At 37.6% G+C, this 144,179-nt stretch overlaps 1 protein-coding gene across 5 annotated transcripts; it reads left to right on the top strand.

The window, feature by feature from the left end:
- The first annotated feature begins 31,254 nt into the window (after positions 1-31,254).
- Positions 31,255-111,974, top strand: NRIP1 (nuclear receptor interacting protein 1). 5 transcript variants are annotated; one of them, XM_083361642.1, is made up of 2 exons: positions 31,255-31,411; positions 105,792-111,974. In XM_083361642.1, the coding sequence occupies exon 2, from the start codon at positions 106,112-106,114 to the stop codon at positions 109,589-109,591; it is 3,480 nt and encodes a 1,159-aa protein (XP_083217768.1). In that variant the 5' UTR covers positions 31,255-31,411; positions 105,792-106,111; the 3' UTR covers positions 109,592-111,974. The 5 variants fall into 5 exon arrangements, 3 of the variants coding, with proteins under 3 accessions (XP_083217768.1, XP_083217766.1, XP_083217767.1); XR_014492397.1 differs by lacking the exons at positions 31,255-31,411; positions 105,792-111,974 and adding exons at positions 31,538-31,789; positions 54,733-54,980; XM_083361640.1 differs by lacking the exon at positions 31,255-31,411 and adding an exon at positions 31,538-31,789.
- The last annotated feature ends 32,205 nt before the right edge of the window (positions 111,975-144,179 follow it).

Below are 144,179 nucleotides of genomic sequence, written 5' to 3'. Positions count from 1 at the left end.
GTTTAGACAATTGTTGTGCCAGCTTTAAAAAAGTGCAAGAAAAAAATCTGTAATTATGTACAGTAAACAATATAAGTCAAAAATGTAACATAGTAATAAAGTGTTAGATTGGTTTCAGTGGATAAAGATAAATTATTTTACATGCAATCCAGCAGTTGGTGATTAAACTAAATTCAATCTCTGCAATTTTGGAAGTCCCAAAATGATAAACTGGGAAATAGCAGATTAAAGAAGCAGTGGCAAAAAAACATACAGTGATGTATGTAGTACAGCAGAGGTCCCCAATCCCCGGTCTGTGGACCAATACCGGTCCATGGCATGCCAGCAACCAGGCCGCACAAACAAGCAAAGCCCCATCTGCAAGAAGCAGGCAGCACACAAAACCATGCTCCCTCTGGGCCGCGGAAAAACATCTCTCCATATAACCGGTCCCTGGTACCCAAAAGGTTGGGGACTTCTGTAGTACAGTGATCACTAGAGATATGTGAAGGTTTGTATTTCTAACTGCAGCATCTGTTGGACTTCAAAACATTTTGTAGCCCTAAAGATACTAAGCAGTTCATAGTTACAGGTGTTCAGTTTATCATTTGAAATTTCTTTCAGAAGGACAATTTCCTGAGACATCATAATCACAAGCAGTCACAAATGACTATGTATTTCTGTATTTATCATGATACAATAATTTAACTTCTGCATCAGAGATCTGTACCAGTCTTGCACTATGTACCACTCTGACTTCATATTATTGCCCCTCTTTGGGAGCTGAGCTGGTTTATTTTTGCTTAGTTGAAATACTAGAAGAATGTTTCTAAAACACCTGGCAAATCTGGAGCACTAGATACTGGGGAGACCATTTTTCCATCCAAAATAATTTGCCTCAAGTACTTCTGGCTCTGAGCTTTTACAGCACATGTCAAGTGAATGCTAACTTGATCATTCTGTATCTCCTCCTCAATAACATGTGAAATAAGCATGAGATACGAGATATGGGGAGACTGGCTACATGAAATGTATTTTCTTTTTTTCCTTTTTTGCCTGGGATCACAGGTAAGGGATTCTCTTGCTGCAGGACCTACAGCAGCTGAAAGCAGGGCACTGATTTTTGTTCTTTCTTCTTTCTTTCTATTATAGCAATGAAGTTTATTGCAAATATATTACAAACTGGTCTTGAAGGAGTAAGAAATGAAAACAGCAAGAGTCCTTAATGCAAGAGTTAGTAAGAATCTTTGCCTTGTTCAGGATTAAAACACAGGCCTTTTGTTTGGTCATTATCCTTTATAATATCAACAATGCACATGCAATTTTCAAAGATAAATTAAAGGGAGGGAGGAAAAAGTGATATGCATTATCTACTTCATAACTGAGATAAGAAATGACTATCTAATCACTGCCCTCCATTAAACCCAGAATTTAAGATGACATCGTTGCATTAAAGGTAAAGGTAAAGGTTCCCCTGCACAACCGTGCTAGTCGTTTTCGACTCTAGGGGCCGGTGCTCATCTCCGTTTCAAAGCCAAAGAGCCAGCGCTTGTCCGAGGACGTCTCCGTGGTCATGTGGCCGGCATGACTAGATGCCAAAGGCGCACGGAACACTGTTACCTTCCCACCGGAGTGGTCCCTATTTTTCTACTTGCATTTTTACGTGCTTTCGAACTGCTAGGTGGGCAGAAGCTGGGATGAGTAACAGGCACTCACTCTGCTACGCAGCACTCGGGATTCGACCCGCCAAACTGCCGACCTTCTGATCGACAAGCTCAGCGTCCTAACCCACTGAGCCACCGCATCGTTGCATTACCTAGGTGTAAATATAAATGGAGACTGTAGATCATTGTGGGTTGAAACCAGCACATTAATTTGAATATGGAAGCACATTGGTATGCAGTTTATTGCTGAAATAATAGTTAAAAATAATGATCATTTGTTCCATCTCTTGATATTATCAGAAAACAACATGCAGCTTTTTGCACTAATTCAAGGTTCTGTACTTTTTTCACATAATGTGATTACTACAATTAAACTTTTTTGACTATGTGGCCAGGCAAAGAGGATGCACTCATCTCTTTCCCAAAAAGCCAGGAAAGATATATGGCAATACCAAGACTGCAAATCTGCAGTAAAGTTTAGAAATTGCTCCAAGTAAAATGTCTTATCTGTTTCAAGGTGCAAGTGATTATATGTACTATTGTAAAAAAAATTGTATATAGACTTTTAGTCCAATGTTGTTCCAGTATATGAACTACTGTTGTTTTAAACATGGAAGCAACTTTTTTTGCTGGGAAGATTGTTAAATCACGCAAAATCCACCTGTGCTTATTCTGAAAAGATACAGACAACATATGAACTTATCATCTCATCTGCTGTGAGTAAGAACTGGAATTATTTATTTGAGCATTATCTAAATTCACATTTTCCCCAGAATGTTGAAATGTGAAACCATGTTGAAGGTTAGAATAATAAATATCATTAATTTAAAAATAGTGAAATTCAATACAAGATAGGAATAAGGAGAAAGGAAAATTAGAATTAAGGGTGAAATGAATGCCTCTGAAACAGATTAGGTTGTCATGGCAGAAGATAATTAGCAGGCTAAAGGGTGTGAGGCCAAGTTCTAAAATGAACATGTGATAATTATTCACATATTGAGACACTGGTACAGAGTCAGCCATAGAAGTTGCAAATCAAAACAACAGTAAAATGCTGAGAAAAAAAAGTGGCAAAATGAAATATGCTGGGATTCCAACAAAACATGTTGTAATATGTTGGGTTTAAACCTTTCATTTAAAGAAATGTCTGATGCTAATGCTAATTTTAAATGCTAATTTTAAAGCATCTATCCTTGCTATTTTGGGAGGGGGGAAATTAGAGACTCATTTCCAATTGTTCAACCCATCCAGTGCTTTCTGCAACTTATATAAAAACAGCTGCTCATCATATACTCATATTTTAAAAGGACATACATTTCTGCCCATACCAGCTGCTCATGTACAACAGAATACAGAAACGTTGTACATGCACAAGCACTCTAGTTCTTTACAGGAATACTACATTAAAATATGGGAAGGCTGGTGAAAGGGAGGGTAGAAATTAAGAGATCCTTAGTAGTGGTGAGGGAAGTAAATGTGAAATAAATTAATCTTCCAAAATCAAGGCCAAGCAAAGACAACAGAAGTCACTTCTCTGTTGTTGTTAATAAATCTATGAGTATGATTATATAATATATATGAGAGAATATCATATAATTTCTTGAGTCAAAATGCACTCTAGTTATTTGGGAAGAATACCTGTGTGATATATTCAGACCGTAGCAGTAAGGAAGTCTGATCACTGTTGGCTTAATACAGAAAAAGAGTTCTTTGTTTTACAAAGACACATATTATTGGAACATAAAATGTGACATGCATAAAACAAGGAAACTTAAAATCATCAAAGCATAAGTGGACCATATTAAACTGGATATTTTAGAAATAAATGAGTTTAGGTGGACTGGAATGTGTCACTTAAGTTAAATAATTATATTATGATATGATCTCATATGACCCACAATGGTAATTCAAACAGATATTATGTACCATATTTACTTGCAAATGAACTGAGAATTTTAGGTGCCAAAATGTACCCCAAACATTGTGACTAATGTATATACAGTGCTTTTTTTGTAAAAGAAAAAGGTGCCGGAACTCACACGTGTCATACAACCCACCTTGCCTACCCTACAAGGTTCCATCCAAAAAAGGTGCCGGAACTCCGTTCTGAGTGTTCAATGAGGAAAAAAAAGCCCTGACTCTATAGAGTAATACTCTTTAAAAAGTATCTATATAGCCCTTTTATAAACTTATCCTCAGATAAACTGAAGCTCAGAGCTTTTAATCAAAATATCATGAAATGGATAATCCATTGTTTGCCTAAATTGGTAGTTCCTTGATTTACTGTTCATGAAACAAACTTTCAGGATCAGGACTGTGACAGAAACTATTATACAATACATGAATTTAAAAAGTGAGGCATGACAGGCAATATAGCAGCTTTCTGATAGGTAAGTAGCAAGTATGTCTAAAATTCTCATTAAACTTTTAATGCTAAAGAAAAATGAATAGTTTAAGCAGTAACAACTTTTTGTTCTACCCTAGATCAGGCATGTCAAACTCGTGACATCACGTGATGTCGGGTGGCGTATCGTGACTTTTCCCCCATTGCCAGCAATGGAATGGGCGCGGTTTTAGTATGATGCATCTGGCCTGCAGGCCGGCAGTTTTACATGCCTGCCCTAGATCATATAATGTACACTGCTTAGGACAATTTAGATTGAAGTAGGGTGTGTGCGTGCGTGCGTGCATGCATGTGTGTGTATATAAACATGATAATAACTGAAGAAAAGAGATACACATTAATTCCTTATGCAAGATAAAAGATTTGCTTAAGAGCTGACAAAGAATAATAGAGCCATACATGAAGAGAGAGGAATTTAAAATGAACATGCTGATCTCAAAAAAGGCAATGGGATACAAGATCAGTGCGCTAACATAAAATGTATAATAGAGAGATAAGAGAGTACAAGAAAGAGGAAGATTATATTTGCTTCATTGACTACAGCAAGGTCTTTGCCTGTGTAGATCATGCGAAAATGTGGAACTTATTAATGGCTAATGGTGTGTCAGGAACCTGAATATGCTTCTGAGGAATCTTTTCAATGAACAAAAAAACTGCTCTAAGAACTGAATTGGTTCAGAATAAGGAAAAAAGTGACATATATCTTTAATTTACATAGCAAATACATTAATATTACGACTGGAAGGAAAGGTAGCTGAAATAGAATTGAAGGGAGAAATCCTCACTATTTGAGATATGTATTTTCCCATGTAGAACTGATTCATAATGTGGGGGTCATTGTTGACCCATAGGTTCTACTTGAAGAAATGGCAGTTGCACAATTCTATCTGGTATGGCAATTATAATCTTACCTTAGAATGGGACATCCTTTTCACCTGTATTCATCTTGTATTCACAGAATGTAAAGGGAAGGAAGGAAGGAAGGAAGGAAGGAAGGAAGGAAGGAAGGAAGGAAGGAAGGAAGGAAGGAAGGAAGGAAGGAAGTTTCAATGATGCATTAGTATACTAATTTTTTAAAAAAATGGGAAATTAGATATGACAGAAAAAGAAAAATACAGATAGTCCTAGACTTGTTCATTGTGCTGCACCTCTCATTCACACACACACATGTAACTGTGGTTTAGTGAGTTTATTAATATTCCCCAGCAATTCCCTTCACCAGAACTCTGAACTGTCCCAATTAAGCCCAGCCACAAGCAGGCCAAGGTTAGTCCCCAAAGCAATGGTCCAATAGTCCCCAAAGCAATTGAAAGTTGCTCAAACAAAATAACTCCACTAGACAACTTAAATCTACACACAAGAAAGCTCATGAAGCAAGAAAAGTCCAGCATGCTTCAGTTCCAAACACAGTGTCAATTCAGAGTGAAGCAGGAAACACGATGGCCAAAACCAGACAGCTAAAAAAACAAACACATTGTTCCCAGCAACGCCTTCATCTGTCTGCTGTGATAAATAGCCAGCTTCCGGTGCTGCCCGTCAAGACAGATGGTCTGTCTCCTCTCGAGTAGTCTGGCCGACCTCTGCTGCTCCTGCTTTTCTCTGCCCTATGTGTTCTCTGATCAGGTGTAGAAGGCAATTCCTCCTCCTCCTCTTTGCTGGCTGTTTGCCGTGGCAAGCTTTCCCCATCTGAAGCCTCCTCCAAATCTCTTCTGGGTGGCCATTCAGAGCCATCAATCAACTCAGTTCCTGATGTGCCGGAAATGGGCTCATCCTCCCATGAGCCGATCTCTGAGATGGCATCTGGGGAGTCATCCAAGGGAGACAGTACATTCATTTAGTGACTATTCAAAGTTACAATGGCACCGACAAAGTCACTTATGACCATTTTTCACATTTAGGACCATTGCAGCATTTCCAGGTGACATGATCAAAATTCAGGTGCTGGGCAACTGATTCATATTTACGACGGTTGCAGTGTCCCAGAGTTATGTGATCACCTGTGGTGACCTTCTGACAAGCAAAGTTAATGGGGAAGCCAGATTCACTTAACAACTGTGATATTAACTTAACAATTGCAGTGATTTGCTTAAGAAAGAAAGGTCATAAAATGGGGCAAAATTCACTTAAATGTCTTGCTTAGCATGGTTGTAAGTCAAAGACTACCTATACTAATTTGCCTTCATATATAGATAGAGTATATGTTAGAAATTAGATCTATGTATATTTTGATTCTTTTGTGGAATCATAAAAGTCTGGATGATTTGATGTTATTTTGGGACAACAACCACCATTTTATTATAGAATATGCAACTGCCAACCCCCAAAATACTACTTATGCTGGAAGTTTCTCTCTTTTGGAGAGGGAAAGAAAACAGATGTCTATTAGCATTGATTTCCAGGTGTTTTGCAGGAGATTAACAAGGCCTTTGGCCTGTAATGCTTTATAAAAATCACTAAAGATTCTGGATTAAATCTTCCACATCATATAAGATTTAGTATGTTTCTTCTTGAAATATTATTTAATTTAAAAAAGGAAACCTTGCGGTACAAAGAGAACAATATTGGCATGGAAGGATGGTTTGCTTTAGTCTCCTGGGTTCTGATATTCAAAAAACATTATTGGGCTTTAATTGTTTTCTGTCTGTGTGAATGCAGACACATGCTACATTCCAGTGTTGTCGATCTCAGTCTTCTAGTGAGTATGCATATAAATTCTGCAAGCTAGTAAATTTGCTCACAACTGCTGTATTTGGCTGTATTAATTTAAAATACTATTGTTATATACAATACTGGAAAGGAAATGTTGGTGGGAAAGTTCTTTCTGTCTCATGTTAAAAGTGAATAAAAACCTCTTAATTTTGCACCCACAGTGTTATAGACAGGCTTTACAGATCTGACCCTTTAAAAATAATAACTATTTAGTTTCATCACTAAATCTAATTGTTTTGTCAAGTATGATAATGTCTTGAAAGTTTGTAGATTTCTAATGATCTTTTCTTAATGCAATACTGTTTCTAAGATCTGCTGCAATACACTGTACTTTGAAAGATTTTAAAAACTTATATAATCTTCCTTAATCTTGTCAGCTAATACTTTTTATATATTATTCTGGAGAATGTCTCTTTCAGGGTAGATCAATTAAAAATGTTTCAAAACATTTTTTGAAAACATTTTGAATGTTTTCTCTATGAAATACATACACATGTCTCTTAGCAGAAATATTTTGTTTTGGTGAAATCTTAATCTATTTTTGTTATTTTGAGTACACTTACACACACACACACACACAAAAAAAACCCCTGGCTTTGTGTTCCTTTTAGTGGGATTTACTAAATAATACTGTTTTATTTGAAACAATCCAGATACACATTAACAGCATATCTCATAATAAAAGGTAAAGGTAAAGGTTCCCCCACACATGCGTGCTAGTCATTTCCAACTCTAGGGGCCGGTGCTCATCTCCCTTTCAAAGCCGAAGAGCCAGCGCTTGTCCGAGGACGAGTCCATGGTCATGTGGCCGGCATGACTAGACACCAAAGGCGCACGGAACGCTGTTACCTTCCCACCGTAGTGGTCCCTATTTTTCTACTTGCATTTTTACGTGCTTTCGAACTGCTAGCTTGGCAGAAGCTGGGACGAGTAACAGGCGCTCACTCTGTTACGTGGCACTTGGGATTCGACCTGCCAAACTGCCGACCTTCTGACCGACAAGCTCAGCGTCCTAACCCACTAAGCCACCGCGTCCCTTATCTGGAGACCATAATCAAGCACAAAAGCAAAGTCCCCCTTCTGCTATTCTTCAGTAAAGGCTGTGCACCCAATAAATAAGTTAGGATTATTTGGGGTCTCTCCAGATGAAACACATTTTCCTATCCTCCAATTAACATGAACGTATCAATTTTCAAAATAACTATAGCAACAACAACAATAATTCAAAAATAGCATTTTGAGAATATGAAGAAAAAAATGAAGAGAAACGGGGAAAAAAGGGAACGCAAGCGGACAACATTGCCGTAGTAATACTAGAGGAAAGTTGAGAAAGGGTAGGGAGAGAGGCAGCGGCTGAAAGCAACGTGAAAAGTGGGAGAAAAGTGGGAAGAACAAAGTATAGAGACAGAAAAGGAAAAGAAACGGGTCAAGATGATTCTACAGTAAAAAAGCAAATAAGAACAAATCATGAAATCACACACACACTTTTTTTCCTTCTGAACAAATGCAATGGACACAGCAGCCAGAATCCATCTGTCAAAAAAAGTGCCTGCTGCTTCCACTGCCTGTCTCTTTCTAACAGCCGTATCATTTTGGGCAGCACAGAGACGATGATGCTGCAGCAAGCAAGCTTCTTGGGCTTGGAAGAATGAGAAGAAGTCTGGATCAGCGGCCGAGGGCGTGTCAGCTGACCACAAAGTTTCGTGCTACTTTAATGGCATTTTCCCTTCCAAATCTATGTTTGTAGCAATTACGTCTTATGAACAAAATGCCTTGAGTTACATGTTGGCAAATTATTATATTTCACTGATAGACTTTGAACCTAAAGTAATATTAAGAACTGGTGCTAAGGAAAGAGAGAAGGTAAATTTCCCACCACCTTCTCCATAATATAATATACTGTCAGCCTTCAAGGTAGGCCAGGTAAGAAAACTGAATCCACAAATACCATTGAATTTTATTTTAGCGTTGGACAGTATGACAGTTTTCCTCTGCTCCCTCTTCGACCAAAATGCGTACAGTCACTCATGCGCTCGTGACCTCTCGTATAGACTACTGCAATGCTCTGTATATGGGGCTGCCCTTGAGGACCACTCGGAGGCTTCAACTGGTGCAGAATGCAGCCGCACGAGTTGTGATGGGTGTCTCCCGATACTCCCATGTAACACCTCTACTCCGCGAGCTGCATTGGCTTCCAGTTGCCCTCCGGGTGAGATTCAAGGTGCTGGTGATTACCTATAAAGCCCTAAATGGCATGGGTCCGGATTACTTACGGGAGCACCTGCTTGCTGGCGTCTACTTCCCTTCGTCCTGTGCGCTCCCACAGAGAGGGCCTCCTCAGGGTGCTGCCGGTCAGTGAGTGCCGTCTGGCGGCCCCCAGGGGGAAAGCATTCTCTGTGGGTGTGCCAGCCCTTTGGAATCAATTACCGGTTGAGCTCCGGATGGCTCCTGGCCTTCGCTCTTTCCGCCGTGATCTGAAAACTTACCTATTTGAACAAGCCGGCCTGGTCTAATGGGTTTGGGGTATTTTATTTAGTATTTTTAATTATTTATTCTAATGGGCTAATTCTATTTAATCTTATTTTTAACTTTTGTATGTTGTATTTTTATTGTATTTTTATTGCCCTGTACACCACCCTGAGTCCTTCGGGAGAAGGGCAGTATAGAAATAAAATAAAATAAATAAAATAAATAAATAAAATGAAACAAAAAGGGTTAATCATTCTTTCTCACCCTCTTCTCTTTCTCGGAGATGAGCTGATATTTATTAAGTACTGTTGTATTCATACCTCTTTATGCCATCTCTGTATGTTGGATTCAGTCTCCCCTTCCAGATGTGAAGGAGACACTGGCAAGGTGTTTTGGGAATCAACTGCACATTTTCTCCACCCTCATTGACAGCTCCTGACAGCACCAGACAAGTCTTGCTGTGGAAAGTCAGATGGAGCCAGAAGGTTTTCCTGACTTTCCTGTTCAAATGCCCATCAATTAACATACAAATTGGAACAATTCTTCCAAATTCCTCAGTATGCCTTGTGTCACTAATTCATCTTACTAGTTCATGAACAAGCACTTCCAGAAATTGGTCCATCAGAGCCAAATCATTTTACTGCGCACTCCGCATATAATTGAAAAATGTATTTGTGAACTCTGTGATTGCCTTGCTTTAGCTTGTAAACCTTATCATTTGCAGTTGCTCTCCCAGCAAAATTATCATATACCCTGCAAATTTTATATGAAGTTTTGGTAATTATACAGCAACAGAGTATTGTACCTCAATAAGGGACACAATTGCCTCTTCATTTAGCAATCTCAGAACAAAAGACATCCTGGAGTAATCTGTAGGAAATTCTGCTGGCCAGCCCACCATAAACAATGTTCACTGCATTGTGAAAGCCAGAATTGATCCTGGGCTGCTCAAACCTTTCTGGCAAACTCCCATGACAGCAAAGAAACATTGACTAGGCTGCAGGCTATTGAGCTGCTCCTGACTGAGGCAAACTTTCTACCAACTGCTGCATTTGCTCTAGCATGGCATTATGTAGGTTTCTTATGCATATATCCATTTGTTGCTGATGTTAGAAGAATGCTTATGCTATTTATTCTGAGGGCAGTGGGGTGCTCCAAAGATCTGATACTATCTCCATGATCAAAGACACAGTTCAATGCTCTCAAGATTAATGCCAGCCCTTTCAGGTACTGTACACCATATCAGGAAACAGATATTGCAAAGACTACTGGAACTCTATTTTATCGTTGTAGGATAATAAGAGTATCTTGTTTGTCTGACAGAGTTTCTCACTGCTCCTATTGCACACAAGAGAATTGAGGAGGACTTATCATGACTTTCTTCTTTCTCAGGACTGAGCTGATGTTTACATAGTTGCTCTTGCATTACTTTCCCAATATTTCCTCTGTAGGTTTCTACACATACGGCACATAACTAAATATATACTTCTATTATATTCTTCTTTTTGTTTATATTAAGAGGGAAGCCATTTTTAATGTTCAGAAAGGTAGATTATATACCAAATTAAAAAGAACAATAACATAATGACAATACCAATGTTAATTATTTGGTCTTTCTGTTAGGAACTTTTCAAAATCAATTGTAGCATTACAATTTTTCTTAAGTTAATATAAAGGTCACACAGCACTGAAGCATTTTATGGCTTTCCTCATCGCAGTGATTACACACATGAGAATATTAGTACAAATTATTAATTGTTTATAGAACTTATTTTTCAAGAGGATAAATACTACTTGATCCTCATGAAGAACATTCCAGACAAGACATTATTAAATCTGGATATAAAAACCAAAAAAGAGACTTAAAAGTTGAAAGCTTTTGAAGATGAGTTGGTGATGGTGCTGGAAGAGCCTTTAAAGGGGACTGAAAAATTAATGAGAACATAAAAAGAATTTAATACATCAGATAGTTTTAAGTTTAATAGACAGAAGACAAAGATATTAGCAAAAATATGAAGATACTAGAGAAAATTGTAAGTCATTTCTTAGTATTTCTTTTTTCTGTCTGCACTTTTGGCTTTACTTTCCTTTTCATTCTTTAGTTCTCTTTTACTTTTACTTTAATTATTAATTTGTGTTAGTTTTTATCTAATAAAGTAATTTTATAAATTTGGTATTTTAAATCATGAATTTATTCTTCATTTACTTTATTATTCAAACAATAATAGTACCCCACTGCTTCAGATTTACAAATATTCTAAAACAGTTTACGTATCTATTTGATCTCAGATCTTAGGCAAAGACTTTGATTATTCAAAACAATCAGAGATTGACAGCCAACTTCTTAGGATCAAGGTTACTACACAGATATTTGTTATAACTTATAGCCCCATATCTGCTTAAATCTAGCTTAGGTCAGAAAGGTGTTTAATATTCAGTTATAATTATTAGTGACATTGCCTTTTTAATTATATGCATACTGTGATTTTTGCCAGTAAAAGAAAAAGTCTTTATGCAGTCTCATAAATTAGGAAAACAATAATAAATGTAAGCTTTAACTAAGCTTACATTTTAGGATTTGCAAAATGACAAATTATTTTTGCATGTTGATGCATGTTTGATTTAAAAGCAGGTATAAAATTTTCACAATTTTTTATAGCTTAACTAGCAACCTAGAATAACTATTAAAAAGCCCAGCAATGATAATCCTGTAATGAAGTTTTTAATTATTGCACCTGGGTCATTGCAGAACAGGTTAGTGTGCTTGTTTCCAAGAATAGACAATAGTGTGTCTGCAAATCTCTGAGTCTGTATGTAAAAAAATGGTCAAAGCAGAGTTTTATTTTTCTACAATATACACTTAAGTAATAAAAATTAGTAATTCACTCTAAATTATTTCTGAGAAAAAGGCATGTTTATCATGATATTAAATTGATTGTTGTGCATGTATAAGAACACAGTTGATGGGTAAATAATATATAAACTTTGAAATTATAAGGTTTCACTAGACCTTATAGTGAAGGTCTAGTGAAACCTTGTAATTAGATTTCACTAATTATAATTATAGTAGAGGACAGGAAGGCCTGGAGGAACGTTGTCCATAAGGTTGCGATGGGTCGGACACGACTTCGCAGCTAACAACAACAACACAACAATTATAATTAGACATTCACTAGCAACATTTCAATCCCAATTTCAAAATCAAATATTTTGACCTGTGAGACAACAATAAGGGATTACTACTACAGAATGGAATATATCTACTCTTCTAAAATTTGGAATATTCAGTATAAAATAACCATACTAACAGGAAATTCTGGAGGTTGCCACATCAACACTTTTGGATGTCATCAGGTTTGATGAAGACTGGTGATATAATTCCTGTTCAAAATACAAAAAATAACATATCTTAACATCATGTGCTAGAATTTTCTCAATGAGCTTTCTCAATGAGCTTGCAAAATAAAATCAAGGAAATATTTGACAATAGAAGAATACACTTGTTAATGGTTTACATAAGAAAATCATTGACAAGTATATCCTTCTATTTTCTTTACATAAGAAAATGAGTTGACAAGTATATCCTTCTATTGTCAAATATTCCCTTGATTTTATTTTGCAAGCTCCTTGAGGAAATTCCCCTTCTTATGTACAACTATCAAAATATTTGAAACGGATAAAATTTTTTATGGTTTTGAACAATGTAAGACTAAGTTTGAAACAGAACTATGTACTCATGAAGACTTCCTCCTTCCTTCCTTCCTTCCTTCCTTCCCTCCCTCCCTCCCTTCCTCCGTCCCTCTCTTCCTTCCTTCCTTCCACATGATTGCAACATTACAGAGTGGTGTTCATTCATTATAGAATGTTTCTTTAAAAAAAAAAGCTAATGTGTAACAAGACAAAGTTGGTGATCTGATCAACAGGCTAGATGCTGCCATTGTTTTTAATATAAGTAGGAAAGATAGATGACCTAGAAGAAAGCTACATATTACAGATGCATTTCTCGCTAATTACAATAATTTTTATTTTCCTTAAAATGAATAGAATAGAATAGAATAGAATAGAATAGAATAGAATAGAATAGAATAGAATAGAATAGAATAGAATAGAATAGAATAGAAAGCATCACGTTAGACACTGAGAGACTGTAAGTTCTAATCCCGCCTTGGACATAAATCTAACTGGGCAGAATTGGGCTAGCCACTTTTTTTTTTCAGCCCTAAGGAGGCAATGACAAATCACTTCAGAAAACTTTCCAAGAAAGCTGCAGAAAGCATATCTACTCCCTAAATTTATGGGCTTTTTTTCCTAAAACTGAAACCTGTATGATAATACAATACTAATTTTATGTCTGTATCAAAACCTTATTTAAGAATGGAATTATGTTATGCAAAGAAGCTCCAGAAACAAAAGCTACAGTACAGAGATGTAGTTTGGTTATTTAATGTAAATAGCTCTAAACTAAGCTAGCTAAATAATGAAAACGAGGTTCCCATCACCATTCATTTCTGAATTCCTGATATGAATTTACACCTAGATATTCTACCAAGTACTGAACACTATGTCAGTGACAACAGAGTAGAAAAATACTACTCACAAAAGAAGAAGGAGTTGAGATGGTTGCTGTGAATTTCAATAGCACTAACCAAACTGTATCTGGGATGAAGTGTCTTTTTCAAAGGGCAAGTCTGAATCCTTTCTACAGGGGTTCTGAATACTATAATCTCTTTAATCTTAAACCTTAGTGAATGTTACTGTTATTTGAGGATTTTTTTTCCAGGTGCAATATGATTTACTAGATTGTACCTCAGAAGACAGTTCTAATCTCTCCCCTCCCCCCCCCCCCCCCCCCCGCAAAAAAAGGGACCTGAAGATAAATTTTGTAACAACTGCTGTTTGGATGTCATGTATTATCAAAGAGTTTTTCAAGAACAAATCACTTGAAGGCAGCTGTTTTCTGGAATAAGCTTCCACACCTAGGAGGAAGAAATGCCTTGTGATATCTGTTTTTAGCTGCAGTTGGATGAGTCAGGCTGATATGTAGGCCTTCCACCCTTTAATCATTTTTATAATAAGTGCAACAAAGTTTTAGGTACTATGTAACAATGTTATGCTTAAGAAAAATCCACTGGTCAGATTGACCTGGACAATTACTTAACTTGCTGATTATTGGACTGGATTCATTAAAATATTCCTATGAAAATCCCAATAGTGACTAAAATGTGTACACTGTGGGTCCTCTTGCTGATTACATGAGCACATTGAACAGACTTCTCCAAACACAGCCCTTTAAACACATTTGATTACAATCTCTATAAATTCCAACCCATTTATGGCTATTGAAGATACTTGTTAGGAATTCTGGGTAGCTCTAGTATACCTGAAGACATTTAAATTGGGACTAAGACTAATATAAACAAATATCTTCTCAATTTAATAAATTATTATTATTGCATACATTCATAACAGTACACATTTATACAATTATTGAAGATAATATTTTCTTCTGGGTAAATCAATTTAGGAGAAAATAATAAAATAATATGATGCAAACCCATTCATGGATTACTGCCTTGTCATGGCGAAGGGGCTTGCGTAATTCAATGAAGCTATGAGCTATCCTGTGCAGGGCCACCCAAGACGGAAAGGTCATAGCAGAGAGTTCTGACAAAACGTGATCCACTGGAGAAGGAAATGGTAACCCACTCCAGTATCATTGCCATGAAAACCCTATGGACAGTACTAAAAGGCAAAACAATATGACGCTGGAAGATGAGTCCATCAGGTCAGAAGGCGTCCAATATGCTACTGAGGAAGAGCAGAGGGCTAGTACTAGTAGCACCAGAAAGAATGAAGCGACTGGGCCAAAGCCGAAAGGATGCTCAGCTGTGGATATATCTGGTGGTGAAAGGAAAGTCCAATACTGTAAAGATTTTCTCCATAGGAACCTGGAATGTAAGATCCATGAATCAAGGAAATATGGACGTGGTCAAACAAGAGATGACAAGACTAAACATCGACATCTTAGGTATCAGCGAACTAAAATGGACAGGAATGGGTGAATTTAATTCAGATGACCATCAGGTATACTACTGCGGGCAAGAATCCCTCAGAAGAAATGGAGTAGCCTTCATAGTCAATAAAAGAGTAGGAAAAGCAATACTGGGATACAACCCTCAAAATGATAGAATAATTTCAGTTTGAATCCAAGGCAAACCATTCAATATCACAGTAGTCCAAGTCTATGCCCCAACCACCGGTGCTGAAGAGGATGAAATTGGCCAGTTTTATGAAGTCATAGAGCACCTTATAGAACTAACACCAAAAAATGATGTCCTTATCACCATGGGGGATTGGAATGCTAAAGTAGGAAGCCAAAAGATAACCGGAATAACAGGCAAGTTTGGCCTTGGAGTACAAAACGAAGCAGGGCACAGGCTGAGATAATTTTGTCAAGAGAATACGATGGTCATAGCAAACACTCTTTTCCAACAACCCAAGAGACGGCTCTACACATGGACATCACCAGACGGTCAACACAGAAATCAGATTGACTATATGCTCTGCAGCCAAAGATGGAGAAGCTCCATACAGTCAGTAAAAACAAGACCAGGAGCTGACTGTGGCTCAGACCATGAGCTTCTCATTGCAAAGTTTAGGCTTAAACTGAAGAAAGTAGGGAAAAGCGCTAGGCCACTCAGGTATGAATTAAATCATATCCCTGTTGAATATACAGTAGAGGTGACAAATAGATTTAAGAAATTAGATCTGATAGACAGAATGCCTGAAGAACTATGGACAGAGGTTCGCAACATTGTACAAGAAGTAGCAACTAAAACCATCCCAAAGAAAAAGAAATGCAAGAACGCAAAATGGCTGTCTGAGGAAGCTTTGCAAATAACTGAGGAAAGGAGGGAAGTGAAAGGCAAGGGAGAAAAAGAAAGATACGCCCAACTGAATGCAGAATTCCAGAGAATAGCTAGATGAGATAAGAATGCCACAACAAAGCTAGTGGAGGTGACAGTATTCCAGCTGAGCTATTCAAAATCTTAAAAGATGATGCAGTAAAAGTGCTCAACACTCAATTTGCAAGCAAATTTGGATAAGTCAACAGTGGCCACAGGATTGGAAAAGATCAGTTTACATTCCAATTCCAAAGAAAGGCAGCGCCAAAGAATGTTCAAACTATTGCACCATTGCACTCATTTCACATGCTAGTAAAGTTATGCTTAAAATCCTACAAGCTAGACTTCAGCAGTATGTGGATCGAGAACTACCAGAAGTACAGGCAGGATTTCAAAGAGGTAAAGGAACTAGAGATCAAATTGCCAACATACGCTGGATCATGGAGAAAGCTAGAGAGTTCCAGAAAAACATCTACTTCTGCTTCATTGACTATACTAAAGCCTTTGATTGTGTGGATCATAACAAACTGCGGCGAGTTCTTAAAGAGATGGGCGTACCAGACCATCTTATTTGTCTCTTGAGAAACCTATGTGTGGGCCAAGAAGCAACAGTGAGAACTGGACACGGAACCACTGATTGGTTCAAAATTGGGAAAGGAGTCTGGCAAGGCTGTATACTGTCGCCCTGCCTATTTAACTTATATGCAGAGCACATCATGAGAAAGGTAGGGCTAGATGAATCAAAAGTTGGAATTAAGATTGCCGGAAGAAATATCAACAACCTAAGATATGCAGATAATACCACTCTAATAGCAGAAAGTGAAGAAGAACTAAAGAGCCTCTTGTTGCAGGTGAAGAAGGAGAGTGCAAAACTTGGGTTGAAACTTAACATTAAGAAAACCAAGATCATGGCATCCGGCCCTCTCAATTCCTGACAAATAGATGGGGAAGAAATGGAGGTAGTGACAGATTTTATTTTCCTGGGCTCCAAGATCACCGCAGATGGGGACTGTAGCCAAGAAATTAAAAGATGCTTGCTCCTGGGGAGGAAAGCATGGCAAATCTAGACAGCACACTAAAAAGCAGAGACATCACCCTGTCAACAAAAGTGCGTATAGTCAAGGCTATGGTCTTCCCAGTTGCAATGTATGGCAGTGAAAGCTGGACCATAAAAAAGGCTGAGCGCTAAAGAATTGAGGCCTTTGAACTATGGTGCTGGAGAAGACTCCTGTGAGTCCCTTGGACTGCAAGGTGATCAAACTGGTCAGTCCTAGAGGAGATCAACCCTGACTGCTCTTTAGAAGGCCAGATCCTGAAGCTAAAACTCATATATTTTGGCCACCTAATGAGAAGGAAGGACTCACTGGAGAAGAGCCTAATGCTGGGAAAGATTGAGGGCAATAGAAGAAGGGGACGACAGAGAATGAGGTGGCTGGAGCTTAAATGGACTCCAGAAGATGGTAGAGGACAGGAAGGCCTGGAGGAACGTTGTCCATAGGGTCGCAATGGGTCAGACACGACTTTGCAGCTAACAACAACAACAAATGATGCAAACTAGTTGTACATTGTTCTTAAGTAGATGCTGGGAGAAGTTAGAAGCAAGAGCAGGAGATATGTTGCCTCCTTCATAAAAGAAACTGGTGCTCTCAAATGCAAAATGGTAAGCCTTATTTATGAAGTGATTATATGGACAAATATACTTTTTCTATAAAGTGATATCCATGTGATTTGGCATTATATTAATACCATCAATGCCAAAGATATACGGTAAATCATTGGTGAAGGTGGGTCACAGTGCATATTTTCATTTGACTGTATCCAATCTATAATTCATAAAGCTTTATTCTATCATACAATATTGGTTTGCTTCATGCTTTTATAGATAGACACTTTGCAGTTGCCATGTGCAATGCCTGCAAAGTACACTCTTTTAACTATAGAGAGTTTGTGAAAGGAGCAAATTAGTATCAGAGAAAAAGGGACCACATAATGCACAAAAATACATCAGTGGCATGGACCAAGTCTGCTAGATGCAATACATATGCAGTATGAAGTATTATTTACAATTTGTAAATTGTAGTACGCAAACACATATTTAATGGATTAAGCATTCAATAAGTTTTGCCTATTGCGCTTAGACTTTAGAGCAGGCATGTCAAACTCATGACGTCACTTGACGTCGCGCGATGTATCGGGACTTTTCCCCCATTGTCGGCAATGGAGTAGGCACAGTTTTGGCATGACGCATCTAGCCTGTGGGCCGGCAGTTTGACATGCCTGCTTTAGAGCATGGTTGACTGATCTATGTGTTAATAATGTAGAACCCTCTGGCCCTGAATAGTGAGAAGTATATTTTTAGCATAGCTAGCCAGCTAAAAGAGGACAGTGACTTTCATAAGCATAAAGGTTCTGCAAGGAAAAAAAAAGATAGATAGATAGATGATAGATAGATAGATAGATAGATAGATAGATAGATAGATAGATAGATAGATAGATAGACAGACAGATGATAGATATATACTGTAGATATAGATATAATACTAGGTAGAGTGGTTATTTGAGTAACGTTATTATTCTATGCAAGTTTGAAATCAGAATTACAGAGTATATGAATTAGCAAATGTTAGAGCTAACACTGATCAATTCCATATAGTTAGCCAACCAAAACTGTTGATGAAATGGAGACATGGAGAACTTTACAGGACTTCTAAAGAAAGATTGGAAAAGGATAAAGAGGGAAACCAAACCTAAACAATACCAAAAAATAAATCCAAAATTTCTCAGTAAGAATCACTGTACATAGAGCCATGATTATTTGTTTGAGACAGACTGAAAAAAATAGGGGCAAGTAGGAATAGAATGGATTTTTGTGTGTGAAATGTCTTGGATAGCAAATTAAAACACTGAAAAAAATATTGCAATATTTTGATGGAGGCCTTACTTTCCTCTGGAATTTGTCCAGCGACTAAATGCTTATCACTAGTTGTAAAGAATTATACCAGTTCAGACTCTAAAATGGCTTTATTTTATCAGTTTTAGTTCAAATTCAAATAAGCAACATTATTGCAATATAGTGGCTTGCAAAACAAGTACGTGTAAGAAATGGTGGATGGAGCATGCATGTGATTAAGGTATATCTAACTTTCAACTTTTATCTTCCTCAGCAGCCCATCCACCACTTACTGAGTGCAGTAATGGATAACATCATCCAGTACCCACTCACACCAGTCACAACTCATTGCAAATGCATGATGCCTACCTCAAAGCAGTACTTCAACACTGCTATCTTTCTTTTACCCTAAGCTGTTTTAAGCCTTTCTGAGCAGATGGTCTGCACTACTTCCTTCCAATCTAATGACAGCCCATCTCTGTGATGGGTGGGAAGGATAGAAGGGGTTGCTAGCAAGACTTGTCTTCTCTGCAGGAAAGGAAAGGACAAAAAGCAGGAGAAGAAACAGGCCTCCATAGTCCATGCTGAGTACAAACAGTTTGCTGTTTGAGCAAAACCCTATGCAAAAGTGGTGTAAGCTGGACTTGAATTTTTATTGGTGGTTTCAAGAACAGCAAGGAGCGACACAGAAGACAAGCATTTTTGGCTACCATGTTGGATTACCCTAAGGCTTGTAACCTGATCTGTACTTTTTCAATAATGTTATTTTTTAGTAAAGGAGGCAGAATTTACTGAAAAAAGCCATGATGGTTAACAAGAGTCAGTATTTATGGGAACATCTGGTGGCCACTATAACATAAAGAGCATTGTAATTTGGAATGTAAAAGTAGTAAACGATAATGAACAAATGAAAAAAAAGAAAAAAAAATAGTCAAGTTTGATGTCTGGAAAAATAGAGAAATGGGAAGAAAGTAATCGATATAAATGAAGTTGCTCTGAACTTGTGGAATGGAATTAATAAATAATGAGTACATATGAAGTTAAGGTATATATTTAATTAAAAATTAACAGGTACAATGTATATTGGGAAGTTCAAACTGGCACACTTTGACTTTTGTGTTCTAAGCAGATATTTGCTTAGAAACGTTTTGCTTTGTTTATGCTACAGGTAGTCCTTCACTTATAACCATTTATTTAGTAATCATTTAAAGGTAAAATAGCACAGGAAAAGTGACTTATGACCAGTTTTTGCACTTACGATTGTCACATGATCAAAATTTGGATGCTTGCCAACTGTGGCAAGAAAGTTTGTAAAGTGGGGCAAAACTCTTTTAACAACTGTTTAGCTTAGCAACAGAAATTTCAGATTCAATGTGGTTATAAGTCGAGGACTATCTACATGGAAAGGATACTGGTATTGTAGTGATATACAGAAAATGGAATTATCATTCTTATAAATGGTAATGTTAAGTAAAGAATGAAAAATTGGACATAAATATTACATTAAAGTTGAAAAATGGAAAGTCTGCAGTTGTAGATGGTTAAATTAGAAAAATGACATACGGACCCCCTAGAACAGGGGTGTCAAACTCAATTTCATTGAGGGCCGCATCAGCATTGCGGTTGCCCTCAGGGGGCCGGGTGGATATGGCCAGGGTGGGCGTGGCCTACTGGATGGGCATGGCTAGAATGCGTATGGCCTACTGGGTGGGCGTGGCCAGCTCTACATCCTTCGCATCAAGGGTGCCTATGGGGGCCTGGGCAGGAGTGGGACAGATCTGAGGGTCTCTGGCAGAAGGAGGGTCTCTGGGCCAGGGCCAAGGCAGTGGGGGCCATTCCCTCACTGTTTCCAGGATGGTTTCGCGGGCCACATGAAACCACTTCGTGGGCCGGATCTGGCCCCCGGGCCTTGTGTTTGACATGTCTGCCCTAGAAAAATGGGTAATCCCCCTGCAAAGACATAAAAAAGGAAGGGGAAGAAAGCAGATAGAACAACCACATTAATCAGGTTTATCAGGGTACTTTGAGTGAAAATGCTTAAGTAACTTAGGAGTCTAACATGCTTTTTGTATACCCATTCATTTTGGGCAGAGGGAAGGTTTTTCCAAGCCACCAAATATTGCATGGAACCATGGTGTTTTGGGAATCAAGGATGTCCCATACTTCAAAGTGTTGCTCCCCTTCCACCCATACCGGTATAGGCACACGAGGGGCCGGGGGCCTAAGGTTAGACGTAATCTCAGGTTTGAGCAAAGTACAATGAAAGGATGGATCTGTCTTAGGCTCTAAGGGAGCTCTAGTTCCACAGTTACTGGGTTAATATTGCATTTAATAGGAAAAGATCCTACAAACCTAGAACCTAACTTCTTAGAGGGTTGCAAGGATTGCAGATATTTTGTAGAAAGATAAACTTTGTCTCCAATCTTAAAATGTTTCTGCTCTACCCTCTTTTTATCAGCATGAGCCTTATAGGCATCTCTGGCTTCATCAAGTGCTTTTTGTACTACTGCTCAGGTAAGGAAAATGTCATGTTCCTTAACAGGCAATTCTGGAATGGGGAAGAATGTCTGGCTATTGACAATCTGAAAAGGAGTATAACTAGTACTCGAATGTACAGCATTATTATATGCAACTTCTGCAAAAGGCAACAGATGTCCAATTATCTTGCTGATAGTTGATAAAGCATCTAAGGTACTGTTCTAGAACTGAGTTCAGTCCCTCTGTCCCTCCATTCATTTGAGGATGATGACTAGATGACAGTCCTTGACTAGAACCCAAGAGGTCCAAAAAGGCTTTCCAAAACCTAGATGTGAATTGAACCCTCCTGTCCAAAATGATGTGTTGTGGGGCCCCATGGAATTGGTAGATATAGTTTAGCTAATGTCTTGGCTGTTGGGATCTTTGGGCACAGGATGAAATGGGCTTGTCTAGAAAACATGTCTGTAACCACCCAAATAACTGTATTCCCAGCACTTTCAGGAAGCTCTACAATAAAATCCATAGAGATCTCTCTCCAAGGTCCTGAAGGGCTCACAACCAGCTGTAAAAGTCCCGGAGTCTTCACTTGCCTCCGCTTAGCTGCTGCACACATGGGACAACTCGCTACATAGCTTTCTATGTCCTTTTTCAAGGAAGGCCACCAAAATTGCCTCTTGAGTAGATGTAGGGTTTTGACAGATCCAAAATGTCCAGCAATCTTTGAATCATGTCCAGCTTACATTACTCTCAGTCTTAGAGTTGCTGGAACATACATTTTCTTCCCAACCCAAGCTAGGTCACCTTTAATTAAACACAGGTTCTTATGTCCCTGAAACCACTCATCAGTTTCCAGTGCTTTTTTGAACTCCTGACACGCTGTCTTGTCTATTGGCATTGTGGCCTTACTTTGTGCTCGGGTAGTGACAGGCACTGCAAATTGTTTAGGAGTCATAAACATAAACTTCAGATTTTGCACTATTATATTGTGGTATTCTAGACAGGGCATCTGCTAGGAAATTCCTCCCCGCTGGGAGGTAATGGATTGTAAAGTTAAATCAGTGGAAATGTTGGGACCACCGTGCTTATTTGGGAGACAACTCCTAAGAACCTCTTAGGAGTTTTCAGTGCTTCAAGGTTCTTACAGTCAATCCATACTTGGAATGGTATTTTGCTCCCTCTAGGAAATGCCTTCAGGTTAGGAGCACCCATCTTACAGCATAGGCTTCCTTCTCCCAGGCTGTCCACCATTGTTCAGTTTCAGACAGTTTTTTAGAATTACACATGGTTGCAATTGGCCTTCCTTGTTCCTTTGGAGTAGGAATACTCCTATGGCCAGATCACTAGTATCTGCTTGAATGACAAAGACTTTCTCCAGATTTGGGTGCTTTAAAATTGGCTCCACAGAGAAAATCCTCTTTAATTTTTCGAATGCAGCTTGACACTCTCCCATCCATTCCAGCGGCTGGCTGGGTTTTGGCTTGTCCCTGCCCTTAGTCTTTAATAGATTTGTGCAAATGAAGAAATGAACTGCTGGTAAAAGTTTGCAAAGCCTAAAAAACTTAGTAATTGCTTTCTAGTACAAGCTTGTATTTTCTCTGGGTCCATTTCGACACCCTCGCCGGAGATGTGGTAGCCCAAGTAGTCGATATGATCTTTGTGGAATTCACATTTGGAGAGTTTGGCATATAACTTAGCAGAGTGCAGCTTATCTAATACCACTCTAACTAACTTAACATGCTCTGCCTTGGTTCCATTGTAGATTAAGATGTCATCAAAGTAAACTAAACTCCCCTTGTACAGGTGCTCATGAAGAACCTCATTAATTGCATAAACACCAGCAGGGGCTCCCTGCAGTCCAAAGCGGAGCACTTTAAATTGAAAACAGCCCATGAAGCAATTGAATGCAGTCTTCCATTCATCCCCCTCCCGTATTCTTATGTGATAATACGCTTCCCACAAATCCAGTTTAGAGAAATTTTTTTAAGATACAGGTTTTCCATGCATACAGTGTTCAGTTCCCTATAATCTACACATAGATGAAGTGACCCATCCTTCTTTTCTCTGAATAGCATGGGGGTTGCCACCTGGGGTCTTGCAGGCTGGATGAAACCCCAGGCTAAATTCTTGTCAATGAATTTACGAAGTTCATTCAGTTCCCTAGGGGCCATGGAATACATCTTTGGTTTTGGAAGTTTCATCCCTGGAACAATTTCAATGGCACAGTCCCTGGGCCAGAGGGGCAGAAGCCCATCTGACTTCTGCTCACTGAACATTTCAGCTAGGTCCCAGTATTCCAGCGGGAGGCTCTGTAATTCCTGTTTGCTGAGGGTGGAGGCTAATTTGTGATGTAGTCCATGCCTCCCGCCCTTTTCTTTGAGGGACAAGGGACCCTCTTGTTCAGGAATTTCAAGCACCCTTCCCTGCAATCAACTATGGGGTTCCATTTCTTTAACCACGCCAAGCCTAGTATTAATGGCCATTCCATACTAGGAGCCACAACAAATGCTAAAGTCTCTGAGTGGTCTCCCATGGCAATATGCAGTGGCCTGGTTGCAAAACTGGTGGGGACTCCCCCTGCAACTGACCCATTGAACTAGCAGAAAGTGATTGGGGTCTTAAGTCTCCTGAGGGGTATTCCCATTTTCCACACTAGTTCTGGGCTGATTAAACAGCGGGTGCAAACCAAGTCCAACAAAGCCACTAATTTTACTGTCTTCCCAGCACCCGGTATGGACAGTTCTAGGGGCATGGTTATGGGGTCAATTGGGCCATTTACCAAGTGGTAATTCTCATAATCACTCTCAGCTGCCTTGGAGCCATCATTAGCAGGAGCCAGAGCTTGACCCTCTGCACCATGGGCTCGGGGTAGTTTTACGGTCTCCTCGAACACCATTGCTGACTCTCTTGGGCTCTGTGTCATTTTCCTAGGTCTGCTGGTAGATTGCCGGTCTCCTCTCTTAGCTGGCATCTTGCTGTGGCAGTTGACTGCTTGGTGCCCCTCTTTTCTGCACTTGAAGCATAGAGTAGAGCAGGGTATGGTCAGTGATGGCCGGGCCAGCTCAAGTCTCCTGTCAGGTGTTGGCTTAAAACTGGGTTTCACCAGGCAGTGCTGGTGTTTGCGTTAGCCTATTTCCACCTCTTCTGCTAAGAAGCACCAATTGTACAATTACCCTGGTGCTCCATGGGCCACACAGGCATTGTACAGTTCTTTTTTCAGGCCATCCTGGAAGCAGATCACCAAGATGTCCTCTGGCCAGTTTAAGCAGCTGGCTAATTCCCAGAATTCCTTGGTGTATTCAGCTACTGATAGTCGCCCTTGCTTCACTGTCTTTATGCGCTCACAGGCTTTCTTATCTGCAAGGCAATCTTCAAAACGATGCTGGAGAGCTGCCATGAACCAGTTAAAATTTCTCAGCTCTGGAGCGTTGCAGTTGTGGAGGGTCACCATCCAGTCAGCATCGGTGACTTCTAGTGCTAGGGTGACCACTCTGACTTTCTCCTCTTCTATAGGCAGTGTTCTCCATATATTTGCATGTAAGTGAATACCTGGGCTAGGAAGATCTCCAGTCTCTTGGGATTCCCATCAAATTTCACCTCCAACGGAATTAGCTTCACCTCCACTGGTTGGGGTATGGCCCCTCTGGGTATTTGGGGTTGTTGTGCCCATTGTGCCACTGCTGCGGGGGGGGGGCAGCTGCCACTTCCTCCTCAGGCACCACTAGCTCTTCCTCACCCGCTTCCTCCTCTGCTTCTTCATCCAACTCCAATTGCTCTTTCAGCTGGGCTTTTAACTCCTCAGACAAGTCTAGCACATATTCCATTGTCTGCTTTAAGATGGCTTTTATCATTTTCGAATTTGGATCCACTAACTCCTTTTCAGGAGGGGTAGGCTCTGGGTTTTTCTTCTTCACTTTCTTTTTTCCTCCACCTCATGTGAGTTACTTTCGGAGCCTTTCCTTCCCAGTCTTCTTTCTTCCCAACCCTGAGTGACCATCTGGGCCAATCACCTTCTGCCAGAGGTTCCTCCACTCCCAGGTCCATGGAAGTGCTTTCTCCAGAGTCTGCCAGAAGGATATCTCCACTCCAGCTCTCCATCTCACCCTCTTCCATTTTGTTGTTAGGAAGGGGCACATCGCTTGCGACCCACCTGGGTAGGGCAGTTGCCTCTCCGGGCTGGGCACTATGCAGATCGCATCTTATGTAAGGACCTACCTCAGCTAAGCCACCCAAGAAGCAGAACTCTTGAAACAACCATTGTCTCAAAAGGAACTTTTATTAGGGGCTAATGACAGCGTAACAGAGTGAGCGCCTGTTACTCATCCCAGCTTCTGCCAACCTAGCAGTTCGAAAGCACGTAAAAATGCAAGTAGAAAAATAGGGACCACTACGGTGGGAAGGTAACAGCGTTCCGTGCGCCTTTGGCATCTAGTCATGCCGGCCACATGACCACGGAGATGTCCTTGGACAAGCGCTGGCTCTTCGGCTTTGAAACGGAGATGAGCACCGGCCCCTAGAGTCGGAAACGACTAGCACTCGTGTGCGGGGGAACCTTTACCTTTTTTAATGACAGCAGAGTGAGCACCTGTTACTCGTCCCGGCTTCTGCCAACCTAGCAGTTCGAAAGCACGTAAAAATGCAAGTAGAAAAATAGGGACCACAACAGTGGGAAGGTAACAGCGTTCCGTGCGCCTTTGGTATCTAGTCATGCCGGCCACATGACCACGGAGACGTCCTCAGTCAAGCGCTGGCTCTTTGGCTTTGAAACGGAGATGTGCACCGGCCCCTAGAGTTGGAAACGACTAGCACGCATATGCGGGGGAACCTTTACCTTGACAGCAGGGAATCAAGGTGAGATTTGAGGAAAAAAAAACCCACGAAGAGGTATATTAAAAGCAACATTCAATACTCCTCCCCCCAGAGTCTCAGTGTTCATTTGAATCCCAGCCAATCCACAGGTGGCATGGTGTTTTGGTATCCGGTCTTTTCAGGGGGCTCCTCAAGGTCTTTCTCATTTTCGATTTCTTCTGGCTCCAAGCGCAAACTGTCTCTCAGATAAGGGAGAGAGATTCCATCCTCTGAGGGAAGGGCTTCTTGCAGACAGTGCAAAGCAGTCCCAAAAGCTCCCCCCTCCCAACAGAATGGCAGGCCACAAAGAAAGGGTACAGCAAGGTAGAAAATAGGCATATGGTTAAAATACATTTCTTTGGGGACCTGACAGATGTCTGATGTCCCTTTGTTTATCTATTGAATCAATTTGTATGTTTGCCCATCTCAGCAAATAACTCTGGTCAAAAACAATATTAAAATAAAATAAAATAATTGCAACAGATTTCAAAAATTAAAATATATAGGAACCAAAGAATATCATAATCCACAATCATTAACAAAACTAGGAGACAGCTTCACACATTTTGGGCCTCTGGCTCAGGCACAGAAGCAGACCTTACAAAAGACTAGGCAGAGTTAAGGCTATTCTGATCTACAGAGAAAGAATATTCCATAAATAAATATCAAAGCAAATAGAATGTTTGTGGTAAATGCTAAAGGTAGGTAAATTTAGTATAAATGTGAGTATAGTTTTGTATTTAAATAATGCCACGTTGTTGATTCAGAACCCAAATGATTTGCAATGAATGTTGGTTTGTGTGGGCAGAAAGTATGGATCTGAAAAGTAATGTGTTAAGGGCCAAAGAAGTGAACAGTACAAGTTCTATATGAATGATAAATAAAAGAAAAGAAAAGAAAGAAACAAAAAAACCTGGAGAATTGGAAAAAGATTGTAGGTAATACATAATACATAATCTGTTGTGAGGAATGAATATTTGTCAAAAAAAATAAAAATCACTAACTATGAGAACCCTTCTGCCCATTTTATTATATGGAATTGAGAGTTGAATGTGTTAAGATATACAGTTAGTATTAATTTGCTTAAGCAACTTTTTTATTTGCTTATTTACTCTTTATTTTTCTTTGTGTATCTTTCACATGGGTTATTTTTTCTTCTTAGCAATTTGCATGTTTGCTTGCCCAAAAATGGAATGGTGTGAAAAGTAGTTATGTATAATTTCTATTTGTTTTTCATATTCTCATTATTTAATTTCATGAAATATATATGATTAGTGGCACTGAGTATATTCAGTGTTAGAATATTTTATACAAAGCCTTACTTTAAATAACAAATTTCTTTCTAATAATCAATACCTGCTGTTTTCAATGTTTACATTTAGCAATAACACTAAAATTTTAAGTTAATTCTATAATGATTTAATTATTTTACCTTTTAGATTTCTTCTTCTGTGTTAATCTTTTCCTACTGTTTTGCAGAACTTGTCTGAATTGATATACCGTGTTTTCCTGAAAGTAAGACCTACCCCCAAAATAAGCCATAGCTTGACTTTGGGAGTGGGCTTAATATAAGCCCTACCCCAAAATTAGCCCCAGTTTTGGGGCAAGGAACACTCCTAAAATCAAGCTAGGGTGGGGGTGGGGGGGTGGAGCTGCCCTATGCACCCCATATCTACTTACTTCGCAGCCTGGCCTCTTCTTGCCTGGCCCACTTCTTTTGCAGTGTCTCCAAGCCTGCATTTTGCAGACAGAAGCCTTTCCAGAAGGCCACTGCAGCTGAAAACTGAGCAATGGATTCAATGGAGCTCCAGCCTGCATCTTGCAGTCAATCCATATCTCGGTTCTCGGCTGCAGTGTCCTTCCAGAAAGGCCTTTGACTGTAAGATGCAGGCTGGAGCTCCATTCTCAGCTGCAGAATGAAGCTGCTCCTTTGGCCTCAGAAGAAGTGAGCTGGCTGGGCAGGGCTGTCGGTGCCAGAGGAAAGTGGAAAAGACACCCCTCCCCCAAAAAATAAGACCTGGTGCCTCTTTTGGAGGCAAAAAAAAGTAAGTCTGGGTCTTATCGTCAGGACAATATGGTAGTTTAGTATAACCAACGATTGAAATTAGTTACTAAAACTGAAATTAATTTGCCTAATATGAAATACAGTATAGTATTACTTTCCCATTTTTAAAGTATTAATGTTGAATCAAAGGCTGACCTTACATTAAGTTAGAGTTTATATATATATTTTTATTAGGGATATTTCCTCCAAAATAGACTTCACTCATACTTTTTTCCCCAAAATGATTTTTAGTTTCAAGATGTGTCATGATATTCTCTGTAAAGGAATACATCTTGAAGGCTGCAGGACCAACACTTTATCCCAAATTATATAAAATGATATGCAAGACTAGGCAAACATTAGTGACCTACCCATTAATCATTGTTTCAATTAATAATATATAGGTAGTCCTCGACTTACAACAGTTCATTTAGTGACCATCCAAAGTTACAACGGCAGCATCCTCATGGTCACAGGGTCAAAATTCAGATACCTGGCAATTGACTCATATTTATGATGGTTGCTGTGTTACCAGGGACAAACCTTCTGACAAACCAAGTCAATGTGAAAGCCAGATTCACTTAACAACTGTGTTGCTAATTTAACAACTGCAGTGCTTCACTTAACAACTGTTGCAAGATCACAAAATGGGGCAAAGCTCACTTAACAACGGTCTCATTTTGCAACAGAAATTTTGGGCTCAATTGTGGTTGTAAGTCAAGGACTACCTGTATTAAACACCTTTCAAGTACCTTGTTGTTTCGGACACATTTACTGCAAATTGGTTGGGTTCTGAATCAACAACATGGCATCATCTAAATTCAATTGCAAGAATATTAATATTACAACACTTATTATACGAGGGCAATTTGGAAATAAACAACCTTTTGGTTATCAATGACACTCACAGATATAGAACTTTTATTATACACATTAGAAAAGTACATTACATTACTTTTTGACATAATCGCCATTCAGACTGAGGCACTTGTCATAATGTCTTACAAGGTTTGAAATTCCTTGGTAGTAGTCACTTGACGCCAAATCTGGGCTATAGGGAGGGGGTGATCAAAAACATTCCAGTGGAACTGCTTCAAAAGTTCTTGGGTGCGTCTAGGAGTGTGCGGGCAAGCATTATCATGAACCAATACCACACTGGAAGTCAGCATGCCCCAATGCTTGTTATGAATAGTTCATCTGAGTTTTCGTAACTTTCCACAATAGACTTCTGAACTGATGGTCAAACCACGCTCCATGAACTTCACTAGCAGTACTCCTTTGGCATCTTCACATTTGGAGGGATTTTCTATGGTACCACTTCTGGTGTAGTGTTGGTTTAAAATAATTCTTGCCCGCACACCGCTAGACACACCCAAGAACTTTTGAAGCAGTTCCATTGGGATTTTTTGATCACCCCCCCCCAATAGCCCAGATTTGGCATCAAGCAACTACTACTAAGGAATTTCAAACCTTATGACGTTATGAATGGCGATTAGGTCAAAAAAAGTAATGTAATGTTGTACTTTTATAATGTGTATAATTGTTCTGTATCTGGGAGTGTCTGTTAAGTGTTTACACCCAAATGAAGGTTTATTTCTGAATTGCCCTCATATTTGCCATAACACAGGATAACTGACCGGGAATTTGACACGTTAATGAAGTTTTTGTACTGCTGTCTATATAATTATAACACTGGAAGAGAAAAGATTGTTTCTTATGACCACCTGTCTTTTGTCCCAAGGCAAAATTCTTTACCTGTTATTGAATTGTTCAGTACAATTATTATAGCAGCTTAAATTGTTGGTTCGTCTAACCCAGATGTAGGCATTTTATGACCTGTAGGCAACATCCAGCCATTTGGCTGTCCCTATCTAGCCTATGGTGGTTGGTGGCAGGAGGGTAGTGGTGGCATTGAGAGGGTGCCGGTGGCCAGGGGTGGCAGGGGGCGTAAGCAGCCCTCCAGAACAGTCTCAGTTTCTCATGTGGTCCCTTGGGGAAATTAATTGCCTACCCCAAATCTAACCACACTTTTACTGAATGTCAATTTTTGAGGAACTTTGGTAGACATAAAATAAAATCTGGTAGAAGACTTAAAACAACAACTGAAATACAATGCAGCAAGATGTAATGCAAGTGCATCATAAAAACATCTATTTCCTCTTTAGAAAGTCTTAAGGGAAAAATATAATTACATTATTGTTTCTCTTATCGGAAGACAATGTTATTTAGGTCACTTGCTCCTAAGTACTGGAATTTTTACAACAAACACTTAAAAACATTTCTTTTTCAATAGGGCATCTGACTATTGCATTTCCTTTCACCTTTAATCTTTCAGATAACATATAGTACTGGAAAAAAAACACTTATGTTTATTACCATTTCATAAAAGATTTCAATGTATTGATCATTCTTCTAGCATCTAGCTCATTCATGTAGCAATGGCCAAATTTGAATATTTTCTTCACTGTGAGCCAATGTGAAACCATTAATCTGAGGGAATTATTTCAACTTCCCTAATTACCATCACCTGAAAAGTTTAAAGCAATTCGCGTTAATTTGCGCTTTGGTTAACGCGCGCACACATACACACACACACCCCACACACACCCCAGCCTAGGTTTGTTGTGCCTGTTTGTTGACTGTGCATTGAAATCAACTTTCAAATCAACTTTATTTGCACGCGCTGTAGCCTGCCAGGAGATTTCCAAATAGCCAGCTGTGATCCGTGTCGAGGATACACCTTCCCCGTCTCCTCCTCCATCAGATTTTCCTAGCTGGTGGTGGGAAAGAAAAAGGTTAAACCAGCGAAACTTGGCGAGGGAGAGAAATGAAGGGAGGGACTGACAGGCTGGAAAGCAGGGAGGGGAGGAGGAGAAGATCGTAGGCTGCGGGTGAGGCTTTGAAAGTCAGCCTCGCAGGCATTGCAGCAGAGCCCCGAATCAGGGAGAAACGAGGCGGACGTTTAACACACAGAGAGACGCGCCGATCCCCTGTGGAGAGGGCGAGAGCAAGCTTCCCGAAAGGGTATTGTGTGGTCGTGGGAGTGCAGATATGCCTACGCGCGCTTTCGTCTCGGCGCTGGAGGCGGTGGCTTCACGAGTTGCTTCGCCGAGCGGCGGGCGCTTTCTCCTCCCCTTTCCCTTCCCTTCAGCCGCCACTCGTCGGAGCTCCCCACGCTAGAATTAACTGTCGTTTGAGTTCGCGTCCGCTGGTCACGGGGGTGGCCTTTGGAGCAAGGGGAGGTGCGCGCGCGGGCTCGCGCTCGGAGCCCTCTGACGGGCTGCGGACAGGCGGGCCGGCGCTCGGCTCCAGACAGGGTTGCTGCTGCTGCTTCCTCCTGAGGGCGGCAATGGTAGTCGCGGAAGCGGCCGGCGGGAATGCTTACGAGCCTCATTTCGGGAGGTAAGCGCGAGGGCCCCGGTGGGCTTTTCGCCGGGGGAAGGGGTACGGCAGGGCGGGGAGAGGAGGGCGAGGACGACGAGGAAGAAAATGGAAATGGCCGCGGCTGAGGTTAGGGACTCCCGCGGGGCGGGGGGGGGAGGGAGGGAGGGAGTAAAGCGAACTGGAGAGGCGCCGCTTTGGCACCCTGACAAGAACCGGAATCCGGGAGAGACTAAACAGACGGATGGAGTCGTGGGGCACAGGCACCGGAGGAAGAATTGGGAAGGGGGGGTGGTGTACCTCGGCTCTCTCAGGATTATTTCCGGTGGAACCGGTCAGCTTTTTTTCCCCCCTCTCTCTTTTCCTTCCCCCCCCCCGCCCACACTCCCACAGGGGCTATATCAGGGGTCGGCAACCTCGGCTCTTTTATGACTCGTGGACTTCAACTCCCAGAATTCCTGAACCAGCATAGCTGGCTCAGGAATTCTGGGAGTTGAAGTCCACGAGTCATAAAAGAGCCGAGGTTGCCTACCCCTGGGCTATATAAATAAAGTTTGGAGGCGAATTGGGAAGGCAGAACAAGCAAAGTTCTGCCCTCTGTTCTTCCCAGCCTGAATATATGTGGCGGCTTTTTTTTAAATAATAATAATAATAATAATAATAATAATAATAATAATAATAATAATAATAATAATAATAATAATAATAATAATAATAATTCTTTTTTTTTCTTTCGCATCCTCCATACTTTCCTTTCAACCTTTCTCTGAATTGAGAGAGCCCACAAAGTCTTGTGTGCGCAGTGAGCTGCAGTTCCCTTCCACCAGCTGCTCCTCTGCGGATTTAGAGCCCAGGCAAACCTTGGCGAGCTCCTGAAGGCTCAGCCCTGTTCTTCCCACTCCCTTTCCTCGCTACCATCTCTTCTTTTAATTGCACGCACAGCCGCTCTAGACAAGGCCATGCCTCTTTTCTGCCTGGGCTCACCTCTCGTTATTTATTCACTTCCTTTCCATTGGCAAACGGAGATATATGCACGCTTTGCCTGTCTGCATGCACGCACGCACACACACAGATGTGAAGATTTTTTTTTTTTGTTCCCCGTTCAACCTGGTCTTCGGTAACAGATGTTTTCGAATCGCTTTAATTCTAACAATGCGTCCTCGCTTTCTGTCTACTTTCTGCTATTCCAAGCTCAGCCCCGTATCTTGTTGCGCCGTTTGTCTCTAGGGATGATTTTCTTGGCCAAGTCTTCTTCAGAAATAACAGGGAGAAAAATGGTAACATCTCTAGAGGTTTTTTGGGTTGTACTTACTCAATTTGATGACAAGACAGTTGTGACTGAAAGATCCCTGCGAGTGGTATTAAGAAACTTTTCTGAAGTATATAGTGTACAATGACTTGATAACATTGTCAACCTTAGCACATACTGCATTAGTTATAAAGTTGTGACGTTAATAAATATAGAAGTGCCTTATATGGATATTGTAATGTATATTCTATTTGACAACTCTTTTTCTAAATATGTAGTTTCTTTACCAAACCAATTATTTCTACGATACCGAGTGGCATATTTTTTTTTGGTACAAAGCAAATGAAGTGTCATGCATATAATTCACAGAGTTCACAGGGAATATAGGAGTAATTCAGCTTTTAATTTCAGCTTGATTTTAGAGGTGAAGATTGTTCTTTATTCTCTGGAATAAAGCCTGTTAAGAAAGAAAAGATGAATAAATTTGTATTTAACTTTTAATGGATTGTAGCTCAGTGTGACATATGCCACACTCTCGGTAGACTAGTTAAGCATGTGTGATCTGAATAGGCAATGTGCTTAATAGCACAGAAGTATTTTGTATGTTTCCAAGTGTTCATATTTGTTCTGCTTTTGCTTTCAGTTTGTCCCTTGGTTTCTTTAATCTCTTTTATAAAAGTTTTTGACTTATTTTAATTCTTTAAGGAATTCAGGAAGGAACCTCTTTTTATATAAAAAGAACTAAAGCATTGGTTTATGGCAGATGATAAGGAAAATATTAGTAGAGTAGTGGCTATTTTTAATTATTGTAAACAAATGCAGAGTTTAGATGGAATAGTCACATGATAAAAGTCCCTAAATTCAAAAGCAAGGTGTAAACAATTATTTATGTTTGAGAAGATATGATTTGATTTTTAAGTAAATTCCCAGGCACAGACTGATCATATAAATATACACAAATGCATTATCAATAAAGGTGTGGCACTGAGAATTAATGGAATGTGTTAAAAGACCTGCACTTACTCAGTAAATTCCAAATTCTTTCAGTTGCTTGTATTTGCTCACCACTTAACTGGTATAGGATTTAGCCTGATTAATTTGGACAAACATCTTGTGCTACGTTTTGTCCATACTTTAATTTTTCTTCATAATTGGAATAGGATTAAGGTACATACAATACCACCTTTATTATAGTAATGGCAGTAGCACTTAGACTTATATACCACTCCACAGTGCATTATAGCACTCTGAGTGCTGTACAACGTCATTATATAACTTACTAAACCAGGATTGCTAATTTTTCTTCCCCCTTTTGTTTTTTTGGGGGGAGGGCGGGGGTAAAAGTAAAAGATAGATCTGGTCACAAGGCTGCCTTTCCATTTCTTTATCAGACTTGCATGGCATTATTTATCATTGTGCTTTTTCACAAATTATCAATATTAGTTCCTAAAATAATATTTACATTAAAAACCCTGCACTATAATTTTCAGAAAAAAGTGCCAGTCATTTTCAAACTACATAATTTAATGAATTAGTGTAGGATAACACTGTAATAAACAGATGTTGAAATATGAATTTATTGAAATATCAAGTTTTTTATTCATATTGTTTTCCTAGTCATTTACACATTATTATAATTTTTTGTGTGTTTGGATTCCTACAAATTCCTAAAACGCCTATGAATTCTAAAAAAAACCATGTCAAGTCAAACCTAATTCCTGTGACTAACCAACACATCCATGTTGTCTTGGAAACAATACATAGATCTATAAAAGAAAGCTCATTGCTTTCTTCCAGAGAATTGTGTTTTTTTTTCAATTTCCCAATCTTGTCTACAGTACTCGGATTACTTGGTGATCTCCCATCCAAGTATTAATTTAGTCTTATTCTCATTATTCTGATCTTAAAAAATAAGATCACCAAGAGGTGCTAGATTCTACCACCAATGGTGGTATGGATTTTAAAACTATGTAATAATTAAAAGAAATGTTTTGTTCAGGCTGCTTTTTTACAAATATATAATATCTGCCACAAAAAATTGAAACATTATTTTAAAAGTGAGATGCATAATTTTTTGGATTAAATAATATTACTCTGAAGATTTTTTATAATATAGATGAAATAAGCATGCATTGAGGATTGACAACGGGATCACTTATAGTAAGGATGGCGGGGGTGGAGTGAAAGTTCTTTTTCTGAATAAATTCTTAGGAAAATCCATTTAAATTAAATTAAATTTCCTGGTATCTTATTTGTTGAATATGACAGTACTCTTAATATTGTGTTCCAATACAACAAATTTTAACCATCTAAGAATACCAAGATACAAAAGGCTAGCTGATATAGAAGTTACTTACAATTATGAAGATCTGAAAGATGCTGCATAGTCTTGGGTGGAAATACTGCTTCCAGTAAATCAGCGTTGATACAAATAATTTATGATCAAGGTTATTTTTTATTTTCTAAAATTACATTTCTTTTTCTAGTGATGATAAAGATCATACTTTCATATATACTAGCTCGGGGGTCTCCAACCCTCGGTACCAGGCCGCGTCATGCCAGCAACCGGGCCGCACAAACAAGCAAAACCCCATCCGTGGGATGCAGGCAGCACACAAAACCACGCACCCTCCGGTCCATGGAAAAATCTCTCTCCATGGAACCTCTCCCTGGTGCCAAAAAGGTTGGGTACCTCTGTCCTAGGTGGCTATTACTATGTTCAGTACAGGAGTCATAATACAGGTAAAACTCGAAAAATTAGAATGTCGTGAAAAAGTTCATTTATTTCAGTAATGCAACTTTAAAGGGGAAACTAATATATGACATAGACTCATTACATGCAAAGCAAGATAGTTCAAGCCGTGATTTGTCATAATTGTGATGATTATGGCGTACACCCCTACAATCTACGCCAATCATTCTCACATATGCCAATCTCAGCCAAACCATTTTGCTCAGGTACTGTGCTGTATTAAATGTAATTTTCAAATTCTGGCCGCATATAAGGTAAGTTATTTTCATATGGGGATCCCAATGGGTCATTCGTTTAGTGCATAGGCCAAGGTACCTGTCTCTCACCCTCTTATACAGGCAGCAATCAAATAGGATGTGAGCCAGGTCGTCTACCTCTGCCGCTCTGCCATTATAGAGTATAGAGTGGAATCTCCCATACCTGACCATTGTGTCAAGCTGTTCAAATCTTGCTTGTGTAAATATCTCCCTAACAGTTGTAACTTCATGTTAAATGTTAAAATTCATGACAGTACAATTAGAAAAAACTGAACAAGTATGGTTTCTTTGGAAGAGTTATCAGGAGAAAGCCTCTTCTTTTTAAAAAGAACATGGCAGCACAGCTTAGGTTTGCAAAGTTGCATCTGAACAAATCAAAGACTTCTGGATCACTGATCTTTGGATAGACAAAAACAAAGATGAAAATGTTTGACCATAAGGCACAGGGCCACATTTGGTGAAAACCAAACGTAGCATTTCAGCACAACCATACTTACTGTCAAGCACAGTGGTGAAGCGATGATGATTTGGGCTTGTTTTGCAGCCACAGGACCTGGGCACTTTACAGTCATTGAGTCGACCATGAAGTCCTCGGTATACCAAGGTATTCTAGAGTCAAATGTGAGGCCATCTGTCCACAGCTAAAGTTTGGCCGACATTGGGTCATGCAACACGACAATGATCCTAAGCACACCAGCAAATCTACAACAGAATGGCTGAAAAAGAAAAGAATCAAGGTGTTGCAATGGCCTAGTCAGTCCAGACTTCAGTCTGATTGAAATGCTTTGGCAGGACCTCAAGAGAGCTGTGCATAAAAGCCCACAAACCTCCATGAACAGAAGCAATCTTGTAAAGAAGAGTGTGCCAAAATTCCTCCACAGGAGGAACTGATAAAGTCATACAGAAATTGATTACTTCCAAGTTATTGCTAAAAGTGATTCTAAAAACTATTGAATCATAAGGTGTACTTCAATTTCAATTTAGATAATTTAGATAATTTTTACTATGTCCTGATACATAAAACCATAGAACTCAAAGAGGATGTACTTCTTTTCCCACATGACTATATATACCACCTATCTCACTGTTGAAGCTATTCTTGGCAGCATACAAAATGAACGTAGAAAGATGTTCATGCTAGCAAGGTTTAATACTCTACTGTCGAAGCTTTGTTGTTGTTAGCTGCGAAGTCGAGTCCGACCAATCGCAACCCTATGGACAACGTTCCTCCAGGCCTTCCTGTCCTCTACCATCTTCTGGAGTCCATTTAAGCTTATGCCTACTGCTTCAGTGACTCCATCCAGCCACCTCATTCTCTGTCGTCCCCTTCTTCTATTGCCCTCAATCTTTCCCAGCATTAGGCTCTTCTCTACTGAGTCCTTCCTTCTCAATTAGGTGGCCAAAGTATTTGAGTTTTAGCTTTAGGATCTGGCCTTCTAAAGAGCAGTCAGGGTTGATCTCCTCTAGGACTGACCGGTTTGATCGCCTTGCAGTCCAAGGGACTCGCAGGAGTCTTCTCCAGCACCGTAGTTTAAAGGCCTCAATTCTTTGGTGCTCAGCCTTTTTTATGGTCTAACTTTCACTGCCATACATTGCAACTGGGAAGACCATGGCCTTGACTATACGCACTTTTGTTGACAGGGCGATGTCACTGCTTTTTAGTGTGCTGTCTAGATTTGCATTAGGGCAATTTAGTAACATTCACTGTTTATAGCACCTTGCATATGCTTGAAATAGCCATTAAACCAACGTAGTATAAAATATATAAGGGTTGGAAATCTATATGCTACTCACCAAGTGCATGTGTTATCCTGAGCCTGAATTACATTTTTGATCAGAAGACGCCAGTCTTTTAATACATTATGAAATTACATTTTTGATCAGTAGATACCTCTTTTAATATATCAACCAAATGTATATATTTATCCTTTGATTATTTATTCTATAAAATAAAATCTATAATTTTTCAAGCAGATTGCAATACACATCTTCTAACATTATTTGAAAGCCATATGCAATACTTAAGTTTTTACCTTTTTGAAATCAAGCTAATTTTTTAAGGTTCTGCATCTTGCTCTTTTAATAAGAATATGAAAACTCCCAGGACCATGTAGGCTGTATGTGTCTATTTTTTTGTTTTCATCAACTTATATTTTAGGTTGATTATGTAAAGCTGTTGTACTTTAGATTTATTGAAATTCCATATTAGGAGGAATCATTAGAAGGTATTGAAATAGCATTAATTGATTATGTGCCATCAAGTCAGTGTCCACTCTTAGTGAATACATAGATTTTCTGCAAGACAATCTGTCCCTAACCTGGTTTTCAGGTCTTCCAACAGTACACCTATCACCAATGATGCTGCTGGTCATCGTCATTTTCTTTCTCCTTCCAACTTGCACAGCCTTAGAGCCTTCTTCAGAGACATAGCTCATTGCATAATGTCTAAATTGAAATAGCATACTATAGTATTAATTGATAAAGCTCTATATTTTGTTATGAGTTGAGGTCGATTTGGCAGGAACCACTAATTTCCAGGCTAAAGAAAATCATATCACCATATAATGTGTTTACCTAAGACCATCGCAAGAATGACCAAGTATCCATTAATTCAGAAGAGTCAGAGGAAAAAAGCTTAGACTTTAAACTTTAGCGTATTGACCTCTGTAAAAACATTGACTCCTTTGCACTGTGGAGGGCAAATAATTTCTCTGTCGTGCTGTCATTTTCGTCAGCAAGAAAAAAAAATCTAAAATAGGCAAGTCATATTTTAAAATCTTCCAGTTAGCCTATTCTTGAGTGAGGAATTAAATGTCTGTGGAGCTGAGATTTATTGCTGAGTTCTTATGTGAAGGCTAACTATAGTCGTTACTTATATCAATGCTTGTTTGCAATTTTCTTGGCAGTATTTCTTTTTTGAGGATAGAATCAGAATTGTTGAACACCTTTCATTTTTGAATTGAGGAAAGTAGCACTTACATTTTCAGCAGCTTAAATGGCATTTACAGCAACTTTTTAGTTTATCATATTTGAACTTGTACTAGATAAGGTTAATAGGTTAGCAACAGAAGGTCAAATTATGAGGCATTACGCTTAATTAAAGCAGAGCAGGAGTGGCAGGAGTATGTGACAGCTAAATAAGTTCCCTGCAGACTAATGCCAGTTATGGTGGAACCATGCCTTAATTTAAGTGATTTTGTGCAAGGGGCTGTGATGATTAACAGTTTGATATGCTAGACATTTCTAGCCAATCCCATCTGTTCTAGAGGTTAAGAAAGCACACCTTTATGAGCTGATGATTGATTGATTTTGGTACCTTTTTGGTAAAATTCCAAGGCCAGTGCAGTAAGTAAAAGTTACAATTGTTCGGTAATTTTTAACTGTAACTCTTTTGCATTGTGTCTACCTGCAAACTATAACATTGCTATAGAACCGGGTCGCGGCGTGCTAGCAACCGGTCCGCACAAACAAGCCAAGCCCCATCTGTGGGATGCAAGCAGCACATAAACCACGCCCCCTCCAGTCCGCGGAAAAACCTTTCTCCACGGAACCGGTCCCTGGTGTCCAAAAGGTTGGGGACCTCTGCTATAGAATACAAATAACTTGTCAACCAAGTTATGAGAATGGAGAATGTGGCATATGCCTGTATACTCACTTTGAAACAGAATTGGTTGTAATTAATTTTCTAAAGTCATATTAAAAATAGACATATATAAATAAAGTCATATAAAAAGAAAATTCTCTGATAATCTTCACATTTTCTGTCTGAAATTGAACACTGAACATCGAATTCCTTTCAAATGGCTCATTTGTTTCATGTTTTTACTTTGGACCTATAGTTAATCACTATTAAAGGAAAGCATAGAGAAAAAAATGACTTTTATGACATAGCATATGAGAAGGGTTTATACAATGTGATCGCAGAATGGGAAAGAGGGATACAATTATTGTAAAATGGGTATAGGAACATGAATGCAAAATTATTGTATGATTTCTAAAATGGGACAAAGTACAGAGTTGGGAATTCAGATAGATAAAAATATCACTGTATGTAACTGTTAACATATGATTGAATAATAGAATAGTTAGGTTCTCTTTATATATACAAACCTCCATGGAAGTACATGTGCATGTATTGGTCTTAGGATGTATGAATCATTTTATACAAATATGCATATGTGCCACATAAGTATAATATACCTATAAACAGTATAAGCATGCCAGATCAGTATAATATACCTATATATAAGTATATATACCTATTTAATTCAATAGTTGTATTTTTCTGTATTTTAATCCTGACTGCTCCTAATCACGTTTGTTGTATTATATTTTGGTTATTTATTTGGAATTGTATTTTATTAGACATAGAGTTTGATGAGTGGAGATGACTTTAGTTTCTAGCTTGTTTTCTCCACTTCCTACATACATAGTTTCAACTAATTAAGGTTTAGTGACTCACCTTATTATAAATCTTATTTGTCTAAGGTAAGTAGGTTGTATAAAAGGTGCTGTGTGGCTTGCACTAAAGTTTAGTATATATTGTGTTTATTATAGTAGCTTTCAGAGTTTTCAGTTGGTAAAATGTATAGTTTAATTGCCATAAGAATTAAGAAGCGACAGAATAGGTAAAATGTATAGTTTAATTGCCATAAGAATTAAGAAGCGACAGAATATGTAGCTATTGTTTGAAATAAAGGCATAACAAAATGTTATTTTAAAAGTAGGATATTATACTACTTTGCCATCTATTTAATTACTGTGTCAGAATGCTTCACATTCTTAAAATAAACAAGATAACAAGTCAGCATATTAAAATAACCCGGAATTTACAATATTATTATTATTAACAACAACAACAATGTATCTTCTACTGAAACATCATTAATGTATTCTAGTAAAAAGATTTTTAATTATGTTCAAGGTTCCTGTACAACTAAACTTAGTCAATTTTAGGTACGGTTTGACTGCAGCTAAATTGTTTATCAGAGCTTTAGGATCTTCAACATATCCCTGTGTATAGACAAATATTCACATTTAAATCCCTTTTCTGAATTTGTAGTGGAGAAAGCAATAGAGTTCAATCTTTGAGAACTTTTTCCAGTCTACCATGAAATTATAACTATGGAAAGACATAAGCTAATAACACTTAGTTATAATTCTCCTTTCTGCAAGTTTAAGGTTGGACTACTACAGAGCCTCAGATTGCCTCCAGACTGTTAAGGGTCTGACTGTGGGAGAACAAACTGAAGCTGAATTCATGAAAGATTAAGTGGTTATTGAATACAGGAGATGGACTTTAGAGTGTGAATAACATGCCTATTTGATTGGATCATATTTCCCTTCTGGAGTAGGTTCGCAATTTTGAGTTTTCAAGTGGATTAATTTTTGCTGATAGAGGAGAGACGTGTTTGTGACATGCGTGTTAGAATATATTGTAGTTTGCTGTTTTTCCTATAGACCTTTAAAATATTCTGGAAACAACTTCTGACTAGAATGTGGCAGCATAGGTGAAAAATGGCATCTTTCAGAAGTGCTACAACATCCAGAAATTGATGTTTTTGGATATTTCAGCAACAATGAAATAGATACATTGTTTATGTTTATGTTTATGTTTTATTTGATTTGTATACCGCCCTTCTCCCTAGGGACTCAGGGCGGTTTGCTAATTGCATTTTGAATTCAGTTTGAGATGGGTGTAAGAAAGTATAATGTACAAAGACATGAAAATAAATATATATATATATGTATTTTTGTTTTTGTTTTGACTCGGGGGAAATTTTCTTTGCAGAACAAATTGCTAGTTTTGAGCAAGTCTCCTATTTATTACGGCTTAAATGGGGGCTTGAACCCTATTTTTGTATGTAGGCCTTCTCTGTTTTCCAAGATATGTTCTTATAGCATTGTGACCCAGACAGTGGAATAGGAAATAATGATATTCTGGATGTGAGATTTCTTATTTGAAATGGATTGATTGTCTTACTCCAAGGAAAAATGGGAGTATATCTGGGAACACCAGAACATTTTGGAAAAGACTCACGCTGTATTGTGTATAACTGTGGACAAGACTATAGCGGACTACTAGGCTATATGGAAATGTAGAGGAGGAATAACAGAGTATTTTGGTGATGATAGGTTGGGAAAGATATACAGTAGAAGAAACAATGGGTAGGGTGTTCCAACATAAAAGTGTCAAGCAATTTTGTGCAAACCTTTAGTTCTAGCCCAAGTGCCTCATTCCATCATTCTCATAGCGATATTTATTTGTTTATTTAAATTTGTGACCATACCCTACTCCAAACGACTCTGGATGGCTTATACTTTTTTTAAAAAGGTGGAGTACAGTGAGAAATAACCATCCTATATCTAAGCCTGGGAAAACAGCCAGTTTTTCAAGGACTTTCAGAACATTATCAAGAGCTATACCAATCTGTAGGAGGTGATAATGTTCCAGAGGGTAGGCACTGTGACAGAGAAGGTGCACTTCCTAAGTCCCAAAAGGTATTGTTAATTGAAGGAACTTGGAGCTCATCCATTCTGCCTAGTTTTCATGACTGGATAGAAACTATTGGAAATAGGCACTCTCTCAAATATCATATTTTGTACTGATGGAAATAATGAGCTCAGTTTTTTTGTAGAAAATGTCAATTTTGTTTGAAAATGTTAGTTTGTATTTGTCCCTAACCTGATGGTAGATAAACACAGGAAATTGCCATGTTTCATTAAAATCTGGTTGGGTAAAGAGAGGAATGATAATTTTTCAAATAATTCGCTTTCCAGATTTCATTTGCTACATTTTGCATGATCCCAAGATCAGAAACAGAGAGTGTAAATTATATTTTGGGAAAGCTTGATTATCTCTGACATGACTCTGTGTACTTTAATTACTTGCACCCTTTTGTGTGCTATGCTGGGGGAATCTATGCTGGGCACTGATCCTGACACCTACTTAAGGTGCCAAATAGAGTGCTGACCTGAGTACAACTTTAACTGAGGGACAGGCAGGACTGTGGGTGAGGGAGCTTTTTAGCTGCTGACTTTGTGGGGGCAAAGATGTGCCATTTGTGTTTTTTTTTTTCCTTCTAGGCTTCCCTCCTGGATTTTGAATGCCTATACTTGGCTAAGGTTTCCTACAACAAGCACTCAAGATCATGGCAATGGCAGAGAGGGCATTCAGCTGAATGGTGCTGATTGGAGATGAGGCAGCTCATGTTTGATGGTTGCTGTGGTAATACCATAATCCAGTTTCATGCTAATGACACTAGGACTGTTGGCTGCATTGATTGTGTTCCTGTTGGCTGGCAGTGGGTTTTTTTTTCTATGTTTCCTGCTTGCAGGTGCTGTGATGATGCACGGAGCTGTTGGCACTGTAATATGGTGTTTTTTGCAATTCCCAAAGAGAGAGGCTATTGACTCTAGCAACCGGGGATTATGCAGAGTGGGTGGTAGCAGCTGCCTGGTTTACAGACTGCTGTGGACTCCCTTCTCTCCTCTTTGGAGTCATCTTGGCCCTTTATTGCTGACTCAACATACAGTGCATTTAGAAAGTATTCAGAGCCCCTTCACTTTTGCCAATTTTGTTATGCTGCAGCCTGATTCTACAGTTGTTGAAATTCATTTTTTCTCATTAATCTACACTCAACACATCATTATGATAAAATGAAAACAGCATGATGCTGCCACCACCATGTTAGGGTGACATTGTTAGGATGATATTGAGCAGATGATAAACAGTTTCCTCCAGATGTTTAGAACTGAGGCCAAACAGTTTGATCTTGGTTTCATCAGACCAGAGAATCTTGTTCCTCACAGAGGAACTTCAGGTGCTTTTTTGCAAACTCCAAGTGGACTTTCATGTGTTTTGCACTGAGAAGAGGTTTCTATCTAGCCACTCTGCCATAAAGCCCAGATTGATGTAGGGCTGCAGTGATGGTTGTCTTCTGGAACTCTGTTCCATCTCCACACAGGGTCTCTGGAGCTCGCTCAGTGACCATCAGGTTCCTGGTCACTTCTCTTACTAAGGGCCTTCTCACCCAGTTGCTCAGTTTGACTGGACGTCCAGCTCTTGGAAGAGTCCTGGTTGTGCCAAATGTCTTCCATTTGTGAATTATGGAGGCCACTGTGCTCTTAGGAACCTTCAGTGCAGCAGAAATTTTATTGTAGCCTTCCCAAGATCTGTTCCTTTCAGTGATCCTGTCTCTCAGCTCTGCAGGCAGTTCCTTTGACCTCATGCCTTTTGCTCTCCCACAGTATGCAATGCCAGCTGTGAGGCCTTCTGTAGAGAGGTGTGTGCCTTTCCAAATCATGTCCAAGCAATTTAATTTACTACAAGTTGACTCTAATCAAGGTGTAGAAACGTGTCAGCAATGATCAAGAGAAATTGGAGGCACCAGAGCTAAATTTCAAATGTTGTTGCAAAGGGTTTGAATATTTATGCCAATGTGATATTTTTCTTTTTAATAAATTTACAGACATTTCTAAAGTTCTGATTTCATTTTGTTATTATGAGGTACTGAGTGTATGTAGATCAATGAGAAAAAAATGAATTCAACCACTGTAGAATTAGGCTGCAGCATTACAAAATTGGCAAAAGTGAAGGGAGTCTGAATGCTTTTTGAATGCACTATATATCAAACTGATCCTTGTGCAGTCAGCTTCATCCTTAGCACAGTCTTCCACTTGCAGGATAGGCAGTTTGGGGTCTGAGGGCTGTTGGTGACAGTTCTGGGAGACTGGATGACTGGTCACCTTCCCTAGGTGAGAGCTAGTGGGGGATATTGGTTATAATGTGGTTTGTCCAGTATTCTTCTTTTGGAGAAGGTGATTTAGAAGGTAATCATGCAGCAATTTCAGAGGACTCTGGAAGAAGTGGATTATCTGGACGCTTTTCAGTCAAGATTTAGGCATTGGAAAGAGCATTGGTTGCACTTTTGAATGATTTCTAATGGGAGTGGGATCGAGATTGTATATTATCCTTGCTTTGCTTGACCTCTCATCTGCCTTCAATACCATTGATCATTGTATTCTTCTGTATCAGCTCTGAGATTGGGGTGTGACTGGCACTTTATTATGCTAGTTCTTTTCCTTTCTCTGGGGTGGAAGAGAAATGACAGAGAAGAGATCCCGCCCCCAGTCCCTACTCAGTTGGGTTCCACAAGTTTTGGTGCTATCTCCTCCCCTATTTAACATCTACATTTCACTATTGGGTGAGATCATCCATCACCATGGGGTGAGGTATTATCAATACACTGAAGATACCCAATTATAGCTTTCTTCCCTGGTGACTTAAGTGATGCTGTTCATGTCTTATTCCAGTGTCTGGAGACTGTGGGGATGGAGAACAACAGGCCTCAGATGAACTCTGATAATACTGAGTGGTTCTAGGTTTTGGGACCCTCTTTCTTGCAGACTGTGCCATCTTTGGTATTAGATAGAGCTGCACTGGCCTAAATTAGACCCAGTGGACAAACGGGTTTTTCCTAGAGTCACAAAGCAGATGGCATTCGTGGCTAGGAGGTTTTTTTTGCAAAGCTTCCAGTTGTGTGCTTGTTGATTTGTTCCTGGATAGGAAGGCCCTGGTTACCACCTGAAACGACTACTGTAATGAGACTGCCCTTGAAGAGTATTTGAAAGCTTAAACTGATGAAAATGCAGCAGTACAGGCATTTATGTGCGTGCCTTGAATGGCACACATTACATCTCTGCTCCATGAGCTGCACTGGTTGCCAGTTTGCTTCCAAGTCCAATTCAAGGTGCTACTTTTGACCTTTAAAGCCCTTCATGTTCTACCAAATTAATCTGCCCATCCTGTCAGGGCTGACAGAAGAATTATTTTGCATATATCATATGCAAAAGAGTTCATCTGGTGGGATCCAGGAGGCGGGCTCCTCAAAGGGAAATTAGTCTCATCCTTGACATCCTTTTGGAAGCCCTTTGAAAAATGGCTTTGTCAGTAAGACTAGGGATCTCAAGGCAACGGTGTGTTGATGAGGTGGATTAAAAATTTGGATTTTATTATTTTTTATTGTAAGCCACTTAAAATCACATTACTGTTAGAGAGATGGCTGTCTAAATTATCTATTTCTACCTATCTTACTATCTTACAGTAGTTTGGGTTTGGCAGATGGTTTTGCTAAGTATGTGATTGAATATTTTCACACGGAGAAGATTAGAGCTCTGCAAAATATAAAATTGAAGGTAAAAACTAGAAATGAATTTGACAATATGGAGACAAAATCATACTCAAATAAATATAATATTGTCGTAAAACATCCTTAACTTTCTATCCTTGTATCACCAGGGTATGCTGCATCAGTCATATTAAAAGTGATATACTTTTTTTTAGGGTTGAGGTTCAAAGAAATCTATCACAAGGCCTTTCTGAGATTTTTGTGCAATACTTATTGATCTAATCATCCAAATTTGCTCAGATCTGGAATATCCAAAAATAGAGTCAGAGGAGATAGTGATATAGATAGAAATAGATAATTTAGACAGCCATCCACCTAACAATAAAGTGATTTTAAGTGGCTTACAATAAAAATAATAAAATCCAAATTCTGGGGGAATTATTTTGATATTGCCAGTTTTGAGGAATCAGACAGGGTGACCTACATTCATGACCAACTCAGCTTCTATGTGAAGTGGCTGTTTTGAAAGAGATAATCTTCAACTCTTCCTGCTGAAGAGACACTAGAACTGTCCAGCTTAGATCACTATTAAACTGTGTCCACCCTTTTATTTTTAGGGACAGCTGCTAAGAAGATTAGAGGATTTTCAAGCACTCTATCAAATACAAATTGTCTGGATCCCGTTTAGTCAGGATGTAGCCTAGGTATGGGATAGAGTCTGCACTGATCATTCTGTTTGATTACATTTATTGGTATCTGAATGATGGAAATGCATCCTTTTAAATTAAATTCTCTCAAATTTCTCTGCAGCTTTCCATACCATTGATTATGGTATCTTTCTTGGTTACCTGTAATGATTATGGATCAAGATCATTATGCTTAGTAGTTCTACATCTTAAGCAGGTATTCCTATTGCAGAAACGGGTTATTACTCACACCCTGATCACTTCTTGGCTGGATATTACAACATGTTCTACTTGGTGCTGGCCTTGAAAACGATCCAAAAATTGCAACTACTCTTGAGTTTAGCAGCACATGCAGTTTGGGGCACTCCATAGTTCATCAGTGTTATACTGCTATGTGAGGTCATTGGCTTCTAGCTTTATTTCCAGGTGCAATTTAAAGTAATTACCATCTTTAAAGCCCTGAAGGACAGAGGACCAAGTTATTTAAGGAGCCACTTTGCCCATTCCACAGGTCAGATAGGGTGGGGGCATCCCAGATTGCTTCCCTTAAATGTCATCATCTGTAAGTAGACCTTCTCAGTAGCATCCCCTGCCCTCTGGAACACTCCCCCATGAGAATACTATGAGCCTCTACTCACTTAGTCTTCTGGAAAGCTTTGAAAACCTAGCATTTCAAATAAATATTGGGGAAGAGAGAGGCTGGAGCCCAGTAAAGTTGTTTTTGTGGGTGTTTTGCTTTTGGGAGCACCAGAAATTTTTTGTGATGTTATTATGCTTTTTACATTTGTATTGTTTTTCAGCTGCTGAGTGTTAGAGTACATAACACAAGTGGCTACATAAGTCTTATAAATACACAAAAAAATGAACAGTTACCATAGCACAGGATAAAGATGCTGTGAAGTTCTCCTAATGGAGAACTAAATAGTAAAGGACAAAGTGAAATGAAATCTTGGTCCATAATTTGTTGAGCCATTCTGCACTTACCAGGACTGCTAGTTATGCAGGTAAATCTCTCTAGCTAATCTCAATATACACATGTTGTACTTTGACAATAAAAGTTTGTTTGTTTGTTTGTTTGTTTGTTTATTTATTTATTTATTTATTTATTTATTTATTTATTTATTTATTTATTTATTGGTTGCCGCCTAGAGGCCAACTGTATAAATAGCAGCATAGCAGCTATTCATTTGCTTCTGTTATGTTCTGACTCAATAAACCTTGTTGCTGTTTGAAAAATAATGGATAGAGCAACTTTTGTACATGGAGCAGGAAACCCTGACAGCACTTACTTATGCAATTTTAGGTTGTACTACCGCAATATGTTTTATATGGACTGATTTTATGTCAAATGGTACCAGAATATGGTAGCCCCTCTTTTGGCAAATCAAATCAGCAAAATCATGTAACATTGATGCTCCAGACATTGCATTGGTTGCCAGTAGGCTTGTAAGTGTAATTAAAGTGCTAGTCATTACATACAAAGCCCTATGTGACTTGGCACTTTGATATCATCATGGTTAGCTGTTTCATATAGGTAGTCCAGGACTTAAGTCCACGATTAGGACCAGAAATTCCATTGCTAAGCAAGGTGGGCATTAAGTCATGCCTGATTTTATTATGGTTTTTTTGCCATAGTTATTAAACGAATCACTGCAGTTAAGTGAATCATGCAGTCATTAAGCAAATGCAACTTGCCCCTTTGACTTTGCTTGTTGGAAGCCAGCTGAGAAAGTCACATATCGCAATCACATGACTCTGGGATGCTGCAGCCATTGGAAATATGTGCTGCTTGTCAAACACCCAGATTCCGATCACATGACGGGATGCTGCAGTGGTCATATGTGCAAGGAACGGTGTAAGTCACTTTTTTCAGTGCCATTGTAACTGAATGGTTGCTAAACAAATGGTCAAGTCAAGGACTACCAATATAGTGCGGTCTTATTCAGTATATTCTTCTAGATAAGAATGTTGAATGTCTTTTCCCCCTTCCACGTAAGATACAAGAAGGGGAGCTATAGAGCATTTTTTTTCAGTTTGTTCCTCTCCCTTTGAACAAGTTGCAACTATAAATTCAGGAAACATATTCCTGAAAGGCAGTGAGAAAAATGTTGTAAAGAGAATTTGAACTGTGATCTTGCTAAGGGTAGACTCCCAACCAGTAATATTTGTTCTGATTTAAAGGAATGTTTTCATTTAGATTTCAGTTCTAATAAATCTGTATTTACAGTATATAAGATGTGGGAGGCAAATTGGAATCTACAGTATATTATATAAATACTGTAATAAAAGCTAGTTGGATTTTCTGGTTGTTCAAAATGTGTGTGTGTGTGTGTGTGTGTGTATACACACACACATTGTAGGTCATCCAGAACTAGTTGGGAGTAGGTGCTGTTTTACAATATAGTTGTATTACAATATAATAGAATTCTGCTTCAGTTCTATCATCTTTTTTGACCCATTGCTTCTCTTCTTTCTGTTCTTGGGCACATAGATGAAATTTTGTAATAGATCAGACCTGCAACTTATCTCTCTTCCTAGACTCAAAGGGATAGGACAATGTAATTGGGAAAAAGCAGTTCCTCAAATATTCCCTTACTTGTTTAATGTATTTATGAATATATGTATAAGGAATATTTGTAATGAAACCTATTGGTTGGGGTTTGAACCTACATTTACTTTTGTATGTAAATGATGGCTTGTTATTGCTCCAGACCCTGAGTAATTTGTGCTAGTGCTGGCTGAATTGAAGATACAAAAAGGAGTATAGATCTGAAAATGATTGTGTCAATGACAAATATACAGTGTGTATGTTAATGAAATGGCAAACAATTACAAATTACGAATAAATGCATAAAACAAAATAAAATCTACTCCAGGAAGCTCAGTTTAATTTATCAACTGTTGTTGAAATAAGTTTATTTCACAAAGTACATATGAGCTTGTTTCACAATCTTGTTTTGTTGGTTTTTTTTTTTTGCTAATTTTGGAGTTCTGAAGACAAAATGCAGTGTATAATTCTAAACGGTTTGTAAAGTCTGTACAATATATTCACATTCTCCATTTGAGACATATTTTTAAGAACAATGAAGTAGCAGTCACAAACTGTCATTCTAGACAATTATCAGAAGGAAGCTTCTGCAGGTAGAGTTGAAGGGATAAATAAACAGCAGTGATATACTGTATCAGTGTTATGGAAATCTATTAAAATTCTTTCATAATTTACAAATGTATAACAACGGCAGAGTTGGTAGGAGGAAGAGTATATGTGATATGAAAATTGTTTGAATACTTAAGTAGCTGTGCAACTTGCAACCAGAATGACCAATCATCTAGCTATCCTGTCCATAAATGTAATTAAGCAAGACTTTTTCTCTCAGTAAAAATTAAAACCTCTTCCTAAGAAATTAATTTTGTTGGAAAACAAAATTTTAATAGTATAGAAGAAAAATATTTTTTGCTTATACTATTTCTCCTAATACAATTTATATATCACATTAACTAGTAAGTTAACGAATAAGAAGAATTTTTTTCTAATATAAAACCTGTAATATAAGATGATTTTCTTAATGTGGCATAGCACTTGAAGTATGGAAATAGGACTCCAGGTTCCAATTTATCCTTAGCGAGGGAAACTGACTGGGTGATTTTGGCAGTTATACTGTCTCTGTACAATATACCACCAAAAACTGTTGTAAGGTTAAGATAACAGAAAATCCCTATATAATTCAACTTGAACTCCTGGTCAAATGGCAGTTATGACTCAAAGAATGCTAGAGCTACTTCATAATTTTCCTTGCTTATTTTCTACTTGTAATTTATAACTAATTTCAAAGATTGAATAAGGAGAATTATACACAGTATTGTAAGCATAGTGACTATATTTATAAAATGAACAAAAATCCCTTTCCACCCCTTATGAGTGGTATGTGTCTGTCTCTCTATACGTATATTAATTAGTGTGTGTGAGCATGCATGCACATGTGCTTAGTATAAATTAAATCTCTTTTTAATAATACCTAAATTTAGGTGCCTGGAAAAGATTCCTTGGAATACCACGCGTAGCCAGGAAAACAATGAAATTGACTATCAAACAAATCAACCCAGAATTCTCACTTGAAGCACAAATGTTCAGGCTCAAATTATTTTACTTTGGACACATTATATAAATACCTATTTTTCGATTGCCATTAAAAAGGTGCACTAGATGGCATATAATCTGTGAATACATACACACTCATATTTTTAACTTAATGAGTTTGTGGTTGAGTCAGCCTAGTCTCCTTCCGGCATGGCCTGAAGACCCATTTATTTGAATTAGCTCAGACATGTCAAACACAAGGTCCGGGTTTCATGCGGCCCGCGAAGCCATCCTGGAAACAGAGAGGGAATGGCCCCCGCTGCCTTGGCCCTGGCCCAGAGACCCTCCTTCTGCCAGAGACCCTCAGATCTGTCCCACTCCTGCCCAGGCCCCCATAGGCACCCTTGATGCAAACGATGTAGAGCTGGCCATGCCCACCCAGTAGGCCGTAGGCACTCTAGCCACGCCCACCCAGTAGGCCACGTCCACCCAGTATGCCACGCCCACCCGGCCCCCTGAGGGCAACCACAATGCTGATGCGGCCCTCAATGAAATTGAGTTTGCCACCCCTGAATTAGCTGGTCTGGCCTGATGGGGGACGTTAGGGTTTTTTAAGGGGTTTTTTATATTGTTATTGTATTTTTTAACTGGGCACCTGTTTAATTCCCTTTTAATTTTTGTATTTGCTATTTATATATGCGCTGTTCACCGCCCTGAGTCCTTCGGGAGAAGGGCGGTATACAAATTTAATAAAAGTAAAGTAAAGTAAAAGTAAAGTAAAGTCTCATCTAATCCCTTAACTATTTGATACTTTAACTATTACCCTACACTGAACTTTAAATTGTATGAAAAGAAAAAGAAATCCTTAGTACATAACCTTTCAGAATGTATCTTTTAACTTTTGAAAGTCTCTTTTTTGCTTCCTGTTCATTAATTACTTATGTGTTTATACAATATTTTTTAAGCTTTCATTGAAAGTGAAAGTGCTTGTTTTCTTCTAGCAGATGAATTTGCAGATTTTGAATAAAATGCATTAGTATGCTGATGATATTCAGCCTGCAGGCTCAGAGTTAGAGCTTTTGTATGATTTCAGACAGGAGAACTGAGCATGAGAAAATGAACTGAAACTGAATTCAAGACACTTGATTGATTCCAGAAGCTGTATATCAGTATTTGGGATATATAATTGGGATATAATTCTGGATTGGTTTCAGTTTGGGAGTCTTCATGGATCCAGGAGCAATACTGGGTATATAAGTTCTTTAGCAGTACTTTTATAAACACAGTACTTGGTTATTAAAGATAAATCAAGACCTGGTATTTGTAAGCTATCCAAAGTCATGAAAGGAATGGTCAACATATAAAAGATTTTAAATAAAGAGCGAATATTTTTAAAATGTTAATATTCAGGCATTTTATCCCAAACACAGCAAAAAAAGTAATGCAAACCTATGAAATTAGCCTTTTTGAAGGGTTGTTTTTTTTTTTTTGCACTTGGGTCAAGCAGCAAGGTGCTTCCAGGTTGAAAGGATTAGCCAGGGAGATCACCATTGTTAACGACACGGTACTCCTAGGCAAATTTGGGATGACAACTCCAGATTGTTATTAGTTCAATCTGTTGAGTTTTATTGGATGATCAGTAAAACATGTTTGAAGTAATTATAAAGGGATGTTTCTCAAAATAACGCACTGTAAAATGCTATCAGTTTTATTAATATTAAAGCAAACATTTTAACATCATCTAACGTTATATGAGAGGCATCTATCTGATTAATGGTACCACCCTTCCTTATCCATTTCCCCATGTTAAAGAAAGCTGATTTTTTATGGGAATGCTTTAATTTCTGTTGCTAAGGTAGAAATTGGACTGAAAATAACTCTTTATCTACTTTGATTTTAAGTAGATGATGAAATAGGGTACCTATTTGAGATGATCCAACTAATATATCAAATCACTCTTGCTGTTTTCATCTTATCATTGTAACGGAATCCCCCCCCCCATTTCTGAAAAGAGCCATCATAGTATTATAGGCAGGGCTTTTTTTCTCATAGAATGCTCAGAACAGAATTCCGGCACCTTTTTTGGATGGAACCTTGTAGGGTAGGCAAGGCGGGTTGTATGACGTGTGGGTTCCGGCACCTTTTTCTTTTACAAAAAAAGCACTGATTATAGGGATGAAAATTAAAAAGCTGACTTTGAATAAACAAAATAGGGGAGCATATGTTCTTCATAAAGTAAAAGTATGCTTCAAAATGCTTTTAAACCATTACTTTGACAATTATTAGAGACATTAAAATTTTATAAAACTTACATTTATGGTTGATGAATCATTGGTAAGCTTCTTAATTTGGAATGGAATCAGCATATATTGAAATTGAAGATATTATATTAATTAGTTAATTGGATTGGCTAATTGATTAAAATTGGAAGCTTTCCTTGAATTATGAGTCCCAGCCAGTGAAGCAATTTTCCAATATCATACATAAGGTAATTCAGTCTTTTCCTTCAGTTTTATTCCTTGCAGAACTCCTCTATTTCACTTTTCTCACTTTATATAGGCATCTTAATTCATGCAAATCAGGTATTTTTTCTTTAAAAACTTAAGGCTTATGTGTGTCTCAGTAATGATTTCCTATTTGTTGATGTTGGGTATTGATAGCTACATTGACTGTTTCAGAATGACAAGCTATTATTTCCTGTATAAGCAATTCTCCAGTCAACTAGAACCAGTTCAGTGAACTGAAGTTTGTCCCAAGGCTCTTGAGGCAGTGTTCCATTTCCTGATGGGAAAGGCAGATTCATTCTGCTCCCTGTCATAAGAGGAGCAGCAGCTGGGAATACCCAAAATGGTTTTCCTTTAGTATACACAACTTCTACAGATCTAGGCTAGACACAAAGCATGAAGTACAGGATTACCAGTAGATCTCTTTTTTTTAATTGAAAAGTTTTACAATACATTTTAAGTATACTCCATCCCTCCCCCTCCCCCCCACATCCCCGCTCCCCCCCCCGACTTCCCAGAGCTGAAAGCAGGGTATTGCCTCTAACAAGCTTAAACTAAAATATGCTAACCCAACTAAGAATACACTTTAAATCCTATCGCACATTAACTCCCCTTATACATAGATAAATAATAGTACATCTTATAATTCTAATATTCATTCATATGCTAAATGAAATTTTTTAGTCCCATATTTACCGTATTCTGAATATATTCAATCCATCTTCTCCATTCCGAAATATATCTCTGTTGCGATTGTTCTTTCAGGTATGCTGAAATTTTTGCCATTTCTGCCAAGTTTGAAACTTTTAAAGTCCACTCTTCTATAGTAGGCAGTTCCTCCTTCTTCCAATATTGCGAAACCAAAAGTCTTGCTGCTGTTATTAAATTCAACATCAATGTAGTTTCTATAACCGTACAATCAGTAATAATACCCAATAAAAATAACTGTGGGGTAAACCTTATCTTTTTCTTAAATATCTTCTGCATATTCCACCAAATTTTAATCCAAAAAACTTTAACTTTTTTACAAGTCCACCACATATGATAATAGGTTGCCTCCTCACAACCATACCTCCAGCATTTAGGCTGATAATTTGGATACATACATGCTAATTTTTTAGGATCTAAATGCCACCTATAAAACATTTTATAAAAATTCTTCCTTAAATTTTGAGCCTGAGTAAATTTTACATTTCTGACCCAAATTTTTTCCGACCAGTAGATCTCTTTCCATCTCTCTCCTGTTTGTAGATATAAGCAGATACATGGAAAAGTTGTCTTAATTAATTACTTTTGTACCTTTCCCAGGTTTCACAACTTAAAACCCAAGAAAGCGCGCCTGACCTATGGAACCGTTTACCGGTTCAGCTCCGGATGGCTCCCGACCTTCGCTCCTTCCGACGCGAACTAAAAACCTATCTGTTTGAGCAATCCGGTCTGGTCTGACGGGTTTTGTTTTAATTATTGTTTTAATGTAACTTATCTTCTGCATTTGGGCATTAGGGTTTAATTTGTTTTCAATTTCTGTATTTGTGCATTTTGATATTTATGTCACTGTTCACTGCCCTGAGTCCTTGTGGAGAAGGGCGGTATACAAATCAAATCAAATCAAATAAATAAATAAATAAATAAATAAAGCTAATATAAGCTATAGATTTTTATAACATTTGGTAAATAGTATTTAACTGCAACTGCAATCAGATTAACTTCCTGCTGCATTGCAAGAAAATTCCCACCAAAAAGTCTTTTTTATTGTTTTTTTAAACTATAACTGTTAGTTTCAGCATAAGGCCAAGACGTGATTCTTTTTCCTTCTATATTTTATGCTTTCATTTACTAGACTTCCTAACTGGTTCTCATCCTTCTCATCAGTTGATATTAGAGCTAGATGTGGCATCCATTTTTTGTTAAAGGTAAAGGTTCCCCCGCTCATGCGTGCTAGTCGTTTCCAACTCTAGGGGCCGGTGCTCATCTCTGTTTCAAAGCCGAAGAGCCAGCGCTTGTCCAAGGACGTCTCTGTGGTCATGTGGCCAGCATGACTAGACGCTAAAGGTGCACGTAACGCTGTTACCTTCCCACCGTAGTGGTCCCTATTTTTCTACTTACATTTTTACATGCTTTCAAACTGCTAGGTTGGCAGAAGCTGGGACGATTAATGGGCACTCAGTCTGTTACGCGGCACTCGGGATTCGACCCGCCAAACTGCCGACCTTCTGATCGACAAGCTGGGCGTCCTAACCCACTTTTTTTTGTTTTGTTACAACTTGCCAAAAGAAAGGAGAGGTAAATCTCTCTGTTGGTTTCTGCCATTTTAAAAGAGTTTAATAGCTTTCCTTAAGTTTGAAAGTCGGGTATCCCTTTTAACCAAAAGCAAAGGGTTGTGTTTTTTTGCCCAGCATTGTCCAGACTAAGCTAAATCTTGAAGAAGATCAAAGAGCTCCTTTTACACATTTTTATAGCAACTTGCCAGACTCATCCTTGTAATGTTTACACTCCCATCTCATCTTCCCGAGTTCTAGAATATCTGGGTGTGGCTGTTCCTCAGGTGAAAGAATTTCACAGGTAGCTATGCTGCCACTATACATTCCCTTTTCCCAGGAATAAGTTTTGAAATTAACAGTTCCAATTCAATTTTTTTAACCAGTCACTAAGGCCACTTAGGCAATTTTAGAATGTGTGAAGTAGGATTGCAAACTGAACATGAATAATTAATCAAACCTACTTTTATTGAACCTTTTCATCTGACAGAATTAAGCCCATGTACAGGTAGTCCTTGACCTATGACCACAATTGAGCCCAAAATTTCTGTTGTTAAGTGAGACAGGTGTTAAGTGAGTTTTGCCCCATTTTACGACATTTCTTGCAGTTAAGTGAATCACTGCAAATGATAAGTTAGTACCACGGTTGTTAAGTGAATCTGGCTTCACCATTGATTTTGCTTGTCAGAAGGTCACAAAGATCACATGAGCTTAGGACATGGCAACAGTCATAAGTATGAGCCAGTTGCCAAGCATCTGAATTTTGATCACATGATCATGGGGATGCTACAGAGGTTGTAAGTGTGCAAAATAAGTCACTGTTTTCAGTGCCGTATATATATATATATATATATATATATATATATATATATATATATATATATATATATATATATATATATATATATATATATATATATATATATATATATATATATATATATATATATGTTTTCTGAGGCTTTTGCGGGTGTTTGTATGTGGATCTTTGGTCATTCGGGTTTTTCCCCGCGTAGAATTGAAGGTGTAGGAGCAACGTTTCGACGAAATCCCATCCGTCATCCTCAGGCTGGTGGCTTCAGCTTCCTTCTTCTGGGAGAAGCATGTGGTAGTGACTGTTCCTCTTTTTTAAACTGCCATATATATATAAAATAAAGGGAACAGAAAATAAGATCCTATTAAATACAGTACATTGTGTTGTTTAAGTGTTCCCTTTATTTTTTTTGAGCAGTGTGTGTGTGTGTGTGTGTATGTATATATATGGCATGGGTCCGGGTTACTTACGGGAGCATCTGCTGCCGGCATCAACTTCCCTTCGTCCAGTGCGCTCCTACAGAGAGGGCCTCCTAAGGTTGCCGTCGGTCAAAGAGTGTCGACTGGCAGCCCCCAGGGGGAGGGCGTTCTCTGTGGGCGCGCCAGACCTTTGGAACCGTTTACCGGTGGAGCTCCGGACGGCTCCCGACCTTCGCTCCTTCCGACGTGACCTAAAAACATATTTATTTGAACAAGCCGGCCTGGTCTGATGGGTTTAGGGGTATTTTAACGTTTTGTATTAATCTATTGAATTGGGCTATTGTATTTAATATTTCTTTTAATTTTTATATATTGTATTTTATTGTATTGCCCTGTACACCGCCCTGAGTCCTTCGGGAGAAGGGCGGTATAAAAATTAAATTATTATTATTATTATTATTATTATTATTATTATTATTATTATTATTATTATTATTATTATTATTTATCATAGCGAGCTAGAGTATTCTGTCTATACCAGACATGTCAAACTCGCAACGTCATGTGACATTGCACAACGTATCGGGACAGTTTTGCCATTGCCGCCAATGAGGTGGGCGCAGCTTCCGAATGATGCATCTGGCCCGCGGGCTGGCAGTTTGACACCCTGGTCTATACTCTTCTCTCTCTTTTTCTCCCTTTCTCCCTTGTCTGGCAAAAGCTGCTTTATTGATAGCCTCTTCTCTATGTTGAAGCAGAAACTATGAATGTAGAATAGCGGTCCCCAATCTTTCCGGCTCTGTGAACTGGCAGTGGCAGCAGGAGAGGGGGGGTTTTCACATGTGCACCTACTGCTTGTGCACTCACTTGCCACTTGCATGGCCCCAGTTTCCAATGGGCTGCAGCCCATTACCAAGTCACAGACTGGGGGGCTGGAGAACCCTGATCTAGAGGAACCAGAATTTATGGACTTTTTCCACTTGGAGAATGAAACCTCATCTAGAGTTAATATGGGAGCCAACAACGAGACTGACATTTCTGGGATTCAGTCTCATTCAATTACTCACAACTTCAGCATACAGATTAAGAATATGAAATTTATACGCTGTTCAACTCAGTATGAAGATGTATTTTCAGTATGCAGATGGTGACTTACTGTCAACCAATAAATAACTTCTCTAATAATGAAGTTTCATTTAGATGTTAAACCATAATGGGAAGAAAACCAACATCCATGGCACTCCATAAAAAAGCTGTCAATGGCTTGAGAATTTATTCATTGCCAAGTAAAACTGCCCACTCAAGAAAAAATACTACTACAGAATACAAGCCCCAAATTTCAAGGCATCTTACACTGTCTACAGTTTTAAACCCTGTTAGTAAGGGGGGGGGCATCTCTCTCTCTAAGCTTCAAGAAAAGATAATCCACAAGATTGATTTATGCCGTTCCTGTCTTATATGCAGTTCTGAAACTCTCTAGAATGGAGTAACACAATCTGCTTCATCCATAAAATCATGTTACAGTAATCCCTGCACACTTCCTCACAGTTCATACAATCAATTCCTAGATAATATTCACAAGACACTGCCCCAGTCCTAAGATGTAGCTTAGCATGAAAATAATTGAATTAGCATATGGAAATAACAGCATTTTGGAATATAGTGTGAAGGCTTTGGGGAAATAATGGCAAACATTCCAAAAATACGGTAAGTTATTTTTTAAGAGTACTTTTTTTGCTTGATTCTCCTTCCCTCCAAAATGAAAATAGAAAAAAAGATTGAGCTAATATTGTATGTTTAAATAATACTTGCTAAAGAATATATATACCAATCAAATCGAGAAATACATAAATGAATGAATAAATGTCCTTGCCTCAGGCAAATTTCAATTTTAAGAAGCCCATGAAAATGGCAAATCATTAAGGATAAAAGTACATAAGTTATAACACTTTATAATTCTATGCACTATGCACTTTTTGTAGCAAGCTTTTTTTAACAATAGAAAAAGTTAGCAAACAGAAAAAATGATTATTTCCAATAAAATATTTGTATAAACAAAACAACTGATGTTATTACAATGCTAATGTCAGCTACAAAATCACAAACAACTAATTTTGCATATTACCATTACCAGAACTAGTCAGCCAAATCAACAATAATTTCCAGACTGCTTATTTGTTGATGAAGGCATTTTTCCTGTAAGGTTACCTACAAAAGTTTAGGTATCCTTAGTGAAATTGTATGTAAATAAATTCACAAGTGAACATACAGTAATGCAACTATTTATAGATTTAAATGCATGACTGCAATTTGTATGAAGTTGATTACATATCTGAAATCAGTAAATATGGCGGGGCAGAATTCTAAGCACTCTTCCAGTTGATTCAGTAGTTTTTTAAATTGCACAATAAAGTTGTTAATAAGGCAAAAGAATGTATTGAGTCATTAGGCTTATATAGTCATGAAGAAAATTCCACATGTGAACAAACATTCTGAGCCTTCTAACCATTCACACTACGATAGATACCTAATATCAACAATCATGGGTTCATTTAAGCAAAGCCTGAGCATTTGAAAATGAAGGTAATTAATTCACTCTTACAAAGCAGAAAATTATAAAAAATCTAAATTTCATCTTTTAAAAAAATTAAGAAATAAAAGTTACATACAGTGGTTGAGTCAAGGCAAGTTTTGGAAGATTTTTTTAAAAAAAGGTCTGCCAGAATAGTGCAAAACAAAACATTGCAACACCCTCTTGAAAGTTTAGCTTACAATGATGTAATTGCCCACAATATAGTAAACAATGATGATATATATGCATGTGAGAGTTGTCAGAAGGAAATGTTTTGATTCATTACAAATGTAATTATCTAAAGCATTTAAAAGAAACTCTGATGACCCTGAAATATTTTGGAATGTACTGCTTTGCAATAACAAAACAAAAATTGAATTGCTTGGCCACCACCACAGAATAAATATTGGGGTGGGGGAAGGAATAACATTTGAAAAAAGAACACCTTGCCAATCATTATGCATAAGGATCTCTTTTTTATTTTTGGGGTTATGTGGCAATCATTGTATTAACACATGCAATATTCTCTAAGTGGGTTGAAGAGCAAATTAAACAAAATCTATCCTATCTGCTAGTGTCTCATAGTCAGTAAAGAAATTGAAAATAAAAAGGGGTTGGATATAGCATCAAGATAACAATCCAAAATATTGTTCCAACTCATCTACTCAGTATTTACAATCAAGATGAAGATATTACAAAGGCATTTGTAGATTAGAATATTATTGCAAATCTGTAGAGATTTCAAATGTGCCGTGCATTCAAGAAAATCTAAGAAAAATTAGTAACTAGAAGTCTACTTCAAAAATGGGAAACATTTATAAGCTAGAATAGAAACATCTAAGTTAGTTACAGTAAACATTAGAAAGTTATTTAAAGAACAGTTCTAGGACAGCAAGAACAATTTCACTGCTACCAAGTTAAATTCTATTTCTAGTTCTAACTTAATTAGCTTCATACATAATTTATTCCATTTTCTAATGGAAAGTTTCCATGTAGATAGAAAAAGATCTCATATAAATTGATGTATATACATATACACTTATCCAGAAATGTGCAGAGTATGATAATGTATTGCATATTTCAAGGTGTGGAAAAGTCACCAGCAGTCACATGTTTCACCATATGTGGATGGTATATATGGAAGAATATGGATTATGGAAGCAAAATGTCATTCTATAGCTTTCTGAGAAATAATCAGGATACTAGTTTCTTAATTATTGCCTCCTTCGTGTGCAGATACTTAAACCAAAGCCTAAGCAAAAAAAATTGCATATGTAAAAACTCCTTTCAATCTTTACGGAATGAACAAAACTTTGTATGGAAGACCTATTATCACAATCTTATTTTAATTTTAGCACATTCAGTATATAAACCCTATATGCGGATAGTACTAAATTTAAAAACTGTAAAATATAGTATACAAATATACTATTAAGATTTTGCAACAGTACTGATATGCAAAACAATTATATTGTTCAATAAATTCTTACAGTACAAAATTAGAATTTCAATTAAAAAAATCAAGTTACTTTCAAACTGAGAAAGAATTTGCTCTGCTGTTTCAAAGCAAATGTTGCAAATTAGAAGAATATTAGCTGATGTCAAATTCATTTTAATAAAAATAATTTCAGAATCCTCTCATAATAAAAAAACTACTTTTGCTTTTCAAGTCTGAAATGAGAAATATACACAAGAATTTCTTCTAGACTATTACATACTGCGCCAATATTAATTAAAAAGAGTTCTGATTTAAAGTGGTTAATTTTCAAATAAACTTTGTATTATTATTTAAGTTTAAATTATGTATTTAACTTACAACATGTACTTGCAAATGCAAACTTAAAGGATGAGGTAAACATGATGAGGCATTGATTACTTAAAAGTTTACATTATTTGAAAAATGGACAGACCATTTGTGTCATTTCAAAAGTGCTATTTGGATATAATTACATTAACTTTATTGTTATTATTGGCCGTTCACATTATGTGGTTATTGTACATGCTTCTGTGCTTATTATGCCTGTTAATAGAGCAGAATGTGTTATGTTTAAAATAGAATGGGATTACTAGAACCTAGTTTAACTATGACAAAACAGCTTTATATAAACCACATGAGTTATGGACAAGAAGACTCATATCTGAGTCTTTATAAAATATAAAAATATTTTATATATTTATATGTGTACAGGATAAAATAAGCCATGAACATAGAGATGAACATAATTGTCAGCAGGAAGGCCAAAATGCCTGAAGGGAAGAATTATTTAAAGAGATGATATATAGAGAGTTATATATTAAAATGCTAGAAGTTTCTGAACTAAATAAGGGTGAAAGTACATAGTGATAGACCAGAAAATTGAAGGATTAGATAAATGCAGTGAATAAAGTAATTCACAGATAGAACTTTAGAAAAATAATAAGAAAGGGCATACTCAGAATGGTTACACTTTGAATGTTAAAGTCTAAAATCTAAAAAAGACTCGTCTGCAGAATCACAGAATATTAGCTACAAAAATAATTTACCATTTGAGTAGTTGTTATATCCCTGAAAGAAAAGCTAAGTATGATTTTAAATAGAAAATTAATCAGAGACACTGAGCTTATCAGCTGGAAAGCTGACAGCCTCAGTTTGAAACCCGAGCATTGCTTGACGGGGTCCACTTCCGTTACTTGCTCCAGCTCCTGCCCACCTAGCAGTTCTAAAGCAAATGCAATTAGATAAATGGTACCACTCTGATGGGACAATAACAGCGTGCTGTGTGCCTTGGCATATAGTCATGATGGTCACATGGAAAATGTTTTAGAACAAGGCTGGCTCCCTCGGCTAAGAAACGGAGATGAGCAACGCCCCTAAGAGTCAGAAATGACTGGACAGGAGAAACCTTTATCTTTACCAAAGAGAGGTCTATGAGAGAGAAAATAGAATAGCAATGAACAACTACTATTACTCTTTATGTGGATAGAATACGTTAAATAAATATATATCTAGTTTAAGAAAAAGTATGGCCTTTTTTGTCCTTTAACCCAATGGTACCCAACCTTTCTGGCTCTGCAGATGTGGTGACTGCATTGCTGCAGTGGGTGGGAGAGAAGGGGCGGTTTTGAATGCATGCACTGCTTGCGCAAATGCAGCTTTGTGCTCTTGTGTGCTTGCCTGCCACTTGTGTGGCCCGGTTCCCAATAGGCTGCGGCTTGGTACTGGGCTGCAGACAGGGAGTTTGAGACTCCTGCTATAACTCATTTGCTAGCAAAATGAAAGTAATATTGCTGTTGAAGAATATTACATTGCAGTGTAATGCTTAGGATGTTAAACTAAGTCTGGGAAGATCCAGTTCCTATTTAAACTCAACCGTGATAATGCACTGTACACTTTTGCAGGTAACTATTCTATTTTATAATGTTTTATGTGATAAAATTAGAGAAGAAATAGATGGAATAAATACATGAGTCTAGTAAATGAATTTATTTTAGTTCAGAGTATGAACTAACTATTATGCCATTTGATACTATACTTTTTGTCCCCTAAAATGTTGCTATATTTGTAATGGTATGTGGGAATGACCTTGGGAAACATACTGCCAATGGAACAGTCAGGAAGATACAGCATAGTTCACAGCTGGATAGTGTGTAGGGAAAAAGACTCAGAAGAGACCCTCCCTAATTTCCAGGTTATAAAGGAGACTGGGGCAGAATTGTATTTTCAGATTCTGCTAATGTGTTAATTCTAATGAAGTAGAATGAATTCATTTGGTCGTATTTCCTATCTGGTTCACCTAGAAAGGGGAACAATATCTATCCTATCTCAGGCATGAGTGACTGAGCGGAAAGCCTCCCCTATTCAGGAAAGGATATGATTGGTGCAAAACACCAAGTTGACCAAGGCTTTACAGCCATGTCTACTGCCTAGTCTTTATGGAGTTTTCCATGTTTCAGCATAATAGAATGTCACTGAAACTGGGAACTTAAAATTACCTCATTGCTCTGATATTTTTCAACCAAGGATTGTATTATATATGTAAACATTCCTTTAGTCAATGTATATATATGTTAACAGTACAAATAAGAAGGCATCGCCTAGTATATAAAGTAAAACCGCCTGACAGAAATACACGCGGGAACTTTGACAGCTGTCAAAGTTCCTCGCACCACGCAGGCGCCACCACTGACAGCTCGCGGCTGTCAAAAGCCGGACAAGTTATTCTATGTTTGCCTTGCTCTTAATAAACCTGTTGTTGAACTAGCCTGTCGTCCCGAGTGGTCCTTCGGCTACTTCACTGGCGACGAGGGTGGGATCGCTCCGGAGCTGAAGTCACGGCCGAGGAAGAGAGTTCCCGGCAAGAGCTGTCACGGAAGTTTTAACTTCCATCGGAGCAACCCAGGACCGGACGACATGGCAAACTTCGGCCGTGTGAGGGAGTTTGATACCCGCCATCCCGAGAGATGGCAATCACACCTCGGCCAAGTCGAGGGATTTCTCCTCGTCAGTAAAATCACTGACGACCGAGCAAAGGCCGCCGCTCTGCTGTACATCAGCGGGCCCCCGGTGTACGACGCAGCCGTCGGGCTGTTCAGCCCAGTGCCCATCACGGAAGTCTCCTACGCTGACCTGGTGGACCAGCTGAACAAGTACTACATGCCAGCGCGTTCAGAACTGTACTGGCGGGTGCAATTCGCACAAAAGAAACAACGGCAGGACGAGCCCGCCAACGAATTCATTGCCGGGGTCAGACACGCCGCGCGGAACTGCTCCTTCCCCGACCTGGAAGACCGCATCAGAGACCAGGTGGTGATCGGTCTGAGGGACGAGAAGCTACAGAAGAAACTGACGTCCAAACCCGACATGAACCTGGCAGAGCTGACCAGGGAAATCATGGCATATGAACACAGCCACAAGAAGAAGCCGACGAACACGACCCCAGAGACCCCCGCGACCGTCTACCAGGAAAGCGCAACCTTCAGCGACAGCGGAGAGTCAGTAGACTTCACCGATGGGGAAGCCCTACAGCGCAGGATGGAGCACCGGCAGCCGAGGAGGGGAAAAACGTCGGACCGCCGCGGATCCAGGAACCCACCACCCCTTCGCCGCTCAACCAGGAATCGAAGACCACCCACCTACCTAAAAGACTATCAGTGGGCAGGTTCAAACATCCAAGAAGGAAGAAACGAACCAGGGGAGGGGTAAGGGGTGTATTATATATGTAAACATTCCTTTAGTCAATGTATATATATGTTAACAGTACAAATAAGAAGGCATCGCCTAGTATATAAAGTAAAACCGCCTGACAGAAATACACGCGGGAACTTTGACAGCTGTCAAAGTTCCTCGCACCACGCAGGCGCCACCACTGACAGCTCGCGGCTGTCAAACGCCGGACTACGGAGAAGCCTGAGCTGTCAAAGCACCCACCGTACAGCGCAGGCGCAACCACTGACAGCTCGCGGCTGTCAAAACACCAAGACACGCGGAAGCCGGAGCTGTCAACAAAAGACGACGCGGATTGGTCCCTGCCTGACAGGGCGCCAAAATGAACACCGCTGATTGGTCCTCGCTACCAGCTGCCGGCTATAAAAGCCGGACAAGTTATTCTATGTTTGCCTTGCTCTTAATAAACCTGTTGTTGAACTAGCCTGTCGTCCCGAGTGGTCCTTCGGCTACTTCACTGGCGACGAGGATGGGATCGCTCCGGAGCTGAAGTCACGGCCGAGGAAGAGAGTTCCCGGCAAGAGCTGTCACGGAAGTTTTAACTTCCATCGGAGCAACCCAGGACCGGACGACATGGCAAACTTCGGCCGTGTGAGGGAGTTTGATACCCGCCATCCCGAGAGATGGCAATCACACCTCGGCATCCTATCTCAGGCATGAGTGACTGAGCGGAAAGCCTCCCCTATTCAGGAAAGGATATGATTGGTGCAAAACACCAAGTTGACCAAGGCTTTACAGCCATGTCTACTGCCTAGTCTTTATGGAGTTTTCCATGTTTCAGCATAATAGAATGTCACTGAAACTGGGAACTTAAAATTGCCTCATTGCTCTGATATTTTTCAACCAAGGATCACAAAAATTATGGAGTTGTAGCCTATTCTACATTGCTAGATACCAGCAACTTAGTAGAAAAAATGGCATAGAAGAATGTTAGGACAGACAGGCAGAAGACTACCCACATCCATATACACTGACTTAGCAGTCAAAAGATATGATGAAAACTCCTTAATTTCACAACATGTGGACTGACTTAACTATAATTTCAACTGGAAATCTGTGAGCATCCTAGACTCCAAGTCCAAAAATGCTAGAGAATTCCTGGAAGCCTGTAATCAGACAGATTGGCCATCAACAGGCACATAGAGATATACAATAACTACATGGAGAATAAAAGAGAATAAAAAGCCAGCAAGGTAATCCAAAGACAAAGACCTCCTCACCAGCAATCAACATACAGATGAGCAGTGATTAACATCACACCAACCATCAAGAAATAAGCAATACCCTAAACAAGGAACAACCACCTCAGACAAACAAGCTAACAGTAAACAACAACCTAATCAAGAAACCACCAAGACTACTTCCACCAACATTGACAGGGCAAGTCATTAGAATATTAAATGAGAGCAAACCCCACTCCATCTAGCACTGATGAAATTACCTAGTTTGGTAATGAAACATCCACAAGAAAACCACCTAGGATGTTCATTCCTGAGCTAGAAATATTCTCATCTACCTGCTCTGTTTACTGTTTTCTAAGCAGCTGCCAGTCCATGTGAGCCCATCCTTCTTTCTGATTTCATGGCAAAATTCTAATTATCACTTGGTTATTCTTTCAAGAAAAAAAAAGAGTGCAATGCATTTTTATACCAGGGTGTATGAACCTCAAGTCTTTGTTCTTAAGCCAGTCACTGAGAAAGAAAAGTTTGAATTTTGTGAGAAAGAAAGTTTAATTGTCTTTATTTAAAGAATATCATAAACTGAAAATACTTGAATTATAGAATGTTTTCCTTTAATGCGGAATTGAAGGTTAACCTATTAATTCATACCAGTAACCATAGTAAGAGCCACAAAAGTGCCATTTTTCTGAATAGTGGAGTCCTGATGGCACAGTGGTTAGAATGCAGTAGTGCAGGCAAACTGCCCACAGCCTGGAGTTCAATCCTGACAGGACTAAAAGTTAACTCACCCTTCCATCCTTCCGAGGTCGATAAAATGAGTACTCAGACAGTTGGAGACAATATGCTGACATTGTAAACCACCCAGCAAGTGATGTAAAGCACTATGGGGCAATATATAAATCTGAGTGCTATTGCTATAGCAGTTGTCTGAGAACGGAAGCATAATTCAACTAAGGCAATAGTGTTCTGTTAACGGGTTTTTCACAGACAAAGCTACCTAACGTAACTTGAATGTAGATGTTTAGGAAAAAAGGAGAAAAAACTCATTAAGTAGTGCAAAGCTATGGAAAAACATCTGGTTACAGTATTCCATGATTGATGCAATTGGTTTACTGGTCAACTGAACTAGACAATTTCTGGCTAACTGAATCACCAGTTTAAGAAATCTTGCTTGTTCCTTTGTAGATTTTCTCTGATATCAAATGCTGAAATTAAGCAAGTTCTTGCCATTACTGAAAACAGAATAATTGGTGGTTGTATAAGGCATTTCCTAGGATGCATGTCAGTGATCTGTGGGTTTGCTTAGCTTATTGTATATATTAAGGTTTTTAATTCACAAATTGATGCACTGCAAATTTATACATCTTGATCCCTTCTAATCAATTTCTTAAGACAGCTAGCCTTTGACCATAGTTAGTCTAATATAATTACTAGGAAACTGGAAATCAAATATGACTTCTTGCTTTTACTGCTCCCTGTATTATTTGTTCAAGTAGAGTTATAAGGGCTTTAATGTAAACTTAGAGGTTGATTCGACAACCAGGAATTGCTGCAGTGCAGTGGCATTTTAGTTGTGACCTCCTTTGCTGGTTATATCTCAATATACTCTTTGCGTAGTAGCTTTCCAAGGCTATAAGCTGTCTTGTCTATCCCAGCAAATCACTGCTATTCTTGCTAATCAGTTCAAATCTTCGCATTGCTCAGGTTGCACGTAAAAATATAATAGAAACAAAGGCTATTGTTCTTTATATATTACATTAGCAAACTAGGCAATGTATTTAAAAAGTTAAAATACATTTGGTTAATCAAAATCAAACCTTCCAATATAGGTGTTTTATTACTTTATTATTGGTAGAAGTTGTTTGATATAAAAAAATGAAGGTTTGATTTTATTATTTCCTATGTAAGACAATGGCTTGGCAAATTTTATAAACATCCTGTATGAGTAAATAGGTTAAGGGGACTACATAGTATTTAGACTAAAATGTAGTATTGTTAAGGAAAGAATGAAAAACTGAAAAGAACATGAACAAAATCCAATAAAGCATAAAAATAAATAAATCCAGATAATGCCCATATAACAAGCTTATTTGTAGAAAAACTGGCATTTTCCTGGTATTTTATCTGTAAATTTATGACAATATTTGTAATCATAAGGTTTCAATAATAAACATTTAGAGCATTTAACACATTTTTTAATGTAGTAGAGGCTCTTTTTAAAAAAGAATCTCTGTGAAAGATTAGCTCAGACTGATAAGTGAACGTCAAAAAAAAATAGTGTTTAATCCTTTTCATTTTAGCATATGTGAGAAGGCGAAATGAGAAGCCAACAATAAAATATAATTTGTAAAACAAAGTATTTTAAAAAGTATGTTTAATAAAAGATGGAAACTGAATCTTTCTTGAAATGGAGTTCCAAAAATATAGACCATTTATTTCTATGGCCTTTCTAAGCATATTTTGGGGGATTTTGTTTGCCATACTTCAAAAGTAGTCCAGAAATGAACGAGTTAGCATCCCTCTTATTTAAAGAGCCACTCTTTTTCAGGCTACAGTGAAACCTGAGAAAATAAGTCAAATGTATTAAAGAGTCAGATGTAAGCATGTGTATTTCCAGTAAGAACGGCAAGACATCTAAAGATCACACACATTTTTCTCAAAAACAGAGGCAGGCTTATCTGGGATAAGATTATTTTTTAATTCTACTTTTACGTAATAATTATGTCAAAGCTTATCAGGAGACTTTTCAGTAGTACCTTCAAACAAGTTGGAAACACAAGTATCTCTAAAGAATAGTAGTAAGTGTATTTTATATAAAACTCCTAGCCACAATGTTTGTATGACATACTTAGCGATAGTTAACCCAATACATTTAATCCCATTTTCTGGGTTCATAATATATTATGAGCTGCAAATTAGCTACATTGATTGGGCTTGTGCTACAGGATAAGCTAAAATTTAGTAGGCTAGTTTGTATTGACTATCATTGTAGTCTACATTGGAATAATCCCCCATTACGTAAGTAAGGCATGTATCACTATAGCCAGATCTGTATGTTCTAAGAATAAACATAGTCGCTGCTATTTTCAGTTGAGTTAAAAGCTAATCTGGCAGTAAGCAATAAAAGAAATCAAAATGAATACTAGGTCAAAAAGTCCTATATCATTAGATTGTGTACTCAGACACACTGAATTTTGTTTAATTGTGTAGATTCACAGAACATATTCAGCCACAAACTCAGCCACAAACTAATCAACCACATTTAGTTTAGCATGTTGTACAGAGCCATTCCAAGTGAATCCCCATATTGATAGGATCAGTGGGCTGTATGAATCAGGAAAATTGGAATAACTGAAGAAGTCATAGTTAACTATGGACGAACGTTCATAACCACAGTTTGGGCCCCAAAGCATTTCAAATCATTGTTGGAATTGACAAGGTTTTTGTGACCCTGCAACATGGTAATATTTTCAGTATGCATGCAGCTTCTTCTAGCTGGGATATATCCTTGTGAGAGGTCCAGCAGCCAGAATATGTAAATTATTTAGCCATGACAAAATCAGATTGCCCAGGCTGCACCACGAGGAGGCTGGTCTCCATTGCACTCCGAATGATAATCATATATAAATCTGTTCAGGTATGCTTCCAAGGTTTGATCATATTTTGCAAAGTGGATTCATATCCATAGCAATCCAGCATGTTAGAACTCTTGTACCTTAGAAGGCTATAAACAAACTCTTTTCTGCAAATTTGCTCCAAGCCTCACTTCCTAATATCAGCAGGAATCAAAAATTACATCTCATTATGTCATTATTGTATGCTTGAGGGTGAAAAATTCCTTTTAACTATAAAAATTCTTTTCCTTTTTATAACTTTCCATAACTGGTGTATTATGTGTCAGAAAGAGTGAAGCTTTCATTGTATATATATTGTAACTGTCCTGAACTGGGTATCCTCTAAATATGTGGGTTTCAATTCCTATAATTCTAGCCTGGGAAATTTAGGAGCTTACTACATATTTCTAAAATTCCTAGATTGGGAAAAGCTATTACATTACATACTTAATATCAGGAAGATAACTCATGGTTGATGCTCATGTACCAACACCATATTGCTCTTGCTTATTTCAGTTAGCCTGCAGTGAGCTCCTTATTTTATGTTTCCTTGGAAGAATTCTGATGGTACATTAGTTTACACTGTATTGGAAGAGTTTGTGACTCAGTGTATTCGAACCCAGTTTCCGGTTTAATTAATGATGTATTATATTGTATAAACCCAGGATGTTGGATGAATACAGGTAGTCCTTGACTTATGAGCAATTGAAATGACCAGACATATTTTTAAATCATTTTGTGGTGGGTCATTAATAACATGGTTATTAAGCAAATCCATCTTCCCAAAAGGACATTTTTTGCTGGAAATCAGCAAAACAATGGAAACCAGCAAAAATGTCACAAATTGCAGTCACACAAACACAGGGCATTGCAAAAGGTTGTAAATGTGAATCTAAATCATCAGTCATAAATCAAGGACTACTTATAAGCAAAATTTCACCAAGCTATGTGAACATAACTACCAGATCACATTTATTATTAACATAACAGGTCACAGAATGTGTATGATTTTCTCTTCCAGATGTGTCAAGGAAGACACATTCTATGCATGCTGTTTCACACCTTTCCCTTCTCCTTTAATAGCTGTCATACTTTGGTTCTGTATTGGAATTCCAATTGTCTTGCATGTTCATATGTAATAGATATGGATGGACCATCTTCATTATACCTGGTAGAAAGCTAACTAGGCGTATTGCCACCAACCTCTTCAGAAGAATCTTTTCACAATAATTTCTAAAAAGGCAAAAGACAGTCTCATTCCTTTAGAATCCTGATGCTGTAGGAACACATGTGCTGCATTTATATTCTTTTCAAAATAAAACCACTGGTTCATTAAGAATATTAAATCTTTACATAGTTAAGAAGACAGTTGAAAAGAAAAAGAAGGAATAAATATTTCTGAAGAAGTCAAATATGCATGTGTGCATGTGCCTACACATAGAGTTTACACAGCCTGGATCTATCCATGAACTTAAAAAAAAAATCTAGACTAACTGGCTTCACTGATCCTAGACTTGCTGTCGAGATTTTCAATATCCAACCCTGTTGTTAGTGGGGTTAGACAAGCTTTTCCCTTATCTTGCTTCCACCAGAAACAGAATCATAGGATCCCCTCTTTTAGAAGTCCACCTGATAGGAAAGACCATGCCAAATCTTTTAATGTTGGAAATTCTTGAAGTGTAACTTTCCAACATTCAGTGTACGAGATCTAATTCATTATACACAATACACATAGAACAATGTATAGGATCAGCCTTAATTTATTGAAGGGCCTCAGCTACTCCTAGCAGTCTTAAAAACAAACATGGCTGTTCAAATTCAAATAATTTATTACAATGCCAGAAAATGCCAGAAAATTGCTCTATAAATTGTTTTCCATTTACCTTAATGTTGATTCTGATGTCGTGGTCTTCAAGGATACCACAGAATACAAAAGTTATTACAGCATATCATATTTATACAAAGAAAGATGAGAATTTTCTGCAGAACTGTGTGCTTCTCTTGTCACTCTTCATGTGAATGCCTGCCTGCAGTCTTATATATTTGGTGGCTGCTTATTCTGGAAAATCATGATCCTCAATCAGTTGACAGGAAAATTCTGTATTCATTTAGACCAAATATGCTGAACAAAGTATAAAACTTGTAAGATTATTTACCAGGGAGAAAAGTCAATTTAGTTGAAATTAGGTGAAAAAGCATTTGTGGAGGGAGAGATAGATAGATAATATGAATAAATATTGGTTCTGCCTTTATCATTTTTTTGGGAAGGAGATAGTACAGTGTTATATTCTGATTTTTCCCCGGATAATATATTACGGTACATTTTACAGTCGCTTTGAAAATATGCTTTTTTATATCAAATACAAGTTACTGATACCAATGTTTATTGTATCATTGAAATTATCAAAGTAAAATCAGTAAAGGGGTTGCTGATTTGATTAAAACTAGTAAGAAAAAGCAGAGCACAGATATTATGCTTCCTGAAAAATGATTCCTAGTTATGTTTAGCATTTTAAAATTCAATGTTCTGTATAATTGCGGTATTTCAGGCAAGCTGATTTACAAATAAAATGCTGAACTGTAATTTTACTTGACCTTAGAACAGCTTTTGTGGCACTGTAGGGGAAAAAAAAGCAAAATAGAATGACACAAATATTGTTTCAGAATAAGGAAACAAAACGCGCAATGAAGCTGCCTCCTATTTGATGTCAATAGCAATATTCTTCTTTTCCAAATGTTTGCTTATATCATCCTTTATGAAAGACATTGCTTCAGTGTTTCAGATACCTGTTTCTCAGTTAGTTATTAAATTGTTTGTTTTAAATGCCCAAGATATGTTTTCCTTTTGCATTACAAGGGTTAAAATGAAATAGCATCCTGTCAAAGACCTTGTTTTTAATTTTACCTCTCACACTAGCACAGATCCGGCTATGAACAGCCCAGATTAGTTCATAAACCCTTTGAAGAGATTTAAGATGTCCTTCAGCCAATTTGAAGGTTTTTGTCTTGCAAATCCAGTACAAGGGCGCCTGCAGGCATCTCGACCCTTGCTGTGCTGCTGATGCAGCTCAAGGTCACACTAACCCGCCCTGTGACATTCTACAACAACCAGGGGGGGAAAACACATGATGCAGTAGAATTACTTTAGCATTCAACCAACCAAAAACTTGCTCAATTCCTTGCTAGAAACAAATGCAGGCTGTGCTTCCCCACTTCTAATTCTTTTCTTCTCTCCTCCCCCACTTGGTAGATATTGCTGTAGGAAATAATCCAGGATTTCTCTGTGTGTGATGTCAAGGTCATTTCTTAATTAGAACACATGTAAAGAACAAAGCTCAATGGCTTCAAAATAGCTTTGTAGTTGATGGAGAGGATTTAAATTATTTAAAGAGATAGTTACCCACATATGATGGGAATGAATTCTAAAGACACTAACTAATTCACTGTAGTTACATGTGCTTTTCCAAAGAAATATCAAACCTTAATGAACAATATTCCAATTTGTATTAATGCATTATGCATATTTTCAGCAAAGTCTTCAATTTTATAACCTCCAATTTTACAAGCATATAGTGAAAATCCAAATATTATTGTATTTGCTTTTTCCAACTGATCACTCCTTAAGAATAAGGAAACATTTTGTATTATATAGTCACATTTATGTTGTATAAAATAAAAACACTTTTTTTTCTATTGTAAATAACAATATCACATATAAGATTCTTTTATTTCAATTTTCTGAAAGTAAATCATCGGTTGCAGGTTGGGGATATTTAAATCAATAGTCTATCTACCTGGAAAGAACAGATTGTAGAATCAACAAAAATGGCTCCATATTGCTGATATTAAAATAAAGCAGGGTAATTTAGTGCATTTGTTAAATGAATAATTCCATGCGTATGTATGCCAACACAAGAAGGAGTTATTACACACTTAGAATCATGAACTTGCATTACTGTTTCTGGCTACAGATCCTCTAAAGCAGGGTGACCAATTCATGACAGGCAAGCTGCTCTACCATTTGTGCTTCTGATGTCACACTGCCAAATCTGAATATCAAAATGACTATTTTCTGTGGTATGATTTTTACTTGTTTGGAGAGGAGAATTAGCTAGCTTTAAGTGTGTAAATGGAGAACATAGATCTTCTTTGAGGTACACTGCTCTTGTTCCCTCAAATGTCCCCCCCTTCCATTGAAATAAGCTAAAATGGCCCATTTTTTCCTCTGTTTAGCCTTTTATTGAAACCTGCTAATTAGATCAAGTAGGAGAGGTGTGTGTAATAGCATAAGTGTACACAGTTTACAACTTGATAAAATGTCTTTCATAGGTATCTGGTAGATACCACAATGATGTCATGTGTGTAAGGATGTTATTGACCAAATTAAACAAATCATATAGTTTATTAGTCATGTCATGTCATAATTGGCATGTAATGTGTCAATTGCACAAATTATATCCAATGATACCATGAATCACAACATTCTAATCTTCTGCCTTCTATAGATGCCCACCACACATCTTCTTTGCTTTGATTTCCTGGCCAGCACACTTAACTTACAGTTAATACAGGAATTTGGCACGATATGTGGTTCAGTGAGAGAAAAATAAAACAGAAATTTAGAGAGTAGCAGGAGAAGTGGCTGGGAATTTCAAGAAGTGCTTCACTTTATACAGTGTTGTTATAAAAGATGTCAAAGCAAAATCTCACAAGATAAAAAAAAACATAACAAATCAGTCCATTACCAAAGTAAGAACAGACAAAAGCTGTTTTTTTTCTTTTTTTGCATTGCAAAGTCCAAAGAAATGAATTTGAATATTATTTCAGTATAAATAGGTCCTACCTTTTGTTATCAAGCAACTATTGAAATAACTTCCTTGTTTTTTATCTATCAGTTTTCTTGTATCCGGTTCAGTTTGCTAAGCCTGGCAGAAAAAGGGAGGGAGGGAGGGAAGAAAGAAGAGACTCTTACTGCAGAATGTTTGGATCTTTTTGCCATGACAAGAGGAAAGATATTTAAAAGTTTTAGTATCCACAACAAATGCTAAACAGGTGCACTGTTTATAGATATTGCTTAGTGAAAATAGATAATAAAATAGAAATTTACACATCAGGATTTCTGGATTTAACGAGGAGGGCAGAAAGAAAGAAAAACTGCAGTATTTTATTTGGCTTGGTGTTGGTTGTTGTTTTTTTAATGTTGGGTAGTATTAATATGCACTTCTGGTCCTCAAAGTTTGATCACAGAAACGTAAGGGTGGAAGTGTTTTCCAGTGAGACCAGTCTATCAGGGCAACCTGGTCTATCCCAAATATGGGACCCCAAATAAGGTTGGAAGCAACTATGGAGGTCTTCTCTCCAATTCCTCTTCCAGGGCAGGGATACTCATGCCATGCCAATAAATACCTGTCTAGTCTTCTTTAAACTGCTCTGAAAGTGATAGAAGATTCATAACATCAGGAGGTAGTCTGTCTCATAGCTTAATAGCTCTCACAGTCAGGAATTCCGTTAATAAAGCTTCTAATACTCATTTTTGTCCTTTGGTGCTATTGAAATAAATTCACATCCGCTTCCTGGGACATTCCTTCATGTATTGGAAGATTGCTATTGTGTTGTAGCGGTAATGTCAAAGACCATTGTTATTTTAAGTAGTTTAGTGACATACTTTGATTTCACCTTCATATTAAGAAAAATCTAGAAGTTTAGAGTTCATTCTGAGCTAACTTGCTTTTTTAAGTCTTGTTCGCTGAATAAAAGAGAAGGGGTGTGTAGTTGCAAGGCTTTTCTCACTATGAAAGTCTTAGATTTTCAATTTCCAACCCAAAATCATGTGCCACTTAAGGTCGGGTCTTGCATTATTATGACCATAGCAGTGCCACAAAATAATTGTTCAAGATTTTGATAAAAACTTTGGGGTTGTTGTTTGTGGGGAACTTCTGCACAGAACCCAGCGCTGGGTACTGTGGAATTTGGCCACCCTGGGATATCTCTGCTGTCATTATTAATGAGCTCCTCACAGTGTGTAAGGAATGTGGGTATCTGCTTGGTGTCTGTTTTTTTTGTTGTTGTTGTTAATGCTTTTAAATCTGTTTGCTTGAGTTAATTATAAAGCTTAAAATATTTTTATTAACTGGTGTGATCATTATCTCTAGATCCAAAAGAACCATTTGTCTATGCACTTGATCACTGCTCTAACACCTGGCAAAACACTTACCTCCCCTTAACCTTCTCTTCTTAAGGATAAAGAAGATAAAGATACAGTGAGGGGAAATATTATTTGATCCCCTGCTGATTTTGTATGTTTGCCTACTGACAAAGAAATGATCAGTCTATCAATTTAATGGTAGGTTTATTTTAACAACGAGAGACAGAATAACAACAACAAAAATCCAGAAAAGCGCATTTCAAAAAAGTTATAAATTGATTTGCATTTTAATGAGTGAAGTAAGTATTTGACCCCTTTGCAAAACATGACTTAGTACTTGGTGGCAAAACCCTTGTTGGCAATCACAGAGGTCAGATGTTTCTTGTAGTTGGCCACCAGGTTTGCACACATCTCAGGAGGGATTTTGTCCCACTCCTCTTTGCAGATCTTCTCCAAGTCATTAAGTTTTCAAGGCTCACGTTTGGCAGCTCGAACCTTCAGCTCCCTCCACAGATTTTCAATGGGATTAAGGTCTGGAGACTGATTAGGCCACTCCAGGATCTTAATGTGTTTCTTCTTGAGCCACTCCTTAGTTGCCTTGGCAATGTGTTTAGGGTCATTGCCTTGCTGAAATACCCATCCATGACCCATTTACAATGCTCTGGCTGAGGGAAGGAGGTTCTTACCCAAGATTTAATAGTACATGGCCACATCCATCGTCCCTTTGATGTGGTGAAGTTGTCTTGTCTTGTCCCCTTAGCAGAAAAACTGCTAAGCATAATGTTTCCATCTCCATGTTTAATGGTGGGGATGGTGTTCTTAGGGTCACAGGCAGCATTCCTCCTCCAAACATGGCAAGTTGAGTTGATGCCAAAGAGCTCGATTTTGATCTCATCTGACCACAACACTTTCAGCTAGTTCTCCTGTGAATCATTCAGATGTTGATTGGCAAACTTCAGGCGGGCCTGTACATGTGCTTTCTTGAGCAAGGGGACCTTGTGGGCGCTGCAGGATTTCAGTCCTTCTCAGCGTAGTGTGTTTTCTTGGTGACTATGGTTCCAGCTGTCTTGAGAACATTGACAAGATCCTTCTGTGTAGTTCTGGGCTGATTTTTTGCCATTGAAACTCCATGAGGTGAGATCTTGCATGGACCCTGAGACCAAGGGAGACTGATGGTTATTTTGTGTTTTTTTCCATTTGCGAATAATCACCAACTTTTGTCACCTTCTCATTAAGCTGCTTGGCAGTAGTCTTGTAGCCCAATTCCAATCTTGTGTAGGTCTACAATCTTATCCCTGACATCCTTGGACAGTTCTTTGGTCTTGGCCATGGTGGAGAGTTTGGAATCTGATTGATTGATTGCTTCTGTGGACAGGTGTCTTTTATACAGGTAACAAGATGACATTACGAGCACTCCCTTTAAGAGAGTGCTCCTAATCTCAGCTTTACCTGTATAAAAGACACCTGGGAGTCAGAAATCTTGCTGATTGATAGGGCATCAAATATTTATTTCACTCATTAACATGCAAATCTATTTATAATTTTTTTGAAATGTGTTTTTCTGGATTTTGTTGTTGTTATTCTGTCTCTCACTGCTAAAATAAACCTAACATTAAAATTATAGACTAATCATTTCTTTGTCAATGGGCAAACGTACAAAATCAGCAGGGGTCAAATAATTTTTTCCCTCACTGTACCAGATACCTTCAGTTACTTTACATAGGATTTAGCCTCCAAGCTCCTTGTTATATTCATCCATGCATCCATCCATCCATTCAATCTTCAAGTTTCTAACCCCCTCCATCTCACCTAAGGATTCGCCTATTACTATTCTGTGCACTCTTTCTTTCCAATTCTAAATTGTCATTTTTGTATTGTGATCAGTATACTGACACAGTATTCCAGGTACAGTCTGAACAGAGCAAGAGAGTGGGGTGTGGTATTATCATTTCCTGTGATCTTGACCCCAGAATATGATGCAGCCCCAAACTGGTTTGGTGATTGAAGTACACTGCTAGTTTATGATTAATCTGTGGTCTAACAAGACATTCAGATCTTTCTCATAACTATTGCCAAACTATATACTTAATCTCAGAACCACTGAACTATATTTTTCAAAGATCCTGGAGCACTGGAGAACTACCAGAGGACTGGAAGAGAGCTGATGTAGTTCCCATCTTCAAAAAAGGGAAAAAATAGATCCAGGAAACTACAGACCTATCAGCCTGACCTCAATACCTGGGAAGATTCTGGAAAAGATAATCAAACAACAAATCAGTGAACACCTTGATGCAAACAAAGTCATCACTAAAAGCCAACATGGGTTTCTCAAAAACAGATCATGCCAGACAAATCTTACTGCATTCTTTGACCAAGTGACAAAATTAGTGGGCCAGAGGAATGCTGTAGATATAATTTACTTGGACTTCAGTAAGGCATTTGATAAAGTAGATCACAACCTACTACTTGATAAGACAGAAAAATGTGGGTTAGATAGCATCACCACCAGATGGATTCGTAGCTGGCTGACAGGCCATACTCAGCGTGTGGTCCTCAATGGAACTGCATCTATATGGAAGGAAGTGTGTAGTGGGGTGCCCCAGGGCTCTGTTCTGGGCCCAGTGCTCTTCAACATCTTCATCAACGATTTGGATAAGGGGATAAATGGGGAACTCATCAAATTTGCAGACACCAAGCTGGCAGGAATAGCCAATACTCCAGAAGATACAGGAGGATCTGGACAGACTCGAACACTGGGTGCTATCTAACAAAATGAAATTCCATGGTGAAAAAAGTAAGGTTCGACATTTAGGCAGGAAAAATCAAATGCACAAGTTGAACTTGTTACCCTACTGCCTCCCTCCCTCCATCTCAACATAGACCTATTAACAATTACACATTTCCTATAGTAACCCATCTGGTAGTAGGACCACCATCTCATCTCATATCCCATTGTTCTAGTTTATTGAAATGAAGGTTATTGTCAGAGCGTTGACATCCATTGTTATATGGTTAGATGCATTGTAACTACTTTTAGGAGAAGGAAGATACATATCAATAGTTGTTTACCTGTTGTCTTTGGTTTAGCTCTCCTTATGTACTTACTGGTTTCTGGGAGTCACAGTTCCTCTAGTTCGAGAAATTCAGATCAATTTAACAAACAGGCATTGGTATACCACTCCTTTGACTGTAGATCTAGCTGGTCAGATTAAATTGACTAGCTCTTCTATAAAACTAATCCAGATGGGTCAAGAAAACTGTCTGCAGTTTTTTTCCTTAAAAATAAGCAGAAGTCTGACCAAGGGGTGGGTCTGATGGTGGAGAAAAAGCTCGAGCTGGCTGTCCAACTTTGCAATTCTGTAGAAAGAATTCTGCTATTGATGGAAAAAATATTTAAACCTAGGTTTTCCTTCTTAAAGATTTTTGCTATTGAAACAAAAATCCAGGTAGGCCTGTATGAAAAAAATTGGAGGTAATGATGATGGTTTAGACTAATAAAGAGACTCATGAAAAAATGGGAAGAAAAGATAGTGCCAGGTACCTGAATTTGATAATCTGACTTAAAGAAAAAATGAACGAAAAAGATTTTTCTTTGCAGAAACCATGGATCAATAATTATGTACCAATTATTTGCTTAATAAAAGAACTGGAAGACGTTTTGGCTTTGGCAACATTACATTAAGTAGTTACCTTTTGCTGTATTTCCCATTGTTTTTCCAATATCCAGGAATTAGAAATGAAAATGTTAAAAGTAGAAAAATCTATCCTTGGGGCCTTTAATTTTTAAAGTTTTTAAAGTTCACTGTTGCTTCTAGAATTGCTGTACCAATAATTCATGGAAGAGTTTATTGAAGTCATCCAGTTTTTGTCTTCAGACTCAGATTCAAACAGATAATGCCTGACAAATCTTATTGCATTCTTTGACAAAGTGACAAAATTAGTGGACCAGAGGAACACTGTGGATATAATTTACTTGGACTTCAGTAAGGCATTTAATAAAGTAGACCACCTACTCCTTGACAAGATAGAAAAATGTGGGTTAGATAGCATCATCACCAAATGTATTCGTAACTGGCTGACCAACCTCACTCAACATGTAGCTCACAATGGAACTGCATCTATATGGAGGGAAGTATGCAGTGGGGTAGCTCAGGGCTCTGTTTTAGGCCCAGTACTCTTCAACATCTTCATCAATGATTTGGATGACAGGATAGATGGAAAACTCATCCAATTTACAGGCATCAAGCTGGTAGGAATAACCAACACTCCAGTAGAAGGCTTAAGATACAGAAGGATCTTGACAGACTTGAACATTGGGCACTATCTAACAAAATGAAATTCAGTGGTGAAAAAAAAGTAAGCTTCTACATTTAGGCAAGAAAACCCAAATGTACAGGTATAGTATAGGTGGTACCTTGCTCAATAATAGCAACTGTGAGAGGGATCTTGGAGTCCTAGTGGGGAATCACTTAAATATGAGCCAGCAGTGTGCTGCAGCTGCCAAAAAAAGCCAACACAGTGCTAGGCTGCATTAACAGAGGAATAGAATCAAGATCATCTGAAGTGTTAATACCACTTTATAATGCCTTGGTAAGACCACACTTGGAATACTGCATCCAGTTTTGGTCACCATGATGTAAAAAGATGTTGAGACTCTAGAAAGAGTGCAGAGAAGAGCAACAAAGATGATTTGGGCCTGAAGGCTAAAAACATATAAAGAACAATTGCTGGAATTGTGTATCTCTAGTTTAATGAAGAAAAGAATTAGGGGTGACATGATAGCAGTGTTCCAATATATCAGGGATTGCCACAAAGAAGAAGAAGTCAGGCTATTGTCCAAAGTACTGAAGGCAGGACAAGAAGCAATGGATGGAAATTAAGGAGAAAAGCAACCTAAAACTAAGGAGGAATTTTCTGACAGAACAATTAATCAGTGGAACAACTTGCCTCCACAAGTTGTGAACGAGAGATTGGACAACCATTTATCTGAAATAGAATACGGTTTCCTGCCTGAGCAGGGGATTGGATTAGAAGACCTCCAAGGTCCCTTCCAACTCTGTTATTCTGTTCTGTTCTGACTAATAGTTCTGTGGCATTCTGACATGTCTTATCAAGTTGTGCTATGGTACGTACATAAGAGTCTTCACCAGGGGTGTCAAACTCCCGGCCCATGGGCAGATGTGTCATGCCAAAACCGTACCCACCACATTGCCGGCAATGGAAAAAAAGTCACAATACGTTGTGACACATCATGTGATGTTGCGGGTTTGACACCCCTGGTCTACAGTATTGCCACAGAAAGGAATTGTTTGCTTCAATCAGCATTTTTTTATCTGGTGTCTTGACAATACTACAGTATTAAGAGTGTGTAAACATTGAATCAAATGAAAGGTTTTATTTAAAAGACCTGGGAGTAGATCAGGTAATACCAAAAAGAACTTCTAGAGACTTGCTAACATTACTGGAAGAGGAGAAGCCAAAACACACTGTTCTGTTTTTGCTTATAATTAATCATTTTGGGTCCTTTTAGAGTGGAATTAACAACTGGAAGAAGAATATTGGAAAACATGAAGAGAGACGGTCTATAGAATTGCTAAGAATTGGACAAAATTGAATGGATAGCATCATCAGCTTCAGCTTTGAAAACACAAAGCTTCCAGGAGACAAAAAGTTTCTATTCCCCCTCCTAAATAAACCTCACAAAATAAACTGAAACCTATATCCCCCAGTAAGTCATTTTGTCATTGATTTTCAGGGGGATATTTTGAAAGGTATACATTCATAGCAAAAATCAATTGCTTAGACTTTTGTTTAGGGAGATGCATTGTAACATGCTTATGAGATTATAAATGGTCTCTCTGAGAACATATCATTGATTAGAGAAACTTTAATCCAATATAATTCTTATGTTAATTCTTAAATATGAAAAGGGGACTTTTTAACATTGTAGCCATCTGCCATCTACTTAGGAAGAAATCCTGTTCATCCTAAGAATTTTCAATTTGTTTTGGTTTGTTTATTTGCTTGCTTACTCACTTTGGCTTGCATGACCACTAAATTCCAAACAGTTTTGAGTAGCTTACATCAAGGAAGGTAAATGTTAAAACAACAGCATAATAGTATAAACTTCTGCTAACCATGCCATTCAGTGGGGATAGATCAATCAGAATAACAAAAAGTTGGAAGGGACCGTGGGGGTCTTCTGGTCCAACCCCCTGCTCAAGCAGGAAACCCTATAGCATTTCAGACAAATCGTCCAATTTCTTCTTAAAAACCACCAGTGTTGGAGCATCTACAACTTCTGGAAGCAAGTCATTTCATTGATTAATTGTTCTGTCAGGAAATTTCTCCTTATTTCTAGGTTGGTTCTCTCCCCTTGATTAGTATACATTCATTGCTTCTTGTCCTACTTTCAGGTGCCTTGGAAAGTAGGTTGACCTCCTCTTCTTTGTGGCAGTCCCTAAGATATGGAAAGACTGCTATCATATCGCCCCCTAGTCCTTTTCATTAAACTAGACATACCCAATTCCTCCAACCATTCTTTATATGTTCTAGCCTTCAGTCCAATCCTTACTGTTTCTAAATGCTCCCTTGAATAACCCTTCAGCAGCTCAACAAAGCAGAAAGAGTTTCACAGAAGGTGAACATTTCTGGAAAGTCTTGACTATGAAGTCTCTATAAATGTTTTTCGGTCAGAAAAGTGTACCCTAATAAGTCTTATCTCTTAAGTCCTTACAAGCAGATTCATTCTGGTATAGAAGATCTCAAAAGTATTTGGTTTTGTACCACATTGGGCTTTAAATATGACAATTGGCAGTTGAATTGCAGCCAAAACTAGACCATAAGACAATGCAGTTTAGATAGCAATGGTATATCTTGGTCTTTCTAGATAGCCACAAGGGCTGAACTAGCTGAACTTGAAGTATAACAGACACTTGTGGAGCAAATTGTAGTAGTCCAGTGACAAGATATTAGAGGTGTGAATGACCATATATAACACCTCCCAATGCTGTAATGGTCACAGTTGGCATACCAGATATAGTTGTGCAAAAACTGCCCTGGCCACAGCCTTTCCCAGTAGCTTCTTTTTCATGATTGAGGGCTACAGTCCGTTCCTAATTTTTAAAAAGATGATTATAATAATTAAAAATTAAAAAGGCAACATAGTGCAAAATAATGTTTAACTTCAACATTGTATACAGATCATTTATGAACAGATAAATCTCCCATGGCAGTAATTTTATACGCACTCACCACATGTTCTCAAAATTTAAAATGTGCCCTCAATCCAAAAACCTAACCCAGGTATAATATTCAATTTAAAAAAAACAGTTCACTTTAATATAGATATACATAATTAGTACAAAAAACTAGAATTGAAATGATTCAGTTGCAAATTTGGAAAGTTTGGTGTTTCTCCTACCCCCTTTAGTAAATTATATGTTTGGGGAAGGAATTCTATATTCTGGAAGCCTTTTTAAAACTGCTACTCAGATGTGATAGTAAACTACCAAATATATTGTTTTCTTGCTGATTTTTAGTGGGAAATTAAGCTGTAGTGTTAATTTTAATTAGGCTTAGAACAAGAAAAATAACCTCTAAAACACCCAAGATGAGTTATATGCCAAAATTCTATCTTCATCACTCTATCATTAGAGCATTTTTATGTCTATTGCAATACTTTGCAGTAGAAAAAGTTGTAATTAAAAAATGGGTATGCACAAAATGGTGCTATCCTATGCCTTCCCACAATTGCTTTTTAAAATCCTTTTTTAAAATTGTCAGACAGCATTTAGACTGTCCAAGAAGTTTAAATCATATGCTAGTTCTTCGAATTCTAACCATGATAACACGTACCTTGTTTGTTCTGCTTTGTATACAGATCGTTCCAACTTTTTTATTCAATAGAATTATAACTAATTTGCCTGTTAGTTAATGGGCATTATGTGGTTGAGTTAGAACAAAGTGCTTGATGGTTAAACTTTAAAAAATACAACTTCCTTACAATCTCTTTTTCAAGAAATTCATATAAAGAAAATGTTAGGTATGCTGAAAGGAACAGTGTATAAATTAAAACTGATAGGCATGTGAAATCTCCTTTTTTTGCCCTTGCCTAGGGAGTATGTCCTTAATAGTATATAAGGTTTAGGCTTGCCTAATATTAAATTATAATTTATTATCCTAATTTATTGATTTGTTACTACTAATTATACTTCATTTACCTCTGTGTAGTTTCCAGTACCTAAGGGGTTGAAAGGTTGCTGTAATTGGCACTTGCAGCTGCTCTTTCTTTTGACAGGGGATAATTTCGCAGCCTATGCTTTGTGTGACAGCTGCCTAATTGGGCATTCTCGCCTTGTAGTAAGCCTGCCTTCTCCAGCCTCCCTGCTGACAAATGGTAGTGGATTATAGATGAGGGCACGTTGACCCATTTGACCTTGCTGAGCCAGTGGGGAGGGGCCTTGTGCTACTTCAGGAAAGCTTTAGGTCATTCAAAGGACAAGGTCATGAGCCAGGTGGGACAATAAAATGATATCACATGACAATAGCCTGATGACACGGTCAGTATGTCAAGGACAAACTGATTGGTATTGATTATACTTCCCTTTATGATCTGACAGTGAAAGTACTGATATTTCAAAAGCATTTTCCCAATTTACAGGAGATGAAATGCCAATAGATGTTATTTTTTCCCCTGTTCCTTTAAATGTAGGTCACATGTGTAATAAAGCTTTGCCAATAATGATTCAAATTCTCAATCTCATTACCTAGGAAATACTGCAGTTTCCGAAAAATGAGATTTAGCTGACAAATTACAAATAACCAGTTGCTGTAGAATATTTTAAGAACTCATATCCTTGTGAAAGTTTTATAAGTCACAAGGCCTTCGGTATTTTAAGCGATACATTACTCTGAAAAATGAAAATATAACATCCAACTTCTGTTTAAAACGAAAGCAAACCTGAATAGTTATAATAAAAAAGATGCCTTTGTAAAGGTGACGGATATTTTACAAATATTTTGTCATCTATTTTCCTATGTTAACATGTTTCCTATTTTCTGTGTCCTATGGTGTGAATGGCACCATATTTATTTAATTTTAGGGGTTTAAAAATATTCTTAACATAAGTTAACTTTGAACATTGAGATTTGTTACTTCCTCAAAGAATATTTCAACATTTTTTAAAAGGAAAAAAATAGCAAAGTAATTTCAGATGTTCACATATTTCTGGTTTTGAACCGTACTTTACTATTCATTATTAATGAAAAAGAGAATATGCATTTATTTCTAAATCCTAGATCTCAGTAGGAAGTAATTTTAGTTCCCTGAGATAAAGAGCCCAGCAGTAGTAAAGTATGATGAATTTGTTCACTCAAGTAGATTTGTATGTACAGATGTGTATTGTGACCTTGTCATGCATGTCTTTAGCTATTCCCTCTACCGAAGTCAAGCTTGGTAGAGGCTTAATTTTCTGTCCTTGTACACATATGCTTGATTAACAGTAGAGGGGTATCTCAGCGGAAGGCGGTGCACCCTTTTCCTGGTATTGGTTGGGACCAGGCATTGGGGAGTAAAGTAGAAGGAGAAAGAAAAGAGATTTTGCATTAGTATTCTGTGAAAGCGTTACTGTCTGCAGAACAAATTGATTGCTACAGTGTACCTGTGCTTGGCACCACTGCTGTGAAAGAAAGGTATGCTTGAAATCTCTTTTATTATATTACACACTTCAGGAATATTTAATATGAAGTTCTTTCTTGGCATATGGTGAATGTTGTAAAGAAATGAAATAAATGACTAAAAAGTATAAGGGACCATAATAGGATCTATATTTGTTTACTACACAGTAAAGTATATAACCAGTTCTAATGAGTAATGTTTTCCCTTGTATTTTCCATTGATATCATGACATAAATAGAATACTAACAATAATCCATATGAAACGTTCAGTTACAGAAATGTACGGTAGTATTTTGTAAGGAGGTTAGATGGGAGAAATTACTTTTTTTTTTTTACAAAATAATAATCTTAACATTCAGTGTTGGAAAATGTTTTAGAATGTTCACATAGTTTTGGTAGATCAAATTATTTCCCCTTTCACTGCTATTACTTAAATTTCAAGAATAAAATTAATAGAAGCGACAGTATATATTGCATTCTTTAATATGCCAAAGATTTATTTTTTGAAAATAACATAAAATATAAATGCCAAGATTTAAATTTAACTTTCAGTTGCTATAACATTTTTGAGTAAACCAAAATAATTTTTCATTAGAACAACCTGTATAAATGAATGTGTTTAGTTGCTCATTTCAATTATGCAAGTTTTATTTCCATTTCACTTTTCTCTGTGTAACTGATGCTAGTTTAGTTTATGGTAGAAAGTATGTAGGACTCTGTTAATATAGATCCAAGCTTTTTAATGTATGATGTTTTGTTTCAGACATAGTTGATAATTTTTTGGAATTCTGATTTTAAATACATTAAAACACACCTTCTGATTTTTTTTAGTGTAAAAAATAGATCCCATTAAGTTGCAGAAGGAGTGGTCAGCTTATGTGATGTATCTTAATGTTAGAGAGAATTAAAACTTGAAACCAGGGCCTTTCCTTATGGGACTGATGGACAAACAGTTGGGGAAAAAAGTTACGAACTTTGTTATTGTCTATGATAACTACAGCAAGATTATTGTATGCATGATGATGGAAAGATTCATAGAGGAATGGTTGGCGAAAATGATGGAATTGGGTGAGATGGCAAAACTGACTTCTTTGATCGTAAAAAAAAAGACAATATCTACATTTATTGCTGTCTGGAAACCCCGTATAGATTTTTTGAGTGACACAGAAAAAATGAACTTACGATTTATGGTTTTGATGATTAGAAAAAGTGGAAATAAAAAGAGAGCTATTTTGTAACTATAGAGTAAAAGATAAACATATTTACAAGAAAATCAGAAACTACTTCTTTGTATCTTTTTTCTTTCTTTCTCTTTCTTTGTTCTTACTCTATATTAGTTTCTATTAATTTTTCATTTTCTTTTAAAAGTACTGTATTTTCTGGCGTATAAGACTACTTTTTAACCCATGAAAATCTTTTCAAAAGTCAGGGGTCGATACGCCGGGTGCTGAAAATTTAGGGACAGGGCTGGCTGGAAAACCTGGAGCGGATCTCCCATTTAGTCTGCGCAGGGAAAGCAGGACCAATTGGAGAAGAAGCTGCAGTCTGTGATTTTTTACAGGGTTTATAGGGTTTCCTGCCTTAGGGGGACCTCCAAGGTCCCCTCCAACTTATTATTATTATTATTATTATTATTATTATTATTATTATTATTGTTGTTGTTGTTGTTGTTGTTGTTGTTGTTGTTGTTTAATCCACTTGCACTGTTTTATGTTTACATGTTTGATGACAAACAGCCTTATGTTTATAAGTGACAGTTTTCCTACTAAGCACCTGCATGTCATAAGCATTTGAATTAAAATTACCATATTAAAATCAAATCTGATGTTTTTTTAATTTTTATTTAGTGTGCGTTGGAAGAGGGGTAGTCTTATACGGCGAGTATAGCCCAAACCCTATAATTTAACAGGAAATGTAGGGGGTCGTCTTATACGCCCAGTCTTATACGCCGGAAAATACGGTATCTTTAATAAACTTATTTTAAAACAAATAACCCAAAGAAACAGCTTTCAATGTTGTTGTTATTATTTTAATTACTGATGTGTTAAAACTGTTGCAGACTTATTCTGTACTTGGCAATCCAGAAGATAAAACCATTTTGTTGTATGAACCTCCTTCCAGATAAATATCTATAAACTGCACCTTCAGTTTGACAGAAGTGTATTGTAAAACTGATATGCATATTTAAACAGCTTGATTTAAAATGAATCTTGAAACACATTATCAAATATTGAAACTCTGGGCAAATAATTGCAGTACTTCAGTCTATAATAACACTTTAGTCAGTCCAATTAATATTTACAGATACTCAATCCTTTTTGTAATAAGGGTATCTTTGAATTTATATTAAAGTGTGTTTGATTATGACCATAGGAATAATTGAGACATGCTGAGCATAAAAATGTATTGATGTCAAAAAGAGATCTATGAAGTTCTCTAGTAATACGTTCTTTTATAACAACTATAATTAAGCTTCAAAGTTAAACTTTTAGAGATTTATATATTCTATGTGCTCTTAATGTATTTCTCTTATAAATTAAAAGCAATGTAAACAATAAAAAAACAGTCATTGTTAAAAAAAGGTTAGTCTAATGAAAATTAAATCAACAGCAAAATCTTATCCACATTTAAAAAGCTTGATGATATTTCCACATACTTCTTTTTAACCTCTTAAGATGAAGGTTGTCATGCTCTAAATTATCATTTTAGTCTATTATTTGCTTATTGTGTGATAATAATTGCACACAATTTTGTGAACCAATTTTTTGATAGTTATCAACAAGATACAGTAGTTTAAACCTAGGTAACTTTTTATAAAATATAAAGATATACATTTGAATAATATAAGTAAACCAGAAAAATACACATTAACCCACTTACCTTCAAAATATTTTCCGTGTTGCTTATCAGTGCCAATCACACATCAGAATCAATAATTATCTATTGATGATTTTGGATATGCATGCTCAGTTGCACTTCATGATTTTGAATGAAATAATATAAACATCGTCTGAAAATATTCTGGATCAAAATAGGAAATGTATATATTACTCTCAAAGATATACAAGAAAGAGTTAATATTTCGAAAAGGCAAACAGTGGCATTTAATATCAGTTTGCCCTTGAATATTATCTTTATCATCAAGCATCCTGAATATATTCATTTAATTTTAGATGCCAGACATATGTTCTACTAATGACTTACATCCTTTCACAAAGTTCATATGCCTAGAATCAGGCTAGTACAGAGGTGTCAAACTGCCGGCCCATGGGCCAGATGCATCATCTGGAATCCACTCCCACCCCATTGCCGGCAATGGCAAAACCATCCTGATACATTGCGCGACGTCACGTGACGTCGTGAATTTGAAATGTCCGGGCTAGCATGTCACACTGAATTAATTCACCATTTTGTGAATCATTGCTTGTTATATAAAGTGTGGTTGTACTACTTTGTAGATCATGTTTTAGAAACTATTGATTAAGATCACAAAGTACATTAAGCATAATATGTAAACCCAGTTAGTCTCTAAATGACATTCAGGAGAATCCATAATTACATTTTAATAATTGAATCTTGATCTTTAGAAGCAGCAAATGCTAGTAGCAAGACCTGTAATTTCTAGGAAGAATAGTTAGTAAAGCAGATAAAGATAATCCTGACCACATATTGATCAATTAACCTTGCTTTCAAATTCTATTTGGTGCTAATCAGAAATAATACCCACTATTTATGCATTTATTAAATTTGCAACCATAGACCAAAAGAAGATTTAAGTTCTAGAAAAACAGAAAACAGATAAAACAAATAGCAGTAGGATGAGAAGCAAAGAGGAAGAAAGTAAAAGAAAAATAACAGACTTCTATAGAGTTACATACAGCGAAGGGAAAAAAATTCTTTGATCCCTTGCTGATTTTGTAATGTTTCCACCTCCATGTTTGATGATGGGGATGGTGTTCTTGGAATCATAGGCAGCATTTCTCCTCCTCCAAACACAGCAAGTTGAGTTGATGCCAAAGAGCTTGATTTTGATCTCATCTGACCACAGCATTTTCACCCAGTGCTCCACAAAATCATTCAGATGTTCATTGGCAAATTTCAGATGGACCTGTACATGCACTGCAGGATTTCAGTCCTTCTCGGCGTAGTGTGTTACCAATTGTTTCCTTGGTGACTATGGTCCCAGCTGCCTTGAGATCATTGACAAGATCCTCCCGTGTAGTTCTGGGCTGATTTTTTTCCATTCTCATGATCATTGAAACTCCACGAGGTGAGATCTTGCATGGAGCCTCAGATCAAGGGAGACTGACAGTTATTTGTGTTTCTTCCATTTGTGAATAATCGCACCAACCTTTTGTCACCTTCTCACCAAGCTGCTTGGCGATAGTCTTGTAGCCCATTCCAGCCTTGTGTAGGTCTACAATCTTATCCCTGACATCCTTGGACAGTTCTTTGGTCTTGGCCATGGTGGATAGTTTGGAATCTGATTGATTGCTTACTTCTGTGGATAGGTGTCTTTTATACAGGTAACAAGCTGAGATTAGGAGCACTCCCTTTAAGAGAGCACTCCTAATCTCAGCTCATTACCTGTATAAAAGACACCTGGGAGCCAGAAATCTTGCTGATTGATAGGGTATCAAATACTTATTTCACTCATTAAAATGCAAATCAATTTATAACTTTTTTGAAATGTGTTTTTCTGGATTTTTTTGTTGTTATTCTGTCTCACTGTTAAAATAAACCTAACATTAAAATTATAGATGGATCATTTCTTTGTCAGTGAACAAATGTATAAAATCAGCAGGGGATCAAATAATTTTTTTCCCTTCACTGTAAGACAGTCTGACAATTGTACCCCAACTAGGCAGATCTAGGGTTGTCTAATTATGATTGCTGTGGAACAAAATTCTAAAATTTTCAGATAATTTCTTCTAGGATGGTCATTCAGAAAATAGTTGTGGTTTAGACCTGATTTGAATGAATGAACCTTTATTGTCAAAGTACAACCATGTATACATTGAGATTGGCTGAGCCTCCCTTCATGCCCCCACCCCCCAACTTACAGTGACACAAACCCTCCACCTTATTACACCATGTGAACTAATTGCACAACACACCGGCCTCACAAGTCAATTTTGCATAAAATTTATAAAAATTATTTCCCATTCAAAAGCCTAACAGCCCATGGATAAAAGCTGTTTTTCAGCCTGTTGGTGCAGCTGGCTATACTCCTATATCTCCTACCCGATGGTAGGAGAGTAAAGAGATACCATCCAGGGTGTGAGTCATCCCTGAGAATTTTCCTCACTCTTCCAAGGCAACGAGCCCTGGAGATGTCATCCAGTGGTGTCAGGGGACAGCCCACAATGTCTTGTGCTGTGCTCACCACCCTCTGTAATACTTTCCTATCTGCGGCTGTCAGACCAGCATACCAAACCACAATACCATACGAGAGGACACTCTATAGTAGACCAGTAAAAGAGGGTCATAAGCATTTGCTAGAAAAGTTGGGACAGCTTTTAGATACCAGTACTTTATTGATTAGCCCATGGGCTATATCAAGGTGCAGAGTTCCAAACACACATTATTACTAAAATGCGATAACAACCATTTAAAATGGAATTGTTTAAAATACAATTTAAAATAAAACAGGAATAAAATACAATTTAAAATGAAATAGGAATAAAATATAATTTAAAATGAAATTGGAATAAAATACAGTAATTTAATATGTAGATAAATAAAATATGATAAAATTATATTTCACTATCACCCCTACAGTCTACCCCAATCAGTCTCATATATGCCGATCTTAAGCAAACCATTTTGCTCAGGTACTGTGCTGTATTAAGTGTAATTTTCAAATTCTGCTTGCACTTGAGGTGGGTTATTTTGATATGGGGATCCCCATGGGTCATTTCTTTAGTGTATAGGCCAAGGTGCCTGTCTCTCACCCTCTTATACAGGCAGCAATCATAAGATGTGAGCCAGGTCCTCTACCTCTGCCACTCTGCAGACCCAGAGTCGTCGTACTTATGTTTCTGATAATCCTGGTACCTTAGCATGTCTTGCATTCCTAGTCTATGATTCTAAGTAAATTAAATTACTCAGAATTACAAGAAGTAGCAAAAAGCTGATTGATTAATATGAGGTCCATTTAACACTTACCGTACTTAAATTATTCAGTATATAAATAAGCTGCCCTATTACTTTCAAAATGAGTAATATACAGTGGTATCGTAAAATATATATTAAATTTACAAAAGCTGGTTTGCATTAGGAATTATAATGTTGAATGAAAATTCTGTGATTTGTAGCAGAAGTGCTTGGTGTCTACAAATATCTTATTTTGTATATCCTACACGTACACAGAGAAAGAGAGATTTGCTATTTTGGACCCACTAAATTACATTTAATGTACTTTGTTTTACATAAACCTTACTACCATTATGCCAAGCAGTTCTATACCTTGTAATTTACAGGTGAAACTCGAAAAATTAGAATATCGTGCAAAAGTTCATTTATTTCAGTAATGCAACTTAAAAGGGGAAACTAATATATGAGATAGACTCATTACATGCAAAGCAAGATAGTTCAAGCCGTGATTTGTCATAATTGTGATGATTATGGTGTACAGCTCATGAAAACCCCAAATCCACAATCTCAGAAAATTAGAATATTGTGAAAAGGTGCAATATTCTAGGCTCAAAGTGTCCCACTCTAATCAGCTAAAGGGTTCCTGAGCCTTTAAATGGTCTCTCAGTCTGGTTCAGTAGGAATCACAATCGTGGGGAAGACTGCTGACCTGACAGTTGTGCAGAAAACCATCACTGACACCATCCATAAGGAGGGAAAGCCTCAAAAGGTAATTGCAAAAGACGTTGGATGTTCCCAAAGTGCTGTATCAAAGCACATTAATAAAAAGATATGTGGAAGGGAAACTTATGGAAGAAAAAGGTGCACAAGCAGCAGGGATGACCGCAGCCTGGAGAGGATTGTCAGGAAAAGGCCATTCAAAAGTGTTGGGAACTTTCACAAGGAGTGGACTGAGGCTGGAGTCAGTGCATCAAGAGCCACCACACAGAGACGGATCCTGGACATGGGCTTCAAATGTCGTATTCCTCTTGTCAAGCCGCTCCTGAACAACGAACGTCAGAAGCGTTTTACCTGGGCTAAAGAAAAACAGACCTGGTCTGTTGCTCAGTGGTCCAAAGTCCTCTTTTCTGATGAGATCAACTTTTGCATCTCATTTGGAAACCAAGGACCCAGAGTCTGGAGGAAGAATGAAGAGGCACACACTGCAAGATGCTTGAAGTCCAGTGTGAAGTTTCCACAGTCTGTGTTGATTTGGGGAGCCATGTCATCTGCTGGTGTTGGTCCACTGTGCTTCATTAAGTCCAGGGTCAATGCAGCCATCTACCAGGAGATTTTGGAGCACTTCATGCTTCCTTCCGCAGACGAGCTTTATGGGGATGCTGACTTCATTTTCCAGCAGGACTTGGCACCTGCCCACACTGCCAAAAGCACCAAAACCTGGTTCAATGACCGTGGGATTACTGTACTTGATTGGACAGCAAACTCACCTGACCTGAACCCCATAGAGAATCTATGGGGCATTGCCAAGAGAACAATGAGAGACATGAGACCGAACAATGCAGAAGAGCTATTGAAGCATCCTGGTCTTCCATAACACCTCAGCAGTGCCACAGGCTGATAGCTTCCATGCCACGCCGCATTGAGGCAGTAATTGCTGCAAAAGGGGCCCAAACCAAGTACTGAGTAGATATGCATGCTTATACTTTTCAGAGGTCCGATATTGTTCTATGTACACTCCTTGTTTAATTGATTGCATGTAATATTCTAATTTTCTGAGATTGTGGATTTGGGGTTTTCATGAGCTGTAAGCCCATAATCATCACAATTATGACAAATCACAGCTTGAACTATTGCTTTGCATGTAATGAGTCTATCTCATATTTTAGTTTCCCCTTTTAAGTTGCATTACTGAAATAAATGAACTTTTGCACGATATTCTAATTTTTCGAGTTTCACCTGTATAAATTATTATTATTTATTAAATGTATATGCTGCCCATCTCACTATCAAAGTGACCCTAAAAATTATAAATAAGCAACACCATTTTTAATGAAATTGACATTTTTTGTTGTGAAAATATATTTAACAGTAGGTTCCAAATAAATTTGATTTCAATAACTATTTTTTTTAAAATCACACAAATAAAAAAGATTGCTGAAGTGCTCTTAGAAATTATTTCCAATTCTTTAATAATAGCTTTGTTGTAGCCCTATCTGAACCTTAAGTATTCTTGATCTATAGCACTCAAAACCTGGTTGGAGATACAGTTATGATCAATGTGTCACCCTTTCTGCTTCAAAGGTGACATTTGCAGTTGTTTGCTACATGTTGAATTTTCACTTTCATGCAATTAGTTGGCAAAGCTTGTTCTTGAGCCACTAAAAGAAAACCTTCAGGTTCTTTCTTTTACACCTCTTCTTAATCAACTCCATGTAGGTTTTTTTATCAGATTTTCCTTTTGTATCTTTCAAATATTGACCATGCATTGTCACCTTCTCCCAATTAACAAATCAGTTTTCAATTGTTTCTTTTCTACATTCAGCCTTCACATTTTTTCCCAAGAGCTTCCCTTGATTGACTTCCTATAGCAAGAGTTCTTAGCTTTTCTTATTGTAGTTATTCACACAATGCTTTTCTTCCACCAATTTGTTTCACCTGTAGAAATCCCTTTCAGCTCTTGATAAATAGCTGCCAAGCCGATCAATATTAATTTTGGGGATTTGTGGAAGTAGTGGAGAATCTGAACCTTCCACCAGCTTTTTTGGAAAATACTTTATACTTCAGGCCAATTATGTCAAAGAAGTGATTAAAGACTATTTTACTGAGAAGAAAGCAAAGGAACTATCTTAACCCCGACTTTAGAAGATCACATCATTACTACAACAAATATTAAGGAGTAAGAGAACCTGGCTGTGGAATTAAGCTATTTGCAAGGTTATTTTGCAAATGACCATCAAAGGAAAGAAGCAACTAAGAAATAGCCCAGATAGTACTCAACAGTATAAAAGAAAGCTCTGGAGTAGTATACTCTCCAAAGGTATGATTTTCTTGCACCTCTGATAAAGACCTACAGTTGCAAGAAAAAGTATGTGAACCCTTTGGGATTATGTGGTTTTTTGCATGAATTGGCCATAAAATGCGCTCTAAACGTCATGTAAATCACAACAATAGAAAAACACAGTCTACTTAAAATAATACTACACAAACATTAGCTGTTGTCATGTTTTAATTGAAGATAAGATGGAAACATTCACAGTGCAGGATGGAAAAAGTATGTGAACCTTTGGACTTAATAACTGGTTGACCCTCCTTTGGCAGCAATAACCTCAACCAAACATTTCCTGTAGTTGCAGATCAGACCTGCACAACGATCTGGAGTAATTTTGGACCACTCCTCTGCACAAAACTGTTTCAGTGTAGCAATATTCTTGGGATGTCTGGTGTGAATCGCTCTCTTAAGGTCATGCCACAGCATTTCAATCGGGTTGAGGTCAGGACTCTGACTGGGCCACTCCAGAACGTGTATTCTGTTCTGTTGAAGCCATTGTTTTGTTGAATTACTTGTATGCTTTGGGTCATTGTCCTGTTGCATCACCCATCCTCTGCGGAGCTCCAGTGGCGGACAGATGGTCGTACGTTTTCCTGCAAAATGTCCTGATAAACTCTGGAATACATTTTCCCATCAATGACAACAATCTGCCCAGGCCCTGAGGCAGCAAAGCAACCCCAAACCATGATGCTCCCTCCGCCATGTTTTACTTTGGGGATGAGGTTTTGATGTTGCTGTGCTGTGCCATTTTTTCTCCACACATAGTGTTGTGTGTTTTTCCCAGACAACTCAATTTTGGTTTCATCTGTCCATGTTTGAAGTTTGCAAAAGAGCACCTGGATGTTCCACAGCATTACTGGCAAAATATACTGTGGACAGATGAAACCAAAATTGAGTTGTCTGGGAAAAACACACAACACTATGTGTGGAGAAAAAATGGCACAGCACAGCAACATCAAAACCTCATCCCCAAAGTAAAACATGGCGGAGGGAGCATCATGGTTTGGGGCTGCTTTGCTGCCTCAGGGCCTGGGCAGATTGTTGTCATTGATGGGAAAATGTATTCCAGAGTTTATCAGGACATTTTGCAGGAAAACGTACGACCATCTGTCCGCCACTGGAGCTCCGCAGAGGATGGGTGATGCAACAGGACAATGACCCAAAGCATACTTTAATTTAATTTAATTTAATAACACTTATATACCGCCCTTCTCCCTGAGGACTCAGGGCGGTTCACAGGGCAGAATAAAATAGCGAATACAAACATTAAAACAGGATTAAACAATAGCCCTAGTTAAGAACAATATAAATACAACGCTAAAAACCCCCAGAAAAATTAAAAAGCGAGAGATAAAACAACCCCAACACTCCCCCTCAGGCTAGGCCGGCTTGTACAAACAGAAATGTCTTAAGATCGCGACGAAAGGAGCGAAGATCGGGCGCCGTCCGGAGCTCTACCGTCCGGAGCTCTAATTCAACAAAACAATGGCTTCAACAGAACAGAATACACGTTCTGGAGTGGCCCAGTCAGAGTCCTGACCTCAACCCGATTGAAATGCTGTGGCATGACTTTAAGAGAGCGATTCACACCAGACATCCCAAGAATATTGCTACACTGAAACAGTTTTGTGCAGAGGAGTGGTCCAAAATTACTCCAGATCGTTGTGCAGGTCTGATCTGCAACTACAGGAAACGTTTGGTTGAGGTTATTGCTGCCAAAGGAGGGTCAACCAGTTATTAAGTCCAAAGGTTCACATACTTTTTCCATCCTGCACTGTGAATGTTTCCATCTTATCTTCAATTAAAACATGACAACAGCTAATGTTTGTGTAGTATTATTTTAAGCAGACTGTGTTTTTCTATTGTTGTGATTTACATGACGTTTAGAGCGCATTTTATGGCCAATTCATGCAAAAATCCACATAATCCCAAAGGGTTCACATACTTTTTCTTGCAACTGTAAATGTGGATTCTGATAGACAGACTAACTTGCTAGATAATGATGAATCACTATCTCACCTATTTGGAAGGAAGCTGCTAGCTCCCTCCTTAGATTGTATCTTAGATTCTACTTTGATGAAATAAAAAGCTGTTAGGCCATCTTAATCAATCTTCTAGAAACCCATTATTATCAGAATTTAACAAACCTGCTAATCGCTTAACATTCAGAAGCAGCTTATAGATGATCCAGAACAGAGAACCATGCATCTCAAGGGATGGTCTAGAAAGAGGGACACAGGTTACTGTACACCAAATAGAATATAACAATATCAGAAAGGTCGCTAACAAAGCCAGAGTTCCCCCCCCCCCTTGGCTTATACACAGGCTACCTTTCAGAGCCATATAGAGGACTAACATGAGGGGCACGAGAACAAAGTCACTTTAATTAATTGGAATGTGGCTGGCTAGTCACCCAGATGCAGAGATATTACCTTAATAAGCTCCATAACTACATTTGACATCATCTTGCTGCAAGAAACCCGGATTCCAACAGCCCTGACATTAAATGGATACACAGCTTAATCTCTAAACGCTGTAGCAGGGGAAGGTAGAGACAGACTTAAAGGGAGTCTAGGTATATTGTTAACCACCAAATAGACCTTTCTATATTGATCTGGAAGAAATGCCTGTTTGGTAACTAGCAAAACCCAGGGAGATTATGGACCTATTTTCTCATCTCAAATCAGGAAACGCACCAGGTGCAGATGCTATTACACCTGAGCTAATTTAAAATAATGCATATGGTGGGCTCCTATGCTGGCATCACTTTTTACATTGATAAATCTGTCACTACTATATATCACCAATATTGTTTATTATCTATATTGACAGTGTAAGCAAAGAAGCCAACCCCAAGAATGGAAATAATAACAAACTACTCTTGGCAGATGATCAAGCATTGATAGCAAGTAGAACTAAGAAACCATAACAACATCTTATGGCCACGAACCAAGAATGCCAGATAAATAATATAAGAATCAATAAAGAGAAAACAGAAGTAATGGCAATCAGAGGAAAAAAGCATACCCTAAACTCTAAACATAGTAATAGAAGGAACAAGTATAAAGCAGGTATCAAAGTTCAAATATCTAGGAACAACATTCACCAAAGATGGTCAACTGGATGAAGAGATTAACATACAATGCAGTAAGGCAAACCAAGTATTAGGACAGCTTGCTCCACTCCCACAACATAAGGCAATACCAATCTGTGCAAAGAAGCATCTCATACAAAGCATATTCATCCCCATCCTATGTTACCTGTGCCAAACATGGACACTCAGAACAAAACATAAAAGTTAGAAACCACGGAAATGAGATGTTTGAGGAAAGCTTCTGGAGTGATCAGAAGAAAAAAAAATCAGAAATAAGACCATAAGAAAAAGAATTGGCATAGAACCAATCTTTAATTACATACAAAAACAGTAAATAAAGTGATTTGCTCACCTGGAGAGGAGGATGTGGGATTCCATGCTGTACAAGGCATATACAAAAGGAGGAGAAATTCAAAGAACACGAGGCAGACCCAGAAGAAGATGGAGAGACAACATCAAAGACATTGTACAACATCAATTAACAATGGTTGATGCCTCCAGAAGAGCCAGGTAAAAGAGGAAGTAAAGAAGATGTAGAAGAAGATAAATCTGTCCCTATACTTAAAGGCAATAGGACTGATCCTAGCGACTATCAACCTATAAGTATCCTTATTATTATAAGCTAACTTTATGCAAGACATCTTCAATGGAAGCAGACTGGATGGAACAGGAAATATTATTGATGAAGGAACAAGCTGGTTTCAGGGAAGGCCGCTCAACAAATGACTAATGTGTTATAGTTCATCATCTTATTGCAAAATACATCTTTCAGACTAGTATTTCACTCTACGCAGCCTTTGTTGATGTTAAGGCAGCATTTGACTCCATATCTCGAATCAAGCTAATATCACTATTGATTGCCAACTACTGCTGTGTAATGCCACCAGTTTATCACCAACTACTACTTATTTGTGCGTTGCAGAAATGAACAGAGCTCAGAGTAAATTTACCTCTCAAGGACAGCTGACAGCCCCTATTCCAACTACTAAGGGCATAAAAAAAGGCTGCATAGTGGCACTTTTTAAATTTATTTTTTATATAAATGATGTGATAAAATAGCTGGCGAGATTGAATTTTCATTCATGCAAACTAGCAAAGAGAGATATTACTATGTTGCTATAGGCAGATGATGCAGTAATTCTTTAAAGGATTCAAAAGAGCTCTGAACACTTTGTACACTGTTGTAAAGAGAACCAGTTGGAAATCAAGCACTCTTAAAGCTAAAATAATGGCATTTGCAAATTGCCCTAAAAAAGCATACCTGGATTATTAACCACCATTCCATCAAACCGGTGCACTGATTTCGATATCTGGGAGTAATTTTTCAGGCAAATGAACATAAAAGCGCTCATGTCAACTGTTCTTCACAAAATACACATAGGAGTGCAACAGCTATTTTGAGATTTTATTATACTAGTGGAGGTCAATACATACCTGCAGCCATCAAGCTTTTGAAGCTAAGTCTGTAGCCCAGTTGCTATATGGTGCATAACTTGGTCCATCTTCCAATCTTGCACCATTAGAACTTGTCCAGTCCAAATTCTTTAGAGCAATTTTTCAAGTTCAGATTGCATCTCTAATTCCTCATTATGCATGGTGGCTGGAATGGTGAGAGTGGAGACCAGAATTTGGCAAGCTGTGCTATTCATATAATAGGACTGGTTAGGTATTAATTGCTCAATGTTTCCGCCATTTAACTTTGATTTTAAAATTTTATGAACTTTTTTGATATATTTGGTAAAAGTATTTTCTTTATTTTGATTCTTTAATAAATCAGAAGCTTCCACACTTCCCAAATACTTTTAACCTTCTTCTGGTGCTACTGCCTTATATCAAATCTTCATTGTTAACCCATATTCCATCATCTTCAATAATTTTTCCTGCCTTCATGGTTATGGTTGCACACTTGTCAATGCCAAATCACATCCCAATATATTTACAAAGGTCTTTTGTGCTTTTAATAAGGAATCCAGCTTTTGTTTTTCCAAATAATTTTAAATCGTCCACATAAAGTTACTCCATTTTTTTGATCAATTCATATCTGCAGTTTGCCTTGTTCAAAATTGCCATTGATTGTATAAAGAACATTGGTCATAATTATTGCCTCTATTGTTGTTATTGTTTTGTATCATCCAGTTAGCATTGCTCTCTGCTTCATTCTTAAATAAGTCTGCATCACTTAGTTCTTTGTTGTAGTATTTAAATTGAAACATGTGCCACAACAAAGCACATTTTTATCACATGTGGTGGTTCTTATAAAAACCCTAAACTGTACTTGAAACAAATAGGTCAATTCAGTTTTGAAATGAAACCACAAATATTTCTGTTAGGGACAATTCCAGAGAAATATCACTCTTACATTCATCCTGACAGTTACAAGACACATTTGGCACAACATTAAAAAAGAAAAACTGCCAATGATACAAGACTCGGTAACCAGAACTGGAGAGTAGACAGCAATTAGAAAATAACAATATATACTCAGAATAGACGTCTAACCAAATTTAAGCAGGAATAGCTGCCTTGTGTACTACAAACCACACAGCAAGGCAAAGAAAGGCAGACATTTGTATTATGCTTCCTAGTTGATACCAGTCAAAAATAATAGATGAAAGACTTTATGTTGTTCAGTATAAAGCACAACTATTTACATTAACATTTGGAAAATAAATGGCAAGGGAAGGAAGAAAGCATCACTAACACATTTTTCTGTGGAGTTTTTTTTTCCACTCTAGCTTTTTTTTTACTTTGTACTCTGCACATTTGATTAATTGGTTGATTACGTGACAACTCAATGTTGTCTCTTAGTGAGCATACAGATTTTCTCCATAACAAAGTGAACTGGACTTTTCGTTCTTTCAATAGTGCACTTAAAGTTACTGTAACTGAGTCGATTAACGTTCCTACTGGTTGTCCTCTTTCCTTCTCCTTTCTCATCATTAGGGTCTTCTCCGTAAAGATAATTCTTTATATAATGTATCTAAAGTAGGAGAGTTTGAGTCTGTTCATTTTGTGCCCCAAGTGACAACTCTAGATTGATTTGTTTGATGATTCATTTGTTTGTTTTTCTTGACTTTCCATAGTATTCTTAGGAGTATTCTCCAAGACCAAAATTCAAAAGCACCAATATTCTTCCTATCGTGCTTTTGCAAAGTCCAATATTGGTATGTTTAATCTTCTAAAAAGTCTAAACATGTATGGGGAAACCCCCTGCCTGAATAAAAATGAAAATCATTATGCTGTTTAGATTTCGAACAAGTGTGGCTCAAAAAACATGTCACTAACAAATTATTTCTCTTTTCAAAATGTACATGTTCTCCAATGAAAGAAAAGAATGTATGTGTCTGCTATATAAAGAGAGCAGGTGAGCAGGTCTCCATTAAATTGTAATTTTAATAATTCGGAAAAGAAAATGAAGTGTGGAGTATTCAGTTGTAAAATTGGGAAGCTGCTAAAAGGTGTTCATGATGATGTAGCTGTTACTTTGATTGTTGCTGTAGATTTATTACAAGTTAAATAATCAAGTTTGGTGCTGCAAGAAAAATATAAATATAGAAAGAAAATTAAAGGTTAGTTTTATGGTTACTAAATTATTTTCATAGTTACTAAATAGATTTCATAATTGAATTTATGTGGCCACCTATTTCATGTGCATGATTATATAAGCAGATTTCACTAGTTTATACATTTGTTCTGAGTTTGCTTGTTTTTCAGTAGTACATGGAAACATTGGGAAAGAAAAATATATGTTTCACATTTCATTTTAAAGCTGTGGACTATTCAGTTTTGATTTAGTATAAGTATTAGTGATTAACCTTTGGTATGCATGATGTAAATTTATAGATGTAAAGAACAGTCTGTACTAAACAAATGCTAAAATTATTGATGGGAGGAAATAATTAAATGATCTTTAAGATGGCTTATAAAATACACGAATCCTATAATACTTTATTTTCTTCAAGATAAATAAATTTTACAATTAAATCAAAAAAGCAAAACCATATTACAATTTACATATAGAAAACAGTTTTTAAAAAAAGCTGCATTAGCTTTTTAAAAGCTGTCCATTTCAGATTAATATATGCATGTAGATCAAATAAGGAGTAATATTCATTAGTCTCTCCATTACATCAATAAAGAAATTATTCATAATTAGAGAGTGAATACATGATAAATTCCAGATTGTCTTTCTGTTGTAAAAGGATAGCCTTTTTTGCTATTTCCATATTTGATGATGTGACCAGTGATAGATCACAGGTTGTTGTATTACAATTCAGAGTTACATCACATCTTTAAACCATTTTCTAAAGGCAAAGCCAATATGTGATGTTTCATTCAACTAGGTAGCATCAGTGCTAGTGAGTGTAGTTTTTAATCCCTGTTTATAATTTGTAATAATCTAGGAAAAATTTCTGGTTCAGTTAGTAACTCACAACTGCTAAAAATCAGAATAAGATTGCTTTATTATATTTGTATAAACTTTCATTTGGTTTTGGATTATCCAAATTGTAATAAATCAAAATCTCAAACTTGATTGCCCATTAGTTGATGATCTAAAGTATTGCATTCCTACTAGATTATGAATTTTACTATAAAACATTCCCCCACTGCGATTCAAAGTTTCTTCTAATGTATAAGATTATCATGTAAATAAGTGTCAGAATTACATTTCCTTCCCCAAACCTTTCAAATAAATACAATAACATTATGACTAAACAATTAATAAAAAGAGAAATGTAATTCAAAATGGTAAAACTAAAACTGAGGAATGCTGTAATTTCCATGATCAATTTACTAATAATTAAAATAAAATTAAGATGTTTATCTTTCCCATAAAAACCTTTTGTCAAGTTTCCGATGTATGGGCTTTTCAGGTGACTGCTAACATCGAATGTTATTGCTTGACACCTTTTTAATAACTTGTTGAAGTTTCTAGAATATAAACAATATTTATTGTTTAATATTTATATCTAGATTTATATCTAGATATATCTAGAGATCAAAACAGGCTGACAGTTGAAAACAAGAAAAAATTATAGTATAACAATAATCCTCTAATTAATGAACCTTGGGTGCAGAATATCTAGTCATAATGACTTTCAAAGAAGCCTAGTAAAATTGAGAATACCCATCTTTATTAAACTATCCAGCTGAATACTGAGCGTTTGCCTTTTTTAAGGAAACAGATCATTTCAAAATCTAAATATAGATAAAAGGGCTCTTTTAGATTTAGACCACTTAAGATCGCTTAAGACTACTATTAAGCTCTGAGTAAATGGATACTTTTTTAAAAAAAAGTATAGTAATTAAGAATCATTTTCAACGTTGGTCTCTTTTGCTCAGTTTTAAGTTAGGTATTGCCTAAGTGTTCTTCAGTCGCTAAGTTGTATCCAGCTCTTCATTACTCCATGGTATATAATATGCCAGGCTCTTGTCATCCACTGACTGACCAAAAGTGCTTAAATGTTTAAGTAGGCTCATTCTAATTATATATTCTTTCGATTCTGATTGCTTGCTAAAGTTTGTATCTATCCTGTACTAAAATACACAGTTTTTAAGAGGAAATAAGCTAAATGTGCCTGATTATTATTATGCTTCACGTAAATATAATTTACCGTATATACTTGAGTATAAGCCGAATTTTTCAGCCCACTTTTTGGGCTGAAAAATTCCACTTCGGCTTATACTCCAGTCAACAAAAAACTTACCGAGGACTTGTGCGCGGCCGAGGCTTTGGTGCTTCCGGGATCGCGGGATCCGCTGCGGAAAGAAGCAGGCAGGCAGGGCGCGGAGGTCCGGAGACCTGCCGACGTTTGGGGAGGTTTGGGGAGGTGCACGTGCACCTCCCCAAACCTCCCCAAACTTTGGCAGGTCTCCGGACGGCGGCAGCTTGGGAGAGGTGCGCGCGATCCTGGAAGCACCGAAGCCTCGGCCGCACGCAAGTCCTCGGTAAGCTCCGGGCGGTCACTTGCTTCGCGTCTCCTGAGGGAAGGGGGGTCGACTGGAGCGGACGTGTTTCCTCGCCTGCTGGGCGCCGCAATTTGCCCGGGGAATGCGCAGGCCCCAAATGGCAGCGTGGAGCGAGGAAGCGGACAGCCAGGGCTTCCCCGAGAGCCGTGGCCACACAGGGTATTCCTGTGTATTCAGGCTTGCAAAATGGCGGATTGAGCCTCTGCTGGCGGCAGAGGCTTGCAGAGCGCAGATCCAGCCTCCGCCGGCGGCGGAGGCTTGCAGAACGGCGGATCGGCTTATACTCAAGTCAATAACTTTTCCCAGTTTTTGGGGGTGAAAATGGGGGTTTCGGCTTATACTCGAGTCGGCTTATACTCAAGTATAAAATCTGGTTTTGTTTGAACCATTTATTATGCTATTACATTTATTATACTATTATATGTATAATAATATGCTATTATATTTAAGAATAGACTTTATTGTAGCTAATAGTGATTAGATTATACTATGTTTCATCTATAATGGATTAGATATATCTTCTGTTGGCATTTCGTATATGTATACAATTGTAAATATAATTTTAACAATAATTAATAGAACATTTCATGTCAGATCTGGAGTTTTCTTTGTAGTCATTTAGGTTAAGGTTAGGATTTTACTATTTTTTGAAACTGGTTTTCCTACAATTAGTAAAGTGAGGATCTGTGGTGAGATTACAGATTTGTGTTTCTTCCTGGGAAATGAAAATTCTTAATATGGAGAACTTTTCAAAAAATCTCTTTCCTAGCATTTTCACAGATTTTTTGCGGTTGGGTTTTTTTTCCCTTCTAATATCATTTTTTTAAAAAATTAGGCACATTGATGATTTCCTCTAAAGTGCCTAGTGTTTGGAAGACCAATCAATGCTTCATCCAGTTATCTAATTTATTTCCCCATGGATCACCAGGAGTGAATAATAACTTTCTTCGAGTACCTTAAAAAGCTTAAATGTCTTTCATTCCTCATGAATTCCCTTACTTCAGTATCTACGGATAGTTCTTCACTTATGACGACAATTAAGACTTGATTTCCAGGTGTAAGTTATTAGGTTGTAAATTAAGGCACTCACACGAACAGACCTGAGTTTACATTTTTTTGTGGTGGTCTTTAAACAAATCACTGAAAAAGTTATGTAAATCCATAGTCATTAAATGAATATTACAGTTGTAATTGCAAACATGTTTTTACAAATGGCTTTTTTTTTTGCTGGAAACTGGCAAAAAAAATGGCAGAAACAACAAAAAAGTTGCAAATTGCAGTCATGTGACTGCAGAACCCTGCAACCAGTCATAAAGGTGAGCTGGTTGCCAAGCACCCAAAATACGGTCAGATTACTATGGGATGGATGGGCACAACATTTTATGATGGCCAGAAGTGCTTTACAAGCCATAAAGAACTGGGGAAGCCTCACACTGGAGGTGGTTGATAAATTAATAACAGATCCCATCTCCCCTCCCCTCCCGCTCAACCTACTTCCTCCTTCCCCACCTTTTAGTTAAAGTTGATAATTTGTGTTTTATAGTGTTTTATTTATTATATACAGGTTTTCTATTGTTTTATTCTTTTTAATATTCTAAGCTGCCCAAAGTCACCACGTAATACGATGAGTAGCAAACAAATTTAATAAATAATAATAATAACTTGTTCTGAGACCATCATAATTTTGAATGGTCTTAAGCAACCAGCCATAAGTTGATACTACCTGTATTGTTACTATTATGCATACTACTTTATATGTTATTTCTCTTTTGCCCAAAAGTGCAAGTTTACTTTGTATATACTACTGCTATGTCTACTTTCACCATGTGTTATTTGTGACTTATTTATGATGATAATTGTGGAATAATCATCCATAAAAAAAGAAACCCATAACTTCCTTTGAACTTCATAGAATCATTATTAAAACCTATTAATCCCAAAACTGGAAACATTACCATTTCTAAACTGGTGTAAATGGACAGTCTACAACTTTTCTAAATTACCTATCAATCTAATAGAAATCCTGATCAAGATTTTTTTAAAGAGTATTGATCTGTTTATTAGGACTGTGGAACGACTCATAAATTGCCCACAAAACTGCATTCCAAAGCTATTGCAGCTTCCAGTGCTCTTCAAAATCAAGTGAAGGGGAATAAAATTATGTAGGAAGGTTTAGTTGAAGTTGTATATAGAATCTTGAAATATACCTGTTAGTATGTAATGTAATTTATTTTCTGATTTGGCCTGATATTTTTTTTCTTTTTATTTTACAGGAATCAAGTCTTTGTGATATGATGAAAGAAGATGGAAAACACTATTGTCAATTCCTAAAAAAATATTTTTAGCCTGGCACCATATTTTAAATAGTCCCTTGACATCATAAATTGTGTATATTAAAACAGAGAAAAATGGAACACTGCGTCTTCTACAAATATTTAATGGAAAGATCTGGAAAAGACTATTGCATCTGTCTTGCATCATATTTGGAAAAAAAAATATACATTTATTTGTTGAGCTAAATTTCAGTTCACATATAATACAGTAGATCCTAAGTAGAATAAAAAGAGAGCTTTTGTGGATACTTGTGTTGAACATGACTCATGGAGAAGATCTTGTCTCTGAGATGCACCAAGATTCCATTGTTCTAACTTACTTAGAGGGATTACTAATGCATCAGACAGCCGGAGGTTCGGGTTCTGTGGTTGACAAAAAGCCTACTAGTAATGCTGAAGATCAGAATTTCAGCGTTTCTGGAAATGCATCTCCCAGCTGTCAGAGAGATGGTGTTCCTAACACACACACATATAGAAGTTCTGGAATGTTGCATCATAAAAAGGCAAGATTGCTACAGTCTTCTGAAGACTGGAATGCTGAAAACAAAGGGCAATTATCTGATTCTCTTGTGGATATAAATGAGAAAAAAGAAGCATTGTTGGCTGGCATGGTTGAAAATGTGCCTAAAAGCAAGCAAGATAGCACGTTGCTGGCTTCCTTACTGCAGTCATTTAGCTCTAGGTTGCAGAGTGTTGCTTTGTCGCAACAAATTAAGCAGAGCCTTAAAGAGCAAGGGTATTCGCTCAGCAATGATTCCTCACAGGTAGAGAAAGACCTGAGGTGCTATGGTGTGGCATCCAGTCACTTGAAGACTTTGCTGAAGAAAAACAAATTGAAAGATGAAAAACTGGAGACTGGTCTGCCAGAGTTAACAACAAATCTAGTTCAAGATCGGTTTAAAGAATCAACACATTCAGGACAGAGTGGTTCAAAAGTGATGAATGAATCACTTTCTTGTGCTGCAAGATTACAAGCTGTTGCAAGCATGGTAGAAAAAAGATCTAGTCCTGCTGCATCCCCTAAACCAAGCGTTGCCTGTAGTCAACTTGCTTTGCTTCTTTCAAGTGAAGCACACTTGCAGCAGTATTCCAGGGAACATGCTCTAAAAGCACAAAATGCCAATCAAATCGCAAGTGAGAGACTTTCTGCTATGGCAAGATTAAAAGAAACTGCTCCAAAAGATATTAGTCATTTTAAACTATCAAAAGGAATGGAAAGCCATTTGAATGGTCAGGCGAGATGTTCAAACAAAACAATAACCAATAAAAGCAATATCACAAATTTTCAGAGTCATATGGGCATAATTCATTCATCTCCGAAAATTATAAACTACAAAACATCAGAAAAAAGTCACATGAAACCACCTACTAACAGTAGTTTACTTTTGCACCTCCTGAAAAATCATAGTACTACTAAGCAGACCAAGCGATATGAACAAAATGACAGGTCCAGTATTTTTGAGGAAAGCAGTACACCAACTACTGTTGATGAATACTCTGACAACAACCCAAGTTTTACAGAAGATGATAGCAGTGATGATGAAAGTTCCCATTCAAATTGTCTTCCTATAGATTTGTCTTTCAAACAAAAAACAAATACTCAAGATTCAGGGCAGCTAGAAAATTTAACTCAATCCTTGTTTCATAATTGGGAATCAAAAGTCCCATGTCTGGAAAACATAGAAGGAAAGGATACTTCTAAAAATACAAAACTGAATCCACATCAAAAAGTAACTTTACTGCAGTTACTACTTGGCCATAAGGAAGAAGAAAGCACACCCAAAGTTAAAGAGACTGAAGGAACATTAGTTCCAGCTGATGTGGCGAAATTTAATTTTTCAATGAGTAACAGAATTCCTACTGCTGACTCCTCTAATACTAATCGAATAATTCCAGTACATACTCCTCCTTTGCAAACTTCTGCAAAAGCGGATTCACCTATCAACCTTTCACACAATTCCCCTTTAATGATCAAATGTAATTCACCGCCATATACCTGCATCATACAGCCTGAGAGACTAACTAATTCAGCTTCTAAACACTTGATAGATCTTACTATTCACAAAGAACTTCATGAAAGTAAACAGAATAAAAAAGAAACTTTACAAACACCTTCATCTTTCAGTGCAAGTAAACTTTTGCAAAACTTAGCTCAATGTGGGATGCAGTCTTCCATGTCAGTGGATAACCAAAGACAAGCAAGCAAACAATTGATGACTCCTAACACTGAGAAACCAGTAGGATTGATAGATAGACTAAATACTTCCCTGCTTCATAATGCATCATGTACACTTGAAAAAAACAGAATGCTCACTAATCAGTTTCTCCCAGGAGAACCAAAACTTCCCGGTTCAGAAATCCAAAATCTGCTAGAACGACGCACTGTGCTTCAGTTACTTCTGGGAACCTCCAGCAAAAATATGAATGAAACAAAGGAAAAAATATTTTTAAAAGAAGAGACTTTACAAGATCCAACAGAAAAAGTTTTGAATGAACAAATACTAACTGTAAAAATAAAAGCTGAGCCTTCTGAGGAAGAATCCAGTGCCCTTCAGAATTCAAATGCTCAACAAATAATTGAAAATGTTAATAAAAAAAATCCAGAAATGACTCATTCATTAGAGAGAAATATAACTGTTTCTCCAGCATCAGAAGAATTTCAGTCCCAGCCTCTTACATCTCAAGACTTTTCCTTTTCAAAGAATGGACTTTTAAGTCGATTGCTGAGACAGAGTCAAGATGGTTGCTCTGCAGATATCCTGGACAGGAGAAATCATGAACAGAGTTTTGTGGAATCAAAAAGTCACAATATGCTCCCCAAAAAGAGAAAATTGCATTCTGATTCTTTAGAAGGTCCTTTAAAAATTCTAAAAAGTAATAAAGGTAGAGTATCTGATGTCATAAACAATCATAAGTCTAGTGCAGATGCTTTGTATGGGAACTGTCTTAACCAAAAAGAATCTAAGTTCATCAAAACTGATTTTGAAATAAAATATTCTTCAGGTTATGGGTCAAATAATGAAGGTGAAAACAGAAGTTGGTCTAGAGAAAGTAAAGGATTTAATGTGCTAAAACAACTGCTTCTGTCAGAAAATTGTGAAAAAGATATGTCCCAGCATAGAAATAATTTATCAGTAACAGATGGCAAAAAGAAAGGAAGCAAACATAACCTAACAAATAATGACAAACCTGAATTCAATGTTTCTCCTGTGCATACCCTCATGGGGAACCCCGGGCAACCAAGCAATTTCTTGGACTACCAAACATTTCAATATTCAGTTGCTATGAAGAGTCCTGCCAGTTCTCCCTTCACTGAACATTTGGGAGGCACAGTATCATCAAAACCAGAATGTGACCAGTTTAGCATTTGCCATATACCTAATGAAAGGGGACCTCTAAAATGGGTCATCACTGATTCTGACAAAAATGACCGTGAGAGAGACTCCCCAAGACTGACCCAAACTAATCCAATATTGTATTACATGTTACAAAAGGGAGGAAACCCTATTAATATTCAGGAAACCCATAGCAAAGATGCTTGGAGAGATAAATCATTTATAGAAAATTCATCTTCTGTCACAATGAAGAAAGAGTTGTCTCCTGTCACAGAATGTAAAACATTTCCTAATAGAAGAAATACATACACTAGCCATTCAAATAATAAGGTGTCCATTCAACACAATGGAGAAGTATATGGACATTTAGAAAAGGTATTAACAATAAAAAAAGAACCCGAGTAAGTTAAAATCTTACGAAGTGTTTACAATCAGGTTTAAATATTTTCTTTGAATAAAATAATGTAAATCTAGCATGATTTGAGAAGAGCATGGTATAGCTATGGTTTTATTTGATGAGGTTTTTTTTGCTGATATTTAAAATGCATACAGCTTTTGTTCCTTATTTTTGCTTTACTGGAAATTTATCACAATACATGTCATCATGACTTGTTAATTATATAAATGTCCATGAGTAATTTGCAGCTGGATTGTACTCAGTGAGTAACTGCTATTACTGTCCTTGCACATAAGTATGTGCTTATGTAAACCCATAATATTTTCCTTACATGTTTCAAAACCGTGAAAGTGATAAATCACAGACATTTTGAAAAGTTCTATGTGATTTGTACACATAGCAAACAAAAGAAATCATGTGAGCAGATTTTTTTACATATACCTGGACGAGTGTAGGAATAACTATAGAAACAAAAGCAACTGTAGTAAGATATGTAAAACAGGATCTTTTTTTGGAGATACTGGTATTACTCACGTAATGCAGTATGTTTTAAATATAAGGTGGAAGTGCATTGTTCAACTATATATTTTCTGTCACAACTGGGCTACTATCATCTTGTATTGTCTGCTCATTTATAAAATGTGAAAGATATTTTTATATATATAAATGGAACATCAAGCCAAGCCATTTATTTGTTGGTTTTGTAATATTTATCAGTGTTAACTAGAGAATTGTACACAATGAAATTTCTAGCGCTTCCAAATGGCTTGTAATTTGTATTTGCATAATCTGACAAAACCACAAGAAATACTGTTTCTTTAGTTGCCTTTCCTAGACACTCAGCTGAAATAAATTAAAATCTAGGTTGTGACTACAAAAAATAATGAAGCTGAATCCTAAATTACTGACAGTAAAAGATAAATCTCTTTCACTACTATTAGTTGGGTTTTTTATTTACATTTATTCAAATTTTCCAGGGAAATTAACATATGAATAAAGTTGAAAGATTCCAGACTCATGCTTAAAAAAAGAAAAAAAGATCATGATAGTTTATTATCATTGTGATCTATTTTTCATGAATTCATATATATAAAAGATTTATATAGCTAAGATGAAAGATGCATAAATTGTCAAATGATCTAAACCAGCTCATGGTCATTTTTAAACTTATTCTATCCAGCAATAAGAAAGGAATTGTAAATTGGAAGAACTGATTTTCACATTTAAATGCCTTAAAATAAACTCTAAATTTGAATATAGAACTGGAAACTATTGTAAGGTAAATAAACTAAGCATCTACTAGTGTGAAAGATGTTATTTTATTGATTCATGGAATTCCAGATACCTAGAGGGGAAAGTGGCAAGAAACATCATTAATAAATTTTATCTTCAAAATTGTTGGTTTAATTTATTTCACTAGATATGAAATGCATATTAAACAGATAACAAAGCTAAATAAAAAATAACAAATTTAGATTAGTTCCAGTGAAATGGTGGATTGTTTAAAATTCTACGTAATTATAATTTTGAAGTACCAAAGTTACTGCTACTTTTTTATATAATTTTCTGCATTTCTTTTCAAAGACATTACTTGGTAACATCTTTTATTGTGATTAAATCCAGATCAATTCAAGTCTTCCATGGATTTGGGTAAAATTGCATCTTGACAAAAAGCCAAGCCTAGTGCAGCTCATTTCAGCAGGTTCAGTTAAGTCGAAAATATGGGTGTAATAGTTATTGGTGACAGATTAAATTTTTTCATAAACAGATATATAACATTGGATATATAACTTTTTATCTAAATAAAGTGAAAGGTTATGCTGAGAGTAAATGAGAAGGCTACTCTAACTGAAAATCCGGAAATTTATTTCCACAATAACTAATATGCCATCAAATGAATTATGAATAAAATGTAAATAGCGTAACATCCTCCAGTTAATGTTTCCGAGAAATTACTATTGTTCCTTGAGAAGTTAGCATAATATCCAAGTGCCATCAGTGACTTTTTTTTCATAATTTTACCTAACCCTCATTACAGCCATTGCATGATCCATAGCAGTAGTAGCAAATTACTTCCTTCTTGCTTCAGTTCTTAAGTGTAATATTGAAGTTCAAGTCCTATGCTCATTATAGGTGCAAAAAAAACCCCAATGAAATTAAATTGAACTATTTGTTTAGTTGCATATGTGTAAAACATGGACAATGTGTTTTGTTTTTAAATGGAACAAACACGTTGTGCCTTGGAAGTTCTGCTGAATTATTCCAGGTGGCTGTGATTCACTGGAACTGAAGCATAGCATATTTTGGTTATTATAAATTTCATCAAAACTGAAGTCTGGAAGTCTCTTACAAGAGGACTAGTGCAAAGCTACGTACTGTGCCTTGCTCTTTTCTCCTACTAAATGAATAGGCAGAGTTAAGCTCAAGGATATTAGTCTATGGAGATTCTCAGTCATCTGTATTCCCAATCCCTTCCTTTATATTTTCTACCTATTCTCCTCAATTTAATGTCTTTTGTTTTTGCCCATTGTCTCTTCCCTTCCTCTTTCAACAACACATACTTTGGCCTAGGTAGAACATAAATAACAAAAAATGAATTTTCAGTGCATGGAATTGTTCATGCATAGAATTATTTGCAAGTTTCAATAGACATATTAATGCGCTATTACGGTGCAATCTGATAATGTGTTCTCAAATACAACTTTTTGAGTTCTGAAGATTTTATTGACATAGTTGTCAATCAGTTTTTTATGTGTTTCTTTGCCTTACAGCATTTAGAATCAGCCATTTTAATATAGAACCTCTCTTTTCAACTATTAAGTTATATTTGAGATCATATTTAATGGGCTTGACTGGTTTATTGTGTCTCATACAAATTGGCATGAAAATCTGGCTAAAACTTTTTTTGCATAATTTTTAATACCATTTAGTTGCTTTACTCTTCTTGCCACTTCAGCACCCACCCACACATGCGTTATTTTGATAATAATCATTATTAAGCATTACATTTTAGTATTTTATATTAGAAATTTCTAAATATTGCTAAAATTAGAAATATTTCAAACTGAAAACCTTAAAATACCACCTTTAGCGTCTCAACTCAAACATTTACTTCCTTGACACAGGAAAACTTAGAATTGCAGTTAAATATGTTAAGTATGATATTAAATGAAGAGAAAGGTTTGATTTGAAGAAAAGGCAAATATTCCTGCAAGTGCTTTAGTTTTCAGCTTGACCTCAGGGCTGCGAGCTAAAAAACAAAGCAGTCAATTGTCTTTAAAAATTATTTTAGGAACTAGGAATTATCCACTCCTCCTGTTTCCCTCTTTATTTTTATTTATTCTTTTCATCCTATCTGAATCTAATCCTGTATAAATTCAGTTACAAACGCATAAAATATTTACAAAAATAATAAAGTATATTAATCTCAATCTTCCATCATATAAAAACAATCATAAATTGAGATCTCCCCAACATTTGGCATTCTATTTTACGAGGAAAAATGTTTTATTTTCCACACTTGGCTATGACCCCATGAATATAATAGGGCTTACTTCCAAGTGACTATTCATAATCTTGGGTTGCACAACTGAATCACATACATGCCTACCTGCAAATAAATACTACTCGGATTTTGCACAAGTGTAACCTCCATTTATTCACTTGTTTTTTGGTTTTCCAAGTGAATCTGAAAAGAGATGTACTTCTTTAAGAAATCTGAGTTTCAATGCAATACCTTTTTTTTTCCAGGACCAGACTGGTCTAAATACTTGATTTTGGGGGTGTGCTCAGTCACCTTTAATTATTTTTCTGTAACAAGAAATATTTAATTTTTTGTTAATATTTCATTTTCCCCTGGACCATCACTAATGAGAGCAAAATATTACCAGTTAATTCTCTGCTGCATCTTAGTTGAATAAACTGGCAAGTTATATTTTATATCTATATATATGTATACATATGTAAATATGTAGACTTCTTAACATGTTTAATTTTTTTCTAAAAACTGATGTAAATAGTGGTTTCTTTAAAATACATATTTTGTATTATATCAAATGCAAAGAAATTAACATTTTAATCATTTTGTTCTGTATATTCCATGTATTAATAAATGTAAATATTATTGCATAGGTTTAACATTTTGCATGTATGTATACAGTGCAAGTCTGGAGGAATGTATAGAAAATGTTTTATTTAAAATTGTAATTATTGCTGCATGATAAATGCATGGGGGATCCTGTGCATCTCTGCAATGACAAAAATTGTTAAAACCAGATTATCCAACACCACTGTATTCCGTTTCTGAACATGACTTTGCTATGGTATTTCAGCTTTGTGAAAGAATGTGCTTCAAATGAAAGAGCCTGGGGGAAGAGAACTACCTTCTTTTAAACAAAAATATCCTATCCTTACCCCCAATCACAAATATTGTTGAGTTTTTAATTTACAGTTGAAGCCACTGAAATTTCTTTTGCAGTATTTTCAGATAATGTAACCTTGTTTTGAATTGACATACATACAAATTATGGGATTTATACAGCCTTTTTTGTTGTGAAGTTTTCACTGATTAAAAAAAATAAAAATTCTCATTTTATTAAGACATGACTTATTCATGTAATGTCGCAAAACTGTAGATATTGCAGTGTGAAGTTTTTTAAATTCTTTCAGTGTTTACTTCCTGCAGAAAATTTGAATAAATGAAAAAGTGCATTGAATTTGTAGTCTTAATCTATTGATTGCAGTGTTTTTCTTGCAACCAAACAATAATTCTTAATTTACCATAATCTCATCTTGTAAACTTCATCCATAAATCCCATATAGAGGAAAACATAAAATCCTTCTTAATATTTGCTGAATTAGAACAGACATTTTTCTTCAATTTACATGGAGTTTATCAAGTATATTTGTTTAATTAACACTAAGATTTTTTAATCAGTTAATCTTCCGTTTCCTGAAGGAAACTGAATTAGTATTATAATACTTTGGGACTAATAAACACCAAGCTTTCTAGTTCATACCCTGTTGAAAATACCTAGCAACTTGTTCGTATTTATTTTATCTCCATCTTTATGTCCATACTTTCTTTGGGTTGCCATGCCCTCCTCTTGTCAATTCTTTTACCTACAGTTGCAAGAAAAAGTATGTGAACCCTTTGGGATTACGTGGAGTTTTGTGCATGAATTGGCCATAAAATGCGCTCTAAACGTCATGTAAGTCACAATAATAGAAAAACACATTCTGCTTAAAATAATACTACACAAACATTAGCTGTTGTCATGTTTTAATTGAACATAAGATGGAAACATTCACAGTTCAGGGTGGAAAAAGTATGTGAACCCCTAGCCTAATGACTTCTCCAAGAGCTAATTGGAGCCAGGAGTGAGCCAAACTTGACTCCAACCAGTGTGATGATATGGATGTGTTGCTGACAGCTGTCCTGCCCTTTAAAAACACCTGTTTTGGGTTTACTGGTCTCAAGAAGCACTGTCTGATGTGAACCATGCCTCACAGAAAAGAGCTCTCAGAAGACCTACGATCAAGAATTGTTGACTTGCATGAAGCTGGAAAGGGTTACAAAAGTATCTCCAAAAGCCTTGATGTTCATGTGTCCACGGTAAGACAGACTGTCTACAAATGGAGAAAGTTTAGCACTGTTGCTACTCTCCCTAGGCCTGGTCGTCCTGTAAAAATGACTGCAAGAGCACAGCGCATAATGCTTAATGAGGTAAAGAAGAATCCTAGAGTGTCAGCTAAAGACCTACAGAAATCTCTGGCACATGCTAACATTTTTGTTGACACATCTACAATAAGGAAAACATTAAACAAGAATGGAGTACGTGGGAAGACACCACGGAGGAAGCCGTTGGTGTCCCAAAAAAATATTGCAGCACATTTGAAGTTTGCAAAAGAGCACCTGGATGTTCCACAGCACTACTGGCAAAATATACTGTGGACAGATGAAACCAAAATTGAGTTGTTTGGGAAAAACACACAACACTGTGTGGAGAAAAAAAGGCCCAGCACACCAACATTAAAACCTCATCCCCACTGCAAAACATGGTGGAGAGAGCATCATGGTTTGGGGCTGCTTTGCTGCCTCAGGGCCTGGACGGATTGTTGTCATTGATGGGAAAATGAATTCCAGAGTTTATCAGGACATTTTGCAGGAAAACGTACGACCATCTGTCCGCCAACTGAAGCTCTGCAGAGGATGGGTGATGCAACAGGACAATGACCCAAAGCATACAAGTAATTCAACAAAACAATGGCTTCAACAGAACAGAATACGCCTTCTGGAGTGGCCCAGTCAGAGTCCTGACCTCAACCCGATTGAAATGCTGTGGCATGACCTTAAGAGAGCGATTCACACCAGACATCCCAAGAATATTGCTACACTGAAACAGTTTTGTGAAGAGAAGTGGTCCAAAATTACTCCAGATCGTTGTGCAGGTCTGATCTGCAACTACAGGAAACATTTGGTTGAGGTTATTGCTACCAAAGGAGGGTCAACCAGTTATTAAGTCCAAAGGTTCACATACTTTTTCCACCCTGCACTGTGAATGTTTCCATCTTATGTTCAATTAAAACATGACAACAGCTAATGTTTGTGTAGTATTATTTTAAGCAGACTGTGTTTTTCTATTGTTGTGACTTACATGACGTTTAGAGCGCATTTTATGGCCAATTCATGCAAAACTCCACATAATCCCAAAGGGTTCACATACTTTTTCTTGCAACTGTAGGTCCATTTGAACATGGTTCCCCTATTGAAAGGATTGAAGTACTGTAGGAGTTGAGAGCTCAGCCTTCTCCCCATTATCCATGACTATCCTACCATCTTTTTAACAGTCAGCCAGCCAGCCTTTTATTTCTAGAATCTGCTTTGTTCTTTTTCTACTTTAGCTTTCCTAATTTGCTTTCTGCAGATGTTAGCTACTTTCTGGTAAGGCTCCTAATCGTTGTAAATTACCTCCATCATCTATTTCATATACATACATTTTTAATGCAAAACACAGCCAAAAACTCCCTATGCTTCCACAACAACTTCCAAAAAAATGTCTTTTTCTTTTTTGTAATGGTATATAATTGTACTTCAAGTATCTTTGTTTTGAGAAGTTTCTAATTCTGATCTTGATTATTTTGTGCATGAGATCCTGGATAGTAATTCTCTAAAGTTCTGGAAGTGAACTCTTCTAAAATGCAGTGTGCCTATATGGCACTGCTTTGATGCTCTCTCTAATGCACTGCACATTTATACAAGGACACAGAAATCATTGAGGTATATAGCCAGCTATTCCCTAAACAGAAAAAAAAGAGTTCATTACTGGCGACTTCCACATACTCTGATTTTTTTCTCTCCCAGTCCCATTCTTACTATTGAACATTGAGCTGTTTTATGGATAGTTTTCTACATGGCACAGGGCCAGTTTACTTGCAGGACCATGATTCCTTGAGGGTATCTCCCTGTCACTCTTAATTTACATTAGGTGGGCTTACTCCAGGTTCCCATCTTTAAAGGTTGCCATCTGATAGGACCTTGGACATGCACCTTTTCAGTGACTACTCCAGCACTTTGGAACAGCCGCCTGCCTAAGATTGCACGGATCCCTTCCCAAATTTTATTTATTGTTCTGTCTCATAGACCTTTGATCAGAATTCAGCCAAAAGCGTTTCTTTGTAGTTTAGTCCTTTGTAAAAAAAATTATTCCCTCTTGCTACCTTCTCCTCTGTAAAGGGAATAACAATCACCTTCCCTTCATCAGGCCTTAATCTGCTCACACATTAAACTTAATCTGCAACCAATTGGTTGCATTTGTTTATGCTGCCATTGGGACCTTTGTGAGCCTCATTTTGCTAAGTGGCCAAATTTACTACCAATCCTACCTAGTCAACACAATACTGTTAGGGTTGCTACTGGGATTGGTGCTACTGCTGAGATCTACTGCACTCCAAACTTTCAACTCTGCCAGTGCTCTGGCTTAACTATTCTGCTTTAATCTTTCTGGTTCTTCCTAACAGATCATTCATTTCTCTCTCTTCTAACTCTTATTACTCTGTTTAGGTTTTCCCTTGACTTGGGTAATGCGTGAGCTTACTGTCTCTTAGCTGTACATCAGCTTACGTAATTTGAGCTTTCTCATCATGTTATTTACTAAAAAAAACCTATCATTTTCCTTCTGAAAACACAAGTTTTAAGAATTTTTTCCTACAAAAATAATATTACTAATTTTAGTATTTTCTCTAAATTCATTCTTTCTGTTAAGCAAAGTTACCAGCAAACCAACAATCATCCAATCTGTTCCAAGCTACTTCATAAGTCAAGTCACTATGGAAGATGTGCGAATATATAGGAAACTAAATATGTGAACAGAAATGTTTTCTACCACACAAAAAAACCCACAATTTACCATCTTGTTTATGCATAATTAGAAAATAAACACTTTCCCCAGTAAGAATTGAGCTCTCAGAAAAATCCAATTTGATTTTTAAATCATTGAATAGACAGAATAAACCATTGAGCTTGCAAAATTTGTCTGTACAGGGCAAATTCAATCTAAGCAATCCAATCTAATTTTATTAATCATAATAAATATATTTGCTGTTGCCTAATAGAAGCAGCTCTCTTTTTAGCAGACACTGCCTGTTAAAACATTTTTTTCTGTATTTTGTTCTGTATTTTACTGAGGCAGAGTTGTTTTGCAAGAGGAAACAACATCTTTTGAATTATGCATTATTGGAGAAAAGAAACCTCATTTGCAAGAGATTTTAAGATCAAATCAAGGCATTCAATTGCACAAACCTCAAATACATACCATACAACTTGAGCCATTAATCTTCCCTGATACCTTAAAAAAACCTGCACAATCTTTCATATCAAATTTCCATAGAATATTTACATTTATATGAAAAGAAGCATAAAAATATAATTTCACCCTGATGACTTTTTCCTCAGTTAGCTGTGCCTTAGTTTCATTATGCACCAGTGACATAAAGCTAGGTGGCAGTTGACACACTAAACCACTCTAAGCAGGTCACCATCTATTCCAATGTCAGTCATCTGCCTACAGTCACAAAGTAAAAGTAGGCCATTAGCTTCTTTCCAAAAATATCAGGCTTGCTTCTTCTTCATCGTCGTCTTCTTACGGTAGTTGATTCAACTATCATAATAATAGTAATACTGACTATATCATCTGCTGTAACCATAAAGTATATGAGAACAACAGTTTGAGAAGGGGGAAAAATCGTACAAAGCAAAAGTAAATAGCCAGAAATTTGTAGGTGATCTTGGTAAAACACTTTCCTGCCCATTTGTTGACAATGTTGCTGAAAACATTAGCAATTGCTTATTAATATTGCTTTTCTTTGTTTCCATCAATAGCATTTCAAATTTCATAATATCAAAATCCTGCGATTAAGTGAATCAGTACTGAAATACCTTTGTCACAGCTTCTTTTAAACTATACCCAATTTAGGGGGCCCAAGATACAAAAGAGCTAACAACACAAGTCCCTGGACAACATACACAAGCAATCACATACTATTACTCTTTCTCTTAGCCACTAATACTAGTACTTCTTGTGAATAGTATTTTATGAGTACTGCTAAAGAAAAAAAACATCTCTTGCTAGCTGTTTTAGATTGCTTGCCTGCTAGGCTTCCCCACATCCTCGGCTGTTAAAATGACATAATTTTATAGTCAGTTCTGCCATGCTGACACTGAGAAGAAGGCTTAAACAAGACGAAAACAGCACAGGTGTTGGCAATTTTCTGATTAGCTTGCTCTCGCACCCATGTGCCAAATATATATTTTAATATCAATCAAAATATGCCATCTTGTTGCCAAGTTCATGGATTGTTTTAAAGCAATGATAAAAGCACATTAAAATCCATCAATAAACCAACATAAATGAGTATATGGATTAACAGAACGGAAAAAGAAAAAAATATATTTCCAATTTCTTAACCGCCCATCTCCCTCAGAGCGGGACTCTGGGTGGTATACAATATAATCAATAAAATTAACAAAACCAGAATTATTTAAGATTAAAAAGTTTTAATATCATAAAAATAACATTATAAAATGTCAATAGGTAAAACATTGCAAGATTAGGAGTTACGAGTTGTTAATATAGGTAATGGGAATGATGGGGGTTTCTCATGGGGCTGGCCAGGCCCAAGCAAGGCCACAAAGCCAACTTTTGACCCCTTTGCAGAAGGCCAAGAGATTGGGGCGTTGCTTACCTCTGATGGCAAGATGTTGCACAATGTCGGGGCAGTGGCAGAGAAGGCCCTCTTTCTAGACCTTCCCTATCAAAATTCTTTGACGGGCGTATGTACCATACTTTTCCTGCCTGAACAAGTGGGACATGCTGATGTGGGGAAAAGCATAGGTAACCTGGCTCTATATCACATAGGGCTTTATAGATGATGATTAATATCTTGAATTGGACCTGAAAGCAAACTGGCACCCAGTGCAGTTCAAGAGCAAAAGTGTTATATGTGCCCTTTTTTGGACAGCCAATATGGCTCACACAGCTGCATTCTATACCATTTGACACTTCTGGATACTTTTTGAGGGTATTCCCATGTAAAACATGTTGTAATACTCCAACTGGGAGATGACCAGGGCATGAGTGACCAAACAGAGGGCCTTCCTGTCTAGAAAAGTGTATAACTGGCACACAACATGGAGTTAGACAAAGGCCCTTCTGGCCTCAGCTGCCACTACTCTTCTAGTAGGAATTGTGAGTCCAAAAGGACACCCAAGTTATACATCAGGTCTGTCGGGTAGTTCTCATCCTGGAACAAAGATGATAAACTCCTGGATACAGAGGGGCCCACCCATAGCCACTCCATCTTACCAGGGTTCTGGTTGTCTGTTGTTCCCCACCCAGACCCCCCCTAGCCTCTAGGTGTCATGAAAGGACATCCACTGCGACACTCACTTCAGCTGGGATAGAGATATATAGCTAGGTATCACCAGTATATTGATGATACCTGGTGCCATGATGACAGATGATCTCACCCAGCAGTTTCATATACTGTAGATGTTAAAAAGGAGTGAAGGTAGTATCGGGTCCTGTGGTACCCCAGATAGGAGGGGCTGTAGGCTGGACCTCTCTCTCCCTATTAACACCAACAGGGACTGGCCTCAGATGAAGGAGGTGAACCAACACAAAACTGTGCCTCCCATCCTCAATTCCCTAGGCCGCCTCAAAAGAATATCATGGTTGATGGTATCAAAAGCTACTGAGAGATCAAGAAGGGCGAGGATGGTTGCATCACCTCTATTCTTCTCCTACCAGAGATAATGTACTTTTTTAACATCTAGAAGAAAACCAGTGGGAGAGATCATTTGTTACTTTGTTGTCAAAGTGGGTAAAATTTCTTAAATTGACTTAAAACTGGGACAAAGACAAGCAACTTAAATGGTAAGTGCAGATATGCCATCTCACTTACCTGATAGATTTGTGGTCAAATATAGCAATGTCCATTTAAGAGTTAGCAAAAGGTGACTGTTAAACCCATAAAAAAAGTCTCCCAAGTTTAAAGTCACATCTCCCCACATTCAATATTAATTCTCTTTTCTCTCCAAATTCCTTCTGTAAAATGAGCATTAGAAAATGGATAGGTCAAAACTACTGTCCCCTAAGCAGGCTCTGCCTGAGGTTTAAAGCCTGTTGTACTACTGAGGCTCCCACTGCTCTGCGGAGAGTCACCAAGAAGTTCCCTCCAGATCCTGCAGGTTTTCTCCTGAGGAGCTGCTGCTTGGAACTCAATCTCACAGCTTCCCCTTATAGGGCAAAACTCTGTTAGCTCAGGCACTAGGCCTGTCTGTTGGTATTTGTGTGGCATTGGTCCCCATTTTGCAAAGACATGTCAGCCCACCATGTTTTCCATCCCAAAGCCCCCAGCAATGGCTAAGGTTGTTTAGAGTATTTTCAAACTATCCCATGCACTATTTTTAATTCCAATATCTCTTATTATAAGTGATTTATCCCATGTAAAATATTTGTAGGTGTCCTTTATAGCCTTGTATTTCAACTGAAACATTTGTTTCCTCGCTCAGGCAAACATCCTTCCTGATTCCTCGTCCTGGAACACAGTCCTAAATCTGAGAAATGAAAAATTATTCAGTTACCACCTGCTCAAAAATTAGATGTACTGTATTAATACATTTTGATTTGTAATATTTTTTCAGAGCTAATGTTCCCCAATGGATTTTTGATCTTTTTCCAAGCAACTTTTGATTTGTTTTCCCTTTTATGTTTCCATGACAGATTGGGATGATCTGGGTTGTCTGTGGGAGTTGTACATTAAAATACAAATCATTGCTCCAAAGTCATTGCTGATTAATTTCTTCACTTCCATGGGAGAAACACTTCTGCACTGTAAAAGGTTGTGTACTTTACGATCATAGAACAATTGTACCTTCAGAGCATATCAGTTCAAACTATATACAACATACCATGGCATATATGATATGAATTCCCTGGTCGAATGCTGTGCAGTAATGACCTGAACTTTCTCAGATTTTTATTCTGAAAAAATGTGAACTGTGATTCTTATTATGATTTATAATTATTGGGCAGCAAAGACTTTCCATTTGTAATCTTTCACAAGCTTTACAGCAATAATTGTGCAACTTCAACAAACTTTTAAAGAGTTTTAATTTAATTTAATTTAATTTATTAATATTTCTATACCGCCCTTCTCCCGAAGGACTCAGGGCGGTGTACAGGGCAAGAATAAAACACAGAAATTTACAAAAACTAAAAGATAATTAAATACATGCCCGATTAAAAATACAGTTGATACATGGTTAAAAAAAACCCAATAATAATAGTAAAAAACCCCACCAATCCCCCCTCAGGCCAGGCCGGCTTTCTCGAACAAGTATGTTTTCAGATCGCGGCGAAAGGAGCGCAGATCGGGCGCCGTCCAGAGCTCAACCGGTAACTGGTTCCATAGCTCCGGGGCACCCACAGAGAAGGATCTCCCCCTGGGGGCCACCAGCCGACATTCCCTGACCGGTGGCACCCTGAGGAGGCCCTCTCTGTGGGAACGCACAGGGCGGAGGGAAGTAGACGCCAGCAGCTCTATGTTATATTAGAACATGGGTGTCAAACTCGATCATGTCACCTGACATATCATGATGTATCGCAATTTTTTGCCTTTGCGAAGCTGGGGTGGGCGTGGCCTGCACGTGATGCATCCAGCCTGCAGGCCGCCAGTTTGACACCCCTGCATTAGAAGATCCATTTAATTACAGTAGTGGCCAAAATTGGAGTCACTACTGTAAAGTTACTGTACTTCCTGACAGTTCACGGAACCACTGTTTGTGCTGCGAATCAAGATTCTTTAATTTGTCACTTTACTTCAGCTCTGTCATTAAAAAAAAATCTGGGAAACTTCAACAAACACTCAGTAAACCTAACTCATTTACCAAATTGTTTGCATACATACATACAATATATCAAAAATTGTGTGTGTGTGTGTGTACATATGTACACTTGCAACATAGCTGTGAACAGTCTGAACAAATAAGTGAATGGAACCAGGACCAAAACAAAACAAAGTACAAGATATGTATTTCTGTGAGAACTACAAGCAAGGAAGGAGCAAAACATATCCCTTGGGGGAACATTCTCCAGAATCTGGAGTCTACCATAGAAAAAGCCGACCATGTATGAAGACCTCTCTAGATATTTGAATCAGATATGCATATTTATTCTTAGTAAGATGGTAAATGAAATATTCTGGTGCTACAGTGTGTCATATAGGTCTCTCTAAGTGGTAATCAGCAGTTTGAATTGCACCCAGAAACCTACTAATAACCTGTCCAACAGTTTTAAGACTTTTGTTATTCTGTACCAGCAGAGCTGACCTGTCAACAGCCTAGCTACAATGTTTTGTAACAGCTGCAATGTCCCCTCTGGGGACATCTCCAGAGGCAACACCACATAGAATGTATTCCAGTAATCCAACTGAGTGAATCATGACTGGAGTTAATATTGACAAGAGTTGCCTGATCTAGATAGACTTGCAACTGATGTATTCATAGCAGATGCTATGATTTCAAAAAGACCTGTAAGTCACAAACCAAGTTTCTGAGGAAGAACAACTCCAATTTAGGTCACTGAGACTGATGTTATAAAACTGTCCAGATGTTTATTCATGAATAATGGTTTCATCTTTAATCTGAGTTTGTTCCTGTAGAATCAATTGCTGATAACCATGCTGGGCCTGGGAAGTAATGTATAACTAGGATCCTTAACATACTTAACAGAATAACAGAGGTGGAAAGGACCTTGGAGGTCTTCTAGTCCAACCCACTTCTCAGGCAAGAAACCTATACCATTTCAGACAAATGATTGTCCAACTTCTTCTTAAAAACTTTCAGTGCTGGAGAATTCACAACTCTGGAGGCAAGTTGTTCCTGATGCAACCTGTTGAATGGCCTACACTAGGAATTTCATAAATATATTATATAACACAGGGAAATCAACCCCTGAAGAACCACCTACTGGAGCAACTAAAATCTCAAACACTTCCCCTGAAAATACTTCTGTACCCAATTAATACTACTAATACTAGTAGTAGTACTACTACTAATAAAAATAATAGTTGGAAAGGACCTTGGAGGTCTTCTAGTCCAACCCGCTCAGGCATGAAACCCTATACCATTTCAGACAAATGGCTGTCCAGTCTCTTTTTAAAAACTTTCAGTGGTGGAGCATTCACAGCTTCTGGAGGCAGGTTGTTCCACTGATTAATTGTTCTGTCAGGAAATTTCTCCTTAGTTGTAGGTTGCTTCTCTCTTTGGTTAGTTTCCATCCATTGCTTCTTGTCTTGCCTTCAGGTGCTTTGGAGAACAGCTTGATTCCTTCTTCTTTGTGGCAGCCCCTGAGATATTGGAACACTGCTATCATGTCACCCCTAGTCCTTTTCTTCATTAAACTAGATATACCCAATTCCAGCAACTGTTCTTTGTATGTTTTAGTCTCCAGCCCCCTAATCATCTTTGTTGCTCTTTGTACTTTCTAGAGCAGTGAAGGCGAACCTTTCAGAGACCGAGTACCCAAACTGCAACCCAAAAGCCACTTATTTATTGCCAGGTGATGGGTGGGTGTGACCCACTGGGTGGGTGTGGCTGTGGTGGTCACGGCAGATTGGGTGGGTGTGGCCACCTCAATGTTGCTCATGGGGAGGGATACCTGTGGAGACTGGGCAGGGTTGGGGGAGATCCAGGGGGTCTCTGGCAGGTGGGGCGGTGGGCAGGAGGCTCATCCTGTGGGGTCAGGCGAGGCAGGGGGCAGGGTGGGGGTCATTGCCACAGGGCAAGGTAAGGTACAGGGGCCACCTTGACACCATTGGCCCCTGCACATAGAGCATGTCTGTCAGCAGCCATAGCCTGCCAGCCCCTCAACTGGTGCACTCTGGGGTTCCACATCCCACTGCAAATACTGGGCCAGCCCTCCAGCAATAGGCGTAGTAGGGGAGGGGGTAGGTGCGTGATGAAGAAAGGTCAGAAATGAAATGGTTTGGGAAGCGAGGGCATCTGAGCAGTGGTGGGTGGGGCAATCTCTCCAGCTCCACAGTGGCAGAGGCACTCCACCTGCTGCTTCTGTGGCTGTGTGGGCAGAGCTGCGAAGAGGGCTCGGAAGCGAAAGGGAAGAGGGTGGGGGGGGCAAGTGAGGGAGGATCTGCTGAAGCTGTCCTGAGGAGAAAACAAAAAGGAGCCCTGCCTCCAGCAGTTCAGAGAAGCCGCCTCTAAGCTGGATGGTCAGCCGACAGCTGAGGAAGTGATGCAGTGGGTCGTGCCTAGGAAAAGGAGAGCATGTGAGGCCAGGAGGGATGGGATGGGGAGGAGGGAAATCAACCATGCCAGGATGCATCCAGCCACATGGTACCTCAGTGAGTTAGCGGGTGGCTGGTTGAAGAGAGAGACAATTGCGCTTCTGCCTGCTTTATTACATGGCAGGCTGGGCAGGAGGTGGCAGCGGCGGTCATCCCTGCATCACCAGGCCCGGTCAGTGGCAGCTCTGGAAGTAAAGCTGTGCCGCCCATCCTCGCACTGGTGGGGGCGGTGGCAGGTGAAGGCGGGCTCTGACATGTGCACACCCCTCACAGCTGCTGCTCTGCATTGTCCTGCACATGCCCCCAGCCCCTCATCGCTTACTCCATCTGCCAGGGTGGAACTTGGGAAACAGCCACCATTGCCCCACAGGCCCCACTACCACTGAAGGAGGGCAAGACTGGAAACAGCAAAAATAAAAGTGGATACACTGTCCGGCTGTGTAGAACACCACTTGAGGGAGCTGCTGCCTGTAACGGAGCCGGGGAAACAGGCCGGGTTGGGGGTAACTGCCAATGCTGCTGCCACAAGGTGAAGCTGGTGAGGAAAGGGGGATCAGACCCACATGCCCACTTCCTGGTATCCTGCTTCAGCCTCTCACCCCACCCCACTGGTGCTGCGGTCAATTTTGGCAATGTATCACGGCTGCATCAGGACACTAGGAAGTGGGGCACATGGGTCCAATCCCCCTTCCCCCAGCAGCTTTGCCTTGTGGCAGCAGCATGAGCAGCTCCCCCCCAAACCCAGCCCATTTCACCAGCTCCATTACTAGCAGCAGTTCCCTCACTGAGTGCACCACCGGTACGGCTAGTTCCTCTGCTGATGCCGTAGCACAGACGGGGTAGCGGGGAATCCAGTCTGAAGAAACAGCTCACCCTCGTCCACTTCCATGGGCTCTGGGTTGGTCGCCTTCACTGAAATACGGAGGGCCTGTACAGCCGCCATCGCCCCACAGGCCTCACTACCACTGAACGAGGGCGAGACCTGAAACAGGAAAAGTGAAGGTGAAAACTACTCTGGTGAACTCTGTGCTGAGGTGACGGCGCACATGCCCAGAGAGAGGGCTCTGTGTGCCACCTCTGGCACGCGTGCCATAGGTTCACCACCAATGTTCTAGAATCTCAACATCTTTTTTACACTTTGGTCATGGTGACCAAAACTGGATGCAGCATTCCAAGCATAGCCTTACCAAGGCATTATAAAGTGATATTAACACTTCATGTGCTCTTGATTCTATCCCTCTGTTAATGCAACCTAGAACTTTGTTGGCTTTTTGGGCCACTGCAACACACTGCTGGCTCATATTGAAGTGATTGTCCACTAGGGCTCTGAGACCCCTCTCATAGTTACTACTATTGAGCAAGGTACCACCTATATGGTACCTGTGCATTTGATTTTTTCTTGCCTAAATATAGAATCTTACTTTTTTCACCACTGAATTTCATTTTGTTAAATAATGCCCAGTGTTCAAGTCTGTCAAATTTCTTCTGTGTCTTAAGCCTATCCTCTGGAGAGTTGGCTATTCCTGCCAGCTTGGTGTCATCTGCAAATTTGATGAGTTCCCCATCTATCCCCTCATCCAAATGATTGATGAAGATGTTGAAGAGCACTGGGGCCAGAGTGTTCCACAAATTCTATCCATTTCTGGTTTTCTACCATCATCATATTAGATATCTTCTGTTACTTTAGTTGTTTCAGTTTCTCAGTAAACATAGGAGCCCCCTGAGATCTATTGCTTGGATCTTTCTATATTCTGCATACAACACCATTCTAAAGGGCCAGATTTCCAGGCAGAGGCCCATGGGGGAAAGAATGAAAATAAAAAAAAAGATTTCTGAGAAATAGAGAAAGTTAAAAGGACAAATATTAAGAGAAAGGTATGAAATATCAAGAGCGTCATTTAGCTCAAGCAAGATGTGACTACAATTTATGTATATTTCGAACTAGAAAGTGTTGCCTAAACCAAACATGTTTAAGAAGAATACTGTTTTTCCTATCCATACGGACAACATATACATTCTAGGGGTATAGATTTTGTTTTTCAAAACAAAAGTCAACTCTCAACACCCAGAGAGACAATCACAAATTATAAAGGTTTGAGTGTGTATGTGTAGAACAAGAGTAGGCACAATGGTAATCTCTAATTAGAGATTAGAAAAGACCAACAAGATTGTTTCTGAGAAATGAAGCAATTTCCTTGACCGGATTATACAAGCATAATAGATGCGGTTTAAGGTCTGTGTATGTATGTATGAGTGCGTGTGTGTGTGTAAATGAATGTGTTAGCACTGTTAGTTTTTACAGGACTAGTCACCTGTTTGGTTGGTATCTTCAACAAGTGATTGTTGCTGTCCAAGCTGTCATTACAAACCATCTGTTTGGCAGATGAGAAATCTTCATGTGCACAGTCTGTTATGCAGATCTCAGCTTTATTTGTTCAGCTGTACAGTAGTATATTTGGCAATCCAATATCTCCATCTTTCATCTCCTTCCATTTCCCAATAAGCAATCAGGAAAAGAACTGCTAATAAAAGATAGATGGTAAAGATAGCCAGAGAGTTTTGACAGCCAAGAAGAAAATAGATCTCTATGTCTTTAAAGAGTGAAACTAAATGCTATATGGACAAATAAAATTTCATCTTATGGGCTTTGGGAAAGCCATAAAAACTGCATCAGCAATTTGTAGTGTTCAATGCAGCATTTAGAGAGCCAACAATTTGTTTAAATATGCCTGACACAGATGATGTAGTGCTTAAAGGCCAAGAGAGAGAGAGATTATATTTAGTGAAAGCCCTGAAATGTAAAGCAAGTGATATTTTGTTATCATCTCTGTAATTTGCAGGGATGAATCTGAAATTCCCAAACCATAAAATATCAAATTATCACAAATAATAATAAAAGAAACGAGAAAGTCTGCAACAATATTAGCTTTGTTGCTAAAAGCCTAACTGGATAAATTAAATAATTAACCTTCCATATGAAATCACATTGAATTGAATCTCTATCCCATATTCTGTTAAAATGTCCATACTATTGAAAATGGCAATTAAAAATATATAATCCCAGTTATTACAAAGTTTAATTTCTTTCATGTTGTAGAGATCACTGCTCTCTTTTTAAGCGACTTATTTCTAAACATATTAAGAGCAGAAGCAAAATTTTATTCTTTAGCATTAGCCCATAAGAATCAGCTGGGGTTTTCCTCAAACATGGCTTATCTTGTTTCTCCCTTACACAATCTTTATGTTCAACAGCTCAGAGATGAGGAGCCTTTTAAAAAAGGATGAAGTCTATTTAAAACATATGAATTTGTGTTATACATACTTAAAGCAATACTGGATATTCAGACCAGACTTTTCTCTAGCTGTGCTGGACTGCATATATGCCGAACAAAAACAAAATACAATTATCATGACTGAAAGCATAAAATATGTATAATCCACAACACAGAGGAAAAGGTACTCCTGGGTCTGTTTCCTTCAGAAAATTCATGAGAAATATGAGAATTATCATATAGATTAACCTTTCCTAGCCTGATCTAAAAAGCTTCTGAATCACAATTATCTCTATTGACTTGATCTGCCGGCTCTCTGTTTCCTTCAAGTTAGGAGAATCTGCATAGGAGTGTCAAAATCAGCAAGAGGGAAGTCACAGCACTGAGATCCATAACACCTGGATCTATGATTTTACAACTGTTTTACAACTGTTAGCAACCATTCAAAGTTAAAGCGACGCTGAAAAAATTGACTTACAACTGTTCCTTGCGCTGTTGTAGCATCCTCATGATTACATGATCAAAATTCACTTGGCAACCAGGATGTATTTACAATGGTTGCAGGGGCCCAGGGTCATCTGATTGCAACTTGTGATCTTTCCCACCAGCTTTCAACAAGCAAAGTCAATGGGGGAAGCTGTATTCACTTAATGACTGAATGATTCACTTAACAAGTGAAGTGTTTTGCTTAACTATTATGGCAAAAAAAGTCAAGAAATCAAGAATGGCTTACTTAAAAGGTGCCTTGCTTAGCAATGGAAATTTTAATCCCAATTGTGATTGTAACTTGAGGACTACCTACTGTTAGTTCTTGTACCTCATTTATTTCCTCAAATGACAGTGTTCCTGCATAGTAAACTAGTAGAATGAGCTGTGGGGTTCTCCTTCATATTAAGCAATGACAGTGATAGAAAATTGGAATAAATAATTACTACTGTTATATTCTGCATATTAGTCTTGTATTTAAAAGTTGAAATTGGAGAGCAGCTAGACAGTGGACTAGCCAATCCTTAAACTAAAGTTGAAGGAAAAGGTGAATAATTCTGCTTCAATAACTAATAAACATATCCTTAATGTTATTTTCTTAAGAAATGAATTTTTTTTAAAAAAATGCAGATATTTTTCTGATCCTAACTTTTGAATAATCATCTATTCAGTAATTATCTGTATTCATATCATTGCAGGTATTTATAAATTTCTGTCGATGAGCATTTATGCTAGGGGAAATATGTGGTCCAATAATTATTACTGCATGCAGAGTAAACCTGAAGAAAGCGTATGCATTATATATTTTTTTCATGCTCATTTACTGTCCATACCCAGCAGAATAATACAGGAATGTTTTCACATCAGTTTTCTGAAGTTTACAATTTGAACAGTTTTTATCAAGTATTGGTGGGATTTTAAAAACTTCTCTACATTTTCTCACTAGTTCTTATTTATTATTAATAGGCACTTTCCACAAAGATAGAATAGCCTGGAAGACAAGATAACTGAATCTAAACATTTTGACCATTTCTTTTTCATGTCAATATTGATTTTATTTTTCTAAAAAGTATCACATGTTTGGAAATTATAAATAGATGATTGTGGGATATTTGTCAGATCATTATGAATTATGTTATGGGATAGCTTTCTTTTGTCTTATAAGAAACTAACGAGACATCAGGTTAAATCTAAAATGAAAAACATTTTTAATTGTTGTCTTGTCCAGCAATTTTTTTTCATCTTTCTACATTCTACTACTAGAAATGGGTCTGAATATATTTAAATCAGTACAGTAGAAAGTCTAAAGCGCTTGTTAGCTTGTGATGAATGAGTTCTTAGACTAAATTTTTTTACATGAACCTTTTCAGCTTTCTAGGGATGATTGATTACTATAGTACAGACATGTCAAACACAAGGCCACAAAGTGGTTTCATCCTGGAAACAGTGAGGGAACGGCCCCCATTGGCTTGGCCCTGGCCCAGAGACCCTCCTTCTGCCAGAGACCCTCAGATCTGTCCCACTCCTGCCCAGGCCCCCATAGGCACCCTTGATGCGAACGATGTATAGCTGGCCATGTCCACCCAGTAGGCCATACGCACTCTAGCCACGCCCACCCTGGCCATACCCACCCGGCCCCCTGAGGGCAACCGCAATGCTGATGCGGCCCTCAATGAAATTGAGTTTGACACCCCTGCTATAGTAGGATGAGAACTTTTAGAGTGACTTTCTTCCTCAGAGAGAGAGAAAACAGTCAAATATTATTATTTGGATAAAGCAATCTTGAATTCAATGGGCTTACATCTGACTAGACATGAAGAGATTTGCAGTCTAAGCCTATTATTTTGAACATATATATGAGACAGTAAGCATCACTAAATAAAACAAAGCTTGCTTCTGATGAAAGTACATGGAATTGCTTTCATGAAAAGGTAAAGTATGCTTTAAAGTATACATTTATTACTCTGCGCAAGGAATGAGCAATGTTCTGACTTTTGTATTCTGGTTTATTTAAAAGAATTTAGTGAAACAGAATTGTTTCACTAAATTCTTTTAAATAAACCAAAAAAGGTTTCATAATGTTATAATTATATTTGGACATTCCTTCTAATGTGTGCATTTTTGTTTTAGTACAATGTATGTTTCTGCAAGCTTAATTTTTCCATAGGAAAATGTATGTAAAATACGTATTTTATTTGTTCAAAATAAACATTCATTTCCCTCATTTTAGGGCAAAATTCTATTTTACAAATTGGCATCAAAACAGGTTGTTGGTTCAATATGTATTTGGCTAGTATATATTTATATTAGTATACATTTTCATTAGATGAACAAAAATTTTCATCTTGCTCTAGTATTAGTGATATAATATGAATAGAACTGCATGTAGAACACACATGATGAGACTTGCTTGCTTTGTTCTGTGAAGAAAAAAATTAAAAAGGTTTCCTAGCTTCATTCAGAAATATTTAGGCCATAACTAAGTATTTAGTAAAAGCAGTGTATCAGACTATTTTGAAAGGACTTTTTCATATATTCCTGCCACTGTCTTTTCCAGAATCACATGCAGAGTTTTTATGTGTCCCCTTTTAATATTTCATGTATTCAATGCACAAATCCCCTTGTTATGTTTTATTAGGATAACTGTTTTAATTTTCAGAATGCCCTGCAATAGGCAAAAGCTTTTAACACAGATGTCAAAAAAACCCCAAAAGTTAATCTAAATAATCCCAAATACAACTTCCATTCTGTTCTTTCTTTTCAGAAACAATTTTCTCTGACATGTTTTTCCCCCCAGTATTGTGCTAAACAGAGTCACTATTATTGCATGGACAAATGGACAAATATGCCTCCATAGGACACACTGCTTCCATATGTAAGTTTGAGTTTATCTCTTTATTTATTACTTGTCAGGTGGAGATTACGTGATGTTCAGAACAATCCTTTCCCTTTTGAGTTAACATGCTCAATAATCCGCCTATAAATGCACCAGCTTGTCCTTATAGAAGGATCCCTGTTACCTTATCCTCAAGTATAAGTATATGTAATGCAAGATGCTTAAAATGTATTTTCAGTCTTGTTACTGCTGTTTGGATACTATTGAAGACTTAATGACTGAGCACTTTCATATCTTATCAGCTGTAAGAAGAAAAGAGTTGAAGTTTTAAGGTACAACTTAGTGCAATCAACCCTACTTTGAAAATGTTGACTGTAGAAAAAAGGAATTACTGAGAATATGTTTATTCTTTTTATGTATAAGCAGAATTAATCATTATACACATATTGTTTGTGTATTAAAATTCATCTGAAATGATTGTGTTTGTCCTGAAGCAAGTACTGAAAATAACCAAAGAGCTATAAAGACTACTGTATGTAATGCTGGAATGGCAATGACAATTGTGTGGGAGATTTCCTCAATCCCCTTTTTATTGCTATATTTTACTTTGGGCAGGCATATCTGAAAAGATTTGTTTCCCTCATAAAGCCAACAACATATTTTAAATCCTCTAACACAGGGGTATCAAACTGCTGGCCCACAGGTCAGATGCGTCACGTGGAAGCTACACCTACCCCAGCTCCAGCAAGGGGGGGGGAATCACAATACATTGCGACAAGTCACGTGACATGGCGAGTTTGACACCCTTGTTCTAACAGATTCATTTGCAGGTTATGTAAAATGGTGGCTGTCTGAAGCATCTTCACATGGTTCATTGGTTGCTGATTTTGGAGCCAACAATACCATAAAACAGTTAAGGAAATATGAATAGTGCATCCAGAAACTAATGTTAATAGCCAAACAAATGTGAATACCAAAGAATGTGAAATAAATTGAATTTTGCAAATTATCATAAATGAGAATTGTAGCAAGTAAAACAAATATTCTCCTTTTTTTACATGTCTCTAAAATGTATATTTTCCTTGTAAGGTAAGGTCCAGAACAACCTAATGGCGGGCAGGCTATAATTCCTATAATACTTAATTTATATATAGTTAGTGACCACATTAAGAATTGTTGCCAACAGATCTGGAGGTTCCTAAGTTAAAGAAGGTTATTGGTGGAAATTAGTCATCACTGAGTCAAGGATCCAGCTGATGAAAAGAAAAAAAAATGTTTGCTCAGTGTCTACACATGGCTGAGCAAAGACTTCATTGGCTAATGTTTTCCCTGAAGGTAGAAGAGTCTGTACTGGAAATACTTGTTTTTCTCAAGCACATTCTTGACTGAATTAACATTTTTTAGTAAACACAGAGGCTGGCAGTAATATTTATGACTTGCTCAGACTCTATTATATTTAAATAACTTGTGATTGTTGCTTAGTGTAGACTTGCTGTTACTCTTGAAACTTCTGTGTTCATTGAGATCAAAAGTGACATTTCAAGATCACATAGCATTTCTGCTCAAAATAAGTTCAAAGGGTTCAGTAAATTCATGATATTAAGAAACTGCAGAATCTTTTGGTAGTTTAATATAAATATTTAGTATAAATAATCTTTATTTGTAATGAAAATCAAGAGAACAGTTCATTTTCTATACTAGTAATGCAACTAGGGATGCACTTTAGTCTGAACAAAAGCTCATTGTCAGGACCCACCCCAATCCACATCTTAGGAAAGAAGAATTCTTGGAGACAGGATTGTCCAAGCAGGAACTTGATCGACAGTGGATAATCTAGACAGGATCTGGAAACTGTGTTGCAGATTGATACTTTTAAAGTGTCCCCGAGTAAAAACCCCTCCCCTTAGTCCATTTGGTCAGTCCCGGATCAATTAAGTTTCATGTGTCAAAACCCTTGGGGGGGGAAGAGAAACTTCATGCATTCACAACATTGTTGCTTCCTCCCCTTCAGATTCCAATCGGAGATACAAAACAGAATCTCTCCCCCCACTCTTTCTTTGTTCTTCTCAGTTCAAAGGTTCTTTCCCTGGTTTTTGATGATGGCCTCCAGTCAGGCTGAATAAACCTAGCATCTAATGGATAGGGATGGCCAATTAACATCTTCACTTCTCCTTGGGAATGGCAGAATCCAGTAGGGTTGAGATTTAGGGTTGCACACATAGGGGTTTAGGAATGGAATATAAATGGATTCTGATAATCTGCTCTCCTTAAAAGAAAGATAGGTCCATCTGTAGAGGAAATAAAATATAAATGTTAGCCCGGTTTGTTAGGATATTCTGTATGAAACTTCTTAAGCAACTTTGGTGGTCTAATGTGGTGTTTATTGACCCACTCATTTTCTGAGGAGGGGAGGTGTTTCCAAGCTACTAGATATTAAATGGCTCCATGGTGTTTCCTGGAATCTAGGATTTCCTTCACCTCAAAGTGTTGTTCTCCTTCCACCATGATGGGAGGTGGTGGTGGTGGGGTTTTTGTTCGTAGGGGTGACTGTTGTTCTCTTTTTAGTAAACTGCAGTGAAAAATTGGGTGTATCTGCCTAAGAGTTTTGGGTAGTCCTAATTCAACTGTTACTGGGTTTATGATTCTTTTAATTGGAAAAGGTCCAATATATTTTGGTCTGAGTTTTTTACAGGGTTGTAGTGATTTAAAGTATTTTGTGGATAAATATACCATCTCTCCCACCCTGAATGGTTTGGGATCGACTCTTTTTTGTCCGCCTGTGTCTTGTATGCTTGTCTAGCTTTGTCTAAAGCTTTCCTAACTATTGGCCAGATGTTTTGTAATTGAGCAATCCATTCCTTCAGTTTGGGAATTACCGGTTTGTTTGGGGTTAGTTCTGGCATGGGGTTGAAACTTTGACCGGTAGCTACTTGAAAAGAAGTGTAACCTGTGCTGGAGTGGACTGCATTATTATATGCCACTTCTGCGAAAGGCAGTAGGTCCATCCAATTTGTTTGCTAGAAATTAATAAAGCATCTTAAATATTGCTCAAGTACTGAGTTAGATTTTTCACATTGACTGTTTGATTCAGGATGATGACTAGATGTCAGTCCTTGGGTGGTTCCTAAAAGGGATAAAAATTCTTTCCAAAATGCTGACATAAATTGCACCCCCCTATCAGATATGATGCGTTGTGGTGTCCCATGCAATCTGTAAATATACTGCACAAAAAGTTTTGCTAAGGCCTTTGCGGTGGTGATCTTTTGGTAAGGGATGAAGTGCACCTATTTGGAAAACAGGTCTGTGACCATCCAGACTACAGTGTTCCCATTGCTTTCTGGTAATTCCACTATAAAATCCATGACTATTTCTTTCCATGGGGCTGAGGGGTTCGCCACTGGTTGTAACAGTCCTGGCGATTTCCCTTGCAGCCTCTTAGCCATTGCACAAATTTGGCAGCCGCCCACATAGCTTTCTGTGTCCTCTTTCATGGATGGCCACCAAAATTGCCTTTTAGTTAAGTGTAAGGTTTTTGCAAACCTGAAATGTCCTGCTGATTTTGTATCATGGCACAGTTGCATGAAATTGATCCTCTAAGTGGCAGGTATGTATAACTTCTCACCCACCCAGGGTAGTCCATCTTTAATTGTTCACACATGTCTATTTTTCTGGAACCATTCATCGCTTTCCAAAGACTTCTGGAATTCTATTTCAGTTTGGCTATCGACCTTCGGCTTCATTTTAGCTTGGCACCTGGTGGTGACTGGTGCTGCCAGTTGTTGTTCAGGCATAAGTGGTTTAGAGTCAGTGGCCCATGTGCTGTTATATTGGGGCATGCGAGATAATGCATCTGCCAGGAAATTCCCCCCCCCCCGGTAAGTGTTTGAGAGTGAAATTGAATCGGTGAAAATGTTGAGACCAGTGGGCTTGCTTAGGAGTGAGTTTCCTGGGTGTTTTTAGTGCTTCAAAATTTTTCGGGTCTGTCCAGACCTGCAAGGGGATTTTATTTCCTTCCAGGAACTGGCGCCATGTAAGTAATGACCATCTCACAGAATAAGCCTCCTTTTCCCATACAGGCTAACGTTGTTCTGTCTCCGTGAGTTTCCTGGATGTATATGCACATGGTTGCAATGCTCCCTTGTCATTTTCCTGTAATAATACGACTCCCACCACCACATCGCTAGCATCTGCCTGTATTACAAAAGCTTTATCGGGATCTGGGTGTCTCAGGACAGGTTCAGCAGAAAAAAGTCTCTTTAGCCTCTCAAATGCTGCTTCACATTCCATTGTCCACTTCAGAGGCTGGCTGGGTTTCACTGGGGACCCCCCTCGTTTTCAACAAGTTTGTGAGTGGCAGGGCTATTTGGGCAAACGAAAGGATGAATTGGTGGTAGAAGTTTGCAAACCCCAGGAAACTTTGCAATTGCTTCCTTGTGCCGGGGGGGGTGCCCATTCTAATACTGCCCTGACTTTCTCAAGGTCCATTTCAATGCCCTGTGGAGATATGCGATACCCCAGGTAGTCTATTCTTTCCTGGTGGAATTCACATTTCGATAGTTTAGCATATAGGTGGGCGGCCCACAATTTTTTCAGGACTGCTCTGACTAGGTTAATATGTTCCTCTTTGGTCTCAGTGAAGATAAGGATGTCATCTAGGACCCCCTTATATAGGTGCTCTCTTAGTACTTCATTAATTAATTGCATAAAAACTGTGGGGGGCCCTTGCAGTCCAAATGGCAGTACTTTGAACTGGTAGCAACCCATTAGGCAATTGAACACAGTTTTCCATTTGTCTCCTTCCTTAATCCTAATGCGGTAGTATGCTTCTCTCAGATCTAGTTTGGTAAAAATCCTTCCTTTCAGTAGGTGGGATAGCATATCCTTCATCAGGGGTAGGGGGTACAGGTTACATTCACTAATCGTGTTTAAATTTCTGTAATCCATGCACAAATGAAAAGAGCCGTCCTTCTTCTCCCTGAACAGGACTGGGGCGGTCACTTTGGGTTTGGCAGGCTCAATAAATCCTCTTTCTAAGTTTTTCTTTATGAATCTTTCCATCTCCGCCGTTTCCTTTGGGCTCATGGCATACATCCTGGGCTTTGGGAGTTTTGCCCTGGGTTTGAATTCTATAGCACAGTCCGTGGGGCGGTGGGGGGGAAGCTCATCTGCCCATTCCTCACTGAAAACTTCAGCAAGTTCCCTGTATTCCTCTGGTATCTCTGGTAACCTCTTCTCTTCCCCCACTGATGCTGACTCCTCTCTTTGGGTTGGGGGGATGCTTTGGGGTTTTGAGCTCCTATGCTCCCCCTCTGAGAAGTTGAGTTCTGCTGTCCTCTAATTTATCCCAGGATTCTATTTCTTCAGCCATTCCAGTCCTAAAATCATTGGGCATTCCATGCCTGGGGCCACTATAAACGTTATGTCTTCCTCATGAGTCCCCAGGGTCAGGTGAATTGGTAAAGTGGCTATGGTAGCTGGGAGCCCCCCTGCTATTGACCAATCTAATTGGCCAAAGGAGATTGGTTGTTTTAGTCTCCTCACTGGGATGCCCAAATTTCCCACCAGCGTCGGGCTGATGAGGCAACGGGTGCAGCCAGAGTCTATTAGGGCTTTTACTTTGATGGCTTCAGGCATAGAAGAAGCTAATATAGTCACTGTCATTTTCATGTCAGGAACTTGTTAACTTTGGCACCCTCGGTGTTTGCTCTCCTTAATAATGGCTTGTTACATTTGCAAATAAAATATATCCCTATACAAGAATGTTTGCAGAATTGGGAAAAATGCAATGTGGTGCTTGTGATAGTGTGATCAGGCTCACAATTTTTGTACATGTGTTGATGTTGTATACATTTGGAAAGGAGGGAGGTTTCAGTTGTACTGCCATGACTATCATCTTGCCTTTTGTAACCACAGTTCCCTACCTCACTGCCCTTGTACTAATACTGAATTATCAACAAAGGCTATTGCAGTGTATAAACAAAGCATTTACTAAACAATGTATTTTATTACTCCAGAGCTTTGTGTTGTTCTGGGTCTAAGTTAACTAATGTATAAAGAAGCTTTTACAAAATGAAGCTGGTGGTAGATTCCAAATCTGTCTTATCAAACTATCTTTCTTAGGACATTCTTCTATGCAGGATGAACATAAAATGGATCTGTGCAGACTCCACTGAAATGGGAATTGCACAAGGAAAGATTATCTTAAGTATTTACATCAGAGTTCAAAGTATGATTTTTTAAAAGTAAGCAAGCGTCAAGGTGAATTTGTGCTGTAAGTCTAATTTTTAAATCAGAGTTGGCAGGAACAGTAAATTAATTAATCTCAAATTATACTAGGGCTGCTAAGATGGTATGTATGACATTCATATTAATACCGAAGTGCAGCTAATGATTAATGTTACTATGATGAACACTGAAGAAATTAATAAAGATTAGACCAATTATTACAAAGTGTTACTCACTAGAGATAGTTCAATGCAAAATATGATGTACATCATGCAGAAGGGTAATCACTTTCCCCCAAAACAATTATGCTAATAGAATGATAAAGATCTAGTAGAAAACTGAAACACTTAGAAAAGGCTTCCAAGCAATTTTGCTTATATCTGACTTTCCTTTCCTGTATGGTTTTTAGGATTGAATAGTCACAGTTCTAGAATTGCAGTTGTTTGTTACCTAAAGGCTGTAATAAATACATATATTATATACCAATTTCATAATAACTTTTCTATGTTTATTTACTGATGTTATCAATGTTTATACCACAAACTAAAAATTGTTCCTACATAATAGAATGTTTCAAATTGATGAGATTTTTACAGAACTTCAAAAACTACTGACAATTTTTTTTTAAAAAAACAACCCTATTCTTTTATGTTTCCCGTATCTGTAGTTTGATCTTAAAAATGGTATTTGTTAAAAATATGAAGAGTAAGACAATGTCATTAGTAAGTACTGATTAGGGATTCTGTATGAGTAGATAGTTCTAATGACATAGGAAAGAAATACTTGTTCTCTTTTAGATATATTTTAGCTAATTCTAAAAGAGCAGGTATTCTGTACTTTATAGGTTGATGGTAATCCAAAAATCTAGGGTTGCCATTTCAGAAGAGGAAATGAAAAGTATCATTTACAAATACATAAGTGGATTCTTCATAAATAAAGCATACAATTTTACAGTGCAGGAACAAGGATATTGAAGTATTTGGATAATATCTGCCTTAATCTAAGATAAAATGCCATTAAATACATCCATGTTATCTAGAAAATGATCCCATTTCTACAACAAGGCCAGCAACCCTAGCATGCCCTTTAGACGGCATTTTAGACAGCAGCGTCTATAGCAAACCAGGATGACATAAAAATGATGACGTGTATATAATGCCATTGTCTCATAAGTGCTTCTATTATGGTAGATGTTCCTTCATGTCTGACACAAGTAGCACCACCTGCAGTTTATTTAGTTAGTTATATTTATATACCGCCCTATTCCCTGAGGTCTCAGGGCGGTTTACAGGGAATTAAAAATCCAAAATACAAAAATTAAGAACCAAATTAAAAAATATTAAATTGACCCTGTACTCAATTAAAAAGAACCCCAAATTAAAAATTTCTCCCCAGTCTGGGCCCGAGAGCTCGAAGAGCCAGGTCTTCAGGCCCCGGCGGAATGATCGGAGATCGGGGGCAGTTCTCAGCTCCACCGGCAGCTGGTTCCAGAGGGCAGGCGCTCCCACCGAGAAGGCCCTATCCCTGGGTGTCACCCGCCGGCAATCTCTTACCGGCGGGACCCTGAGCAGACCCTCCCTGTGGGAGCGCACTGGGCAAAGGGCGTTTGATGCCGGCAGCAGGTGTTCCCTCAGATATCCCGGACCCAGGCCATGTAGGGCTTTATAGGTGATAACCAACACCTTGAATACCCATGATTGAGATCTGTGCACATTTTTTAACTTTATTGGGACAAAATATTTTAGTTTTTATGCAAGCATAGCACCATCCTTACTGTATAGGTCTTATTAAAAACATGCTGCATTAATTATTTGATTTATTAAAAACAGTTGCACTGTCTTTCAGGTTCATCCACAGCCTGAAATAAGGACATGCGTGCAGAAATGACTACCAGAGAAGTGCTATACTTATGTGAAACACTTTTCCAATCACTTCTGAAGCAGACAGAGAACTTCAATACACTGAATAGTTATGTAAGAAATTTTGTCAGAGCTGTAATGTGGACCATAAATATTTCATTTTCCTTTTTGTTAAATTGCTTCTTTGCACATTTTCAGAAGCTGGCCCAAGAACCAATTTGCATTAAGAAGATTTGGTAGCCAAAGAGGAAAAAATGCACCCATTTTGTGGATTAATTTTATTTATGGCTATTTTAAAATCTTGACAAAAAATGAGTTATTTATATTCAGACATATATATATTCTTTTTACTAAAACATGGTGAAGCTTGTTATAGGGCCATTTCAAATCCTGGGAGAGGACAGAATCCAGAATCTTGAAGATATCTATTGTTAATGCTGTGTTGGCTAATATTGTAAGAGATTAGGAAGGCACCTCTTAAAATCCAGTTTCATCTCTACAGTTTTAAGTGAGTTCAGCTCCAGATTGTTCTGGCTGCACCACCGGGCCAGTTTTTCAACTTCTTGTCTATATGCAGACTCATCATTATCTCAAATGAGACCAATGACCATTGTATCATTTGCAAACTTAAGTATTTTAACCATGGGATCTTTTCAAATGCAGTCATTGGTATAGAGAGAAAAGAGTAATGGAAAGAGCATACACCCTGGAGGGTGACTGTGCTAATTGAACACGTATTCAGTGTGATTTTACCTAGCTTCGCCTGCTGCTTTCTATTTGTTAGAAAGCTTATAATCAACCAGTGTGGACAGGAACAGCTAGCTGAATCAGTTTAGAGTGAAGAATTTCTGGGATGATGGTATTGAATGCCAAGTTGAAGTCTACAAAAAGGACCCTTGCATAAGTCATTGGGGAATCAAGATTTTGCAAGATGTAGTGCAGTTCCATATTAACAGCATTATCTGCTGATATATTTATGTATATGGTAGGTAAACTGCAAGGGGTTAAACAGGAGATCCATGATGATTTTCATGTGAGCCAACACTAGCCTTTCAAAAGTTTTCTTAACTACAGATATTGTAAAGCAATTGTGCCTAAAGGTTTGTGTCACATCTTATACTGCTGTGAAAAGGGAATGTCAAGTAATATATTCCCTACATAAGGCATGTTCTTTCATTATGTTGATGCAAGTTGACCCTTTACATAACAATCGTAGTCTCTTTAAAGAAGTATAAACTATATTTAGGAGACATTATTTAATCAAACTTAGACAGATGGAAGGGAGCTAATAAATTTTATTATCACTCTTTCAACATTTTGCCATGAAATGTAAAAACTGACAGGAAAACAAAATATTTCTCTGAAAATCTATTTCTTCCATGCTGTTTCTCTTTAACTCTCAGTATTGGAAAATAGGGAGTCATTAAAGCAAAAGCACTTGATGCTTATTAATTTCAATTATTTGTATCCTGAGGGAGAAAAGAAATTCATTCGGTAGCATAATCTAAACCAAATTTTAGAACCAATCAATTTGGTGATATAAGAGTTTTTAATACTATTCAAACCGGTAAAGACATTTGTTGGAAAGTCTAAGGTTGGACCATAGTACATTGTTAACAAATTTAATGTATATAAATCCAAAACAAAACCTGAAGGGAAAATAATTCATCCTTTCCTAGTATTTCAGCTAGACTTGTATAATACTTTCTTAATTTAAATCTTAGCTTTCTGCATTAAATTTTTACTTTCCATTCATTGATTCTTCCTGCCTTGAGACTGAAAAAACTCACACAGTAACACTTAACCTTTGCTGATTCTATGAAGGAAGATGCAAATGCCACTTGATCAGGCTGTGCTAATGAGAATAAATGTACTTCTTCATTTTTGTATTAAGAAAGATTATCTGAGTCCAACCTTTGAAGCATGGTAGCATGTGTCTTTCACAGTCAGACTACAAGTATAAATGTTTAGGGGAATCATAAGCAGAAGGGGGTAAAAATGAAGGACATGATGAAAACAATTAATGAATCAATTAAAATGTGTCCTCTAAAAAAGAGACATTTGGGATACTGCACATAGCTTAATTGCTAAGAGTTTGATGCATGAATTAATCATGTATTTTTAAATAAGCTTCTAACCTGCTGTTGCTCAATTTTATGTATTGATTGTTAACTGACTTTATTGACTTCCATACTCGCCCTTTTCACTCCCCAAAATCCTCAAGAACACTTTAAAGCTGATCCACATTTGTTCTCATTGCAGTCAACCTTGAAATCCCAACTATCCCATGTGAGGCAACCAACAGTCTATCCATGCAGTGAAAAAAACAGCATCTGATTTCCACCTGCACTATGCTCATTATTTGAGGATAAAAACTAAACTAACTAGCTAAGTATTTAACTAATTAACGAACAAACAAACAACAATGGTAGTGATTTGGAAGTGAAAAGATAAATGAAATGCTGGCATGAAATTACTGCAACTTCCTAGTATGGAGAAATGAAAAAGCAGAGCAACTGGGCAAAAACACAACACCATTGAGGTTCAGCTAATGCACCCAACTGAGCAGATAATAAACTGGTTTCGGGTGTTCAGTATACATAATGGTGTGGGATCAAAAGGAGACAAAAATGAAGGCCTAAGAATATTTCTAAGTTGCAAGAGTTCTTCAAGGAACAGTAGGCAAAAAAAAAATAATAATCCAAAAAGAAGGATATACAAACTGGTTATGAGAAACATTTGGAAGCTGCCAAAAGATGCCATACAAAGCCTGGGCGGTATCCAAACTCCTGCTTATGACATATTTATTATTTTCTTATATGTAAACAATTGCACATTAAAAAAAGTTCTCAAATAGTTGCTCAGAGTCACCTTGTAGGAGAGGTGGGCTGCATAGAAATTTAATAAATAAATTTAATAAATAAATAAATTTGCAGAAAGATATAGTATTTTATTCCGAATAACATGTAAGCTTCTGCCCGCTTAGGGACTCAGGACTATTTTAAATCTAATTTCTGGAAATAACTAAATAGCAAAGATAATTTTCCCTCACTAAAAGTTACGTTGAAGCATAGTGATGGATAGTGCTTACTGCTTAAACTCTCGTGCCTCTAAACTTAATTTGGTTGGAAACAGTACATCCTAGGGCAGCAAGTTGTGATCCAAGGTACCTGAAATGGGCTAATTTGCAGAGTTGGTCCAAAATCTGGAAATTTTAAAAAATATTTTATGATGTAAAAGTTATCACAAAACATTTTATGATATCATATAAAATGTGATAAAACATTTCGTGTGATCAACATCTGATATTTGACTGTGCTATCCAGTTCAAAATGGGCTACTTTCAAGGGCAGATACATCTCTGAACATCTCCCTGAATTTTTAAAAAAACTTTTCCAGAACATTAGAGATCGCCATTGTTGAAGGCACTGAGGAATCTGGAATGCAAATATCTTTGAAACATGGACTCAATGGGTCATGGGTTATCTAGTGTACCATATAATTGTTTGAGATCATCTGCTACACTGTTGATGGAACAAATGTGGATTATCAGCTTTTGGCCTATTAAAGGAATCATTTTGAAGATTGTTTTTATTTATTTATTTATTTGTTTGTTTTTATAAACCGCCCTTCTCCCGAGGGACTCGGGGCGGTGTACAGAATAAGGTAGGCATACAGAATGAACAATAGTGAAAACAAACAATAGTAAAATACAAACTGGGACCCCAGATTAGAGCTATAAATATCTATTCATATCTATTTTGTTGTTGTTTTTAGTTTTACTCATCCATTTCCATCCCTATTCCATCCCCATCTTTCTTTTCTACAGGTTTTTGGATTATAGACCACATGGTAATTTACGGACTAAATTAAATTAAAGATTTGTGTCACTTATCTGTTGTAATAGATCTGAGAGTATTACTGAAGCAGTATATCCACCAAATCAACTATGCCCCATGACTTTCTTTTGCCTTGCTGATTATAACTTATAGGAGTTGACATTCCACATACCTTAAAAGCACCAGACTGGGACAGCTGATCCAAATAATTTAAGAAG

This window comes from Vipera ursinii (genome assembly GCF_947247035.1).
Source record: "Vipera ursinii genome assembly, chromosome: 4".
Classification (NCBI taxonomy): Eukaryota; Metazoa; Chordata; class Lepidosauria; order Squamata; family Viperidae; genus Vipera; species Vipera ursinii.
This window is presented reverse-complemented; position numbering and strand designations above follow the sequence as displayed.

Excerpts from the sequence above, each read along its gene's own strand:
- NRIP1 (XM_083361642.1), top strand. The coding sequence starts at position 106,112 with ATGACTCATGGAGAAGATCTTGTCTCTGAGATGCACCAAGATTCCATT.